Genomic DNA, 116,701 nt, shown 5'->3' with positions numbered 1-116,701 from the left:
TGCTGTTAGCAGACAATTCATCTTAACAGAGTCCAGAGCAACTCCTCCTGTCCTGGCAGAACCAGAGCACACGCTCGTATTTGCTAGTGCACACAAAGATATCCCTGAAACACCCAGCAAAGACAAGCACAGGCTCCCCTTTGAGGAAAACTCCCAGAACAGAAACAGAAGCAGCACACAGAGGGCTGCTCTCTCCTGCAGTGGCAGCCCCCTCGTGTCCCCACTCTGCCAGGCACCAAGGGCAGGAGGAAGGGTGTGCTGGAGATACAACCAGATGCCGTTTCCAGCAGAGGAAGGGCTTGCAACTCCACCCATGCATCTCTCATGCCAGAGTTTTTTCTGTAACAAAGCACTAAACAAGATGTTTCTTGTGTCCAGTGTGGATTCCTGCCCCCCAAATCTCTCTCAACTTGCAGCTCCTCCTGCCCTTAGATGGAGAAGTGACACACGTCTGCTGCTGCTAATTGAAAGGAGCTCCAGGCTTTGGCCAAAAAGAGTCAGACCTTTTGTCTCAGAGGTGTGCAGGGATGCACAGAGCAGACAGAAGGCTCACTGATCTGAGATAGGCCTAAAGCACCCTAATTTAGGGATGTACAATAATTTTCTTCCAGCAATCTTCACAGAAATTCAAACACACACACACCTACACACACACCTACACCCTCCCCCATTTACATGATCAAGTCTTTATCTTTTAATTTTTACTACTGGTACATCATAATTAGGTTCGCTTATTTCATACAGAAGCCCCCTGTTTTTTTTCCTGAACAATGCAAATGTTTCTTATGTGTGTAATGGCCATGTTGCTATTGTTTCTACAATTCTTTTTATGAAAAAATCTGTGCAAGATTTACCAGCAGTAGTGAAGTGTGCCTGACTCCCCTGAGAACCAGAAAGCATGTTAACTTCATCCTGTTAACTTCCACTCTGCTGTTTACAAGGTATAAAGATATAAACAAAAATAATTCAGCTGCTCAAGAGTCACAAGTTCAAGGACCCTTAATTCAGCTCCTTTGATGAGAAGCATTCTTTTTCTGCAGCTTGGTGTGTCACACCATAACAACAAAAAGCTTTATAAAGGTAAAGTCCTAGACAGGAAATCTGACATCATGCAACTGCTCAGTGGGCCAGTGTACCAAGCAGAGCACATAAAAATGCAGAGAATTTCACCACAGACAGCCAACTGAGTCTCCTGCCAGGCTCTTCTAAAGTCATTAGCTCTGTATTTCATGGTGCACAGACCCCAACACTGTGCTGTTGAAATGTCACAAGTGGTGTTTGCTTAACAGACAAGACTGATCTCAGATAAGCCTTTAACTAAAAGTGGAAATTACATACAAAATAAACGAAAAAAAAAAACTTCCACCAATTTTGTACTTAAAACTTGAAATGTGTTCTGCACCTCCCCAATCTTCCCTTGCCAGCAACCAGGTTTTACCAGATTTTCAATCCCACGCTGTCCTGTCAGCATGCAAAACTTCCCCCCTCAAATCAGATTCCCCACCCACCCCTTAAGTGTAGAACACAATACTTGAGGTTCTTGGGACAAGCACTTGCCATTGTGCTCATGTGTCATTGGTTTTTGTCTTTGTGCCAGGTCTTATGAAAACAAAGCAATTTTAAGTACAGTGGGTGCAATTGTTACAAAAATAGTTGAATGGGCTATTACAGGCACAGCGCTTTCTTTTAAAATAAATGTGTTCTTGAGATATATTGTAGGATGTTTCTAAATTCGAGGTGATTTTCCCAGTCTGAATACGTGGGAATATGTTGCGTGGGTTTTAAAGAAAATAAACTGATAATGTTTTGCAGCCTACCTCCTGATGTCTCATAGACAACAGATTAAAAACTACTGTTCTATATCAAACCATATCACTTTTTAGAATTCATTTGAAATTTCCTTTCTTTCTTAAAAACCTGTAAAGGTAGCAACCTGTGAAAGACAAAGTACCATAAGCCTTCAGGTTGCTCGAAAATCATGGAATTTCAGTCAATCTTGCTAATCTGCTGTTATGTAACTTTTTTTAGATAAATCCATACTAGCAACAGATTGTTCAGCTTTGGAGCTAACAAGGAAATAATTCAGTGAATAATTTCCAACCTCTGAATCTGATCTCAATTTCCTTGTCCTGGGCATGCACTCACATTGTGTAGAGTTCGTTTTTTCACTTTTTTTATGACTAAAATGCAAGGAGCCACATGAGCCAGATGATATCCATATGTCTGTTGACAGTACCTATCATTTCCAATATTGGGTGTGACTGCCAGGGATATGTGTGGGCACATATGTTGTCTCAGGAAGATGGGCTCTTACACACCTACTCCTGGCTGACCTGCTGATATCTGTCTCAACATCTCTTACATCTCCTACATCTCCTCCATCAGTCACCCACCCCAGTCCCATCCCATGGTCTCTCACAAGATACGGCCATAGGCTGGTAACATCCTCACAAAATTCTATCTTTCGCCCCAAAATTGAAAATTGTTCACTGAGCAATCTCACTCCTTTCTCCTGACAATCTCTGCTCTTCTGGGCTGGTCCATGTTTGACTGCTTTTCTTGCATTTGTGTTCTGCCTCCATTGAGCTATGTCCAAAACAGAACTTCTCTGCCTCCTTCTTCTGGATATAGTCATTGCCCTTCTGCTGTTCAGCCCAGTAATTTTTCATCATATGACCTGAGCAATCAGGGCTATCATAGGATATTTTGGCTGCCAGTTTAGTGTTGTGCTGTATCCCAACAATTAGGCACAGGAACAATCTCTGAACACAAATGGTGAAAGAAGGGTCAGTGCCCTTTGGCCTTCCTTGAAGGTTTGTGCACCTGCCTCTCAGTGAGACCTCATTTTTACAGTGGAAAAATGAAAGATTAGAGGTGAAGCTTTGTCTCCTTCTTTAACCTCTGGCAAGCCTGCAGCCTTTTTTTTTTTTTTTTTTTACTTGACTCACACTTGAGACCCATATGGCCAGAGAAACAGAGATACAATGGCCTTATCATGGGTGTGAAGTGTCTGATGCAGACAATATGATTGTGCATTGACAGATGGAGCATGTACTTACATTACCACACTAGACGACTTACATCTTAATTTTCTAACCTTTTCCCTTTCTCAGGGCATGCTCTGCCAGCTCAGGCACTGTTCTTTCAACTAGCAGTTCATTGCAGCTTTGTTGGTCACCTTTCCTTTTTGACATAACCTCACACTGGTATTGCCAGTAATGGCGTGTTTGCAATTCTTAATTGAAAAATCCTTTTCTGTATGATGCACTGTGTTACAATCCTAAGAACATCTCTCATGACCTAGGAATCTCTCTCCTTGCTCTCTATGCAGTTTTCCTGCATTTTGTAAATGTTTTGACAGTGACCTGGGTCTGTCACAAGCTCTACATATTTCTTGCATCATTTGCACTGATTGCCACACCACTGATATTGTTTTCTGCTTCTCATATTTCTACCCTCCATCAAGTTTAATTCTGTTAACTTTTTCCTAATACAGACAGCTATGAGCAGCAAGTGATCTTTTCAGCACTTTTATCTTTAGGAAAGACAGAGCATCCAGCATCTATCCGGTCAGTAAACTTTTTAATATCCTTTAATGATAGAAATAACCTCTTAGTCCTGAACAGCTCACTGTATTGTTTTCCCTTTGCTGTCACCTTGAGCCCTCCCACAGTAAATTACTTCTTTTTTTCTTTCAGCAAGAACACTTTAGCACTTTTAGACTTTTCACAAAATGTCCTGCCTTACTCCCACACTCCAGCACACAGTGTGATGGTCTCATGTCACACACCTGGGTCTGCACTGTTGAGCAGTCTTTCCTACTCCTTCAGATCATTGTCCCAGAAACTTTTAACTTCCATTTTCTACAACCATACATCGTTTGTGTGTCCCATGATTCTTAAGACTGCTCAGGCTGAAGAGCACCTTTCAATATTACCTCTCTTTCCAGGTCTCTCACATTTTGTACTGCTGTTTTCTTGATGAGCAAGACAGGTTTCACAATAAATCCTTCATGATAAATGAAAGCAATGAGTGGAATAAGATTTTTTTTAATATATCTGCTCTTTCCTCAATGTAGGCTGTCACCATACTCTGTCCCTGTACTCTTGACATTTAACAGCCTGGTGTGCTGAGAGACCCACTTGAAGCCTACCCATATGCCACAGCTGTATCTCTGCAGAACTTGTCATCAAACATGTGCATCTCATTAAGCTTCAGGTTTCAGTGCAAACACACGACTCCACTGGATTATCTGAAGCCTGCTCACTTTCAGAAGCTTTTGGCTTGACTAGAGTGGTAATTTCAGGTGGAAGTAATGAAAAATTTGAAAGTTTTGCTTGGATTCACCCCAATTTGACCCCAAAAGCTCAATTCTAAGCTGAATCTTAAAGGGTTTAAGATAAAGCACAGTAATCCGAACTCATGTGACATTAGAGATTTCCAGTAATGGAATAACACTTGAAGCTTCATCGTGTATATGTCACTGTAATTCTGTTCTCCTCATATAGTTGCAGATTGCTGTATAACCAAATATAAACATATACATTTTTCAGCAGCACTTGATAATGAAATTCTGAACTGATAGTTCACACTTGAAGAAGCTGTTATTATCAAATGACTGCAATTCTACCTTTTCAGATTGACTGTTGGGACTGGCCCTTGCAATATGTGCTCAGCCAGTTCATCTTGTTGATACAAATCTGATTTCACTCATTGATACATCCATTGATTATGCATCTGTTATATGCAAGAGAGAAGAAAAAAATCTTCCAGGTTTGAGACTTTTCCCTACTTTTGTCGTATCAATTAGGTCTGTGTGTCAAAGAGTGTTCCATGAATAAAACCTTCACCCAGTGCTATCCTGTCTCTGTTTAAAGTCAATATCTACATGCTCATGGCTAAGGGCTCCAGGAAGAAGTGCTGCCATTCTGAACACAGTTTGCAACATCAGAAGATTTCCGCATGGTTGAAAATTTTCACTGCTCCAGGAATTTCATTGTAACACAAGCGTGCATCTGTCAAACCAGCTCTGCCTCTGCTGTAGCATATTAGCATACAAACACCAATCTTGGTAAAATACAAGCCAGTGTCAACAGAGCTCAGAGCTAAAGAACTAGCCTTCCTCCCACCATTCTTAGCCTGCAGCCGTGCTACTGGTGGCTGTGCTCTGGTCACTCAGAATTCTGTGTCCTCAGGACAGGCAGCAGGGATGCTAAGTTACACAAAACTCAACTGCTGGGGGGCCAGAGGGGCTATGCCACAACAGGGGTTTTTTTTTGGGCTCAGCTTATGTTTCCATTCCCTGTGAATTTCTCTATGTGGTTTCAACACAAATGACACCAAGTTAAACAGTGAGGGAAATCTTTTAATCATGCTGAACTGGGTGAACTGTGGAGTTACTAGAGATCTCATGCCTTACCAGTAGAGAGGATTGTCCCTGGGCTGTGATCAGTCCCCCTGTAGATGTTGACTTCTGTTTACTTCTGTCTCTCCTGCTCTGGCATCTTCAGCTCCCCATTTACAAACCTGTGAGTAGCATTGAGGGTCCAAAGAACACCAGTGCCAGAGCCAGTGTAGGAGGAAGGGGGGGATGGAGAACTTCCAATTTCCAAAGTGCTTCTAGATCAGTCTGTGGCAAATAAGACCTACATTTAACACTGCCTATATATACACACTTCTGTATATGGATAATCCTGGATGCACAGACAGACTGGGGAATGAGATGCTGCAAAGGAAGGGCCCTGGGGATCCTGGTCTATGGGAAGTTGGATCTGAGTCACTGTGCCCTGGCAGCCAGGAGGAACAACCCTGTCCTGGGGGGCATCAGGCACAGAGCCAGGCAAGGGAGGGGATTGTCCTGCTTTGCTCTGAGCTGGGGCAGCCTCACCTCGAGTGCTGGGGGCAGTTCTGGGTGCCACAAGATAAAAATGACAAAAGGCTGTTAGAGAGTGTCCAAAGGAGGGCCATGAGGATGGTGAAGGGCCTTGAGGGAAGCTGTATAAAGAACAGCTGAGGCCACTGGGTCTGTTCAGCCTGGAGGAGACTGAGGGGGGACCTCACTGCAGTTACAACTTCCTGATGAGGGGAGCCAGAGGGGCAGACACTGATCTTTCTGCATAGGAATTGAGGAAATGGCCTGAAGTTGCATGAGGGGAGGTTTAGGTTGGATATTAGAAAAAGGTTCTTCACCCGAGGGTGCTTGGCCACTGCAACAGGCTCCCCAGGGAAATGGCCACAGGACCAGCCTGATGGAGTTCAGGATGCCTTTGGACTCTGCTCTCAAGGCCCGTGATAGGATTCTTTGGGTGTCCTGTGCAGGGCCAGGAGCTGGACTCGATGATCTTTGGGGTCCCTTCCAACTTGACATATTCTGTGATTCTGTGATGTAATGCACATACATGAATGCAAGGTCCATATCCTCTCATTTATGTAGCTACTCTCATCCTCAGACCATCCCACGGTAATAAAAACATCCTTCTGAGTTAGGATAAAGGGGCATCTTCCCATTCTAACATACTGCAGAAACATAGGTGCAAGCTTTATCTACAGGAGTAAGTCTTCCCAGCCTAATTTGTAGAGTAGTGGTTGAAACTGAATGATTAAAACCACTGTAGCAATTTTATAGAGGCAAGTGTATGGACTCAGGTGAGTAAAATTAATTAATTCCTCCAGGGGTAGCCTACTGTACCACCATCCTTAGGTTTGTGCTAGCCCTGCTGCAGCAGGAGCACACCTTGCAGCACAGTTGGCAGAATGGGAGAAGCTGCTGGGGCTGCACTTTGTGGACTCATGTCTCAGTTCAAAGTCCCCTTTACCCATAACAGAAGCTGTAATGTTTGTCTGGGGGTTTGTCAAGGGGCAGGTATACACTCCCTTGCCTGCATTTTGGGCAGTGGACAGTCCCATCCAGTAGCCACACATTCAGACATAGTGCTGTCTGAAACCTGTGGGGGCAAACATGGGTCAGGACCTCAAGTGGGATATCCATGATGATTAGAGTTTGGAGCTATGCTAGTAGCAAGGTGTTTCTGGACACCAGATTACACTGTGACCCATGAGGACCCCCCACAGCTATCCTTCAGGGCAGGGCATTGTCACCAGGCAGCATTACTAACCTCTCTGGCTTCAGAAAACTAAACAGCTGGACTTCTGCACTGAACAGCTCTGTGGCTTAAGTTATTTTGCACTTTGCTGCCATGGTTTCCTTACCTCTAAACTGGCATGTGCTGCCAGGCAGATAAATACACAAATACACTCCTCATTCACAGCTCAAAGCAAAGGATCAGCAGCACTCTGGTTGTTGTGGCCAGATGAAGACATCATCAAAAGCAACAGAGCAGCAGCCCCACCTTCCTTCTCTCCCTTCCTCCCATCTAACTGTGCTCACTGATAAAATTTACAGCCTTAGTATTTGGACATGCCCCAAATGCCTTTCCCTTGGATACCACGTGCAAACTGAATTAGGTCTTAGTTGAAGAATGTTGTTAAGAAATTTAACAGCTCTGCAGAAACAAGTGCAAATCACCCAATCCTTTACCTTCTTTCACCAGCCATTGGGATAGTCATAAAAGTGAAATGAGGCCACCACAAAACCAAATCTGCTGTAGTCCCTCTGGATGGAATTCAAATCCTGAAGACAGCATTTCAAAAATGTAAATGGCTTCATTAACCAAGGAAGACTCAACGAGCAGGGAGGAGGGACAATAACGGTAAGGTTTGTGTTACTGGGGAAGATCATTGTTGTAAAGTGGAGCCCAAAGCACACAGGAATTTTTGCACAGCCTGCACATGAGAACAATAAGGGATCAAACTATGTCAATCTGCTTTTTCACCTTGGCTTCCCACTTCTCTGCTAGAAATTTTCTGTGGCCAACAAGAGCTGTGATTTAGGTTGTCCCCTGTTCCCTGAGAAACCTTTTTTGGATGCCTTTTGGGCTACAGAAAATGAATCTGTGCTTCTTCTGTCTTCCTTTTAATGATGAGAAGTGACAGATTCAAATTCTGAGATTTTCAAGGCAAGGTTTTAAGGCTTGAGTGGAAGTCTGAGCATGCCTTAAACTGCCATGGAAACCCAACAACTTGTCAGCTCAGGAAGGATCACTGCTGCTGTGTGGAGGCTGAGCTCATGCCTGATGACATTTATGCTGCCTGTCCATGGGTAGCTCACTTTCCAGAGACCCAGAGTTTCAAGGAGTGCTGAAGCAAGCACACACTTCCCAGGGCACCCCAAGGGTCACTGAACTTACTGAGGTTTGGCACATAGCGTCACATTCCCACAGGAGAGGGCAATTTACATTATCAACTTCACCTTATCAACTTCTTAATGAGGAACACCTCTTTGCAAAGGGCGTTACAATATGAGTATTTTGTGTCTGAGGGCCCTGAAAAAGGGAGCAAGTCACAAATCATTTTTCCATGCTTTGCAAGATGATGCAATATGACTTCAAGCATTGCAAAAAAATACTCTTCTTTCTCCTCTTAAAGAAAATGTTTATTTTTCTTCCATAAAGAAGACTGAAGCTTTGGGTCATGGCAAGTTGAGCTCCTTGTGAAAAGCAAGAGGCCAGCATGGCTGATCTTCAAAGGATAAAATTAAACCCTGTGTTAAATAGAGAAGTTTATTGCTAGTCCTAAAATTAAAATCATGTTAGTCAATGCTTTGATTTTGTCAATAAATAGACTATTTCCCAACAATGGTTTTCCAGATTAGATTTGTTCTGTAATTGAAAATAAAATGATGCAGAGAAAAGTCAATAACTCTTCTACGAGGTTCTGGTACTATCACCACCCTGTGTCAGTCAACAGCTCCTTGATTTCATAGTTCAATTAAAACTGGGATCCTATTGGCAGAGTTTGTATTGTCTAGGAGTGGTCTAGGAACAGGGCTTTGTGATTATATTTCTCATACTGGAAGGGAAGCAGAATGTTGGCTTATGTCTCTGGGCCAAATTCAGTTCAGTAATTTGCCCCACAGGCACAGCAGATATCCCTCATGCCAAGTGAGACCACACATGCTTGTACTTGGGAAGATTTTGAACTTGTGCACACCTCTGAAATAAACTCCAAAAGACTCCATTGCAATCAAGATATGTCATAAAGAATCCTAAGTAGAGCTTAGAATTGCTTATGTTCAGAGATTCTTGAAAGAATAATGCTTTTCCAGTTTAAATATTAAAATAAAAACTCAGACCTTGTCATCAACATAGGGCCAAGTGGTAAGGAGGCAATTTTGTTAAATGAAAAGCACAGTGCAGGCTGCAGTGTGCACCCACAGTCATACTGCAAAATAGGGAGTTCCAGGTGCAGCATTTCCTGGATGTGAAAATGGACAAAAACATCCTACCTGTACCTTTTAAAGGAGTGAGGGGTTACTGCTTAGGTCAGATGTTGTGGGTAAGTCTGCACAAAGTAAGGATAGATAATAATATGTACACTGACATGATGGACTTTGGCAACTTCCAAATTTCCATACTGAGATCTTACTTTATGCAGTGCCATTCTTGTTTCTTGTCAGGAAATAGGTCGTGTCAAAATCCAAAAGTATTATGATCAACACCCTATCTACAATTTTGCAAGTAAAATGTTATATCATTTGTCTTTGAAGTGTTAATTACTTTAGCACCTACGAAAATATGATTCTAGGGAAAACAAACTGCTGATCTGATCCAGAATTTGCTCTGCTATCCTATCTTGGTGGAGACAGGTATCTAGGCAATTTATTCTTCAGCCAAAAGTTACAAGATCCAACTCGAGACTTCCAGCAAGAAGCTTTGTGCCCTCTGTTAGATGGGAAGGGTGGAGTTAGGCAATAATAATGATCCATTCTGATTTAAGTTTGTAACTGTGCCTTTCTGCAGCAGCCCCATGGGAACAATCACACAGATCTCTGAAAGCAGCAGAGCTTATAAAAGAAGTAGTGGGAAGGCAGGATGATCCTCATGGCAGAGCTGACAGTGGTGGCGGCTGTTGCTTAGGAATGCACAGAAGCAGCAGAATTACAGAGTGTCTGGGAGTGCTTTCAAGAAAGCAATGGCTGAGGCTTTGCCACAGAGACTTAAAAAGCTGAAACCTAAGGGAAGAGGAAAGCAAACTGCTAGCATACCCTAAATAAGCCCTTCTATGAGTGGTTTTGTTTTTGAGGGCTTTTTTGGTTTGGGGTTTTTTGGGTTGGTTGTTTTTGGTTTTTTTTTGTTTTGTGGTGGGGTTTTTTGTTTGTTTGTTTTTGGGGTTTTTGAATTGGTTTTGTTTGTTTTTTTTTTTAATTTAGAAAGTAATCCTCCTGAGTTTTGGAGCAGGTGGTGTTCGTGCCTGGGCAGTGCAATCAGGGAGCTGCTCCATCGGCAGCTCAGCCCGAGCACCACAGTGCAGCAACAACAGAGGAGTCGAGGAGAAAATTGCGGGGAGGAGGCACAGCCTGACTGCACAGAGATTAACTCCTTCCCTCCGCTTCCAATCTCTCTGCAAAATTCTGCCGGAGGAGCAAGGGAAAAACTCCATTTCTGTCGCTTCCCCTCCTGTAATTGGCCAGAAGCTGTGCTTTGACTGACATGGGACCTTCTGCGCAGGGAGCTGCTGGTCCCGTCCTCACCTCCTGGCATCTGCGGTGAAACCGGTCACTCGCAGTGGAGATGAACATACAGTGCTCGGAAACACCAGCCGGGTTTTCCTTTCAGCTCTCATCAGATGCTGCTCGGTCCCCTTCATTCTTTGGGTTAGTTCCCGTTTTCATTATCCCTGCCTTTGTCTTGCTGACGGTGGCTGCATCTCGGTCCAGCCAAACCCGGGCTGTGCAGAGCATGATGCCACCCCGGCCACAAAGGTTTTGAAGTTGTTTCTTTCAAAAGAGGACAGGAAAGTATTTCTCATTGTAAGGAACAACCTCGGGAGGTGAAAAGCGGATCAGGTGATTCTGCCATTTAACTCTTTTCTAGGTGGACGAAGCAATATCTGTGTAAATTAAACACCAGTGTTCACACACGCATCCCCACCCCAAGCCCACGCTTCTTGTCTGCCCTTTCTGAGCACTTTGTTCCAAAGGTTTTTGTTTAGCCGGGATGCTCAGGGAATGGCAGCATTTCATACCAATAGCTGCATACTGATACAAACAGAGCAGAAACAAAGGAACTGCCTCTTACTCGTTTACTACAGTCTTCACGGATTTAAACAAAAAACCAAACCAACAGCCACCCAAGACACCAAGAACAAGAACAAACACTCAGCTAACTGGTAATTTCCACAGCTCTGAATTCTTGGTCTCACTTTCTCCTGTCATTCTCTGTGCTGTGTTTTGTAAGAGCAAGTTTGCAAGAACAAAGCACTGCAGAGAAGCAGATAATATGCACATACAGTTTGGCACCCCAAACCCAAGTTTTTCTCCAGGCTCTACTGGAATAATAGTAATGTACAGAGATTAGTCAATCCATCATACCAAAAGCAACTTGAACATGGTTAAACAACTTCCTAGAGAACAAAGTAAAAAGAAAGTAAAATTTACACATTTTGCTTAACAGCTGCATCAGCAACATCAAACCTGATGGGAAGTATGAGATTTAATAGCCAGGGTGTTGTCTCTTTCAATAAGCAGTATGAATATGTATCAATTGGCAGGATCCGGATAAAATTCCTTGAGTTGAGCCAGCAGGGGTCTAAAACAGAGGAAGGTCAGCACTTGAGCCTTCTCCAGTTGCTTTAGGTTATCTCAAGTGTAGCAATTCCTTATACTGTACAGGTCAGATTTAGATTCCTGTAGGACCCAGGGTTTATGCAGGGCTGCAGATTATGCATTCTTGTCAATGATTTGATGGGATTGCCACAGCAGAGATCCCCACAGAATGCTTCTGCATCATACCACTGAGTATAATCTGACTGCACAAGGCACAATGAAAGGATGGCATGAACCTTGACTACTGCACATCAGCTTCAGCTTTCAATGTGTGCATGTGTGCAGGTGTGGGCTGATTCCTGAAATAAATGGAAAGCGAGAAACTGCAAATATTTAATCACCATTTCTTGCCAATCCTGCCCCTCTGTAAGAAAAGTGATGCAGAACTAGGACCACACATTTTCACTTATTCTGTACAAAAATCAGAAATGTCAGTGTAATGTAAGTGAAAGCTGAGAAAGCTGGAGGAAAACAGTAGGATTAACAGGTAGACCCTGTGAGAAAGTGAGACCTTTTCTATCCTGTCTCTGTAATCTAGCTGGAGCATCTGCTATCCAAGTTGACATCAGCAGTCCAGCTAAAGAGAAATGCCTCCTGTCCCTTTACAGCTCCTGATGTGTTGCATCAAACGCTGTCAGTTCAAATTAAGCACTGCTGTTTTTCCCTGTGTCCTGCCTGACTTGTTGCACTTCTGTGTGCAGCTGCAGTGTGTGTACCCCGGCAGAGACTGGTAACTGCTCTGCTCCCTGTATAGTTTGAGGAAGCAGCATGGCCAAGTTGGCAAATCACCACAGCAAGGATCAGACTTGCCCAGCTCTGCATATCTCTGAAACTGGTCCTTTCCCTCCCTGTTTATCTCCAGCTTTTCATTTAGACAGAAAGATTGCAGTCTAGCAGCCATTCAGAACAGGAGTCTTGTGCTTGTGCAGCCCCCAGATAACAGATTTCCAGACTCAGCTAAGTACATGGTCTCAAATGAAATGGAGCAGTGCTGAAAATAAGCAGAGTGCATCCAGCTTCTGCTGTACTGTATATTTAATAGTGTTCCATATCCAGATGCTTCTACTTTCTGCAAAGACCAGCTTTCTACTGCTGCGAAACATCAACAGGGACCATTCAAAAAGTACAAATAGATACAATACTGAAGCAAGGATTTTTGGAGATTAAAGATCTCAAATCATCAAGATGTAAAATGATATTATTTTGAAAACTGGAATATACAAAACCCATACATAATTTTTTTTTACTCTGTGACTTGTCCTCCAAATTCTTAGATTAAATATCTTTTTGGATCTGAGACTGTCATGGTTTGCCACCAACTGGCAACTTAGCCAGACAGAGGCACTTGCTCAATCCCCCCAGTGGCATGGGGGAGAGAATCAGAAGGGTAAAAGTGAGAAAATTTGTGGGTTGAGATAAAGACAGTTCAATAGGGAAAGCAAAAGCCATGTGTATACAAGCAAAACCAAACAAGTAATTAATTCACTTCCCATGGGCAGGTGTTCAGCCTTCCCTAGGAAGGAGGGCTCCATCATGTGTAATGCTGCCTTGGGAAGGCAAACATCATCCAATCCTTCCTTCTTCCCCCAGCTTGATGTGCTGAGCACAATGCCATATGGTCTGGAATATCCCACTGGTCAGTTGGGGTCAGCTGTCCTGGCTGTGTGCCTTCCCAGCTCCTTGTGCACCCACAGCCTCCTCGCTGGTGGAGCGGTGTGAGAAGCAGGAAAGGCCTTGACTCTGTGTAAGAACAGCTCAACATTCCTGAATTTTCAGAGCTGTTTCCAGAACAAATCCAAAACACAGAGCCACACTACCTATTGAGAAGAAAATTAACTCTACCCCAACAACATCAGCACAAAGACCAAACACCCAAACACTCTTCCTCTCATCTCTTAAATGACATCACCAGACTGTTGAGCAAAAGAGATTAGGTCACAGCAAACACAAATTTTCCCTCATAACACACTGATGATCATCTTTGACACCATGCCAGACTCTTAAAGGCTACCAAATTAATGTTCTGTTTCATCTCCATACACCAGGAGGCACTGACATTTCAGGGCTTTTAGAAGCCATGTGCACAAGGTTTCAGACTGGCTACTTCAGGAAGACATGTGTGGGTCAGAAAAAAACTTTTGCTTTGTTGTGCTTTGGAAAAATGCTTTTATCGCTCCTGATTTTAGAGACTATCTTCCTTTTTGAGATGCTTCAATAACATTTTAGGGCTTCATTTGTTGGATAAAGTGATTTGCACAGTCCAAGCTGCCATTATGCCCCTAGGTCCATGAGGCAATGGGAATATCTTCCCTACACCCATCTCATTGGAGCAATTCCTTGCCAAGGCATATTTTTGATCTGTCAAGACACACACTTCACTGCAGAGCTGTCCTTTATTGAGCAATAAAAGAGGCTGCCTTCTCTTGCTAGTACAAAACAAGTGGCTCAGAAGAAAACATGTCTTCTCACAATTTATTCCCAAAGCCTGTCCAAAAGAAAAACAACAGACAGAAAAAGTACAGGTTTAGGTCCCTTAAAGTGTCCTGAGAATTATATACACTGTTTATTTGATTAGACTGTAGTGTGATATAATGGGAAACACCACCGGAGCCATAATGAACTACAGGACATCCTGACAGGTTTCCAGACTAAACATGAAACCATAGTCTCTTGACTATTTAATTTGTGTTTCTTTTTACCTTGCAATTCTTCTTTGGCTCCCAGTGCATTAATTTACCTTGTCTACAGACCTGAAAAACTTCTAAATACTGTGAATACTGCGTTCTCTGCCTGCTCCCTCTCAGGTAGAGTATTGCCTTACTACTGAAGACTTCAAGAGGGTTTCCAACCAGGTAAAGCAGTGCAACTTGCTGGGACTTGCACATATAACCACACCCTTTCAAACCCTTTGGAAGGAGTGTCTCAGAACAGGTTTTCCCATAGAGAGATGTGATCTTCCACCTGTTGACCTCTGGAATGGAAATTAAGAAGGAATGTGTCTCAGTAGACAATGCAAGTGTTGGGAGAAATCCTGCTCCTGATACTGCTAAGAAAATCCTCTACTCCTCTTTTCTTTCAACTTTTCTTTCCAAATTGAAGAAACACTTCTCATTTGACATGTCCATTAAATTTACAGTCAGCCTACTGCATAAGAAGGGCTGGTGCAATGAAGGGTTCTGCAGTCTCTTTCCAGCACCTCATGTGCTGAAACAAATACCAGACATTCACCATGGAACACCAAGCAGGTGAGCACAACCCAGCTCAAGCTGGTCATGCCATAGGAAAAACCTCACAGCAACGTGGAGATTGAAAACTAGTAAGTTTCCAATGTCATTATAACATGGAGTATTAAAAGAGCTAGCCCAGATCCTGAAAACCCTAAAGCATATGTGGCAGAAAGATTCATACAGGCTAATTTACACCTGCTACTCTGCAGTTAGTTTGAATATCTCCATGGAGTTTTCCTGAAGGCAAACACAGAGAATATACAAAAATTAACATACTTTGCAGCGTTTACTATAAAGACAACTAACAATGATCCCTCTGTACAGAATAAATACATACAGCAGAATAAATTGATTGGAAAGAACAGGCAAGAAGTGTTTGTTAAAGCAAAGAATCTACTGAACTTCATCCTTCCCTCTGATTTTTGCACAGTTTTGGCACTTTTATTTAGCAAGTGTTGTAGTGCCTCTCACTGAACAAGAATTAGGTGCTAGAATAAGCCTCTGCCAATAATGCTGACTAAACACTTGTGATGCTGAGCAGATGGAGAAATGCAGATGAGTGGCATCACGTGTATTTTACTAATTTCTCCTTTCTTCTTCTCCTAGTCTCCACTACTGAAATAAAGATTGCTGAACCTACTGAGTCCTTCTCCATGTAGGGTCAATATCCAATTGCTTCTATAATATGGTGTATTGCTTTATCAGTCCAGTTTTACATGTGTCATAACAATGCTTTCATCATTTTCTTTGTGAGGTAATTCATCGGTCTCCTAGACAACATGACAGTAGTTCATAGGTCCAAAAATTAGGCAAGAGAAGCTGTATTCTAATTTCTCTGTAAGACAGCTGGTAAAAAAGCCTGGCTCCACAACTTCTCTCTTCATGTATTTCAACTGCCACCAGATAGTTACCAAACCTCTGTAGCATAGCCAAGTTCTTCTTTCTTGAGTCCTTTTTTCCTTCTCATTGTCTTGTTTGAATATAATGCAATGCCTGGTGAGAACCAGTAGCTGAGTACTGTCACTAGGTAATTTTTAGTCTTGTTCCACACACATTGAAGTGACCAAGCATTTCATTTTAATCCAGATGTTCCCAGTTCTTTATTGAAAGTTGCTAAGATAGGTTTGACACATTTTTCTAACAACTCCAAGTTGCTCTGTTTTCTCTTAGTTTCCTGTGGAGATCTTTCTCATTCAATAAAGCCCTTCCTCTGGCAGAATAAAGTATGTTGGATCAGGCATTATTTTTTTGTGTGTGTGACACTTGTCCTTGTCAGAGCAGAACTCAAATAAAGCCATATAGAGAGGATTCCTAATTGTGTAATAAATGGTTCTTGTTTAACCCAAGAGCGTAGGTATGAGCAGAGGCTTCTACAGAGCTGAAGTTGCAACATTTTTTAGTTTGCCAGTAACCACACATTTGTTGGAGGTCTTCAGTGACATCTACATGAAGGTACAGATCCAAACAGGTTGCTTAAGCAACAAAGTGGAAATTAGAAATACTGTTACTCATGGGTTTGCAATGAAATAACTTATTCAAAGTGATGACCAGGACATGCATTTGGCAACTCTGAAATGCAGCCATGCACAGGAGCTTGAGGCCAAATTCTATTATAAAACAGGGTGAATCATGATGAATACAATTGCCATGAAGGTCTCTTACCAGAGCAGCAATAAACAAAAGTAGATCTATCTTGTCAAGATTTGAACTGGAACTCTGTGTATATATATATATATATATATATATATATGTATACATGGAAAGCAACTCTGTGGAGAAGGACTTGGGGGTCCTGGTGGACAACAAGCTGTCCCTGAGCCATCAGTGCCCTTGTGGCCAAGATGGCAAATGGCATCCTGGGGTGCATTAGGAACAGCATTGCCAGCAGGTCACTTGGGCTGATCCTGCCCCTCTGCTCAGCCCCGATGAGGCACATCTGGAGTTCTGTGCCCAGTTCTGGGCTCCTCAGGACAAGAGAGACTTGGAGCTCCTGAAGCAGGTCCAGTGGAGGGCAAGAAAGAGGGTTAAGGGACTGGAGCATCTCACTTATGAGGAATGTTGAGAGAACTGGGCCTTCAGCTTCAAAAGAAGACTGAGAGGAGACCTCATCATTGTTAGTAAGTATCTGAAGTGAAATACCAAGAGGAGGGAGCCAAGCAATAGAACAAGAGGCAGTGGGCAGAAACAAGGAAGAACTTCTTTAATGTGTGGGTGATCATGCACTGGATTGCCCAGAGAGGGCATGGAGTGTCCATCACTGGAGATATTCAGGATCTAACTGAACACAGTCCTCTGCCATGTGCTCTGGGATGGCCCTGGTTGAGCAGGGAAGTTGGATCACATCACTGTGGTCTGTTCCAACCTGATCCATTCTGTGATTCTGTGAAATGACCCCAAACAGATAAATATGGTTATAGATTTATGACGTCCTGGATCTAAAGAAATTGAGAGTCAGTGCTAAAGCATGAATCTGTAATACAAAATGCTTTTTAGGTAGAATAAAGTACAGTATTTTGCTAAATCAGGAAGATAACTGCCTGACTGTTGACTTTGAAACATTTCTATCACCTTTTTAAGAAAGAAAATTTAGTATCTTAGTGATTCCCCATATTCCTGAAATACTTTTCTTCTTCTTTAAATGGGCCATCACTGATAAATGCTCAGAGATGCACAATGTGCATGTGTAATGCAAGCATGGGTTTTGTTCTCCCTTCTAAACATACTACCTATTAAAGATAGAAAACACATAGTTTAGCTCCAGACCATTCAGAGATAGGTGAAATATTCATTCAGAAATTCAGGAATTAGCTCATGTACAAGAGGGGAGAACAAAATGCTGTTGCTGAAGGGAGGGGAACCTTAGATATGAAACATAATATTCCTCAGGCTATTATGTTACCCACTTGTATTAACATCCAGTATTTCTTCTTTTAAATTGCAGCTTGTATGCCCTGTATTTTAAGGCATCAAATTATACTGCCATATTGAGGATTATTTAAACAATCCCAGTAAGTAGGTCAGTCAGTAATTTACTCTTGGTTTATTAGAGGGTGCTAATAGAAAAGAACAACACCGTTATTTGTTAAATGAACAGCTGGACCCAAATTTTTGAGGCAGAAAAAGTCATTAGTTGAGGAAGTGTTTTGCTAAGACTTCTAGTATAGAAAAGTGTGGCAAAACCTTTGTTTACCACAGAAATTTGTGTAGGAAGCAAACACAATTAGAGCAGCCTCCTTTGCACAGCAGGTTGGATTAAACATCAGGAGGAGCAAAGCAAAGAAGTGCTCTGATGACCCAGGGGACCAAGATGGGGGATGCATTTGGTCTTGTGCAGCCTCATTAGACAAGGGTTTTCCACAACCAGAGTGGAAAGACTCCAGAAGCTGCCACTGTGAGAAAAAGGAGAAAAGGAGCTCAGTCAAATTTCTTTAGAATCACAAGCAAGAATCATTCAGTTACAACTTAGACGTACACAAAGGCAAAAAATTATTAAATTGTGCTTATGAAACCAGAACAGCCTTCTGGCACTAGACCTCAGATATTTACTTGGTAACTAATCTCCAATTTCCCAGTGCTCCCACTGGAAATTCTCTCCAGTACTGTAATGCATCAAATGAATTCTAAAGAGAAGGTATTGATTTTGATGTGTGGCTGTAGGTAAATATATAAGGCTATAATAAAGCTTTTAAAAGGCACTAGCTGAATGTCATAGAAGGGGTGAAAAGGGCAAAGATCCGGTCTTAAAGTTGACAGATCAAGGCTCTGACACTCATTCTTCCTTCTGAAAGCAGCATCAGCATCTCCTCCACGTGAAAACTGTGTGGTGAGGGATTTTCATGGGTTTGGATAGAGATGGTGGTAATGTCGTGCCTGTGCATCATCATCCTCACTACCACCCAGAATGAGCAACTGCATGCCCTAATACTCAGCATTCATAACAGAGGTAAATGGTAATATTCTTTTGGCTCAGTAATTTTACATCAGTGTAACTGTGCCTGAGCTGTGGTAATAAACCAAAAGTGTTGCTGATGTTGGCCTCAAGACCTTCCTTGAATGCTAGCTCTCAGTTGCAGTCTGTCTTTTCCTTTGCTTAGAAACCTTGCTCCATAAAAACAAGTTTTATTCATGAACCTAGCTCTAGCTGGCCTTTCTCAGTGCAAGAGATGGATTTCAAAAGTTCAGCTTCCTTCCCCTCCCTCACACAGAACTTTTTTTTCATAACCTCTGAAGCAAAAACATAATTAAATTTCCAAATCACTGCTACAGGACTTTATGGGAGGCTTAACTTTCCAGAAGAGTCTGCAATAAATCAGAGTGGCTTTATTAAGAGCTAATTTAAAATATCCTGGTAATTTTTTTGCCCTTACAGAAATATAGAGAGCAAATAAGACCTTTTCTAAAGCAGAACAACGTGAAGAAATAATTTGGGGCAGTGAGAAAGAAATGGGTAGTCAGAAGGTCAGTACTGGGACAATCACTGGTCTCTATTTAGTTCTCAGTTTTCTAAGTTCATTGCCTGTGGAGGGTAATAGGATATTCCTATTAAATACTGGAGAATGTTAAGCAGTTACAGAATACAATTTTTGAACATATTACAACAGCCAGCTTTCCACAGAAGGCAGTATGTCCAAGTCTCCACTGTTCAGAGCACTAGGAAACTTTGGACAAATACATACACAGGCATCTTCATTTTTATGTACTCAGGAAAACAAGTATAGAAACAAAATATGAACTGAAAGTCGATAAATTAGGCTACCAGCCTAATGGGGGAAAAACATTTCATCAGAAATTCATTTTCAAGGAAAGCCCTAGATCCTTCTCTGGCAGCTGTCTTGTGACTGAAGAGTTTATTAGCCCAGATACCTCAGACAGTCTTCTAACCAGCAGTATCAGTTCCTCTTCTCCAGGTAACCAGGAATCAATCAATTTAGGACATCATGCATCACATTTCATTTGGCAATCCAGAAGCCAGCAAAAATTGAACATCACAAATAGCTGTTTCCTGAAGAAAACACTCTGCCCATTGACTCCTGAAGTTCGTGGCTAATCCTGAGGCACAAGCAGTGTGAAGAGCACAGAGTTCATGTGAAATCCTTCAGAGGGCACAAGCAGGGACTGCTGTTTTCTCCTAATTCTTAGCCTAAATTCATTCCTGACAGCTGTGCTGACCTCATCTGTGTCCAGCCCTGTGTCCTGTCAGAAGGATAATGCATAGCTGACTAAACAAACCCAAACCAGAAATTCAACACCTTGCAGATGGCATGGCCTGTGTGGTCTCACTGTTACCTTGAAATGGCTCTAGCACTGGGGAGAGGCTAACAGAAAAACTGACAATTCTCAATTCACTTTGGGATGAAGAGGATGACAGTCAAAACAGGTAAGCCAAGCTTACTAGTGTCTTTGCCAAGGCCATTGGAGAACATGTGTGTCCCTGTCACAATATCTAAGTAAGTCAGTATTTCCAGAGTCAAGAGAATCAGAGAGAGATGCCCCAAAAGGATCAAATGTTGACCACAGGAAGCCACAAAACTAATGCAGTCACCCAAGTTTGTACAGGGTACACAAACTATCCAGGCTCCAGAGGGTGTCAGGCATCATGAAGGATGAATCACCTTTTACACAATTCTCTCCTAAAATAGGAGGACTAAGAGTAGACTCATAAACAACACTGCAAACAGCAGAAGAGCAAACAAGGATCCAGTAATCCCTTGTCTGAAAGCAAGCTTGACTCTGTGCCACCCTCACCCCCACAAAACTGGCCTTGTCAGTCTGTCCTGTGTATACCTACTGTCTCACCACAAGAGGTTACAGAGACACAGTGTATTAACAGATTTCCTCAGCAAAATTCCACTTCAGAAAACCTTTTACTTCAAAAGAAACTGAAAATTCACATAAAAATCAGACCAACTGGCCCACCAGATATGAGAAAACTTTCCACAATAAGAAACAGACAGATGAACAGCTAGACTAAAGCAGCAGGATTTTGCAAAATGCCTGCTCTATAGTGTCTGATATCATGAATCAATAGATTACTGGCTTATGACCTGTGGCATTTCCATTCCCTTATGGAGCAGAGAGGAACATGGGCTAGGACATGCTCTAGCAGAACAACTCAGCAGTACAGAACTTAGGCATTAGCTAGAAAATGCTGATGAAAAATACACCAAAAGTAGAGCCCCTCCTGGAAATTCCACTTACTAGTATTTTAAGCAAACATTTTTTTGCCTTGAGTAAGCAACATATAAGGAAAAAATGAACAGCTAGGAGAGGTTTGTATTTTTTTTTTTTTTTTCATTTTTTATGTCTAGCTTAAGTAACAAATAGCTGGCTTCTACACTGATGACTTCTCTACTTAGGAGGGGCCATTTGGCTTTTAAAAGCTTAACAGGGACTGTACCTAGACCACTGCTGCTTGTTTGTCAAATTTGTAATCTAAAATTCCATCCCAAACACAAAGCAATTAGAAGAAGAATGTGAAAGAAGTGTCTGCGTTTCTGTGTGAGTGCAGAAGGTACAGCCACAAACCCACAGACAGAGCTCAGGTTCAGAGACACAGCAGCCTCACAAGGGGTGCCCACTGCCCAACCTGAGCATGGCCAGGTGGTCAGAGCAGCTCTGACACAATGCCTGGGGGAAGGGGCATTGCAGAGAAGTGGCCTCTTTGGGGCAAGGATGATGAGACTGGCCAACCCTGTCCTACAAGCTCTGCCTGCTACACCTAATGGATGGATACTGGATGAAAAGGATAAAAGCCTAGAGAATAGGCTAATGGTTATTATGGGGTGCAACAGGACTGGCAGACTGGGGATCATACACAGACTGTAGCCTCAAAGAAGCTGGGGCAGGGTAGGATCTTGTAAGCTAGAATTCTGGAGTTTATTTTAATATTAAAAAAGCAAAACACATAATTGAAAGCATTGATCTGTTCTGTGTATCTATACTTTCTGGACAAAAAAGGATAGCAGAAACCAAGAGAATACCCATATCAGATGTTAGGTGTTTCTATGAAAAAGTTAGTGAATTTATATTATTTGAACATAATGAAAAGAAGACCAAGACCTGTGAGGGAGCTATAATAAAGAGCAAGTTCTGATTTCAGTCATGGAGAGTCCTTGAAAGACACTGCTTTTACATACCAGGTCTAAGGCTTGCTTGAGGAGAGGAGCACACTACCAAAAGCAAAGCTGGACTGGAAAAAGGAAGTTTAACTCTTTTGTACTTCTCAGTTTCAGCACAGAAGCTGTTTCAAAGCAAAGAATAAAGTCACTGTATTTCTTGAGGCAGCTGAGGAAAACCTTCAGGGTTTGCTGTGAAGGTGCAGTTATCTCTGCATTCAGCACAACACTGCACATGCAGCAACATCTTTGGCAGCTGGGCCTTACACACAGTGCCCTTTATGCACAGGAACACAAGGCAGTCCTTAATGCCTGATCTCAAGCCTGGAATTCTGTTTGTAAGACAGAGTCTATCAGACAACTTAGACATTTAATAAGACATTGCTCTTACCCTCAAGGTTCCTCAGTGAAACCAGGGCTTCCCACTGACTTCACTTTTCCCTGAAAAATCCCTGCATCCTGCAGCCACCTAGACATCTGCTCTCTCCCATCCCCCTGCCATGTCACCAAAAGATTTGAACCTAGCAGCCTTTTCTTAGGACTAATCATTTATTAGCTGCCAGCAACTAGCTGTTTTTCCAGAGTAGCTGGGATATGAAGAAGGCTGTATTGATAAACTAGGCTTTGAGTCCTTGAGAGAGAAAGAGCAGCCTCTCTCTGCTCATGGCAGGTCAGGCAGATATGACCTCTCATGTTGGCAGACATCTGTTGGGGAGGCAGCTTTCTGACATGATGGCACATCATGTTCCTCTTTGTGTGAAAAAACACTAACTAGAAAAGCCAGAGCTCCTTAAAAGGAAAAGGGGCTTCCCATCAATATTTGGAAGAATCAAAAAAAATTTCCCCTATCATCAGATGTTCTTTTGCACTCAGGTAATGGGAATGAGAAAGCACAGCAAAGCAGGAGAAGCAAAACTGATGTAGACATGCTTTATGTAGACATGGGTGTAAGCATCTACTCTGATCACTCCATCCATGTTCTCACTCTGAACAGGGAAACTCCTTGTTTATCCTGGTGTGTCACTGACCAAGTTTCTCTGCTTGTCTCCACCTCCCCTCAGAGGCATCTTGGAATTCTTCAAAGAAGTAAATGGGTTTGGAATTTAAGTGACTGCCTTCAGCTACAGACTCAGCACCCTGAATCATGTGAGCCAGACTTGCCCTCAGTCTTGGAGCACAAGCTGCTTCTTTGTCAACGCTTCATTAAAGCGGGATCTGCACACTGGGTCCTCCTTGCTCCTGCTGGTGAAACTATACCCACCTAGAAAGCTGATCCAGGCCTTCAAAACCCACAGAAATTTCAAGAAAGCCAAAACTACCAATCAGCTTTCATTTTGCAAGACCTATCACTGCACTGCCACGACTATGGTTACTTCTGTCAGAAGGCTGAGAAGGAATGATAAAATTATCAGAAAGTTACAGCCAATCAAAAAGAACTTTTTCTTCTAGCTCATCTAGAAAGCTGGATACAAGTTCATTCTTCCTCCAAATAGAGGGAAAGGAGGAGAATGTGAAAAGCTGAACTTCAGGAGGATCTTTTACTTCATTGCAATGCACTTTTTAACACTCTAAAGTCACATAGCAGACCTCTGGGATAGACTTCATCAACTTATTTACCTGATAGGGTATAAAAAACATTAGAGAGACAATAAAATGACAGAGGGAGACAGGAAATTTTTGCAATGTTCCACATGCAAAACTAGAACTGCGTTGAGGAATCTGTCATCCCAGCCTTTCCCTATCCTCTAATGGCGCCGCTTCCAGAAAAGAATTTTGTATTTTAATTACGCTCCCTCTGTAAACTGCTAGTGAAGTGTTACAACTAAGAAGAAAAGCAGACAGACACCTTCTGAGACTGACCAAGAGGAAGGTGCTATCTGCTGAAAAACAAAGTCAGAAGAATAGGCAGGCATGCCTAGAACACACTACATCCCCTCTTTTCTGTTTCTATCCTTCTGTCATTTAAAAGTAGCAGCCCACTCACCAACTTCAGAGCTTGCAATCCTGCCTCTTGCATCTACCACTTTGTGGTTTCACACAAATGCCAAAGTCATCAGGATGAAGTCTGTAAAGGAGAAGGAAAAAAGAAAAAACAAACCAAAAAATAACAAAATCAAACCCTGTTAAGCCCAAACCCGGCCCCCTTGTTGCCAAGGCAAAGCCCAGTCCAGATGTGCTGGTAATTTCTCACTTGCCTGTATGAAAAAATGAGTATAGATAAAATTTCCATGTCTTGCTTTCCATTCTGCCTCCAGGAATAACACAGTCTTTTTCCATACCTTAGAATAGAGGCATCAAGCCTCCTCCATGTACATCCATGGCAGTAACCAATTTTTTTTTTTCTATCCTTCAGTCCCAGACAGGGCTGAGAGGAGAGTGAAAAGGCTTTTTACAGTAACACAGTTCAATGTGCTTTACAACCACAAGGAAGCAGGTCAATTATGACAGTTCCTGAAGTGATAATAACTGAGGCAGATTTACTGCATTGCTCATTGGAGTGCAGCAAGACTTTCTATCATATTTAGGGAAGACACCTTATCAAAGCTGTAATTCCTTTGCACTGAGATACACATACTTATCACAAGCACACTGAGGGAAAGCCTCAAAAGTAAGCACAGACAAATGATCTATTTTTCTTTCACTCTTAGTAAATAAATTATTTATTACAGAGACTTTAGCAGAACTCACCATTACATCAAAGTAGGCAACTGGCATTATGACCAAAATTTTGAAGAGCAGAGAGAGTGCCCACTTTGTGACATTTTACATCTGATTGCCAAAAGAGCAGAGCAACAATCTCTCTCAATCAGCCTAAGCTTGGCACCCTAAATGGATAATGATTTTGAAAAATCAAAGGGAAAGTCACTGAAAATTCCACCTCTACAGAGTGAAATTGCCTTGGACCTTCATGAACCTCTCCTGAGGCTGATCAAGCAGTTTTAGGGCCAACATCATTTAAAATGGTGTGACACTCCCATCTGCAGAATTGCAAGGGCGATACAGCAAAGCAGATATGTTGACTTTAGAGTTGAATCACCAGAAGAACACCAAGACTCCTGTATGTCTTTCAACATCAAATAAAACCAAAGTGTTTTTTCCTACATAACTGATAGCTGGTACTGTACCCAAATGTCTAACAAAAATTGGCTTTGAAAGAGACTTTTTCTGGCTTCCTTCCAAACTGTTCTCAAAGCTACCTCCATAAGATGCAAGCCTCCAATGTAACAGACATGCAAGAAAAAAAGATGCTCAGTAGTTGCATATATTGAATCCTGAGACATTTTCCACTGTTGCAGGTGTTGATAGATCATCTGGTCCAAACTTACTTCAGCTCAGATTTTTTATTATTCCCCAAAATATATAAACGAGGCAAAAAAAGAAGAGAATTTTTTTAACTCCTCATCCTTCCCTCCCCTAATTTAACCTCTTGCATTCTTCCAAAATGTGTAATCACATGGTAGAAGACATTATTCCCCTTTCTGAGCCAGTAGTGAACAAGTAAACTCCATTTTGCTTGATGGAAATGCTGCAGAGATGCATTTTTTGCCGCTTGACAGAAATTCTCTGTTTTTTCCTTTTTTTTTTCCCAAGGAGAGGAAAAATTCTTGTGCCAACCCTGGGATATGAAGTCAAAATTACAAGTGCATAAATTATCTATGTTACTGCACCATTGCTGGGTAAGGCAGCCTCTCTGGAAACAATAGCTGGGGCTTGAGGTATCCACAGGGAAAACAGAACATCGTGCTTGATTTACTGCCCTTCTCATGGGATTTACTCTTGGCAAAGTGCCTGTGTGGTTTACGTCAGAAGGGATACATGATTTGCATGTGCATCCAGTGCTCACTGTGAGGTAACTCTTTAGTGCTGATGGAGCATAAAAAGACTCAGCATCCCACGAATTTAAAAAAAAAAACCAACAAAAACAACGAAAATCAAAAAACAACAAAACCCAACTGAAAAAACACACAAGAACCATCCTCCATCAGGAAAAGCCAAAGGCCTGACAGGCTCAGGTAGGAGAGGGAGAAAGATAAATACCCACATATCTCTCCAACAAATCCAAAAGCAGTGATGAGAACGAATTACTGTTAGATTCTGTAATAAGATAATGGCAGAACAGTGTGAGTGCATGAAAATCTGCAACAAGAACATGAAGCAAGCACATTTCTGGTTCCTTTTTGCCCTTCCTCTGCTCTTTGGAAAATTTTAGAAACAGACACTACTTTTTCCAGGTTTATTAGTACAAATAATATAGATAAATATAGATGGACAAATAACACTTTGATCAGTATACTCAGGTGGAATCAGGTCAGTATTCATCAGAAATATTCCATGATCCTGTACATTTAAAGACAAACCAATCATCCAACCAACCAAACAAAAAACCCCTCAAAACCAAAACAACTCCCTCCAAGAAAAAGAAAAGCACCCAAACATTTTATAAGAACAAAGCTTGCAAGGTGAAATTCATGGTTTTGCTCCATCACTTGATACACAAATTCCCACTGCTGTTCACATGGCTGGAGACTGTTCAGTGACAGAACTGCAAATACCATCTCTTTGGATTCAGCAATCTCATGAATTAATGAAATTCCTTCCTCCCTCCTAACAGGTGTGCTCCAGGCAGCCCAAAGAGTCTGCATAGCAGCACCTGGTTCACTACTGTTTACCATGAGAGATAATAAGCAGTCCACTGTCTCTTCTTGTGGCCACTCAGGATTAGGTCAGCTGTAACAACTACCTCTGCTTTGTCTCTATTTTGGAGGACTTGGGGGACTGAGAACACCAGGCATCTTGCTGGTGTTTGTGGAACAAATTGTCTTGGAACTTGCAGAATAATCAGGAATGGAGATAAACACTCTGCATCATAACTCCTTGGGACTCTGCAGTCTTGCACTGATTTGCCTGTCTGTGCAGGGAGGAAAAGGCTGGTTATAAAAATAAAAAATTAAAAAATAAAAAAACCCCAGAATTAGCAGCCTTCCTTGTTGGTATGGGAAAGGAAAATTAAAAACTCACACGATTATAATGAATTTCTGAGTAACAATGGAGCTTTGGGAAGACAGTAACAATTTCTCCCTCCAAAACACAAAAATCACAGAGATCAATACAGCTTAAGGGAGACACTTGCCAAGCTCTCAATGTTCTTGCATAGCAGCCTTCATACAAACTGCATCCAAAGTAAGCAAGCAAAGCAAAGGCACATAGAGACAAGGAAAAGCAATCCCAACTAGCCTAAGTTGAGTTTGAAAAGGAAAGGGGTGGATTCAGGTACAATTCATGAGGAAATGGAGGACTCTTTCACAACTGCCCTGGAAGTTGCAAATCGTGGGCTGGCCATGGCGAGTCAGGAGTGTCAAGCTTCCAGAGATGTGCTACTACAAAACCATAAGCAATTTTAAAAACATCCAGAAGTGAGCATTTCATTCCAGGGAAAAAAAAAAAAAAACAAACCCACAAATAAACAAACAAACCTCCCTCCCCCTCCCCCCCACAAAAAAAAAAAAAAAAAAAAAAAAAAAAAAGAACCAAACAAAAAAACCACATCTTTACTTAAAATACCTTTCTGAAACCTTTCTGTGCATTTGTATAATATCTAACATTGTGGGTCCCTGATGTGACCAGCCTTTGTCCATGACACTGCAAGAGCAATAACAGGCTTACTGTTAAGCTTACTGAAATTAGTAAACTCATAATGAATTGAAAGGGCTTTGCCCCAAGGCTGTGAACAATACCTGGAGTCTGTTTTTCTTCAAGTTCTAACCTTTGTTTTCTGTACAAATACCACCTTCCTTCTATTTGTACCTCTTACACAGAGACAGGTCAGACAGATGGACATTGGTGAAGAAAAGCAGAAGCAAAGCAATATTTGGTCCATAACAAATCAGCATTCCTTGCTGAGAACAATAACTGCAGCACTCTTCCAAGGACTGGAGAAATCTAACTATTAACAAGCAAAACTAATTCTGAGAAGAGAGAAAAGAGAGAAAACTAGAAGGGTTTTCACTGGGTTCAAACTAGCATCCAAACATTTGCTTTGAGTTCTCTCAAGAAATTCTGCATCTTTAGCAAATGTAATATGCATAGTTATTTGCAAATGAATTCTGACTGTTCCTTCCTGCCATGCAATTCTTCATAATTTATTCCCATCTCTCTTTTCCTCTTCCTCTACAACTCGAATTACATTTTGGAAATGCATCCCTTGTTTGAGAAACAGGATTCAATATCATCCTAATCAGCTCCAATTTTTTGGGGAGGAGGAAAAAGGAATTGAAATTAATATTGTTTCATTTGCTTGCATTTGTTCATATCTTAGCAGGGTGTGATAAATCTAGGATCCATATTCAGAGAATTTTTATTTTCACCATTCAAGAATTTTATGGAAGAAAGAAAGGTTTTTATTCCTGAACAGGGAGAGTCTCCTCTCTGTACACAAAGACTTTTGTTTTCCAGGCACCTTTTCTAGTCTTCTGTGTCTGTTGCCCTCTTTCTAAACAGCAGAATCCAGTTATTATTAGGCATAGCACTTACAGCTAAACTCCATTTAGCCCTTAACCCTGTCCCAGCTTTTTGTGCTGGACACAGCCCAATGTGCACAGAAGCTGTGACTAAAACACTGAGTGACAGAGGTTCCTGTGCCTGAAGATAAGGACATACTTTATATTTGATGGTGGGGGGGGAAACAAAACCCAAAACAGGACTTTTGTAAACCTCTACAGATAGTGATATGCAGCAGTGGAGAAAAATCTATCTATAATCACTGGCAGGCATCTGAGCTTTTATAGTCAGTATTTCTTCACTGTGCCCCTGTACTAGAGTCACAGAAGAAGAGATCCCTATAATCATCAAGAAATTCAAACCTACACATTTTATAAATAAAAATCTGCAGACCCTAAGTGAATACAAGGATGTCATTCAGCCTAGGATTTCTGCAGCTGTTAATAAATCACTCAAGCTGCACTCTGGCAGCTTATGACATCAGCAGATCCCCTCAAGTGAATTACAGCCATTAATTTACACAGAGGAGGCCATCTATCATCTATTATTGACCATCTGCTACTAAAAATACATACATTTTTGATAAATTAATAAGACTTTGGTGGGAAACATCTTTTATTTTCTTCCTAAGTATAGTCACTTGTGATATCCAGCTTTGGGTTTGTGACTGTCAGTCAAAACCAGCTTGTGACATCAGCCAGAGGTGTTCACACCTTGATGGCCTGGGTCCACCTCAGGCAAGGCACAGGGGCTGGTGCTTAATATCCTGCTCCTGCACAGAGGGAAGGGACTGATCCTCTCACAGGTACCACAGGAAGGTATTTACCCACCCAGCATACAAAGGAAACAAATTCTCAGTGTGACCATGCCAACAGAAGAGTGTTGTTGTTTGCAGTGTGAAACCTCTTACCTCTTTGCACATCATTTCTTCCCAGCAGTGAAAGTGATGGCTACAGAACAACTCCTTGCCCTGCACAGAATATAAAACACCACCATAAATGAAAGATCAGGCTCATTACACCTGATGATTTCCTTTGGCTCCTTCCTTGTAACACTCTCTGCTTCCTCATACTTCACCTCCACTCGGTGACACTGCTGGGCTCCTAAGATTGTCAGAAGTAAAGATTTGGGCACAGTATTTCCAGTTTAGAATTCCAACACAAGTTTTACATAAGCCATAGCACGAGTCACGTGTGCTTTAAAACTCCTATGGCATGAGGGTGCCTTAGAGCCTGGCAGGTGTGCTAAAGAGCCAGAACATACATGACAAGTTGGCTTTGACACTGGCACAGGAACAATCCCAGATGTCTGTGTCACAGCTGCTGATGCTGGGTCCCTGTAAAAGCACTGCAGAATAAAAGTCAGAAATAAAACCCCAATACCTGCATGGCAGAGTAGAACTGTCAAGCAGGTGATGAACTTTTCAACTGTGGTTGTATGTTTGCAGTTCTCCAAATTACCCACTGCCACAGCCTGTAAATCAGATTTGCAAATAAAGTCAGAGTGGGCACACAGGCACAGAACACCATTTGCTCAACTAGAGCTGTATCTTTTTCAGCTTAAGCTGGATTTGGCTTCATATCAATGGCAAGGTTTTGTTGCAGGGGTGGTTTGGAAGAGGGAGGCTCATGGCTGAATTCTGATCCTGCAGCCATGGGCAGAGGGTCTGGGCCCACACAAAGCCCCAGAGATCACAGTACAGCAACTCAAGCCTAAAATTCACCTTTTACTTCTTAAAAGATATGGCTTGTACAAAACAACTCATCACATTAATATTTTAGTAACTACAAATTTTCATTAAAAACTGGATGACCAAAAATGTTTACAGTATTAGAACTGTGCTGTCATAGCATATATGGGACGCTGAAAATGTAAAAACTATTCCCAAAGTGGGAACATCTATAAAATCTGCAAAAAGCAAATGTTTTTATAACTGTAACAATTTAGGAAGACTACTTTTCAAATTTAAAACTACTGATTCCTGCCAATGCACACAGAAACTTATCTAGGGCTCGGTGCATGCTGAAAATGTTTTGGTCTAATAGTAGCAAAAAAAAAAAAATCTCCAGAAGTCACAAAATCAACATGTGATTGACTGAAATTTTCATACCTTTAACAAATTATTCCATCATTCTTATCCTTTGATAACTAAGTAGAAAACAACAGAGGTTTATTACCTGAGATTTTTCATGTTCTGGTGAGGGTCTAGGCTAATGTGGTAACATTAACTTAGTAAAACCAGTGTTGAAACTAACCTAAATATTTTCTAAACTGAAGTCTGAACATACTATAAAATTATAATAAATTACCCAAATTACATTTAGTGGGAGATAGTTGCCATGTATCTGCTGCTTTCCAAAAAATCCAAACCAAACCAAACAAAAAAAAAAAAAAAACCCAAAACAAAACATTTAACACAGTAAACTTACTTTTGAAGCATCCTATCATGATTTGACCATGTTTGATCACCCAGCTTTCTTATTTTCAAAGACAGGATTTTATTCTATTGAATCAAAGGCCTACAATGCAAAATTGCTACAATGCAGAAGAAATAAACCCAACTATAATTGAAGTGGAAATAATAATTATTTTTCCATTAAACTTTTGCAATTGTCACCAGAAGAATAGAAGAAGTAAGTATCAGGTAAATGAATTCTGGGGAGAAAAAAAAAAGTCCTTTCAGATTTAGCCAGAGCTCTGTCACCAGATCACCTGATGGAGTCTCAGGAAAGGATGTAAATAGGACTTTTTCTGTGTGCTGCTTTCAACCACACTGAGATCCACCAGCCATTGCGAGGGCTATGGAAAACTCTTGTTGCCACAAAAACTGAAGCCAATATCTTCCAATCTAACAATATCCAACCTTCCAAGAGGACTGTAGCCATTCCCATAAACCTACAGAGCAATCTGGTGCACTACAAAGCAATATACATGCATTGTTTCTAACATTATCACAGTGCCACTGCCTGCATTTCTGCTTGAATTAAAACTTTTAGACGTTTTACAATTCACCTGCAAAAGTCTGTTAACCTGGTTTAACAAATGGGCAGGCAAAATCTCAGCTTCAGAGGGAATTTCTTGTTATCAAATTAGAGGAAAATCAATTTGCCTAGCAATTTGGCTTGTTGAGACACATGGCATTTCCAAATATCCACTGGTGCTATTAAAGCAAAATTAAACAAAGTCATATGCAAAATTATGTCCAATTGAAAATCTTTAGCATCATGCATAAAGCTGAGAATTTAGTATTACAGCTGTTGACAGGATAGGTGTTACACGGAAAAGCTTTTCCTCTTCCACAGACATTGCTGGTTGCCTTAGAACGAGTGCAAACAATCCAAGCTTCGGGGAACTTATAAAAATAAAGTTCCTATTGGAGATTAGATTGTACTGCCACAAGCTTAGTGTACAACAAAACACAGAATAAGCAACGTGAAATATCACGCACATCACAGAATTCCTGAACGTCCAGCAGGAAAACGTTGGCCTCCGAGCTTTCCAAGCCCCGCCAATGTAGTACTGAAAAAAAAAAAAAAAAAAAAAAAAAAAAAAAAAAAAAAAAAAAAGCACTAACAGGCTTTTATTCCCCACATTCCGCCCGTTCCTATCCTCGGGCGGTATCGCAGCCGCCCCTCCCGCCCCGCTATCGCGACATTGGCGCCGCCGCCTTTGTTGGGGCGCGGGGGGAAGCCCCGCCCCGCCACCGGGGGGCGCTCCCGCCGCCGCTGCCTCACGCGGGGGAAAGAGAGGGAGGGGAGGAGGGAGGTGCCGTCCCAGCCCCGCGGGGGCCATTTTTAAATGCCTCTGTCAGGAGCGGCGCGGGGGGGAGCAGGTGCCGGAAGAGCCGAGTTTGCGGTCACACTCCCCTCTCAGGCGGGGCAGAGCGAGCTATCGCCTCACGGACCCCCGAGACGGGCAGGACAGGGGAACCGCGAGGCGGCACAAGGAGACTGAGCCCGACTCCATCCCGGTGCGCGCCCCGCGGCGGGGAGTCCCCCGCGTTTAAAGGGCAGCACCGCGCGGAGGGATCCCGGAGCGGGACTTCTTCCCCGCACACACGGCCGTGCGGGGCGGCCCGGGCCTCGTTCCCCTCCCGCGGCGGGATCCCTCCGCCGCGCCGGGCGGTCATGGGCCCCGTGGCCGCCACCGTCCCCGCTCCGCGGCCGGACGCGCTGCCCCGGCCGCCCCCGCGGTGAAGCGGCAGCGGGAGGAGGCGGTGGCGGGGAGCGGCGCGGCTGGGGGCGGGCTGTGTTTCCCTGTGAGCGGTGTATCCTTCCGCGGCGGCGGGGCTGCGCGGCGGCGGGTGTCCGCGGTGTCCCTCCGCCGCCGGGAGCGCAGGGGCACTCGGCGTCTCCCCGGACGGGGCGAGGAGGTCGCGGGCTCCGCCGGGAGGAACAAGAAGAAACTTCGGGGCGCGGCGGCCAGCGCGGGGCTCGCCCGGCTCGGCAGGGCGGCGGAACGAGGGCTCCCCGCAGGGAAGGAGGAGAAGGAGGAGGAAGCGGCGGCCGGTCCGCGTCGCCACCCCGCGGGGTCTCTGCGGGGGAGCCCGGGGGACTCTTTCTCGCGGGGCGCGGCGGAGGGATCTCCAGGCGGCTCTCCCCACCGCCTCCCCCCTGCGCCGCTCGCCCCTCGGCGCCGCCATCTTGGATTTTAATCCGCCATTTTTTTTCCTCCCCCCACTCGGAATTATTTTTTATCACTATCGCCGCTTTTTTTTTTTCTCCCCCCTTCCTTAGTTTTCCTTCCCACTCCGCCCCTCCCTGGCTCGATCTTCACTTTCCCCCCTTCAGCTTCCTCCCTTCCCCCTTCCCCCCCCCCCCCCCCCGCACCCTTGCCTTTGATGATTCATTTTCCCCCAGTGGCAGCGGGGGCAGCGCCGGCGGCGGGGGACCCCAGCGCGGGGCGGTGAGTTTGGGTCTCTGGGGAGGGTCTGTGTGCGCTCTGTGGAGCGGGGGAGGCGCCGGGGCCGCGAGGGGGCTGCGCCCCTGAGCGCGGGGGGACCGTGGGGAACCGCGCCCGGGGTCCGGCAGCGTGCGGGGCCGCCGCGGGCAGGGCGGGGGCGGTCGTCGGGGCGCTGCCCGCGGCGGGCGCAGCGGGGACCCGCGGGCGGAGGGGCGGCCGCGGGCGGGGCCGGGCCCCGGGGCCGGGGGCGGTGGGGGCCGTGCGGGCCGGGGCGTGCGGCGGCGCCGGCGAGCGGAGAACGCCAGGGGGCAGCAGCGGGCGCGGGGGCGGCGCCGCCCGGGCCGGACCCGGTCCCGCACCCTTCCGCCGGCCCGGCCCTGCGTTCTCGGCCGGGAGTTTCGCCGGGTCCGGGAGTTCCACAGCTGGGTTGATGGTTTTAGTGACCCTCTCGGTCTTGCCTCGGTTTGATGGAATGGCCGGACTGGTTGCTTTGGGGGCTTTTTGGTATGTTTTTTTAGGTGGTTTTTTTTTTTTTTTTTTTTTTTTTTTTTTTGGGGTGTTTTTTTGTGATTTTTCATCGGAAGATATATGTCATTAGGGAAGGGGTAAAAGGCACGTCTTTGTCCAACATCTGTATCTGAAAGTTTAAAGTGAAGTTACCTTTAAGGCGTTATTCTCGGAAACGCGAAAACCGGTGAGTGAGAGGGAGAGTGTGTGGTGTTTTGTCAGGGTGTGTCACAGGCAGTGTGAGAACCTGAAGTGTAGAACTTCGTGGAGTTTTCTGGTGCGTTAAATTCAGTGCAGAGCAGCACGTCTCAGGACAAGACGACAGTCTTAAGTTGTGCCGGGGAGGTTTAGGTTGGACATCAGGAAGAATTTCTTCACGGAAGTGGTGATTAGACATTGGAATGGGCTGCTTAGGGAGGTGATGGAGTCACCGTCTCTGGAGGTGTTTAAGGAAAGACTGGACGTGGCAATTAATGCCATGGTCTAGTTGAAAGGGTGGTGCTCAGTCACAGATTGGACTAGATGATCTCAGAGGTCTTTCCCAACCTAATTGATTCTGTGATAGGAGATGGCAGTCTGATCAGTGTTTAATAGTGTAACTATAAATACATACTGGCAGTTTTTTTTCAATGAGATTAAAATGCATTGTAGGATAAGTTCTTATGGAGCCATGCCTTGTTTCCATAATCTGACCACTTGTAACTATGGATGCAGCTGCTTCAATTTTCACTAATACTGAACTTTTCTGTTTGGTTCTTAGCTTTCTTCCATGCAAGTAACAATGTGGGAAGAAATCAAGGCTTACTTGGTTAGAAAGTTGGCTGTTATTGTTTCTTTATCAGGCTGTTTTCTTATTATTTCTTCTTTCTTCCTCTTCTTATGAGGACCAGATAGACGCAGACATCTCTGCTTCACACCCACTGGAGCTCACAAACTGGAAATTCAGACTTATTTAAAGCAATTGCTTAATGTATTGCATATAAAATGAATGAGTGGGATGATGTATCCTTGTATACTCAGTAACAGGACTGATTAGGGCTCTTGAATGCTTTTTTTGCTCTGTTAGCGCTATCCTATTGCAGGACTACACTTCCCAGTATGCTCTTCACTGCAGACAGCACATGCTTTAAAGTAACAGACAGTGGCCCAAGTCATCATAGTAAATGTAAGGTGTGATACTCTTGTGCCAAACCAGAGCTGTGGTGTGAGGATGCAGAGAAGTCCTAGCTTAAGTACTCCTAACTTTTTGTGTTCTCCCTGTCCCATAACATCCACTCATGGTTCAAGCAGCCGGGTTCAGATTTGTCTGGTGACCAAATCATTCAGGTCACTTGGCTCTGCATGTTTTGCTGGCACAGAGGGAGAGTGGTGTGGAAGTGGGCACAAGCAGATGTGGAGGCAGCAGCACTACTTTTGGAGTTACACTGGTTTGGTCTTCATTTAACTGTTTGATCCAGCCATGGTGGGGCTGCCCTGAACTGAACCTGAACCTGTGTAAGTCGCATAGCTGCGCACACACAGAGTTAATTTGGGTTATGGAGAGGTCCGCGGAGCAGTGGAATTGATTGGAAATGTTTGTGTGAATTGAGAGGAAGGAGGTTCTCCCTCCCCTGGAAGCAACAAGCTTTTATATTGTCTCTGTGGCTGCTGAACGCTGGAGTTGTTGCAGTGACTTGGGGGAATCACACAGGCATTGGAGTGCTGTGCTCAGCCTCGCCCTGGGAGAACACCCAGTAGAGGGCATGGCAGGACAGAGGAGAAGGGGCAGGAGCTGCTGAAGCTAATTCGGTCTCTGACACTCATTTTTTGCTGGTACTGGTTTGCTTCTGTACCTGTACTGTGCTTGGATTAGTGTCCAGATGGGTACACAAAAATCACGTGTCTGCAGAAGAGAAAAGGGAAATGTACAGGCCGAGCTGTTGGTGAGAGACTGGAGCCTGGGTTTGGGTCAGTTTGGGATCCAGGTGTGCTCTCCCCAGCCTGCATCCTGGAGCTGCAGTTCTGCAACAGTTCAGACTGGCCTGAGGCAGTTTTGACACATTTTTACAGCCTCCCCACGCCACTATTGATTCATGTCCAGTTCTGCACTGAGCGTATTCTCAGCACTAACTAGCTAAAAAGAAACACTCAGAAACATTTTCTGGGAGTCCAGTTTACTGAACCAGTTCGTTCCAAATGTGATAACCAAAATAAGACTTGGGACTGTTTTGAATAGCTCCTTAAAACTGTGCAAGTTTTCTTTCAGCTTTGATTTTGATCAGTCATTTTTGTTCTGGTGATCCCATGGAAAACTAATTTCTTTGCTTCCCAGAGAAGGGAATTCAAAGGTCTATTACTTTTTTGTAGAACTATCAATAATGAAACCTGTCTTTTCTCTTGATACCTCTGATTTGTCCAGAAGAGCTGAGGCTGAGTTTTTTGTTTTGTATTTTTGTATTTTATATTTGCTCTACATCACTGTTTCATTGAGGAAACCTTTCTTGCAGCTATTGTTAATTAAAAAAAAAAAAAAAAAAGGCAAGCCAAAATGTAGGTGTTTGAGTTCTTAAAAATAATTTTTTCAAATCCATAAAAAAGAGATCTGTTGCCTGTACTAATTGTGGTTGTGTTTCAGTTGTTGAATGGTGCTTCTGAATGTTACTGACATGCAAATAATGCTCAGAAAGTGTTAATAGGTTTAATAAATTTAAAACTAAGTAAATGAAACTTGAGTTTTCATTTTTAAGAGTACTGTTGCAATGAAATACCAGATAGCTCAATGAAAGGTACCAAATGTAGTTGAACTATATTTTGGTATGTGAGGAAATGTGTCTGTCAAACTACCATAATAGAATTACTAAAGGCAGTGTAATTTAAAGAGCAGTGGTGCTATTAATGAAGGGTTAAAACAGCCGTGTGATCATTAATACTGAAATACTAGAAATAATAGAATTGAATAGAAATGAATAATGAAATAATAGAAGGTCCCTTGGAAGCTCTAATTGTGCTGGTAAACTTCACAGTTATAGGTAAACCTGAAGTCCTAAGTGGCCCAGGTTTGGTGTTAGATTTTGATGGCAGAGCTCTCTAGCAAGAGTTTTGAAGTATGTGATGGTATATTTGAATGTTTTCTTGAATGGGAAGACAGTATTCATCTCTGCCTTTTCTCCCTCAGTTCCTACAGGATTTGTCAGTATGAATCTGATGTAGAAAGCAGTGAGAACAAATCACATCAGAAGATGTATTAAATACCATGTGGTCGTGGTTAGTGGTGCATCTCTTGCTCCCTTTTCAGGTTTTCTGTTGGCATTAGTAGCTGTGATACTGATGGGGAAAGGAATTCTGGCTGTTGTTTCTGGCTTTTGATGTCATGTCTGGAAAGCAGTTTTTGGGTACTGGGTGGAGACATCACCGAATGGCTCAGGCTGGAAGGGACCCCAGTGGGTCCTCTGGCCCAACCTCCCTGCTCAAGCAGGGCCACTGCAGAGCACACAGCACAGGATCGTGTCCAGATAGATCCTGAATATCTCCAGTGAGGGACACTCCACACCCTCTCTGGGCAGTCTGTTCCAGTGTTTGTTCACATGCACAGTAAAGTGGTTCTCGTATTCAGGTGGAGCTGCTGTGCATCTCTTTCTGCCCATTGTGTCTTGTCCTGTTGAATAGGGGCTGAAGAAGCACACTTGCAGTCTTCAAGTTTGTCATTTGGCTGGTACTAGAAACTAGAGACACCAGTAGATGGAGACAAAGGTTTTCTAGCTCATTAGGCTGATGAGCCCAAACAAATAATGATTTTTCACCAAAATTTTGCTTTACGTCACTAAGTGACCTGATTTTGCTTGAGGAGAACTCATGTTGCTATGTTGGTATGTCTATATCAATCTATTTTGGAGCAGAACGAAGTATTTTTCCCAATGTTTAGTATAGTTTGAGTATCATTCTGTAGCCATGTTGCTTCTTACCTTTGCAGTGGTACTCCTTGTCATTGCTGTTACTGGTTAAGCAGAAGTGTGCTAGTACAGACAGTACTCACCCTGCCCAAATGGCCCTTGCAAAAGATGCATTTCCTTCTCCGTGCAGAGAACACCTTTCCTTCAGCGCACTGGGGCTATTGTACCTGGAGATGGTCAGAAAATACCACAGTAAGCCCTTCCCTAGGCTGCTGGATACAATACAGGGTTCATCTACAGTCAGACTTCATGGTAATTTCATTCATCTGTACTGTTCTTGAGCTGTAGCACAGCACAGCATGGAGTTCAGTCCTGGTGTGTAAAGACACCAAGACTGAATTTTGTGCAAGTCTTTAATGAAGTTTCTGTTTTAATGCTTTTCATTACCAATGCTACAAAAACATGGTGGAATAGGGGTTAATTAGAATATACAGGCCTATAAAGTTTATAGATTAAAAAGTAAGAAAAGTGAAGTTTGTAAGTGGATTTGTCATTGTTTACATCAGAATCAGTGGCAGATCTTCACAGAGTTGGGTTTCTGACAGTTCAGGTTGGATGCTTAACAAGGAAGTTTAAGGGGATTTCTGAGGTTTTGTTGGTAGTTTTTTTTATTTTTTTTAGATGTATGTTATCATAAACTTACATGTGTATGTTATCAGACAAGCTCTGTCAATTTTAAAAAGCCTATCCAAGGGTGTTTTGGAGGTACTTTGTAAAAAGGACTGGGTATACCTATAGTTGAATTAATAGAATTAATGAGGTTAAAGAAAATCTCTTCTATTACTGGCAGCAAGAAAATTCTTAGACCACTGAAACGATCTCAATTCTTTTTCTTGATATTGATGCAGTACCTGAGCCAGCTTTGGCTCAGTGTGATTCTGTTACACTTTGTTGATGATCTATACTACCCTTCTGTAAAACCTGTCAGTTTCTGGGCAATATGTTCTAATAAGAGTTTAAGGCAACGCATCTGTTAATATAAAACACACTTGTCTTTACTTTGTTTCCCTAACTGCTTCAATCTTCTGCATCTTTGTAAATAACTTAATTACACCTGGCCATAAACTTTTCTTTAGGTACCTGGATCACATAGGTGTCTTAACATAAATCTAGTAATTTATTACTATTACCTGATAAAAAACAGAATTTCTACGAAAGACAGTATTTCAAACATCTGTTAGTTTGTTTAGACTTTCTTCCACCAGATTGAAATGTGTGTTACAATGGCCTGTTACCAGCTGTGACCAGAGCATTGCTTTTTTTTAATAATTACAGTAAAGTGAAAAGGCACAATTTATTTCTTTGTGAGGAAGCAGTAGGGAGGAGGGTGAATTAAAATCAAGGGAATGAATTACTAATGCGTAAATGCAATTGTAAAATAATTGTGTAAATCAGATCTTTTCCCACAAGTTATACAAAGTGAGACACAACTGTGTACAAAAACATTATTAGCTTTCTTATAATTATTTATGCAAAAGACATTGAGTCTGCAGACAAAAACTAGCATGTGCTTTGCTAGACATTTATGTACTGTAAAATTTAAACTCTACTTGTACCCCCACTTAGTATTGGCATATTGTGTGTTGTGACTGGCTTGTTTTGTAATATGGAACAGTAAGAATAGTAGCCTGGGTCCTCTAGGTCATCATCGAGGGTTTATTGAACTCTGATTTTTGAATAAGGATTTAACATCTTTCCCCTAACCTCATTCCAAAAATGTCAATTTTTCTGGTTGGGTGTTTTCCTTTGTTTTTTTAAACTTTGCTCATCTTTAGTTCTTGGAGAATGCTTGTAAAATGGTCTTTGCTGTAGAGTTCCCAATAGTTATGAGTTTTATGGATTAGGAGATAGAATCTTAATTGGATATGTATTTGAAGATAGTCTGGGCCTGGAGTCACATAGCTCTGGGCATCTTTATCCATGTATACGTATGCTTGTACAGGTGTATCCATGGATATAGTCCAGCTCTTAAAAATGAGCTGTCATTAGCAATTTATCATCTTTAAAATTCTGGCAGATGCTGTTGCAAGTTGTAGGACAATATTTCATCTGTTCACAGTTCTGTGTGCAGGTTCTAATGAATGGCTTTTCTTTCTTAATAATGCAAATGTAGATTGCCATCTTTCCTCCTACCTTTCCTCACTTTTTCTTTTGTGGGGGGGAGCAGGTGGGGGTGTGTTTCAGTTTTCTTTTATTATTATTGTTATTGTTGGGATATTATTATTTTTTGTCAAACTCTGTGTCTTGAAAACAGTTTCCCAGTAAGTTCTAATTGTGTTTGTGTTTTACTTCCAGTAGGAATTGGAACTGAATTTATTCATCCACTTCTCCAATCCTTTTGAAAAGTGACTAAATGCAACTGAGTCAGATTGTCTGTGGGTATGAAGTGGCTGGGAGAATCCAAGAACATGGTAGTGAATGGCCGGAGAAGTGGAAGCAAGTCATCTAATGACCACGCGCAGACCAAATTGCAGCATGCAGGAAAGGAGAATCCAAAGACAGGCAAAAATGGAGTTGAGAGAAGATCAAGCAGATGTATGTACATGTTTCTGCTGCTTAGTGCTGTGGTTCACTTCCTAGTTTTCAAGCCAGACTTCTGTCTTACCTTAATTTGTGATGGAGATCTACAGTCAGGATGGAGCTAACATCAGAAATATTAGTTATGTATGTATTTTCTGGATGTGTGAACTCCCTTGAGGAATATAGGTGTCTTCAGATCAGTTTAAAAGCCAAGAATAACTGGGTGTAAATTAATTTTGAACTGTTGTAATTATAAAAAATGTGATTGGCACTAAGTCACAGCTAGTATGATTTGAAGTGGATAACATAACTTGAAGTACTTGCCTACCTTTCAGTGAATATGCTTATAGACGTAAACCCCATTTTTTAATCCAGTCACTTATATTGATAGCCATTCTGCAGTGGTTTTAAGGAGTATGGATTCTTATTTTTGCTCTTGGTCTTGGATGAAGGATTAAAGGCAAATTCGAGTCCTTTATTCAGATGTCCTTTAAAGTTCTTTATTCTGCTTCTCCAGGTATTTCATCATCTTCCTCAGTTGTTCTGTATTTTTGCTTCCAGCCTGTGTGTCTGTCTGTCCCCAAATGTAACTGGGCTCTATAATGTCCCTTAAATGATACCTAATTTGTGCTCTCTTATTTGCAGGTAGCGGTGCTTCAGGATTTGAGGGTCAAAGTCGTTATGTGCCTTCCTCTGGAATGTCTGCCAAGGAACTCTGTGAAAATGATGACCTAGCAACTAGTTTGGTTCTTGATCCCTATTTAGGTTTTCAGACACACAAAATGAATACTAGGTAACTTGTCTTTATTTTTCTAGAAAAGAATTCATCTTCTTAGTTGATGTAAATCAGCAAAACCATGGAATTTCATGCATGTTTTAAGAAAGTGAAAGAATGCAAATTTCTGAGTAGCTTCTGCCTCTAAAATGGTGTTGCATGTGTGTCTGGAACTCAGCAGTACAAATGCAGCCTCTCTCAATGCTCCATCATAGGTCTTTCCATTAGTCTTGTGTATTTGTGCTGTAGAACAGTTTGGTAAAAGGCACCATTTTCCAGCTTAAACAGTTAACTAATTGTAAGTTAGAAATCAGTAGTCATTTGAAATCTTTCAAAGGCAGAAGCCAGTGTTTGGTAACTTTTCTATTTATTCCATATGCCTGGATTTTTATTTTTTTTCCTTCCTTACTTTTAAACATCAGAAGAAAGATGTAGCTCCTGAGCAATTCAGTGTTGGTGCTACTTTACCTGAAGTTCTTGCAGACCCTTGCTGAAGGAATTGCTACTCAGACATGTCTGTGTGGATAAGATAAATAAATGTGCTAGCTGGAAACTTGATTACCAGAGGTGCACCTACTTTTGCACATGTCTGAATGATTTGGTTGTGAATGCTGTGTGATCTCAGGGTTTAGCTGTTGCTCCTTCTCCCTCTGTTACAGAGGTAATACTGATGATAGCTGTGTGCTACGGGTCTCTCTTAAGCTTGTTTGCATACAAGATCTGCATTGATAGCTCAATGGGGAAACTATGTATAAACTATAAGTTTCTTAGGGACAGTGCTTTCTACTGTGCAATTAGAAGAGCTGGAGTTTTCCAGGCAGCACATCATGGGCAACAGACTCTCAACCCTTCAAACTGCTGCTGTTTTTGTTGCTGTATTTTTGAAGGATAGTTCACCTTTGCAGCACAGCCACATACACACAGTATCAGTTAAGCAAATTATACGTATGCAACAAACTGATTCAAAAATGACTGCTAGATGGATTGATGTTCTCATATTACATAAAAAGTTGTTGGTATAGCCTGATGGCATCAACTGCATATGAAATTGCAGCAGTGTGCTCCTAGTAACTGTAGACTTACCCGAGGAGATCTTTTCTTCTTGCTGGAGCGTGCAACATCCACCTCTAAGAAGGATGTTGGAGTTTTTCTTCTTTCCTCCCTGCTATTGGTTACAGTAGCACATTGTAGATACTGTTACAGTTCAGTTAGAAGTGTCTTTGTATTTCATGAGCTAATCAAGCAAAGACTATAGGCTGAAAGGAATTTTTTTGTTTCGTTGCATGAATGATAGTTTGCAGATTATGCACAGGATGTTAGTTCTTTTTGCTATGGAAATGATAATAGTTGCAGAAGCTACTTTCACAAATGTTGTTTTATGTTAATATGTTGGCAGCTAAAATACTTCTTTAATTACTGTTTTGAACCAAAAGACTACACAAAGGCAATCATTGTGTATTTCTTTCTTTCTCACTTGGAGAGCAGTTACAGGCAGTCTTCAAGGACAGTAGTTAATAATCTTGGAGCACTATGGGAAATACTTAGGTGAGGCTTACCTCCTACCAGATTCCTCTGTCATTTTGTCCTACTGAGAAAGTTTCTGATGTTGTAATAACTAAAATCCAGGCATCAGCATGGTTCTTGTTTATCTTTTTGGTGCAGTGATGACACCTGCTTGTTACTGTGGCTGTCATGCTTAGATTATCATTTTCCATCTAGTAAACTGTAGTCTTTCTAGTGCTCCTGAGAGCTCTAGAGCTCCTTACTGTTGTTTTAATAGCTTGGAGAAAAGGTGGGGGGAAAGCAGATATGGAAAAACTATACTGCTTCCAAAATGGCAGGTACCAGTACACAAATATTATGATGTAGTAGAAATGAAGATTTGCAGTTTATATTTGGGCATTTTCTGCTTCAATGCCACGGAGTCATATTAGTTACGTAGTTTATGTATGGAGGTGTGCTTAAAATAAAACAGCCAGTTATGGTGGCAAGCAAAGATTTCCTATTCCCTTGTTGTGATTTGTTTGAAGATGCCTGTGAAAGTGTCTGTGCCACCATTCTGCTGTGCTGTGTTGGGAACATGTAAGAGGTTTGTATTTTTGCAGCCCATTGTAAATTGATGATCAGTTACTGAAGTTCTACTTCCCCTTACCTCTGGAAGCCAGGTCTGTATTTTTGTATGCATGAGTGTCTTCTCTGTAAGCACTTTTTCTGCTTAGTTCTTCCAGTTGAAGAGCTTGTAAATTTCCTTTGTCCAGAGTATATTGATTGAAGAAAAAAAACCCTTATAGTAAAGTATCTAAATTGGTGTTGAAATGTCCTTGTTTTCCATCTTTTTTATATTGAGTTAATGATCTTATGGTAGGGAGGTGACAAGAACATGACTCTTACTCTGCTTGCTGCGTTTTTGTGTTTTGGTTTGGAGGTTTTTTTTCTGGGTGTATAAAAATGAAGTCCTGCAGTTTGTGAATGCCCACCGTCTTGGGGATAGGGCTGTTGGCTCCATAAACTATCAAGTCAGAAATGTCTGGAAGAGCTGAAGACTAAAGCTTACAACTGAATCCCCTTGTCCAGTGTTCCTCTGAAATGTTTTCTTGTCACTAGGGATTTGAAGGACAGTATAACATGTAGCTCTGGAAATGTCTTCAGTGGCTTTACGTAAAGTATTTTTTTTCATCCTCTTGGATTTCCAAGAGAAAGCAGGTTGTTTTCAGAGCTTCCAACCCTCTTTACAGGCCCAGTTGTCATTCTTGCATCAAATTCATAGCTCTTACCTCAACAAAATGGCAGCTTAGCAGTTAATAAAAGGTTTTTTAAAAGTTACTTTTCCATGTCTTGGAAAGTATGTTCTTGTCAAGTATCACTGTTCTAAGAGGTTTTGTTGCTTCTTGTACAAATCCTGTTACATCAGCCTTTGTTTGTTGTGGTAAAAACAAAATCCATTTTTGCAAGCTACACTTCCCGAATTGAAGGTTGATAAACACTAGAGGATAAAACTGACACTTGTAAAATGCCAAGTGAGTTCTTGCCTGTCTTACCATCTCTTCTTTTTGGGTGCTTTTCTCTAGACTGAGCACTGAATCTTGAAGTCAGGTTCCTTAGTGGCTAATCTGCTCTTTATACTATCTCACATACAGAGGTGTTACTGTTTAAACCTTAAGCCACACTCCCAGTCATATTGGTGCTGTTACCAGTCAGTTTGTTTCCTGGTTCCCTAAAGCACCAGCATCACTTCCTATCAGATGCACACCTTCTGCCTCTGTCATTTTGTCCTACTGAGAAAGTTTCTGATGTTGTAATAACTAAAATCCAGACATCAGCATAGTTCTTCACAGTATTCCCAACATCACGCTAGGGAATACTGAGAGCACTTCCAATGTGTCTCTAAATTTGCAAGTGGTTTAGGAAGTCAGATACGTTGCAGTGTGTTTGCTGCTTTTAGTGAAGTTACCAACAGGCCTGTGATGTGCATGGTTTTGTCTGATTATGCGAGACTGAAGGACCAAACTTTAAGGATTTCCACATTTTCTGCTGGAAACATTAAGTGCTTTGGGATGATGTACAGGAAGGTGCTTCTCTCAACACTGCCTCAACAGCAGTCAATGACTCAGGTGACTGAACTTGACAGGGTGTACATCACTCTTCATCCCTTAGAATCACCACTAGGCTGTAGAGACCAAAAGCACAAAGCCAGTTCCATATCATTGCTTTTATGAGCCTGTGCTGAATCTCCTCTGCATTCATTTCAACATAATAATTAAAGAGTTCAGTATTCTTCTTGAGTGAGTTTAGGGGCTGAAAAAGTGATGTGGATTCTGCTAAATAAGATTGTGGCCCATGCAGTTCAGCTTCAGTGTTGTGGTGCTGTGGAGATACTGGATAAGGGCAACTCTTATGTAGTGATAACCTGTTTCAAAGTGAAGCTTTTACATTCTTCAGACCTCAGTGTCTATGTACTTTACAGAATTGTTTTGTTTGACTTCTGCATAAAATCTGATTTTTTCATTTTTTTCTGGATTATTTTTACTGATAGCTTAATTCAGTAAAGTCCTTTATCTTCCTCCTGGTTGTTTCCTTCACTGTGTATAAATCACACGGTGATTACATGGGAACCAACTGTCTTACTGTTCTCTAATGTTTCGGATTTTTTTAAAAAATCACAACCAAAGAACCACCCTAAACAACCATGCTCTGCCCCTCAAATCAACACCCATCACCTTACTTTTACAGTTTTCTTATTTGTAAGAAATAAGCTTCAACAAAAAGTGTTACATCTTCAAAACATGGAGTGGCTTGCATCCAGTAGTCATGTTAACTGCTAAATTAAATTTACCATGTGCAGTGTCAGAACAGGATTAGAGGACAGTGTTAGGTTGTTGGTTTGGGGTGTTTCTTGTGTCCTCCATACTTGTTTTTAGAAAGTACTTCTTTGCTAACCATATTAAGAAGAATGAAATTGTGTGTCTTAGAATTTTCTTTATTTCCGTTCTCGACTCTATTGGAGTTTTGACCACACTGGTGTGTATTTAGTGTCAGTTCAAGAAGTTTAAGAAATTTGGATTACTTTCTTAATTAAAATTTTTGAAATTTGGCCTTTAAAGAGGATGAGGGTTTTTTTCTGTTTGAAAACACTGGCAATAAATGCAGAACAAGTTGATCATAACTTGTATAACAAGATTGGGCAGGGAGGAAGCCAAAATGAATGTTAATTAAATAAGTTGTTTATACTTCTTTTAAATAGATGATTTTCAGCTCTTGTTCTGCTGTCTTGAATGCTTAACGGGCTTGTGGTTTTAGTTTCTGTGCTCAATCTCTGGTTACTAGGTGAACATAAACTTGCTGTTTTCTGGAGCTGCTTAAGTAGAAATACCATCCAGACAAGGTGCCTGTTGTTAAAAGGCAAATGGGTTGATACAGTTTTGGTAAATTCACTCCTCTTGATGTTCCCTAGTCAGAAGCTAAGAAACAAGGTTTGGAAGTAAAACTCTTTATCATGCACTGGTATGCTGTGTGGAGTTCCATACTGGATCTCTTGCAGGATCAATTTATCCTTTTTGTTCAAACTCACTGCTCTCAGTGATTGAGACTGAGCAAGGTACTGTGCTTCTGAACTTACCAGAAACTCTCCTTTAACTTCCTTTATAGGCAAGCATCTCACTGACCTTTGGCTTTATACCTTGGAGTTCCAAGAGTCTTTAAGTACTCCTGAGGTAAGAGAAACTTGAGAGAGAAAGAGCTTTGCTTCCTTCCCCAAGCCATTTTCCTACATCTTCCTTATTGAGACCATGTCAGTTTGCCCTTGATTGGGATGAGATCATCTTCTATCTGATTTTGAAACTGTAAGAAGCCACAGGTTTATCAGATCTTGTTGACTAGGAAAAAATAAATATTTTCTAGGGAAGTGTGAAAAGTTTCTGTTCTGCAGGTTGTCAGGAAAAAGGGCTGATATTTTTTTCTTTAAAGACACTTATCATTGCAGAGGTTTTTGTTCTTGGCTCACTTCTAACACCTGATTGTCTTGCAGCAGGCTTCATGTCCCATGAGACCTAACCTATGAAGCTGCTTACAGGGTGGCTCAAGGAGTCTGTACCTGTGAGCAGATTCAGATTCCAAAGTGTCTTGTTTGGTTCCATGATGGAATTTAATAAAGGTAACTGTTCAGAGGAGGAAACCAGAAGTCTGATAAATAATTCTGGTTTTAATTGCCTTTTTTTCAGAGACTGGGTTGGCTGGTTTGTTCTGTTGGTTTCCTTGTGCTCTTTCTATGTCTCTTCTTTGAACTAATCTCTTGTTTTACTGATACTTAAAAGCCAGTTTCTTTGGCTCATTTTGTATGTATACATTTAGCTGTGGGGTCTTTTCAGGCTTCTCTTCATGTTGGAGTTCAGAAAGAGTTGTGTAGACTCTTCCAGCAGATTTGTAGGTTTTGGGGGGATTTTTTTTATGTCATGTGTAAATGTGGAGGTCCTGTAACACCAAAATGGTAGGATGCAAGGTTGCTTCTCAAAATCAATTGGTATTTTGGTTGCAAAAAACTAATAAATAAACTAATTAATTATGCACCTGGGAGAAGCGAAGTATCTATCAGCAGACCCAAATTCTTAAGGAACATTGGACTTCTAGGCTTTCTTGGCTTCTTCAGTTATTCTCAAGTGAGAAGGTACCTTTTAAAGTATATATGGAGATATACACCTGTGAAAGACTAAAGCTTTCATGAGAAGTCAGTAGTATTCTGAATTTGCTTGCAAACTTCCTATGCTCTCAGTGCAACTTATGTGTGCTGTTGAACTGTGAACAGCCCTCTAACTTAGGCTCAGGGTGCACAGTGTTGTTCTGTTTCATCTGCTTGGGAGCCCTTGGAGTGAACTGTTGAACATAATGTTGGTTTCCAGCATCTTTCCATGCACTTCTTGCTTGTTTGGATTCCTGTTTATCTTTTCTTATTATCTCTGTCTTGTCACTATGTGAGAACAACATTTTGATAGAAGTGCTGCAGAGTGTCCTTGGAATTAATTTTTGAACCCCTGGGTGCAGAGTGTCACGTTCTTTGAAAAACCCAGTTCCTGTTTGAGATGCCAACCATGCAGTCCAGCATTCATCTGACCTTGTAATGTCTTGGGGGTTTTACAATCTCTTCATCCCTTTCTTATTTCCAGCCATCTTTTTGGCCTTTGCAGGGCTTGGGCATACTCTATTTTACTTGGTAGGAATGGTGTTACAAAACTTTCTGCTAATTCCTTAAATGAATTCCACCAGCAGTGTGTTGTCTGAGACAAAAATCCATAGAGACACCTGCTGAATGTGATGCATGGAGGTGTGCCAGTGACTTTCAAAGGCTGGGGCCAGGTTCCAGGCTACCTAAGGTAGCTGGTCAGGTAGATATCAAGTCAGCCTCTGAGATTAATGTGTTGTGAAAGCCATAAAATATGAGCACTTGGGGCTGCCAGATGTGCTTTGAATTGCTAGAAAATGTGGGGTGTTGATTATTTTTCTGTAGGTCTTGAGAGCCACTGTTAAGCTTAGCGTCTGCCCTCTTTTTTTCTGTATTTCTTTTCTACACTGGTGGTTCAGTTGGGATACTGCTTTCTTTAGCTAGCCTAGACCAAGTTTCATGATGATGAATAAGTATGATGATGTCTATCAGCACATACATTGCCTGTCTCAGGTGCTAATGCAGTTTCAAATGTGATGGGTTTTCCACCCATCTTTGCTCCTGCAGGTCACTTAGCTGAAAAATGGTGGATTTCTACATGTAAAATACAGTGTAAGGAAGAGGGCAGTCACTCATGTAGCCCAGCAAGAACAGACATAGCTGAAGACCATTTTTATCTGTAAATCTTGTGGGTTTTTTCCTCCTGTAATGTTTACATATAGAAATATAAGCAAGATACTACCCTTTCGTTTGTGTACATTGATGAGCTCTCTACTCCTGGTGTAAGTATAGTTGGCTCCTGGCTGGGAAAGTTTTTCCTGCTTGAAATTGAAAGTGAGTGTAAGTCCTGTTCTGAAACTAGTCAGGTTCAGTTTAGGCTACATGATTTAAATTCCCTTCATGTATGAGGAAGCTCTGTGATTTATGACTATCAAATCTGGGCAAAGTCTTTCTGGTTTTGGGAGAGCAGAGATATTCGATGTGTGACTGGCAAGTTGAGGAAGACTTTGGTGTGCTGCAGAACAAAAATAATTGTTCATCTCTAGTCTGAGGGGAGGTTTCTTGTATGATAAGGTCTTATCAGCTTGTTAGGTTGTTAGCTTTTTTGGATGATGATACAAGGCTATTCTTTAATAAAGAACTTGATTTGAAACTTTGTGGCATGGTGTGTGCTACAGTTGTAAGCAGGCATCTGTTTCTTGACTGACTCCTGCTGTCTTGTTCGAAATTATATCCCAGTCAGAAGAGAACTGAACCTGATGTCTGCTCAGAACTCCTTACTGTGCCATGTCCTCTGAAAGCCCACAGGTTTATGCTGATAAATTTTGCTGGATTCAAAAAGGTCTAAAAGGATGCTTAGTTACCATGTCACAAGGAAGTTTTTAGTGATCTGAGGGATTTATAAAAGCAGTAGCATGGAACACTGCAAACCTGCTGAAAGTGATTCTGTTCTTAGGAGCTCTGTCTTCATTGTATCAGGAGCATAAATACAACAGCATCTTTCTTCTAAGGAAGGAAATTGAGTCCTCATGGTTGTTACTTATTTCTGATCAGACTCTTAGCATTTTACAAAGTGAAACAAAATCAGGAGGTAACACTTTTTTGTTTCCTTTATACAAGTTTCATGGAAGGAGCAAATCTTGTGTGGTCATTTAAAAAGTTAGTTGCAACCTTCTGTGTTCTAAGGTGACAATAAGCCTGTTCATGTGGCAATTTAAAAAATAGGGTATCAATGAGGAAGTTCATTGAGGTTTTCTCCCATCAACTTCAAGAAATTTTTCCCCCTTGTTTACTTTTGTAATGAAATACAGATTTCATTTGACAAGTAAAGGAAATAAAATCAGCACAGTAATGCACTTCCAGCAACAAGTAATGGATTTACTCTCTTGCACATTTCCTCAAAACTTTTAGTTTGTTTAGCACTTTTGTCACATGCTCTGTAAGCCAAACATTCAAGTTGTGAAAAGAGCTGCAAAAACTGTTTCTCATGATCTTGGGAAATTTTTGTCTTTGAGAAGAGTCCCCTGGGGTGTGGCATACATTTAAGAATATGCATACCCCACCTCTTCCCCAAAGCAGAGCATATATGGGTATGTGCTCAGTCAAAGGCAGTTTATAAAGATTTAGCAAAATCTGTTTGCCTAAGTGCTGCTTTCTCTTGGTGGTTTTACAGCTCAAAATGGAGCTTACACTTCTGGCATGCAGGTTTTTCTGTTACTTTTTCCCACTGAAGATACGAACAGTAGCTTTTCTTAAATCTCAAAGTTTGGGAAGAAGGCAGAATTCTCTGCTAATGTACAGGTGTTTGTTTTCTTATTTACATGCCAGAGATTTCCTCTTTGGGGGGAAAAATTCTTGCAATTGCACTAACTTGTGGAACTTCAGTCTTCCACAGATGTAGCATCTCTTCTGTGTGTTAGTGTTTGTAGATACTTCTTGTGTTGTCATTAAGAGCTATATTTTATATGAATGCACATGTTAAGTTTGCAATCCACATAAACCCACATAGTGAATTTATCAGTTTAAAAAGGCTTTGGGTTTGGCAAAAGTTGATCAGTGCCTTTATGCAGGGAGTTAAACATTTATATGGGTGGCAGATGAACTGTGTGCTGTGAGTAACTGATGGTGGACTAGAATAGCTTTATTTTTTAATTTCAGATTTCGACCTATTAAAGGAAGGCAAGAAGAACTCAAAGAGGTGATTGAACGTTTTAAGAAAGATGAGCACTTAGAAAAAGCCTTCAAGTCCTTGACGTCAGGTGACTGGGCCCGGCACTATTTTCTTAACAAGAACAAAATGCAGGAAAGGTTGTTCAAGGAACATGTAGGTGTATTTGTAATTAATGTGCTTTTTCAGATGGGTGAAAGGCAAAGAAAACGTAAAAAATTTCTTAAGAATGAAGCAATAGTAAAGCAATCAAGTGCTTGGTTATATGTTGTCTTATTTTTTTTAAGAGAAACTTCCTTTGTTTTTTAAAGCCTAACTAGATACACCCTCTTTTTTTTTTTTTTTTTTTTTTTTTTGTGTGTTTTTTTGTTTGGGTTTATTTTTTTTTTTGTTAGCTTGCATTGCCTTTTATTAATAGAGTGTAGAAAGGAAGGGGTTTTTTTCCCCTTCATCATTTGTTTGTACTGTGATTTGGTTGAGGATTTTGTTTGGGGGGGGGGGGGAGGGGCGGTGTGTTAGGGTTTTTTTACTTATAATTGTTTTAAGTCAAATTGGGTGACAAAGGAAGATAAAGGAAAAGGGACTAGCCTTGTTACCTTGAAATACCCCAGTTATTGTGGGTATAGGGGCTTTCTTTGGGAGTTATTCCTCTTCTACTTCCCATTCCCCAAATCCATTTTATATGTAGCATAAAGATTTTTTTATTCTCAAAGTTCAAAGCAAAAAAATTGTAGTATTGTTTACTTAAAAAATAGAAGAAGACGCTTCTTCAGGAATGAGTCTCTTGTTTCCAGGTACAACCAAAAGGAACTTGGCCTTCTTTAAAATGCACCAAATCTAGTAATGCAAGAAAGAGTTGGCAGAAAATGTTCTGATTTGGTAAAGTGGTTTTTAGAGTAACACAATCATACGTCAACTAAAAAAATTATTCAACAATCCCTGAATTCAGCATCTAGGTTTGTTGTAGAAGTAATATCTTTTTTCAGAACTTAATAATCTTAATAATAATTAATAATAATAAAATGTATTCCTATAGATGATTAGGTCTCAGTGGTTCTTAAAGATTTGAGGTTTCTTGCATACAGCTATTCAGTGATTTTAAGACAAAAAATTACCCATTTTCATTAGTTGGACCAATTTGGTACCAGTCCAGGTATCTTTAATCTTAAACTCTTTGGAAAATCACATTACCTGTGTGAGGATTCCTGCAAGTTACTGTGAAGAAATAAGATCAACATAATATGTATAGCTTAAACATATATAAACATTATAAAGCATATAGAAATGTATTTCAGCAGACAGTATTCCACTCCAGTATCCATTTTGTGTGTGGTTTTGTACAGTTCACTTTCATTATTTATATAAGAAGTTCCTCACCGCTTTCATTTTGCGTGTAACAGACAAGTACTGTGTTTTTTCACTGCAGGTATTTATTTATTTACGAATGTTTGCAACTGACAGTGGGTTTGAGATACTGCCTTGTAATCGGTATTCTTCTGAGCAAAATGGAGCCAAAATCGTTGCAACAAAAGAATGGTAAGAAATACAGTTTACTGTTGCATTCTGTTTCTGTCAATTATTTGAAAGATTCTATAAAAAAACATTTTAAAGTGTTATTTAGAATTAAAACTGCAACCAGTTTTAAGAACGAAATAGATCGTTTTGTATTGTTAATTGCAAATTTAATTTTCTCTCTGTTTTTGCTAAGTACTTAATACAGGATCCATGCCTCTGGAAGATACTCCTTTGTATATTTGGGTTTATACTTATAGTCCTTATTTTACTTTTTTTTTTAAATCTTATTTTCAGTCAGATAATTGTTTTCTCTACTCAAGAGTTGTCAGCCTTCCATGAGAAATGTGACAGTATGACATATTTGTTACACAGCAAATAATTGTGGGGGAATTGATATTTTGCCTTTCTTGAATGAGTGTTATTTGCATATTTTGATTGTGCAAGATAAATTACCCCTAGAAACACAAGGCTGGAGCCCCAGTGTATTTCCTCATCTCATTTTGGCACATCTGAGTTTCACTATAAGTATGCATGTGGCAGCATCAGCAGATTCTGGCTTAATTCAGATTTTAAAATGAATTCATATGTAAACACCAATTGTATGAGCTATGCTTTGTGGCAGCATCCTTTCGTACCAGCACACCTGAGGTGAGGAAATGTGGTTCTTTGCACACTGGGATTGAGTGCCTGGACACCCTGCTCGTGGCAACACAATCTCCGTGTGTTGTAGAGGAGGCTCTAAATAGGCTGAGGCAAGATTCCAGCTCTTCATGACTAGAGCTGAAAGTTCCACAATCATGATACAATCCAGAAAATACTGATAGAAAGGGGTTTTTTTGGTTTTGTTTTTGCTGTTTTGGGGTTTTTTGTTTGTTTGGGTTTCTGGGGGGTTTGGTTGGTTTGTTTCTTTGCTTTTTGTTTGGGTTTTTGGGTGTTTGTTTTGTGTTTTTTGCTTGGTTGGTTTTGGGTTTGTTTGGTTTGTTTTGGTGGTGGTGTTTGAATTTACCCCTTGGCTGATTCTTTGGAGTAGAAGCTTTGTATGTAGATGTGTTGAAAACAGATTAACTTTTCATGCTCAAAATCTAGAGTAGCCTGAGATGTGAACAAGACAGGAGGGCTGCATCTTACCCTACTGATATCTGGAAACCTGTCAAGACTCAAAACTGATTAGAGTTCTCAGCCCTCTCTGTCAAAGGAGAAATTTGCACTTAAAAGGCTTCACTTCTAGTTTGTGTCCTTCATGTACCTTTAGTGTTTCCACTAAACCACGTTCATCTCTGTCAGAGTAATCTGGCCAAAATGTGGCATGGCCACTCTGAAGAGCAGTGGAAGCAACGCCCATGCAAGAAAATGGAAACTCTGCTTCTACAGCTGAGCATTCAGTGCCCCTGCACTGCTCTAGTCATGATGGCATGTTGGCTGTCTGCACACAGAGGCTTTGTGGTTTTGTTGATTTTTGTAGGTGTCACTTCCCCTCCTCACTCTATTTCAAGGACCAGCTTCATGCTGAAGAACTACTCATGAGAGAGGAAAACATCTTGCTTGAATTCCAGTCTTTGTTTGCATCATTACTGGGCCTCATTTGAAAAGCCATGGAGCTCTAAGCATTTTCATTATGCTGGGTTTTCCTGGCCACAGGAAGAAGTTTAGGAAACACAAGCAAAAGCAGCTGGAGGAAGTCAAAATTTCTCAAGTAGTGATGGGGAGGGAGTATGAAAAGATCTTGCTTTTGGTTTTCACAATTGCAGAAGCTGAAGTAATCAACTCTTGCAATTTCTTGCCTGCAGTCTCAGGAAGTTGTAGAAACAATGGTGGTAATTGTTTCTGACGCCAGATTTGATGTCATTGATTCTATAATAGCTTTTCTTTCTGTGAAATTATTTTGTAATTTTGGCACATGTAGTCTTATTTCTGCTGCTCTTTTTATATTAAAGGAAACGAAATGATAAAATAGAATTACTTGTGGGCTGTATTGCTGAACTATCAGAAATGGAAGAAAACATGCTGCTGAGACATGGGGAAAATGACTTCAGCGTCATGTATTCCACAAGAAAAAACTGTGCACAACTGTGGCTTGGTCCTGCTGCATTTATCAATCATGGTGAGTAGTAAGTATAGGAAGCATGTTGAAGGGCATAAGAAATTCAGGAGTGTTGTATGTGAGCCAAACAGCACAGGAACTTGGAGAAAAATGTCTGAATCTGGCATACTGTATTACTGTAGGACAAAATCATACTGGGATTTTCCCAGCCAGAGCTGATCAGCTGTGAAACTCAGAGAAGCTCTAGAAAGCAATGCCTTCTTCCTTGAAAGAGACTTTGGAACTGGCAGCTAAATTAGTGGAGCATATTGTGGCTTATCTTGAGTTCTTTGTGAACTCTGCTGTAACAGTAAGCAGTAATTTCTTTGTGAAAGTCAACAGCAACATCTTTATTAGGTGAGCTTCTTATGGCTGTTTTACTTTTTGCACCAGAAGCTTAGCTGATTGTATTTGTGTGGCTGAAGAAGAGCAGACAGGATTTAAGATGAAGATGATCCTGTTTACCTTAAAGAGGAGGGAAACTGGACATTAGTGATGGCATAGGGAAGAGGTTAGAAATGCACCTATAGCAAAGCAGGAATCTTTTGATGTCTGGCTTTGTGCAATACTAACTTAACACCCAGTATTTAGTTGAGATTCTGAAGTAATTGAAGTCAAAGTGAATCCTTACTTTAGATATCTACAACTATTCATGTTTCAGGTCTTATCCACAGTTAATTGACTTTATCTTTTGGACCTTTTTCAGATTGCAGACCTAACTGTAAGGTAAGCAAGAAATTATTAATAAATTAATAAAGTACCCCACTTTTTATTTCTTTTCCTTCCAACTTTTCTCCCCCAGCTGTTTTATTTCTTACTCAGATACTGTGCAGCCTTAATGATTAACCTTTTTTTTCCCTTCCTATCATCTCCTTCTCCAGTTTGTATCAACGGGCAGAGATACAGCATGTGTGAAAGCTCTAAGAGATATTGAACCTGGAGAAGAAATCTCCTGTTACTACGGAGATGGTTTTTTTTGGAGAAAATAATGAATACTGCGAATGTTACACCTGTGAAAGGTATGCATTGATATAAATTGCATTCAAATTAAATTGGGCATATTCATGATCTATTTTGTGCAACTGAAAGTTCTTTATTGTGAGTACTCAGATTTTTGGACACAAAATAATTGCTTCCTACCTATTTGCTATGATTTTTCTGTGTTGTTGCAGAATAGTGATGATTCCTGAAAACTGCTTTCTCTTAATCTTTTGATTCTGTGTTCTGGAGATGAGCCTAAAATTAGACAGAACAAAACAGGGGTGTAGATCGTTAATAATACTTCTACTGAATAAAGTAGAATTGGAAGGAAAAGCAGTTACAGCTTCTACAAGACCATTGTGAACTGATCCCCAACTTTTGCTCTTTGCACTTTATAAAGCAAATTCCAGTAATGTTTTATTTGTGGACCTGAAGTTCTCTTCTGCTGGGAATGAGCAAAGTAGTTTTTCACCCAGTGTTGTTAGAACTTGGGGGTTTGTGTATTTGTAAATATCTACTGGTTTGGGCAGTATTTGCTTCTCTCTGTCCTTCACTCAGTATTTGTTTCTCACATGTGCTGTCCCAACCTGGTTTCTTCACAAAATCAGGTAAAATAATTCCATAGTTGGTTTTTGCCATGTTGAAACTTCTGCTCGCTGTGAGCAGAGAGGCTCAGCATTATCTGAGAGCTTCACTCAGTTAAGAGTAGCTGCACAGAACTCACCATTCTGTTTGATCTAACTGTAGGAAGAAAAACCCTATAAAAGACAAAATATTGCTCATATTGAGAAATAGCTTAGTATACCTGTGTATAAATAGTTTAATAATCCTACTTTCATTTTTATTGGCTACTTTGGTCACTAACAAATCTTGAAATTAAAGGGAAAATGCTCTGGTATGGACCTCCAAACTCATGTCATGTTGGTAGGTCATTCCAAGTGAAGGGTGCAATCTCAGACTTTATCTTGAGAGCTGCTTTTAAAAATATACTTCAGTCCTGGAGACTGTAAAGGGTTGAATAAATAAGCACCAGAATTGTTCTTCCCTTGTTATATGGAGCTATGTGGGGTTTTTCTCAAGTTCTTTTGATCATTGATTTCAGTGTAATGTGGACATACTTTCTTATTCAGGACAGCTAGTTTTATATGTCAGAACATTTTCATTAACTTGTTGTTTTTATATTTTAAGTACATGAATATGTTACTTTGTTAAGCTAATGTTTGGGTAATTCTAACTTTAGTAATCTGCTTTTCAGTTACAAAGGTCTGGTAGAGGCAGTCAAATATTTAAGTTTTTATTTCAGAGGGAGTTAGTAAGGATTCATTTTTTGCTTGTTTCAAGACCAATGAGGCAACAGTCACTTTTTACATCACCAAAAAAAAAAAAAAAATCATATTTAAATATCTCAATTTTTACTATGCTGTAAAGAGTGTTAATTTGCAATGGTAAAGTGTTGGGATGTAGGAATCTGTGGGTATGTTTGGAGCAGTGGAGATTTGGCCCAGTACAATTTCTTTGAAGCCTGCAGAGGTCACCACGAGGAAGATTTGCATCTCTCTGCATATGTCCATGTACTCTTCCTAGGTGATCCTGCTGTTCTTGCGGGCCAGCTGAGATATTTAGGCACCCAAGATGACAGGCAGAAGACAAAACAGCGCACAAAATGTTAACAAGTTTCTGTGACTGTTGGTATCATTGATCCAGATACACCTGGAATCCAAACTGCTGTATATGAAACAAAGCTCTAGGTTTACACTAAGATTTATTAATACCTTGTGTCCACCTTTTATTTGTAGACGTGGAACTGGTGCTTTTAAATCAAGAGTGGGATTGCCAGCACCTACTCCTGTGATTAACAGTAAATATGGACTGAGAGAAACAGACAAACGATTGAACAGACTTAAAAAGTTGGGTGACAGCAGCAAGAATTCAGACAGCCAGTCTGTCAGCTCTAACACTGATGCAGATACCACTCAGGAAAAAGGTAATGCAAGTAAGTAAGGGGAAGAGCTTGGAGTCATTAAAGGCTTCACAAAAACTTTCACAGTCACAGAATTCCTCTCTTAGTGCTGAGATGTTTCTCACATACTGGTTGTTAAAGCTAATTTATTCAGGAATCCGAAGGTAATTTAAACAGCAAGTTCATGGTTTTCCACAAGTGTTTGAAGAACAATAGGTGGTATGTTCTTCTTTTGTTTTCCTTTTTTCTTTTTTTTTAATATCAAGAGCAAATATTTATAAGCATGTCAGTTAAAGTCCTGCCAATAATTTCTGTATTTTAAAATACAGTAAACTACCACAGGCAGTAGTATGGTTTAGGAAAGAAAAGTTACATAGTTTGAATTCTTAGGAAATGAATTTTTAAATAAATACTCTTAGTAGATATTATTAAACAAATAGCTGTTTCCTTTAGACGTCCTTTAAATTGGGCAGCTCTTCCCTTTCCACATCCAGAATTGATAGTTCAGGCACCTCTTGTGCAGTGAAAGTGCACAGTTAGTGATTTCAGAAGAAATTTGAAGGGATTTTTGTTTGTAATCTTCCTGCAAGACTTCTCTCCATGAAGTAGTGAGTATGATTTATTTGCTTTCCCCACTTCCCCACTTCCACCAACCTCAGTATGGGTAAAATACAAGTAATTTGAACTTTGATTTAACTGGTAAATAGGTCTGGAGCTATGTAAAATACTGCGGTTCCATCTGTCTGCTGTTTGCTGCTGTGATACTAAAAAAACCAAAACACAAAAATAAAACATAAGAACCCAACAAACTAATAGAAAAAAGAAAACCTAAAAGATGTCTCCAAATCTTTTTATGGTCTCTAATGACCAGTATTTAGAGTTGCACCTCTGCTGAGCAAACTCCTTTGCTTACCACAGTAGGCAGTAGTTTCATCTGAAACTGAAGCCATTATATTAGATAAAGGTGCTTGGGGTTTTTTCCTCCTTCTCCATGAAAAAAAATCCTGGACATAATATTAGATCGTAATAATACTCAGCAAATAATATATTTTTTTTTTTTTAATTGGTAGAAGAAGAAATTCAGTAAAAACATAGCTTGGTATACTGGGTATAGTGAGGGGAAGTGTACCTGGAAATGTTGATGTACTTGTTTTGGCAATTCCTTTCATGTGTTGAGTTGCAACTTAAGGAGTCTTGTTCCTTACTACATCCTGTCTCATGGATTTTTTTCAAGTGCCCCAAATAAATGAAGTAACTGCAATATTTGGAAGTGATAAATTCAGGATATAGCAGTGTCATAATAAAACTGTTTTTTTTTTTCTTTTTCAGCTAACAGAAAATCTTCAATTGGCGTAAAAAAGAACAGCAAAAATAGAACATTAACCAGACAGTCTATATCAAGAATTCCAGCATCATCAAATTCTACCTCATCTAAACTAACTCATTTAAATAATTCCAGGGTACCAAAGAGACTGAAAAAGCCTGCAAAGCCTTTACTTTCAAAGATAAAGTTGAGAAATCAGTGCAAAAGGCCAGAGCAAAAGAATGCTTCTCGAAAGCTTGAAATGGGAAATTTAGTTCTCAAAGAGCCTAAAGTAGTTTTATATAAAAACTTGCCCATTAAAAAAGATAAAGAATTGGAGGGACCAGTCAAAGTTGCAGTCTCTAGCGGATGCTTAACGAGGCATGCAGCGAGAGAACATAAACTGAATTCTGTGAAAGGTGCTTACGAGCATGGTGATATTGCACCCTGCACATACATCACGAGGAGGTCGATGAGAACAAGGATGAGTTTGAAGGAGACCTCTGACACAAAGCTTGAACCAAATACGTTGGATAGCTATAAGAGTAACTTGACTGGAACACAATCGGACATTGCAGGGCAGCAGTCTCGTGCGTTAAACGACAGCAACGTGGCTCATGGACCGTCACATAAAGGGGAGGGTCGGTGCCAGAAAAGTGATGCAGGCTCATCAAAAAAGAAATCTCGACAAGGAAAGCTTGTGAAACCATCTTCAAAAACAGAGGAAACTGATACTATGCACAATACACCTGTGAAGGATGAAGTACCAGATTTAATTAGTTCTCGTTCAGAACTTGAAGAGAGGAATAACGTGGTGGACACACCTGTTGGCTTTAAAGACTGTGTCCCTGGATCTGGTGGCTGCTCTGTAACAACTGACAATTTTAAAGCAAAAGACAGCTTTAGAACTGCAAAAAGTAAAAAGAAAAGACGAATCACGAGGTATGATGCACAACTTATCCTTGAAAATAGCTCTGGGATCCCTAAACTGACTCTTCGTAGGCGCCATGATAGTAGTAGCAAGGCAAATGATCAAGAAAGTGATGGAATGAATTCTTCAAAAATAAGCATAAAATTAAGTAAAGACCATGAAAAAGATAATAATTTATATGTAGCAAAGCTAAATAATGGGTTTAACTCAGGATCAGGCAATAGTTCAACAAAATTAAAAATACAGCTAAAACGAGAGGACGAAAACAGAGGGACATACCCAGAGGACCTTCATGAAAATGGTGTGTGTTGTAGTGAAACTCTCTCCCTTTTGGAGTCGAGAATGGAAGTAGATAATTATGGTCGCTATGAAGAGGAAACAGCAGATGAATCTTCATCAGAAGACGATGATGAAGAGGAAGATGACTATGATGATGAATTTGATGACTTTATTCCTCTTCCTCCAGCGAAGAGATTAAGGCTTATTGTTGGCAAGGATTCAATAGATATTGATATTTCTTCCAGGAGGAGAGAAGATCAGTCTTTAAGGCTCAATGCATAAGCTTATAGGTCTTAAACTGACCTGGATGTCATTTCTTAAAAAAAAAAAAAAAAAAAAAAAAAAATTAAAAAATTTTAAAAAAAAAAAATCCAACGAAAATTCCATTTGATTATTCCTCAACTAAAGAACTTTCTGAAAAACTTAGTGGCAGCACTTCTTTATTCACCTATCAGCGTAATATTGTAGAAAGTGTACAGCATACTGACTCTTCTTAAGTCTGATTTGTGCAGATTTTTATTGTACTTTTTAATAGCCTTCTTACGTGCAATTCCAAGTTAGAGGTAATGCTCTGTTGTAAAATAAAGGCTCAAGCAAAGTTACGAAATTGCATCAGATCTTTCCATGCAGGACAATGAGAATACAGTGTGGCTACAGAATTATTTTTGATCAGTAGGAGCGTTAGTTTGCTCTTACAATATTTGACTAAACAATTTACAAAATCATAGTAGCAGCATATTAAGGTTTTCTAGTATATGTTAACATCACCAGCAATGATCTACAGCTTTCCAATTTATTTGCTAGATGGTTTTTCCCCCTTGGAGTTTGTCAGTTTTAACACTGTATGCTGTCCCAGACGTACTGTTTGTGGCCTTTGTTATAGTAGCAAACCGTTGGTTGGAAGTCAAATTGATTTCTTTAAAAAAGAGAAAAAAAATATGAAAAGGTGTTGACAATTTGCTGACTTTTTAGTACATTATATGTACAAGGGTAGCAGTATGCAGAATAAAGTTTGGATATGGTGTATTTATTGCTTGTTACCGTAAATTAAACACCTTGTATTTAACACTTTTCAATACTTTTAGATAAAATTGTTCTTTGCAAGAATGATTGGTGCTTATTTTTTCAAGAATTTGCTGTGAAATAATGTGATTACGACGGGCAACATTTATCCAATGAACTGCAGCTATCCTAAATTGGTTCTTCATATTTTTCTGTTGCACTTGTAAAATGCTACAAGGAATTTAAAGAAAAATCTATTCACTTTAACTTATGATAGTTTTATCAAATTAAAAACAACTAAGTCACAGCTTTTGTTCTGTGGTAACCTAAGAATTGTTTGTCTTTTAAGAACCAGTTGTAAAAGAATGAAAAAATATGTATATGTTGTAAATATTTGTGTGTTGTGAGAAATTTTGTCATAAGAAATTGAGATAACTTGCCAGAAGGGTTTTTAAGTTTAGAAATACATCCATGCCAATAAAATAGGAAACTGTAAACCTAGTTTTAAACTCTGCATCAGTTGGAGTTCTTTGCTCATACATAGTTCACTTAATTCTTCAGAGTCTGCTTTATAACAATGAAGAGCATCAGGGCGATCTTTGGCTCTTTGGTTTTTAATAAAAGAATGTTAGGAAACTTCTGGGCACAATGGATTGTTTGTATGTATAAATCAGCTTTCTAAGCCATTTCTTTCAAATGGGTCTGAAATGTCAGAGTTGACATAATTGTATATTGCTTTGGTCTGTGGTATTTGTGTTTCTACTTGACTGTGGATTAAGGTTTGAGTTTTTGTATCTAGGTGTATAGAAACAACAGGTTGCATCCTCAAACAGGTGCTGTTGGGTCAGCTGAATCCACTGTTGGCTGCTCAGGATTTTCATGTCAAGTCCAACTTTCTCTGCCTAAATATCAAGAGATTCAGTTATATGGCCACTGGGTGTTACCACCGTGTATTGTTACCCAGGGTGTTACACTGGGTGTTACGCAGTGGTGAAAGCATTAGTGGAGAGAATTAAGTGTAGAATTGAGTCTGATACTTTTAACTTTGTCAGTCTCTGGGAAAGGCCTCGTGTCATGCCAGGGTGTGCATGTTTTAGGATGTGGGTGGATCTGTATGTACAGTCCATGACTCACACTCTCACACCTTGGCCTTTGGTTCAGGGAACACTACACAAATGCTTTGGTGAGTATGCTTACAGCTGTAGTGACTTGTCTTACGGGGTCTTTAATTGGACTAGATCATAAAATATGGTAAAGGAGAAAGAGATGGGTTATTAAGGGATTGCCTTAGTGTTGGAAGTGTCCAGGAAACAGCTGATGACAAATTACACTAATACAGCTGTTTACTCTGGAATTCACAGCCATTGTCACATGCTCTACAAGCATTTCTGGCTGTCCCAGAAATCTGGCTGCACACTTTTACCTGCAGCCCTTCTGTGCCTCTGCTACTGCTTGGAGGTTCATACTCGGTGCTCCTCTGGAGCCTTGGTGGGTGTAGTGGGGGGTTGGTTTGCAGTAATGTCATTTACCTGGACATGTGTTAAAGCAGAAGAAATTGTAAGTGAATCCTCCCTTAGAGGGAGAAGCTGTTTTCCTGAAGTGGATGATTCTCCTAACTCATAGTTCAGCCAGCCCTTAATGAGAGCTGCTATCCTTTTCCTTTAGTGTTAAGGTAAGTACAAGTAACTCTGGGCATTGGGATGTCTGGATTGGTCTTGTTCGTTGAACAACCTTCCTGTCTTAGAGAATCTGGAACAAAACCTGCAGTCATTTCCATGGCCCTGTCCTGCTATTCAGATGTTTGTGTTAGAGATACCTTGAAAACAATTAAATGCATTCCCCCAAGTGGGGCAGGCAGGGCTTCCACAAGTCCAATTTTGCCCCCTTCCCGTGATGCAGGAAGTGGCCATTTTTCTTTCATCATCTCTACCTGAATTGATGGATCTCAATGTTTCCATAACCTTAGTAGCAGAGGAAGGTGTGTGTTTGTCACCCATATGAGAATCTGACAAGCTGGCCATGTTTCTTGTCCTGATTGCAAAGCACAGTGGAGCTCAGAAGTTCAGCTGTGGTCAGGGAACATGTCTAGCCTTGACGTCACATTGCCCAGGATAGTGGTAAGAAAAGATGCCACAGCTGAGTATAGGTTTGGGGTGACCACAGCACCTTTTAGCAGGTTGAAGGACTGGAGGAAGCATATTATATAGATGGGCTTTGCCTGCTTGTTGTGTGTTATGTGTGGCGGGTTGTTCGGCTATAAAAGAAACATCCCAATCACTGTGAAAATGGCAGGCTGGCTCGCTGCAGATTTGGGAGCATCCTGTCACATGCAGTTATGCTGCCAACCCCTCACATAGCCAAAGTATGTTCATGTCTTCTGTTGGCTGGGGTTTTTTTCTGGTTTCTTTTTGTGCATTTTGCCTCATACTGCCAGTTTACCTTCTTAAAAATCAACTCAGAAGCAGAATTTCTTTAATCACCATATTTGTATGGTTGGTTGCTCTTCTTAGAATGAAAGGTTGAAGGTTGGGAGCTGTGCAGAATGAGACCTACTGAAAGTCAGCAAAGTTTACATTGTATCTTCTAGTGTCTATGCCTATCCCTAAATCCCTCTCCCTGTGAGTATTCTCTTGTTTGGGCTGGGTCTTCAGTCAACCTATGGCCTGGCATAATCTCTTCCTAATCTCTTGATTTCAGAAAGTAAGGAGGCTATGGTGTGTTGCAGCATCATGCTCTTTAGCATCACTTCATGGCAGCAACAGTAACAATTGCTCTTTTTTGCCTCCTATTGCTCCCACGTTTTGCCAACCAAGGGAAGTTCTGTGGCTGTTGTGCTTGAGTTCACATACCTTGTTTACAAATATTTTACAACTGTTTTTATTATTGCAAGGTATACAGGTTGTTTCAGTGTTACTCCTCCCCACAAAGGAAATACATTACTTCTTCCTAGGCATCTACATTTGATTTAACTGTAATTTTACTTGGATTCATCCTTACAAGAAATCTGATCAGAACAGTTCCTGCCACAGACACGGGAGCTTGGGTGGTCAAGTGTTGAAGGACTCCTTGTTGCATGTGCAGGTATCTCAGTGCTGAAGCAGATATAGAGCCAGTGAAACTGTATAGCTTGGGAAAGGCTTTAGCTTAACAAGCAGAGACTGTGTGTTTGGTAGTGAGTTTCTGTCAAGTGTGGAGGTATTGATGGATCCAGCAAACCATAGGTTTTTCCACTGGTGCTGTAGTATGTTTATCAGAAGTTAGTTCTATTTCATAATTAGATTTTTAGTCCTTTTTTTGCTTCACTCCCCATTCATATCAGAATTTTAACTTGATGATCCTTGTGGGTCCCTTCCAACTCAGAATATTCTCTGATTCTGTGTAATTCCCATGTTTGGCCGCACTACAACAGAATTGATCCGGTAGATTCAGTAAAATGTGGCCAGTAGGTCAAGGGAGTGACTCTTACCCTCTACTGTGCTATTTTAAGATCCCACCTGGAGTGCTGTGTCCAGATCTGGAGTGCTCAGCACAAGAAAGACAAAGACAGGTCCAGGGAAGGGGCACAGAGATGGTCAGAGAGGCTGGAGGCTGAGGGAGGCTATTAGAACAGGCTCAGAGACCCAGGGTTATTCAGCTTGGAGAAGGGCCCACGGAGACCTTAGAGCATCCTCTGCACTGAAAGGGGGCTTGCAGGAAGGCACAAGAGGGATTTTCCCAAGTGATAGGACAAGGGACAAGTGGCTATAAACTACAAGATGTTAGGAAGAAATCGTTCACTGCAAGGGTTGTGAGACACTGGATCAGGTTGCCCAGAGAAGTTGTGGATGCCCCATCCCTGTCAGTATACTCATGTGTTCATTCATCCTGCCCCTTTGGCAGGATACTCACACCCTGTTTCTTTCCAAGAGAATTCCTACCTTAGAACAGAAATATTTTTCAAAATGTTTTTCTTTTCCTCCTTTGAGTTTCTAAAGAAATCCTGAAGTGAATAAAACCCAAAGCAATACTACAATTCCACAGCCAATTTGCAAAGATGCTCCATGGAGTAAAAAGGTAAAACTTTAATGATCAACAGCAGTTCAAAATCTTTGTGACTGACTTTGAAATATAATTTTTCACAAAGTAATAACCTCCCTTTTTTGAACAAACTAAAAAACAAAACCATGAAGCTTAGTATGCTAAAGCTCCCCTAAAACTCATTGTAGAGAAGGCAGCATTTTCAGAAATTCAAATTTGACCAGAAGGAATTTTTACCCATATTTAGAGAAAAGTCTCAAATAATTTAAAAATAAAGAAATTAGAAATTCATACTCTGATTTTGTATTCCCCAGGGAAACAAACTGGCTCCTCTCACCTGCACATTGGTTTAGGATAGCAGTATTTTGCATCTAGAAATTGCTCAGTAAAATGCTTGTTGCATTTTACTGGTTCATCTTCCACACCTGCACTACTTGTGGGTTTACCTGTTGCAAACTAAGCTCCAGAGGGGATGTCAGTAATACTCAGAAAAAATTTTTCTGTCTGAGGTGAAACCGTGTTTCTCCCTGGACTTGCCTGTGCCAAGGACAGACTGGCATCTGCCAGCTGTAGCTATCTGTGCACGGTTGCAGTGGAGGTGTCACTCGGAGCTGCTGTCTGGGGTCAGGGCAAACCTGCAATAGGTGCTCGTGGTAGCCCACCTGTCCCTTCATGAAAGGACTCTGCCTTACAGCGGGATATTGGGAGTGACGCTGGTTTGTACCAAGAGGAAAGATGATCAAAAGCCAAAACACTTAATGCAGCCTTGATCCAACGACGGTTTCTCCTCCCTTTTCTCTCCGCTGGTCCGGACAAGCTTTCATCCGTTGACTGTTACCGTTCCCAGCACAAGGTGGCACTACGATTCCAAGAGAAGGACTTTTCAGCCGTGCAGCCCTGCTCCCAGTTAAGAGACCAGTCTGTGTTAGTTGCAAGCTGTTTGGCCATTTATTGTTTTGTACTGTGAGGTATCCCGGGAGTGCATCTGAGCATTAGATGGGGGGGAAAAACAACCAGCCATGCTCTGCAAGGGCAGTTTGGGAATAATTTGGTGCTGAATGCTGCTGTGCTCTTGCCGGTTTTAATCCCTGTGCATTCCGCCAGGAATTCACCCCTTCAGCACTTTCCAGCCTTCTCCATGCCTGTCTCTCGAGTTTCTGCTGTTTCTGTTAGTCAGAATAACTCTGGCCAAGGGCAGACAGGCCACGCGTGCTTCTGTGTCTTGCATCCTGCTGGGAGCCGCTTGTCACTGTGTTAAAGGTCCTTGTGCAAGGGGCACCACAAGTGCAAGAGCAGTGGGGCATGAGGAGGAGAGTGGAAAAAAGCAAGCAGTGTATCATCCTCCTTTCGTCTCCTGAGTCTATAGGAATTCTTCCTTGGTCGAGGTCCAGCATTAACACTTGCCTCAGGAATGCTGTATGGGTTCTTGAGGGGGGAGGGTTGTTGGCTGGTCTGACAGCTCTCAAAATCAAGTGAGAGCAAATTGGCTGCTGCCTGTCCTTTGCTATGCAGTATTTTTTAATTAGTATTTGTTATGGGATTGCAGCTCCATGCTATCAGCAGTAGGAAGATCCTGGCCATCTAAGCAGCATCTCTTTATGGAATACTGAAATCTCCCATGTTTGGTTTACTTGCTATTCTCCCCCACACAAGGAGGTATTTATTATCTGAGCAGACCTGGTAGAATAATTTCTGTGAAATATTAATAAAAACTATGTATGAATACAAAAAATTAAAGATGTAGCTGAATACTACCTGACCTTCCTTCAACCCAGACCGTGTGGCTGTTTTTCTTCGTTCTGCAGCCCTGCCTTCCTGCTCTCAGAGAAACCATGGGGTTTAGTCTACAGACTTAGTTTTGCCCACCCCTTTTTTTAGATCAAGAATTACCCAGAACAATGCAGCAACAGTCTACCACATATCCCAGTGGTCTTGAAGGAGATCAGAGTTACAGTTAGCAGTTATTCCCTTAAGGGAACAGAGCATGGAGTGACACACTCTGAAATAATGCTGATCTCCCGAACACTGGTTAAAGTGCAGAGAAAAGACCTTCTGTGGAGGTTTAAGAATTCCCTGACTGACTGACTGGGACATACAGTCAGGGGTGTAGGCAATCTTGGTTGGCTATTATAAGCTGCTTGTCTACCTTTGAACTGGGTCCCAGAATCCAAATTTTATTTGTTTAGAAAAAGGAGAACAATACCCAAATGCTGATCTGCTCTGAAAGTCTGGCTTAGGTTAGGTGCTCCAGAAAGTCAAATTGACTCACAAAAAGGAAGGTGAGGAAATAGGAGGCTGTACCAAATCTATAAAATCTACCAAAACAGCATATTAAATGCTTTTAATCAGTGACTGAGTAGTCATAATTATCAGTGGGTTAAGGGCCCTGAGGACTGAGCTCTTCCACAACTTACTGATAAATGCCTCTGCCAGAAGTAGCAGACTGAGGAGGCAGAAGGGGTCTGCAGCCCTCCCAGTCTGCACACATGATCTGTGATCAAGGTGGGTTGGTGACAAGCACAGCACTGTGCACTGTGGAGTCTGAGCCATCCCGTGCTGCCATTCCATGCTGCATTCCCAGAAGCAGTGGGGCAGTCTCTGGGAAAGGAGAGAGTTTGAGTGCCTGGGAATTAAGACTCCTTGGCTGTATTGCTCAGGGAAGGTTGCATTGGGTATTATTTATTATAGTCCTGAACTTTCCCAGCTTATATTTATTAATTCTGTTCCTGTGTTTCCTTCAGACTGGCCTTACTAGACTTGCCTTACACATCACTGAAGCATTTGAAGTCTGGCTCTGATCTGTGATCTGTCTGCAAAACAGAGATGATTCTGCCCATCACTTAATAAAGCCTTTCAGTCCAGTAAAACTATAAGCTTCTCAGGACAAGGACTTTTCCTAGTTATGCAAATTTTTAAGTATGTACTATGAGCCTTGTATCTCACATAGTTAGAACAGTAAAATAATTAGAACACCTCTATTTTCTTTTAGATTGTAGAAGATATAGGGCAACAATTACTTTCCTACATTTGATTTTGTCTTTTGGAAAAGCTTTCACCTCTGCCCCAACCTATCATATCTGTACAAATGAGACTTGCACCTCTTTTATGTTGCCAAGCAGGTGCAGTTGCAGCCAGTAAGAATCCATTTAGACTAATAAGATGTTGCCAGTCCATTATGGTTCTCTTTTTGGCACCTGTAGACACAAAAATTTACAGGGCCTGACTTATGGCAGGGATCCCCAGTGCTTGGCAGGCAGGAATGCTGCTGCACTTGACTTGAAAATGGTGTAAGAAGGAGGAGTCTTGGCTGTGGAAAGCAGCTGTAAAGCCAAGAGGAATGGCTGTGTGTCTTGTGACCTTTGCTGATTGCGTGATTGCCTGACGTGGTATCATATGATAACTCTCAAAGATCATTAAGACTCAAGCAAGGCTTTTTTACATCCTTGCAACACTAGGATGAAAGATTCCACAAAGCTGTCGTAGCACGTGCAAGTAGACAAGGTAGTTGACTTTGGTAAAACTCCAAGGTTTCAGAAAGTATTTCTGTTTGGCTGTGGTTTTTTTACACTCTGTCACTGCTTTCTGTTTACAGGCAAGTCTGTCCTCCTCTCTGTAAAATGGAAATAATTATTTTCTCATTTTGAATTGTATGCATTTAAATCATCACTTTTCCACATCAGAGGTTATCAGCTGGGAAAGGAAGAGGCATTGCTCATACACCAGTATCAGCCAGTCTGATATATGCTCATGAGCTGTTAAGCTCAGCACAGCCTTTCACCTCTCTAGGGCTGGTTCATGTGGGTATTTACTGGCTGCAGTAACATGTCATTTTTTACCAGCTGGTTCTAATCTTATTGCAAGATCTTCTGAGCTAGCTTCACTGCAAAGATTTTAACTGGACTTTGGAATCCTAAAGCAGCAAAGATTAAATAAGTGGTGAATATTTCTCACCATGAGAGTATGTTTCAAGGTTGTCCTTCCGTTTCCTCACTCACAGACTCTAAAATTTATTTCTGTGGCTAAAAATCGTCAGTCCTTGCCAGCACTAAAGACTGGAAGTGGTGATTTCTGTACAATTCCCAGCAAAGAGGAAATTGTACTCCAGCATTCACTCTGAAAAGTGCTTGCAAGCACTGTTTCCTGGAGCCTCGCCTGTTGCGCCACTGGACAACTCCAGAGGTTTGAAAGTGGAGGATGGTCTGAGTGGTGCTTGGAAGCAGCACCAAGCAGGGAGGAGTGTTGCTGTTGTTTGTGCAGCCTGGAGCAGGGCTTAGCTGTGCACGAGTATGGAGGTCACAGCTGGCTTCACCACCCTGGGCTCCTGCAACCAGGACACTGTCTGGGAAGGGCAGCACAGGGGTCTTGCACCTTGCTCTCTGCAACTTGAACCTGGAAGCAGGGGGCCTGTGTGCCTGTGAACTCTGGGGGAGCTTTATTTGCTTGCGTTCGGTTTGGGTTGTGATTTATTTTTTCTTTTTGGCCAAGTTTTCCCCAGGAGAGGGAGCAGTCCACACAAATGATGTTGAGGAAGGGTGAATCTGCTTATTCCAGCTCCAGCTTAACCATCTTTGCTGTATTGTTGTCAGTGCCTTCTCTCCTCATGCATCTTCATCAACTCTTTTTGTTTCACCTTCTAACTCCTCTGGTAATCTTGCCACTGCTCTGGGAGCTCTGGCCCTTCGAGGCTCGCATTTCTGGGCAGGAATTGCATCTCTTTTCTCTGTAAGCCACTTTTCCCACCACAGTATGCCCAAGGCTGCTCCCAGTGCCTGGTCCCTCAGCCCACATCCCCATGCCTGGTCCCTGAGTCAAAGCCACTTTATTCCCATCACGGCGCCCCGCTCGCCTCCGTCCCAATCCACAGGGCAGTGGCTCGGCTCAGCAGCAGTTCTTGTGGTCACTATGGTGACAGTGGTCAGGCAAAGGAGGCCATCGGTTAATTCAGGAATTTAGGGCTGCTTTGCTGAAAATCTCCTTTTTATTCTAGCAATAGTAACTTTCAGAGGCTTGCTGATGCTGCTCCATTTGGAGATTGACTGCTTCCCTAGCAGATGATCATATTTCCAGTAACATATGCATAGAAAAACAGTGGAAAGTTGGGGGTTGTGGAGTTCAAAACCACTGCTGCCAAAGTTCCTGTCTTCATGGTGTCTTTTGTTGTATCAGGAAAAGTTCCAAAGCACAGTAGCCTGGTTACCACTTAAGGAATGGATTGTGGTTTCTTGTTGACTTGCTTCACTATTTATTCCTTCCTTGGCTACTTTTTTTTTTCTTCATAACCAAAAGGGAGGAATATAACAGAGCTAACTTTATGATACTCAAGCCTCTGCTGCATTGTATCCCAGTGCACCTGATATAAAACCATCTACTGACGCATGCTGTGATTCTTAGCATTGCTGTAAGCTGAACCACTCTGGGAAAATTTCCAAGCAATAATGGGCAGAATTCTCAAGGACAAGATGAGGAGGACTGCACAAGGTGTCTGTTCAACAGCATTCCTGGGAAACTAGTGTGCCAGGGAGGCTGTCGTGGCAGTGACTGGCATGAATAATAGTATTACTCTTTATTGTGGTGTGCCTCTGGAAAGATATAAGAGGTTTTGTGCATGGATGACCCTCAAATTAAGGGCAAAACTTGAGTAGGGGATTTTGCAGCAAAGACTTTAAGTTATATAGCTGTTAGGGGAATAAACTGTTTTCACTGGATGAGATCTGCAGCTGTCTGCTTGGAGATGGTCATCTCTGGTAAAGACATTCCCTGAGACAGATGCAGTCTTTTAAGAGCACATAGCTGCAACAATTGCATCTCTGCAGTGTGCTATCTCTGAATGTCTGATACAAAGAAGACTACAGACACATGCTGTGATTTTTAATGCTACTGTCAGCTGAACCACTGGGAAATTTTCCAGAGAGCATCGGGCAGAGTTCTGAAGGACAGATTGAGGACAGTGCAAGGTATCAGTGTTAAGAGCACTCCTAGGAGACTGCTATTCTAGAGCTACACCCTGAAACAGGGTACACTTTTAAGAGTATAGCCTCTTTTAAGTTAGTACAAGCAGCCATGCAAGTACCTGAAAAAACCTTGTGTTGTGAGCAGTCCCCTCCACTCCCATTTAACAGTATGTAAGCCATAGTTACATCCCCTTTTCTGTGCATGAACACAGTAGGATTTGAGATGTAAAGCTGTGTGTGTCCTTTCTTTGGGTGGAGGGGTATATTACACCTGAGCAGTGTTGCAGTTCATAAGGCACTAGTTGGAGTATGACAGCTTGCTCTGTCCCTGTTAGTGAGTGTTCTCTGAACCATCAGATCATGTAGTTCATGTTGATTTTGCAGCCTGCTGGGTGACACGACACAGCGGTCAGGGTAAACATTTCACACAGCAGCCAAAGTTCACTCTTGCCGGTCTGAGTTGTCATCTCTGCTTTTAGGTAGCATTCACAATATGGTATAAAAAAAGGAAGGAGGTGAATGGAAGTGGGTGAGGCAGCTTAACTCATATCATTGATGTGTCCATTCAAAGGGCAACATCAGAGTCAGCTGAGCATGAGTAAATTCCCATTTATGAAGGCCTGACCTTAGACTCTGGACCTCCACAGCTGAAGAATCACTGTAGGGTCACAGAATTACATTTTTATTGAAAAAAGCATGACTTGAAATTCAATATAAATGCCATCTCTACCTCATAAATACCAATACCACCTCCAACCTTATAATATGTTCTGAGATAACTGCATGTATTACTTCATTTTGCCATCTCAGCATAGACCTGTTGCCTGGTACCATCCAAGGGACAAGACTCTTAGACAGTTTATAATCTCTGTCATATAACATTTTTGTTCAGAAGACATCCCTAGGCAAGGAATTCCTGCTTCCTGTTAAGGCTGGATATGCAGCAGATTTTGTCTGTAGATGTTGATCAGTCTCTTTAGGCTTCATTTTGGTGTCCTTTTAGCTTTTTGCTTCCATGTTTCATTACTTAAATTGTGCATCTTAAGTTTGAAAGTTATTTTCAGATGTTCCTTCTACTTGCTGGCATTGCAGTGCCTGGATATGTCTGTATCTAAAAGCAAACAGTGATGCCTATACTGCAACAATCCTGCATAGTGGGTCTCCCAGGATTTTTGTTGTGTCCCTTTTTGCTTGAGTCTGGGCATTTATTTAAATGTGGAGAAAAACTACCAAACAGGATACGTTCTTACAAGAATCTACGTTCAACTAAAGTTTTGTATGTGGCCTTAGGTGGGTTCTGACAACTGTTGGGCTCTCTCACTTTTACTTGCATGCACATCTATGTAGGGAAGAAGTTCCTGTTTAAAGGGTTGGGATTTTGTAAGTTTGTGTTGGAGTCTGGTTAAAGGGCAGATTTCCAAGTGCTATTAGGGAGAAAAGGGCAATTGTCTAGATAGCTCTTCTCTGCTGCCCATCTTCTCCACAGTGCTGCAGATGAAAGATGTTTTCAATTCTACTGTGGATAGAGAAAGCAGCCCAAGTTCACAGAGCCCAGGGGTGCCATTTTTCAATAGTACCAGCTGCTTCATAAGCCAATGGCTGATTTGACCCTGACCTCCATGGCAGTGGCACCAGGCCAACACTGTATTCTCCAGCAAATCATTCCCTCAGGCTCTGTAAATCCTATGCTATTGTCCTGCTTCTGGGGCACTGAGAGGACACCCTATGTCACTCATGCACAGAGAGCAAACTATGCAGCAAGGGTGGCAATGGTGCTTTAAACTGCTGCACTCAGTGTGCAGGCATGGAGCTGAATCTCTAATTTTGGAATATCAATAGTCAGACCACTGCCTGTGAGTGAGCATCATTTGTCTGCTTTGGCATTTGCAGAAGTGCATATGTCATGCTACCTGCTGAACTAGGGCTGTGGAAAATTGAAGTCTCCTGAGCTGTGTATCAGAAACAGAGCAGCTGACACCATGGACTGCCCTTATTCCCAGTTGGAAGTATAGTGTGCTGCAGTTCAAACTGAACACAACCTCCCAGCCCTTCCTGTTCTGTCTCTCCTCTGCTCTTACAGTCAGCGTGTACAAACCTTTTTGTTACAAACTGAGACACTATGTGAGAACACAGTGTCTTCACCCAGAGCAGAAAGGCAAAATCTCTTAGCAAAGACTTCCACTTAAGAGGGACAGCAGAAACATTGGTCCTGTAGCCAGGTTTGAAAGCTGGTGTTTCTCCTATTTCTAGCAAGTTCCTGCCTTTCAGTTGCTCTGGAAAGGGATAAAGACTGGATGAGTAAGCAAGAGACAACAGAGAAAGCGGGTGGCATTTGCATTAAAGATGGTAACAAGAGAAGGGGAGAGGTAGAAAGAATGGAACAAGAACAGAGGTAAGAGTCACCTTGGCAGGAGAGAATAACAGACAGCAATGGCTCAGGAGAAGGAAGGGCAACAGACAGTGGAAAGGAGAGACCTTGGAAAGATTAACGAGACTAAACTGTGCTGAAGCAGAGGGACGTTGCACTGAGATTTCCAGGCGACTGTGCAACCATTTTCTCATGCAGTGAAAGACTGAAACATACACACTACGTGGTAGAAAGCAGAAATACAAGAGTAAGGGACTTTTTTATTTCTTCTCCCAATTTTGTGAAAAATTTTGCCCTTTCTCCCAAGTTGGGTTTTCGTCTTGAAGCTACTTCTTCAGAAGACACAGTCAGTTTTGCAGTTCCCAGGGTCTGGATTTTAACCATACATACAGTATATCCTTTGTTTGAAGAAGTGTCATGCACAAACAGAAATCTGAGATTTTTATGGCTGGTAGAGCAATAATGATTTAAAGGAAATTCCTCTCTCTCTACAAGTTAAGACATGTCAAATTAACTCCTCCTCTAAAGTTTGTGGCACCATTCATGCAAGCTAGTCTGAGCAGGTAACATTTTTCATTTTCTTTGAAGTTCTAGTCAGTGGCAGACCAGACCCACTGAGACACTGAGTGAAATCTGTCCTACCAACTCCACCACACACTTGGCAGATTCACCAAAGCCTGTAGTGTGGCTGTCAGTGCACTGTTGAGTTAATAAAACCTTGAAGCTGCCCTATTTTTGCTGATGTAACTCTCTCTTGGGCCCTAGAAATGCTATGCAAGAGCTCAGGTGGCTGTTTTTTACCATTTTCCTGAAGTTCATTCCAGTGCACATGGAGGACAGGCGCTACTTTCCCTTTAGCAATCTAGGCAGGGCCCCATTACTCAGCTTTGCTTTAGGGAAAAGTTGAGGATGGATCCTCTTGCCTACAGGAGTACAAAATGAACAGGAAGCACGTGACCAGGCGCTGCCCATCCTGTTGCAGTTCACAGCTTCTCTGGATGTGTCTTTGGCAGATGGATTTCTCCCCTTGCTCAGGACTTGTGTGTGACATTGGGTCCCAGAGGAATAGCTGCAGCACAACAGGGATGTTCTCTGTGTAGGGCATGCTCTGTTCAGTCTGTCTCTGGGTACAGTATTTGGGAAACCTGGCCAGGGCAGCTTGTCTGGCACACTACAGTCCTGGACGTTCCAGCTGGAAGTGACACCCCACCTCTCAGCAGTGCTGGGGCTGCAGGTTTGGTACCCAGGCTCCTCAGCTCAGGACTGCAGCTCTGCCTGTCTCTAACACTGCTGCTGCTCATCTGCTGGAGGGGATCCTCCACTGCTGGAGGGGCTTTCTGCTGAGCCCCAGGCAGCAGCAGCTTGTCTCATGAGGGGTTTCATGATACTGAAATGGAGCCTTTCCATGCCCTATATGCCTGGGAAGGATTGAGCTGCCCCCTGCCAGTGCTATAGGTCAACAGTAACAATGAATAGGTTGAACATTGGAGGAATCTCTGCTTTAAACAACGAGATTATTGGATTTTACTAGATTGCCAGCATAGAAAAAATTAGAGTTAAGTGAATTGATTTCTTCCTTCCTCTCATATTTATATATTAAATTAATATTTTATATTCAGCAAGCCTGCCACTGTGTAGGAAACACTGACATTTGCTTTAATTCTTCTTTCAGAAAACACTGCATATCCTACCTGTGTGCAAGATATGCATCTACAGCTTACCTAGGAGACCTCTATTTGCACAGGGTGGCTAAAAGGTATTTTGGAATAGCTGGTTCAGCTGTCCCTGGTCATGTGTTCCTAACATAAATCTCATTAGTGGAGCAGATGGTGGTATAGAACCTGAGGTGTTTGGTTTGGTTGAAGGCATCTTGTTTCAAGTAAGACAAGTGAACCTGGACACAAGAAAGGAAATGTTATTGATTGGTGTTTTTCCAGAAGTTTACACTGCTATATTGGCAACTAGCCCTGCTTTCATTTCCCCTCAAATTGACACCTCTACCCTTCCTGTCGATTTAAGTGCCAGCTACAGTGATTTACATTCTTTCCTTCTAGAAGTGAAGTTTCTTAACCAATTCTAAATGAGTAAAAGATGTTTTTTGACAGTCATTTTATCTGTCCAGAAATGATAAGAATTAATCCAATGGACAGAGGTATTTCACAGCTGGAATAATTCAGGAAGCATTTTTAGGATGTATTAAAGAAGGCTCCATACTGTATCTCCTTCTTTCCCACAAGAGCCCCAGACATGGGAGAGCAAGTCCTTGATATCCTGGGCTGGTGATTAGTGTGGTGGGGACAAAGGTCTTTTACCAAGCACTGGTTTGCAGAAGGGGGAAGTTTAAAAGATATGAGAAATCAGAGAAGTACTCATCAGAAAATTTAACTCATAGTACCTGCAAGGTGTTTCAGGATAGGTAGGGGAATATGGAGACAGTATAGGAAGGATTAATACAAAAGCAGAAATGGTCTTTAAAACTATGACAGTTCTTCTTGCCTAAAACAGGCAGATGAGCAACTTCTTTTTCTAGCTGTTGGAAGCTGCTGAATTGATGGGCTGCAAGCATTTCGGCCCATAGCTATGGAGGGGATCATCCACTAAAAGCAGCCTGCCTTTCAGGGTTGTATCCAGACCCACAGCATGTTTGGAAAGACACTGGTATGTTGCTGATTTACGGAATTTTCATTTCCCATTATTTTGCCTCACAAAGGAGAGATGGGGTTAACACTGGAGCTGGAGAGAAAAATTTGATTTGTGTGGGGCTTGGAGATGAGAAGAGGGAGCCCACTTTTACTGTCTCAGAGAGGCAGTAGGCTGGGGGATTAGGTCTATGAGAAATGCAGGCATTTACTAGAGAAGGATCTCTGAAGTACCTGCTGACTGAAACATTCCAGGCATTCCTGCATTGTGCTGCTGAGCTCCCACAGCAGCAGCTTATGCTGCTCAGGCTGCAGCAGCCTGGCCTTGGCAAGTGTGTCCTGGTCAGGGACTGATACACAACTCTCATTAGCAGATTCACTGTGTGAATAGTCTAAGTAGCACTTTAAGCTGTAAATTTGCACCTGCAAGAGAAGATGGATGTCATTTTAGTGTGCTGCTGTTGTGAACAGACCTGCCAGGAGCAGGTGAAGGGTTTGCAGTGTGCTACCCACCACGGTGTTTTCTCCAAAGACTTCCTGGGTTCTTTGTGCACAGGCTGGAAACCATAGTTCCCTGTAGCCCCTACCCCTCTTACAGCTGCTCTTTCAAGTTGTGTTTGCATCTACTGTAAAGAGGCAGAAACTCACACCATCTCAGTGTCAACAAGCTTGTAAATCATCTACTTAATAGTCACAGGTGAGATAACATATTAAATACTAAAGGCACTAAAAAATCCTTCCCACCTCGCTCACCCTCCCCTCCAAGTACTGAATCTTGTCCAAAGCTGCACAAACAGGATTCTAAGATAAAGACCTTGGGTAAGAATTACTAAAACAAACAGAGCGTGGCGTGGCTTGTTAAGGGACTGGCTTCTCAAGGCCAAAGGGTGGGTGTGGGAGAACACACCACACACCTTACAGAGAGGAAGGCTAAGAACATTTTAAAAGGTATATCTTGGAACAAAGCCCTCCTCAGAAGTCTGTAATATTTGAAGTAAGTTTATGTGGCATGAAAGGAGAACCATACAAGTACAATGCAAAGTATATTGTCTGTGATTTCAGTAACTAGAAGCACAAAAGCTTTCTAAGAAGTAGAAGGATTCTATTCTGCTTAGCATGATGCAGTGCAGCAGAGTTATTCAGAGTTAATGCAGTCCTAGCAAGGAAACTACATGCTCCAAGCTACGTTTCTATCTTTCCTTTAAGAATGCTTTGAAAGAAATTACCATTCAGCTGCAAACTACCTGATTGTGAACATAAATAAAAGATCAGAAATTTCCCAGTTTACTTCTTCCTTGCCCTGCTATGTGCAGGAAACCTCTCCATAGCAGGACAATTCCTGAGGGCACATTAGTTCAGTCACCATGCAGTGCCTGTCTATTGATGGCTGGCTCAATGTCAGGGTTTCTTTCCTATTTTTGTTGTTGCATGGATGAAATCCACTGCTAGAGCATTATCTGCTATTGACAGGGGATACATTCTGATCTAAAGGCAAAACATTTCATGTCTGTGGTCTTGCTAGCTTGTGACCAGCACCTGGGGAAGATATTTGAAGGTGGAACATGATGAGTCACAAGACTACAGTTTTAGGTAGCACCTCAAAACTTGCTCTTTTTTCAGGTTGATTTTTTTCCTCAGAAGAGTATGTCGTCTATAGCTTTAGTCAGTGCCTAGGGGTAATCTCTACATCCCCTTGACTCAAGGCTTGTTTAACTTTCCTATGCTGCTGCAGAGCTATTGTTAGTTTGCAGATAAGGAAGTGTTATCATTTTAGCACAGTCTAAGAGAAAAGGATAGGAGGGAGCTATTAGATTCTCTCCTGTGTTATTCTCTAGTGGCAGGATTGTCCTTCACACTGTTCTCTCAAATGTGGTAATAATAACAGTAAAGTTTTATTTTTACTGGTTATCAGCCAAAAGCAACAACTAGGCTAAACCAGAAAATACCATCCTTTCTGTCTTTGCAGAATGTGTGCTCAAACTTTGTGCTGATTCTGATATTTCTCTAGCTCTTTTCTGAAGAAACAAAGAGACACAGACACCTTCATCCCTCCCCAAACAACCTGGTCTACCTAATCCTGACCATCATCTAAAAACAAGCCCTCTGCCCTCTTCCCAGCAGGCCAACACACATTCCCACCCTCCCAGTGCAAATCTGTCCTAGATTGCTTTCATCCTTAGGACATGGTAGACTTTTCTCAGCTTTGTGTTGCTGCCTCTAGCAGTTGCTACCTCTTCTTCTGTGTGTGCGCGGCAGTCTTGTGTCATTTCAAGGGGACCCTATCACAAACAAGTGGCCAAGTTTTAAACCAAGGAAGACAAATGATGTGTCTGACCAAAAAGACCCTGTAAGGGCCAGAACTGTGAAAACACATGGACTGATTCTTGTGTGAGCACTTTGCATCTCTTTGGAGTGCAAATGCTCTTTAAGGACATAACAGAGACTGTCTCATCCAAGATGTTGAGGACTATACGGAATTTAGGTGGCTCTAATCTCATATGTTTGTGCTTTAAAAGAAAGAAACCTTGCTGCAAAAGCTACAAACCAAAAGGAAGTCTGGCCCTTCTACTAGAAAAAAAGAGCATGCTCTTGGCATGCTTAGCCTTCCCTTCATATGTGTGAACAGTGAGAAAATAATCAGGAGGGTAAATCCTGTTCAGACAGAATTCAGAGTCACTTTTCATGGTGTACATCATCATTCTAGGTATCTGCAAAGTAGAGGTGAACATCAAGCTAGCCAAAGGGTTCCTTTAATAGCCAAAGGAAAGAAACTAGCAGTTGTTTGAAGAATTTTCAGGGTTAGGTAAACTTCACCCCTGGTGCTGTTGAGTGCACACAGGATTTTGGGGTGAATCAAGATGCAGGTGTCTGTGGTGAAATCCCACCCTTGGTGTAATAAAATTCCAGGGAAGATCCTGAGACCCAAGTCATTCTGCACTGTGATGAAAGGAAGATGTAGATCACAATAAGAGTGTGAATGAAAAACCTACTAAGAACAAGAAAAATCCTTTTCAGGTTGTGACTCTACCAAGTTTACATAAAGGTGGATAATTTTTTGATGGGGAAAAATAGGTGTAACAGACCCCTGTAGTGTGGGGGACAAAACATTGCAGGCAGCAAGCCATCTGTTTCAGGACTGGCTTGCTGGACTGTGTAGCCTTACAAAACTGAAGCTTCCTGTGAGGCCTGCCAGTAGGTACAAATGATGGAAACTGGGTTTTCTAGGAAGGCAGGTAATGCATAGCACTTCTATTTTTGTTTTTTGAGGTCACCCTATTTGTTTTTTTTGGCTACAAATTCAGTTTGAACTTTAACTGAGCAGTGTCTTTCTGTGGCATGCAGCCATGCAGCCACGAGGAGAAATTTTGAAGGGCAGCAAGAGGCAGGATTGGCAGCACCCCTCAGGTTGTATTGACAGACTGGTCATGCACAAGTGCCAGAATGGCCTGACCCAGCCTGGTGCCATCACTGCTGGACCTCTGCCTCTCACCTCCTTGGGATAACAGGATTGCTGGGACTGTGCCAGGGAACAGCAATGGCTAGGCAGGTAGGGGGACACTGGTGTCCTTCTAAAGACAAATACAGGATGGCCCAAGCCAAATAGGCTAATGACATGGAAGAGTTGACCTGGTTCTGCTCTTCTGTTGACATGCTATGTGGCTGTGGTTTAGTTGTCATGTTCTCAACAATGAACCTCCAGGAGGAGGGGAATTGTCTTCCTGTTAAATTCTCTTGTCACAAGACAAGAGGATAGCTGCACACTTCAAACTTTCTGCATGGGGAGCACTTTACTGACATCCTGCATACCCTGTCAGTGTGCTAAGCAAGTTATTCATTCCTGAATCAAAACTTTCTTAGCAATAGCCTTGACAGCCATAGCCTTGGCATACTACGCTACACATAAAAGAAGGAAATGTCTTACGAAAGTTTAAATGGGCTTTTTCATCATTCCACAAAGAAAAAATCTTATCCACTAGCTCTTCATTTAGCATAAATGTAGGTTTCAAAGAGCCTTGCAAAACAATGTGTGGCAAAATCTATGTGCAGGAATAAGAAAGCAAATTAAAGACTTGTGTTTGGAAGAACTTATTCTTTGAATTCTCAGTAAGACAGTCCTGAAATCTCCGAGTGACAGGAATCTTACAGATATTGTGCTTGGAGTCAAAATTGAGTTGGATTTTTTCCTGTTCTTGTGCAAACCTGTAATTACAATAATTTTTGCTTTAAATGGTTGATGAGCTAGAATTATTTCTCATAGCAGACCCAATTGCTGAGATAGAGTATTTTGATATTTAGCATGTCCAGAAAGCACGCTACTCTTATATGCTATTGTTGAGAAGGTAGGAGAAAATCCTATACATAAAGTACTGGCTGTGTCACTGGTACAAAACTACCCCCTTGAACCCAGCACTAGAGAAGGGTGGAGAGGGAATGATATAACAATCAGTCACACCTTGCTTACAATACTTTCTCTGCTCCCATGTGGTACTGAGAACTGCAAAGTGGCTCAAGAGATCTTTTGTTTTTCTCAGCAGAAAAGGTGTACATCGAGTCCAGAGCAGCACTTCCTGAAGTTAGTTCCTAAATTAGTTGTTTCAGCATATGTCCAATGTAGCTGTGATTCTGCTGGGTACCACACACCTTTGGTTCTCCAAGGTGCCTCTGAATCTGCTGCTGGCATTTCTCCAAATGGCAGCACAAGCTTTCCCAGGCAGCTGGGGCACAGATCCCACCATGATATGCAGAGGAAAGCGTGCTGTGGTCACTCTCATCCTCCTGCCCAGATGCAGCAAGGAATCACTCCATGCATCATCAGATGTCTGGCTGTGAGGCGTGACATGTTTTGGTGAGCTGTATAGCTGAGATCCCTGATGTCCTACTGGAATTCACAACAGAGAGGTCCTATATGCTGCTGCTGGAGGTCCTTTGCTCTTCCAAGGTGGTGGATTTACCAGCCCCATGTCAAAGTCTGAAGAGAAGTTAAGGCAGACCTCCACCTGGCTAAATCCTGTCCCAAAAACGAAGCTTATTTTGAAGAAGACTAGCAAACTGAATTCCTGCCACTGATATAGGGGGAAAAATTATGGCTGCAACGAGCTGGGAACCACTGGCTACAGCAGCTGGATTGCAATAGCAAAAACGGTCCTTAACACTTCACTAGTTTGTCAAGCAGTGGACAAAGGAACTGATTGTGCAATTCAGAGCAATCTGCTAACTACATTTGTAAGGAAAGGGTTTAAAATTGCACAACATGCTGAGGAATGATACATGTAGGGATTTTGTCTTACAGCTATTGGCAATTAGAAAGAATAGAGAGATAACTGAATTTGCTCTGTTCTTCATTCCATGGAGCATAGGGAGGCTCAACCACAGCACATACTGCAGGCCAAAAGTATTCAGCTTGGCATGCATGGGATGTGTCCATGGCAAGGAGAGTCTGCACAGAGTTCAAGGAACAATTTTCTGCTATGTGCTATGGCATTGTGGAAAGCATATCACAGTAAAGATGCCACATAGAGAATGTTTTGTTGGACTACTTAGACATTAGAAAAAAGTTCTTCACTGAAGGAGTGTTCAAGCACTGGAGCATCTCTTCTCAGGGAAGTGGTCGCAGCACCAAGCCTGTGACTACTCAAGAAGCATTTGGGCAACACACTTAGATTGCTTAGCCTTTTTTTAGGTTGCTCTGCATGCTGTCAGAAGTTGGATTCTATGATTCTCATGGGTTCCTTCCAGCTCAGGATATTCTATTATTTTAATTAGTCCGAATTTAGTGACTAGTTAGGTATTAATTACTTCCAAATATTACGACTTATATCATGTCTCATGTGTTGTGATGCTCTAAGCATTGATTCCAATAGAGTTGTTACAAATATTAAGAAAAGAGTGTTAGTCTGAAAGATAATGCATAGATTTCTGTGCCTTTAAATAACAGAAATAATGAGCTATTCTAAGAGATAGACGTAGGCCAGGTTGAGCTGTTTTTATGTAAATGTACTTATCTTAAATTGCTCAAAATAGGAACTTCATTTTTCTGGTATAAACTCTTTTCTTAGCAACTGCTTTAGTCAATATTGCAATTATAGTGCCACTCTTAAAATGAGTATCTACAACACATGAAGATTTAGAACACCTAGCTTATGTTATTCGCAGTGCACTGATTCAGACTGGTTGGAAAGGAGCACAAACACTCTTTTCTCTAACTGCTGCCTAAGGGTTTGCCAAGACAGCAGTGCCCAGGAGACTGGGGAAACACATTCTCGTTTAAATCTCTAACTGCGAAATGTATGCAGAAGGATCTGTGCTTGTCCTACTCAGAAGAGCAATTGGGATTCAAGGTTCAGTGAGGGAGATCACTGTATTGCAATGGAAAACCAGATTGCCTGTGTAGATGTGGCTCACAATACCTCTTGTTAGAGTAAAAACAAATGGGATGTGGCACTCCTTTTCCCTTGAACTTCCTAAAACTGATGAGAGGCTCCTATTTTCCAAAGTGTTGAAGACAGTTTTTCATTTTGATATTCGATGTTTCCTTAACTTCACATTCCTTTTTCTGCTTGTTCATTTATTTTTGTGTAGCAGTTGTTACAGCATCTATAAGCAGGAAAAAATACCTGCATGTCTCCCTCCCTTTCTGCTTTTAGTGCCCCATGAAGAAGAACTTCTTGTGTCTCCCTCTGCTCTTCCCAGATGTTACATCTCTCTGGAGTATAAATAACTGAATAACTTAGTACTTAAACACGATGTGATACCTTTGATTTTAGCACATCAAAACTAGGTTCTGATAGAGAGTGTCAGTATCAAAAGTGAAGGCAAACGCTCTGTTCTCATGAATCCAAACTGAAGCAAGCACTTTGATGTCGATCTCAAATGAACACGGAGGGAGCAGTCCTCTCTGAAGTGGTTCAGTTGGCACCTGTAACCTCTTCAACTGCAGCCCTATCTCTCATGGGAATCAATATTTGAACCAATATTGACTTAGTACTCAGGCATGATTTATGTGGGAGTCTTGGTATTGCAACAACTGCTGTGTTACTCAATCACATTCACAGATGACTGGTTAATACATAACAAACCAGATTTGTAAATTCAGTCGGCACGTGTTATCATCAGAATGGAAAGGGAAAATTAATTCTATCATGTTGCATTTAATTCATACATCTGTTAAATATCTGTAACCGAGTACTGTGTGCTCTGCTTAAAGAGGCAATGGGCTTCATTCTCTTTTCAGAGGGTTTCTAATCTGGATTAATTTCTTGGTGACCTGTATTTTCTAGTTATCATGAGTAATTGTTATCATGAGTGTTTCAAAATGCTCTGTCATGTACTATTAAAAAACTCTGTAGTGTACAGCACTATTCTGGTAACAATTAACAGTGATCTTAATTCTGGGGTCAAAAGCCAGTCTACAGCTGTTACATTAAGGTCGTTTAGGCATATCACGAAATCACTCAGGCTGTCTATAAAGTTACCCTCATCTCCCAGGCATTATCAGTGACTGTTTCTGAAGGAAGGCCATTTATCTGGATGATTTTGAGTGCTTCACACAAAAATCCACTCCGTTCATTTTATGCCAATATGGCAATTAAAAGATTATTGAAAGTGTAAAGTCCTGTACAGTAACAAGGTATTCTTAGTCAAAGATACTAGGTCAGAGGACTGACTTAAAAATTTTTATTTGATCTTTTGGGAGAATTTATACATATATACATATAAAATAAATGAGCACAGAAAATTTAGAGTGATGTGTTTCCTCCTATAAATAGCAATATGAGTTAAATCTCATCAGTTAGGCAAAGAAACTGTCAGTGTATGTGTAAAACAGACAAGACCTGTAGTTTTCTAGGTTTCAGGCTAGAGCACTTGAAAATCAATGTGTGTACATGCATGTGAGGAAGAACACGGCCAGCCCCTGAAATGATCAAACCTCTATTCTGGTGACCCTCCTGTGTTTACCTCCACGTGTGTGCTCCAAGTCCAGTGACCACTGCTTTGGCAGTCAGCTCACCATGAATAATCACACTGTGTCTATTTGGAATCATTTTCTAACTCAATGACCTGTCTTTAACCTCAGACTAATTGTTATCACTGGCAAGGAACAAATAGGTCTGAGTGAGGTGAAGTGGTGAAGCTCTTGCCTAGAACATGTGTCTTGCCCCAGGCAGAGTTTCACTGCTGCCATTGCTGCAGGCTTGGCTCCCCAAAGATTCCAAAACTTCCCTCTGCCACCTCCTTATGCTGACTGTTAGAGGTTTAATGGCCCATGAGGAAATAACAGGCTAGAAACTATTCTTTGACTTAAATGGGTAACTGCCAGGATGCCATAAAAGCTATGCCAATTGCTTAAGCATAATCAGCACCTGAGTCAAAACTATGGTGTCTGGAATCCACCTTTTTACATCCTAACATAGAAGGAAACTGCACCATGCTTGAATAACCAGCAGTACTGGAGTTGCAAGTTCCATCACAAATCAGTTATTTCAGCTTGCTATTAGTCCGTTGCTGTACATGCTTAGCATAGCAAATTGTTGCCCAACAAGCAAAAACAGAGTGGAAAAAAAAGATATTTTAGAGGTCAAAAACATTTTAAGATTAGTCTGTGACCTACCTCATTATTTGGATCAATAATAGACTTTGAAACATTTTAGAAAAGTATGAACATTTCTATTTTACTACTAGCTGTTGTTCAAGCAACATATTGACGTGGGCATGTTCTGGAATCTTTTTATTGTGTTGTACTTAAATATAGAGTGTTTAGTATCATGGTAATGGCAGTCACATGAACATAAGAAGGAAAGTCTTCTAGGTGGCTTGCTCCTCCCTAGTCTGTCCCAGTGTCCAGTCAATGCATTTGGGTCCTTCACAGCACACAGGCTCTGAGCATTTAACACAAGCAGTGACAGTGCCTGGTGCCTTGTTATAGTGCACTACCTGCTCTGTCCTACACAATCCTCTGCAACCTCTTATGGCCATAACTACATCTACAGTAGTTAATTTTGTGGATTTTTCCCCCTCCCTAGTCACCTCATCATACCCTCCTGAGTCCACTTGCTGTCAGGGGAACATACCCCACCTTGTGCAAGCAATTTGTCTGTGTTGCACAGGCAGAACTAGAGGTGGGTCTGGAATGTTATTCCTTACAGCAGGTTTGTTTGGCTCCTAGCTATACCCTTCCGCAATGGAATTCATAATGCAGAAAACTATTAGTCTAATGCCTGGCCACAGCAGACATATTGGAAAATATACAATTTAGCATAATTTAGAGTTTTCTCAGTGTTTTCAGTGTTTTGTGGTAATTCTTAACCCTAGGAAGAGTTGCAAAAATTTGCTAGCAAAGAAAATAAACTGTATTCAGTTTCTTTCTTCACTGAAATCTATCTCAGTGAGGCTGCAAAGGATGTGCAAGGAGGGCTACAGATGGCAAGTGGCGGGTCTGCTCTAGGACAAGATAACAGTAAGGTTCCACCACAAGCTGGGGCAGGAAGGGGAAGCAAAGTGCCTGTGCCTCTGCAGCTCGGGTGGCTCTGTCACAAAAGGACGGTGCTGGCAACCCTCACACGGGACATTGTTCAGCAGGCAAAGTTAAGCAAGTAATAGCCACCTGATGGGTGACGACCCCCGCCCCCTCAGTGCCTTCCATGCATTCCTCCAGCCTGCAGAACCAAGCACAGCCCTGACCAGACGAGCTGCTTCTCGCCCAGAGCTAATAAAAGAGAAGATTAAGAGGGAAGAGCGAGCCAATTCCGCGCAGGTAGAGAACTGGTTACTATAGCAACTGTTTTCTTCTTTGAGCATACGTTGGGAGGGACTCCCTCGCAAGGGGATTTCTGTGCAGTCCCCAGGCTGGGGAGGGAGGTTGCTACAAGAATCTCGTTTGACAAAGGTTTCGTGGCTGCACTCTTGAACTCTGTTGGGATCGGGGAGGGGGGGGTGGGGGGGGGTGGTGCTGGGAGGAGCTGGGATAGGGTTGCGGAGGAGTTTGACTTTCGTCCAAAAGTAAAGCAGATGTTGGAGAGCCTGTATTTAAAGGTGATACTCACGTCATGGTGTATTGTTCTGTGGGTTGCAGCTACATCTGAAGCTGCTGTTGTACCACAGCAGATGTCACAACCAGGAGTTTCAAGGCTAGAGTTTTTAAAAAACATAAGAGAATATTCAGTTTATTACTACTGGATTTTTAAACCTGAGGTGCTAAATAAGTTCCCAAGACGTACTTCTTCAATGAACCCAAATTGGTGCAGAGTAAGATCTTGTAATATAATAAAAGCTTGGTCAATTTGACTCTGGGAAAAGTCATTCTCGGGGACCAAGGCCAGGTAATGTTATCTTAGTGTGCTGCTCGGAGTACCTGGCACGGTACAAGCTCTAGGTCTTCGTGGTTACCTTAGACCAACATAGCAAATGAATGAGCATATTATCCTTTCACTAGGGCTGCTTTCTGGTGGAACACACCCCTTGCATTCACAGCAGACACAAATACCAAGCAGTGCCTAAGGTAAACCCCTCCCCTTTACCCTCCTTAACCCTGTGTGCTCTGGCAAGGTTTACTTCAAAGCTGCACTTCGGTTTTTTTCTAGTATTTGGTGTTAGAAAATAAAACAGCAGGAGAATAAAACAACCTATGATTGTCTCAAATTTAACCCTGAAATTCTCTGTCTCACAGCGTCAAAGCACAGAAGATGTAAATTCTTTTAGGAAGGGACAAGCAAAGGGGGCTTCGGGTGAAACATTACGCTCCCCTATTCTTCCTAGACCGCTTACTGTTTATTTTTCCATGCAGTATTTTTGCTAGAGACACAGATCTAGGAGAATGCTGTCTGCCAGGATCCCACCACCCTTCCTATCACAGAGGAAAGGGGGACAGCTGTGCAGCCTCTCTTTCAGCTGTGTCTTGCCTAGGTGTCTAACACAACTGCAAACCTGCCTGAATCCCTCTCTTTCAAAGTAGCATTTTTTTGGCCGTTGATGCAGAGAATAAGAAAAAGCAGCCTTCATTTTTGTTTAATATTCAGCAAGCATTTTACCAGATGTAGAACCAAAGAGGAAAAAACAAAAGCAGGCTCCCTGCTCCACATGCAACCTGAATGCAGGACTAGGCTGGGAGAACTTTGCTATGGCAAAATGCTCCCCTTTGAGCAGTGCACTGAGGAGATAAGCCAAGAGGCTGAGGGACTCAAGGACAGCCCCAAGCTCCAACCCAGACTGCAACAACTGCACAGTTCCCACATCAAGGTCTCAGGCTCAGCCTAGCTTCAGAAAGGAGATTCACAAACTCAGTATCAACCTGCTACTGCTCCATAAAGAATCAACAATTTATCAACAACTACTATTATGATGTCTGCAAGCTTTCCAGATGAAATAAGTATCTGCACCCTGTCATTCCCTTTATGCCATGTGGCAGATCTGGCCTTGCCAGTAAAATCTGCTGCTGCTCATAATAAAAGAGAGAGGCTTGTGAAAGAAAATGGAGTGCTTCATGAGTCAGAATTGTAGACTTTGGTTTTTTGTGAGCAATAAGAAATATCTGCTGTAACAATGCAATTGGTGTGAATAAAATCACATAAAATTGCATCAATCCAACTGCAATTCCTTTTGCTGCAGGTATACAAGTTTTACAGAAAAATGGGAAAAAATATTCCAATAAGCTTTACTAAATCACACAAATAAATTAACAAAAGGCTCATATTATACTGTCATAGACAAGAGACATGATTGACTATTTCCTGATTGAATATATGATTAAAGCTGCATTCAAAGGCAATGAAAAATAGAAATTTCCATCAAGACTTGTAAAAGTGTCTGCATTACTTCAAAGGACGTAGTGGACTCACTGACAATTATATTTTGTTCAACCATTGAAGTAACAGATTACATGGTCATGGTATGGAGTTGAAGGCAAAGTAAATAACAGAGACAAAAAAAAAAGTGTTTTACTGTCTGAGGGGAAGAAGATTTCTGTGATGAGCAGTTTTGTCTCCCTCCATGCTGACAGCAGAGGTCATACAAAAGTCTCAAGGCTCTGCTCACACCAGAAAAGGAGAGCTTAGTCCAGCTTGTACCTTGCTTACAGCAGAATTAGTCACTATGTGTGTATCTGTGGCCTAACCTTCCTTATCTCAGGCACTTCCTTCACAGGCTTGAAAGCCAGGTTATCCAGGGGATACAGGCAGCTGAGGAATTATTCTCTTAATAGGTCTCATTTATTAGATGCTACATCAAATTAACCTGTTAGACTGAGACAGAAGTTGAACATAAATACAGAACCCACGTCTGCTACAAAAGTGTGTTAATGCAGCTTGCTTGCTATGGTGTAAAATTCGACATAAGGATCATGAAGACACGTTTGCCTTTTCCCATTACTGAAGAAGATGGCTGCTTGATTGACTAATCCATGGCATAGGATATTGCATTGGTCCTAACAACAAGGTGCTTCTAAATGGAAACAGACATCAGTTGCTGTCGAGAACGTAATCAGGCTTCACAAATCCAAATTCAGTACTTCAACTAGTCAGTCAGTCTTGGAGCTTCTGAGCCACTAATTCAGTACTTAATTCTCTTCTTTAAGGTTTTTTCTTCTGATGCCTTTTAAGTTTCAATAAATTCTGAAGTTAGCAGAAACCTTAGTTTTGTTAAATTTGATTACAAGCATTACCCAACTGTAATTGATTCCTCCTCAGAAGCAGAAAAATATTGCACATATAAGCAGAAGAAACGGTTTTGTTTTCTTTTTTTCCTAATTGTTTTATTTGAATGTGGACTTAAGATTTATGACAAGCACATCTTAGGAGCTCTCTAAGGAGAGTATCTGATTCTATCTGTTTAATGCATACTGCATGGAACAGCAGTATAAATTACTGATGCATTGCTCCTCCTGAATGCTTTGAGCCAAACTGGGCAAGTTCTTGGATAACAGCAGAAAATTTTCTTGGCTAAGAGAAGATTTATTTTACTATCTTTCCACATACTCTACTGAGTTTTGAATCATGCCTTCAGACCATGCACTTCATATCCCTGGCACTGCTGCCTAGGGTTTCAGTCAGAGCAAGCCTGTGCCACTGCTGCCACATTACTTCCTGCCCAATCCAGCCAACCACACTTGAAATGTACAGTGCTAAAAGAACTCCTACCCACAATGTAAACATGACCATCATCTTAAGCAATAACCAATATTTACTTTTAGACATAATGAAACAAAAGTCATTTTAGCAAGTATCATATCTATTTGCCTTCATATCAACTAAACCTCCAGGCTCTTATGATTATTCACCTTATGCTTATCACAAGTTCTATTACGAGTATTTTGTTCTTGCCTTTATTGTGTTGTCCACTCACCCCCAGGAGGGAGACCATGTTTGTTGGAAAACACAGTGAACTGTTTTCAAGTGAGTTACACCCTTTTTGTAAAACCAACAATGAATGGCTATGAGCTGCTCACTGCTAAGAAAGCATGAAACCAGTAAATGGTGCCATGAGCAGAGCAAACATCTAAAGGGAACATGCATGTGGCCTTCACATGGAACCAGGATACTTATCAAAACGGAAGTCATTAAAGGACTGAAACCCGAGCTAAACTTACACTAAGAAATGGTGTGTTGTAATAAAAAGGTTGTAAAAAAATCGTTCATAATTTTCCTATCTCCTTTTAAATTCTCTGATACATTGGAAGAGATTATTGGAGGTTTTGAAGCAAAGCTTTTGAACAACTCTCAGTGAAATGGCCAGTAGCAACAAGGTGGAGTTTTCATGTCTAATAAAAATGGGTAGTACTCTATATCCAGGAAAAACCAATGTTTCTTTTCTCTGAATTTACTGCCTTTTCTTTCTACACTGATAGCAAACAAACAAACAAACAAACAAACAAACAAAAACCACCAAAAAAAATCCACAAAAACCAGTCAAATAATTCTGATTAGGAAAGGAAACCAAGTCCTGTTATTCATGCTGTCATGACAAACCAGTGTGAAGCTCGAGCACTTGGAAACAGAAGGACCTGTGTGTAAGGCAAATATTTTTGCTATTTCCACCACTTCTTCCCACATGTTTTTTTCTGTTAGTTACTCAACATCAGTGATGTTGTCAGGTGCTCGAGCAGGACCCTGAAAAAGAAAGAACTCCTCTGCAGTCCTGAGTAGCTATCTCCAGCAGTAATTGCATGTCTCCTTTCCAGTATCCTAATCTGTGCCCAAGTTAAAGGATTTTATTTCACAAACGAAGAGCTGAAGTATAAAGAGAAAAGAAAATCTCTGTCTCTTCTGTCCCAGTTTGGCATCCCTAACTCATACATCACTCTTCCTCTTAACTAGGGTCTGGTATGCCTCAGCCAAAACAGCTTTGGTTGTGCTGAAGCTTCTTTGCTAGCACAAAGCCAGTTCCAAAGCCAGTTCTGGAGCTTTCCTGCCACTTCCCAGAAATTCCGTAGGCTCCTTGGGGATTTTCCAGCACCAGAGTGCCGAAGTGAAGCAAGCAACAGAATGAGAGAGCAGCCCGTGTGGTGATAGTTTGGGGAAGGATGAGGGAAGGAGCCTATCAGGAACTCCCTCACAACCCAGCAATCCCCATCTTTACCAATGATCACCACAATAATGACAACTTTTATTACAAGAGGCCGCAAGTCTCATGTATACAGAAAAAGACCATCAAGGGTAAACAGCCAAAGGAGGTGGAAAAAAAAAAAAATCAGGGAAGTGCAGAGGTAGTTCAAGGCTTGAATGGATTTATTGCTTTACTGCTCATTTATGACGAGGTGACATAAGATATTAGGCGACAATCCCACCCGCTGGGCTGGAGGGGCGCGAAAGCCGCGGCTCTGCAGCGGGCAGTGACATCACCGCTCCCACACCCGGGAGCTGCGGGGGAAGGACCGTAAGGCAGGTGCTGGCGTTCCCCTAAACAGGAAAGCGCATTTCCAATGCCAAAACTATAAGAAACTCAGCTCGAAAGCGCTGCGTGTAGACATTATTCTTGCTCCCGTAGCTTTATCCTTCTGTTGAGGCGCGACTTTCTCCCGAGTCACGAGAGACCAGTTTTACCATACGGGCATGAGCCAGCCCTCACACCGTAACTAAGTAACTCGCTAACTTTCAGTAAGCAGAGGACTTTAAATAAGCATATTGCTGGTCGCTGCGACCCACTTCGTACAGTGTGGAGATTCCCCACATATTTCGGTTTCACGTCACGGAGTGAATAACACCGGCGCGCTATGCAGCCTTAAGCAAGGCCGGCTCTGCCTGAGGGGGTGCCGGCTCGATCCAGCACCGCATCACCGCGGACCCAGTGGCGGCAGCTCCACAGCGCGCCGTGAGGTGTCCCCTCTCTCCCTCCTTCTTTCCGTTCCTTCCCTTCCTCTCTCCCTCCCTGCATCCCTCCCTCTCACCTTCCCTCAGCGCTCCCCTCAGGCTCAGCCCCCGCCCCGGGGGCGAGCGCCTCGTGCTCCCCTCGCGCGCGCGCGCACCAATCACAGACGCCTGGAGGCGCCGCGAGCCGGGTGCGCGCGCCCTCCCCCGTCTCCCCTACCCACCCCCGCTCCAAGGGCGGAACCGAGAGCCGTCTCCAGCCAATCACAGGCAAACGGGCGTGAAGCGTGAGGCGCGAGCGGGCCCGCGTGCCGAGACGCCGTATAAAAAGGGGGGCCGGGCACGAGCGCGGAGCTCACTCGCCGCCGGCGCTGACGGTGGAGGGACGCACACGAGCTGCCACCCCCACCCGCCGCCCCAACGGCCACCGCGCCCCCCCCGCGCCGCGCCATGAAAACCAAGTTCTGCAACGGCGACGCCGACCCGTCCCCGCTCGGGCTCCTTCTTGGCCGCGGGTCCGCCGCGGCCGGGCAGCCGCCCTCGCCCCTGGCTCACCCCGAGCCCGAGGGGAAGGATCCCACCGCGGCGGGCAGAGGCGGTGGTGTCGCGACCCCGCCCCCGGCGCTGCCTCCGCCGCTCGAGGAGGAGTCGCCGCCGCTCGACCCCCGGACGCGGCGCCGGGCGTATCTGTGGTGCAAGGAGTTCCTGCCGGGGGCCTGGCGGGGGCTGCGGGAGGAGCAGCTGTGCATCAGCCCCATCAGGTCAGCGCGGAGGGGGATGTGGCTCCTGCAGGGGGCGGGAACGGGGCCGCTCTGCGGTTCCGAGCCGACCCGGGCGGGGGAGGCGAGGTGCTCCGTCTTTAATTTCATTTTCTTCTTTTAAATCGCTCCCGAGCTGGGTTTAGCGGGGGCGGTGCCGGGTGCGCTCCCCGGCCCGGCGCGGGTGGCGGTGCGGGGCGGCGGCGGCATCGCGGCGGCCCCGTCTCGGCCCCGCGCCGGGGGAGGGGCCCCGGCCCGGCCGTGAGAGGGATGCAGCCGGCAGAAACCGCTGCACCGCGCCCCGAGCGCTCTGCCGGGAAAGGATCCAGCTGGGCTGGCCCTGGCTGCTCCGCACTGGGAAGTCATCAGGTAAACGCCGTGTACCGGTGATGTGAGTCATCTTCTACAGCACACAGTAACGAGTGCTTGTGACTCAGCACGTTGGCAGCAGGAATATGTAAATTGACGACGTTCTGTAAGCCATATGATGTAATGTGTTGGAGATCTTTGCCTTCTTTGCAGAATTAAATAGCTTCTTTATTTCGCTTTAGTTCGCTTTTATTTCGATGTTAGTTCAGAGTTTCCCCTTTACGCACCATTTGTCTCACATCTTCCAGACTGATCATTCTACCTGATCAAGCATAGAGTCAGGGACAGTTTCAAAGGATACTGTTGTCAGTTTGCTTTCCCAATGTTTCTACTTTTGTCTGTACACAAAACATGCACAGATCTATCCTAGGTATCTAAGGGAGCATACACAGTTGACAAAGCTCTGATATATGAAAGTATAGTTAAAACACATCCCGCTCATTTCTAAATTTATTTTAAAAGCCATATTGAAAAATCAGCAACTCACTGAGACCCAGTGCAGGTAGTATTTGTTTTTCTAGATCGTTTCTCCTCAACTGACATGATCATAAGGAGTTAATGAAAGGAGAGAATTTTTACAAAACCAATACAATTCCTAAATAGTAGACTAGTCTGATATGTCTAGTTTAAATTGCTTAATTAAGTTTCCATCTGTATTAGTGTGTATTGCTGACTTTGGTACCTATTTTCCAAAGCCTTACATTTTAGCACAGTTATCTTTGCATTTCTTGGAAACTTCTCATGTGAGATACCACTTCAAAGTGGCTTGGTGGTTTCCAAATTTGGCAGAAGAAAAGATGAGCAGAAACTTAAGAATGTATAAAGCCATGTTAATTGGTAGTTGGGATTTTTTTGGCAAAAGTCTTCTCACCACTTTCATCTCTGGAAGCTGCATCATATCAGTTTGCTGATTCTGGTTTCAGTCAGTGTGAATTCTCCAATGTGTCCATTAACATTGTAAAATCATGTTCTTGAACAACTGTCAGTAAAGCTTTGTCTGTATGAGTGAGATGTGCCCTTTTGACCTTTAAACAAGCTGTTGAGTCTATTGACCTTTCAGAAGAACAGTGCCTTTTATTATGCTCCTGTATGGATTTCCTCTAACTTTTCCAGGTAACATTTGAAGTCTTAACTGCTATAGTGAAACTTCTGTTTAATGAAGTTCAGCATCACTAAGACACTCCACTTTGGCTTGTCTGGTATAAAAAAAGAATTTCTGGGCTTTCACACACTGTGCAGACTGAGCGTTTGTTTAAGTCATATAACTATACAGATTCTTGAGCTTTAGTCCAGTGTTTGTTGTGAAGTATTTTTCAGTGTGCTTTGTTCTTCTATTTAATTATTGATACTTTCACCAAAGTTTTGTCAGAGGCTTAGAGAAGGTGACAAATGTTTTTTTCACAAAAATCTGTCTAGCACAGTTTGGATGAAGCCAGAAGTGTAGTTAGTATAACTAAGCAATGTTCAGATTGCCTTTGAATAGCTGGCTCTGCTCTTCCTTTGATATCCTTTCCATCTGTCTCTTGGGGTTTTTTCCAACCTGTTCACCTTCATGGTTCAAAGTTTCTTCATATCTTGTCTCTAAACATCCTTTTTTGGATGCCTGCCAAGCCACCTGGTTCTTTTTTGTCTCCTTTCTTAAGCATATTGTGCAGCTGCTGTTTTACCCTGTTTTCTTGAGATTTCTTTTTTTCTTCTCAGTTGTTGACTTTGGATATGTAGGCCAGCCCCTGTCTCCTTCTTGGTAGCCATTTTTTTTTCCCAGAAAGTTTTTTCTGCGTCCCCACTGTGTTGAAAGACAGCCCAGAAGAATATTTGAAAAAGCATTGAAAGGAATGTCAGGTTAGGACTGAGAACTGCATTTTAACCACTACATTTTGGATCTGCTGTAGATTCTTGTAATCCAAGATCACTGCAAGGTATTATTATTATGTTGTAGGCAAAATCACTTGCAGAAGGAAAATTTGAAAATTTCATTAATTAACATAATTAAAAGAATGCAGAAAGGCAGTGCAGTAAAGGAAATGTGGATTGAGTAGATGGGTGTTCTTAGGGACTAAAAACATTAAGAAACTTAGAAACTCAGTTTGTGTTTATCTTGAAAATCTATGCTTCAGTCACTCAGATGATACACAAACACGCTGTTTTTTTCATGTAATTGCTGTTTACCAACAGTATTTTTACAGGAAAGAGTGACGACAATTGCTTTGTTTTCCACAGCTTTCTCAATCTAGATAGATACTAGGTCAGAGAAACTGAGTGTGATTTTGGATTTGTTGAATACATGAGCAACTTAATTCAAACAAAGAACTGCTTGAATTGTAAATTTTCAAATTGGAAATGTGTCCCTAAAAAAAAGGCAGCAGAAATAAGACTTTCATCAGCAATGCTGTAGCACAAATAGTCAGGTTAAATCTTTATTAGCTGAATTTTGTAGCTGTCAATCCCAGTGATAGCAGCTCTTAATTCAAACTTGGAGTTTTATATTCACTGCACAGTTTTAAACTTATTCTGCCATTGTTTTGCTTGTGCAGCCAAGTATATCTGACAAGACTCCAGCATCACTGAGGCTGGATACTTAGGTCTACATAGTTGTGGCATTTTACATCCATTTTTTAATAGCTTGAGCTGTGATTTGGGTCAATAGCTCAGGGTGGTGAATTGTACATTAAGAAGCATGAAGCTGCCATTGTTTTATCGAGGTCTCATATACTATGAGTTATTGGTACTGTTGGAAAATTCTTATTAGAGGATAATACAAAAGGATGTTTAGTGCACCTCTAATCTGTTGAAAACACAAGGTGTGCTTATCCAAGTTAGTTAATGAATGTATTTCTCTGTCTCCAGAGGTGGCCTCAGCAACATGCTGTTTCAGTGCTCGCTACCTGATACCATTGAGACAGTTGCAGATGAACCACGGAAAGTTCTCCTGCGTTTGTACGGTGCAATCTTGCAGATGGTGAGTACATAGAGTGCTTTGGGAGTGGGAGGGTTTCTGTAGCTTCACTATAATGTGTTTGGAGATCTTCATTTGTGACACTACGCAGCATTATCCTTTAGGGAATAATGTTTCTCTGGTGGGGAGTAGATTGCAAGCTGAAAGCAGTTTTCTTTGTTGTTATTGTCTAGAACTTACACACCTTTCTACACAGATCCTGACTGGCGTGACTTAGCTGAAGGCTCATTTGCTGGTTGTTTGGGTACTAATGTTTTGCTTATGGTCTTAAGTTTGGACTGTGGTGTTTCAGAAAAATTTGCTTCTGTACAGAATGTAGGACTTTGACATAACTAGCTAGATTGCAAGAGACGAAACTGCTTAATTTTAATCTTGGTAGCTAGCACTTACCAGTCCTGGAGATTAGTTGAAGGTTTTGTTAAACTTTTACACTGCTCAGGCATTTTATTAGATATCATGGGTAATTGTGCTGCTGGAAAATTTGATCTCTAGTTTTAGAATAAGAATGAAGCGTGAACATCAATACTGTACAGTCATCTCATTCCAAGTCATGCTTTCCTGAATGCGTGAAATGCCTTATAGCTGGCATAGAAGCTTAACCAGATGTGTTGTTGAACTCTTTTAATGTTACTTTTATTTGGTCAGTAAAATGTAAATAGTATTGAAATTTGTCACACCTTAAGTGAAATGGTTGGCAAATCTGTTTCAAATAGTAACATTTAAAAGCAAGGCTATCTTGTAAATGGGTCTCTTCTAAAGCTGACAGACTGTTACTCTAGGACTGTACAGCAGATTTTCTTATCCATCTCTGCTACACACTTAATTATATTGTAAATAAGCAATCATAACGTAAGTGTTTAACCTTATGAGAAATTGCAGCTTCATACCATTATATCTGTGTGTTGGCAATTGCTTCCATTTGACTTGGAGGGTGTGGTTTTTTATCCATTAATTTTATATTTTCCAGTACTCAGTCACTTGCTCTGAACAACTGATCCAATATCTGCAGAAGATTTTCTGTTCCTGAAATTTCAACCCATTCTTTCTGCTTCTGCTGTCTTGACCAAGCTTACTATTAAAAGTCTTGTTAGATACTGTTGCTTTACTGATTTTGAAGTGTTCCTTTATTATATTAAGTGAGTTGTTAACTTTCCCGTGGTAACAAACTTTACCAGAAATATGCAAAATATTCTAGTGGTTTGGAATAGTATGAATTTCTTGGTTACAGCACCATATGTGTGTTGGGAAAGTTAAACTCTTAAACAAGTGTGTGGAAGTTCAGTAATTCCAGCTTAAATAGTCTTTAGTTTTAAAGAGAAACTAAAAGCAGAGTGAAAAAAAGGGTAGTGTGAAACTTTGTTTTCGAAATGACTCCTAGGATTGATGCTGAGTTGGGGTTCTTTTTAAGAATTGTTAATGGTTTCAATGTAATGCGGAGTTAATATGTAGAAAGCTTGAGTAGGAACATGGGCTGTAAAGCCATTGAAGTGGTAGAGCTTCTGTTTCCCAAGAGCTGTAAAGAAATATGGCCTTTCCCTTATTTTTCAAAGGAAAAATAAAGTGGACTCTAGAATTTGGCTGCCCTCTTCTTCCATCAGGGTATTTTTAAACTTGCCTCTTCTCTGCCGCTATCCACTGAAGAAATCAAAATAAATTTTTGGACTCTAAAATCAGAACTAATTTGGTTTGAAAATTGAAAGTGTGTTCATAACTTTCTAACCTTTCTGCTCTTGGTGTTGAAGGATCTTTTGAGATGTCTAACTTCCTTTATTTCCATAGTGGCAGTGAAATGACTGCTCTTGTTGGTGCAGTTCACTAATGATTAAGTAAGCAGAGAAAGTCCCCAGGTAAAACTTTGATTGCATTGAGGTTCACAATTTTTGTCAACAAACATTTGTCTCTTCCAGCCCCTTTACCTTAAATGCAAGTTAAAATATAAGCAAACTGTTTTATTGGTGTTTTGAAAACCTCACATAGTATTCCTATGAGTTTCTAGGTGGCATAAGCAGAATGTTATGACAAGCCTGTTAAGTGGGAGTAATTTTACATTTTTTAGTAAAGTTGCTTAAGTTAAAAACACTGTAGAAATTAAGGAGCACTGCTTAAGTAAGTTGAGTTTTGAGACCTATGCTAAAATCACAACTTAATTCTCAATGACTTAATTGTAACTGCCACTGGGTATTAGTAGTTACCATTTGTTTGTTTGAGCCTTTGTAGCATGTTTTAACTCTTGTCCATTTTTACCTTCTGTTGAAATTGGAGCACAAACCAGTGATATCAGTTCTTTATCCTTTTACTGTAAATACTGTGTATCTATCATAACCTGCACCAAATTGTTGTACATGTAGAAACAAGTTTAACTTAAAATTTTGAATACAAGTGAAAAATGGATCCCTGATTACTAACTTAAGAATGAATGATACTGGCACCATAATTCTTTGAGCCACCTTTTAAAGGAACCTTTTTTGCAGTTTGAAAATAGCTCCAGTTTGCTTATTATGACTCTTGGAAGACACAAATGTCAGTACATGAAACTCATCCAATATAAACCATGCCAGCTGGCTAAAGCTGCCACACAGGGAAGGCTTTGTGCCTTCCTCTGTCATAGCTGATATGTTTAAGCCAATTTTTTGTGTGCATGACTGTTTTGGGGGGAGCTGGGTGGAGATGAACTGTGCTGGCTCGGCCATTATTATGAATGGTCGCACTGGCATGGATGTTTATAAATCAAGGACTTCTCTTGAGTATATCCTTGAGCAGAGCTTTTTTTTAAGACGAGTATTGTACTTGTGACAGGTTAAAGTACTAACCACATTAAAACTCCAATGTTTGAGGCACAATGCAGATATGTCCTACACTGAAAAAAGGGAAATGTCTTACTCTGCTTCACTTATTCTTGCTCCAGTTTAGTTGCTAAATTTAAAGAGGAGCATTGAAAGTAAACCTTTTGACAAAATGTCTTTAACTGTTGGTTGTATTAGTGTTAACAACTGAAACAAAAGGCTATCAAACAATATGCCATTTAATGTCCAGACTTTAAAATTGGATTTCATATTCATATCACTATAGTGTTTCTACTTAAATTCAAAACAGCATCTTGAAAATGCTAATAGGATTTCAATATAAGGTGGCATCAACAAAAAATAAGCTCAAATTAAGGTGAAATTTCAAGTTCATCTATCAAAAGTAACTCAGGGATTGATTCCCATTCTTTTACACATGTCAAAAGAACCTTGAACTCTGACTCACTGGGGCTCTGTTAGTTTACAACAGCCAAAACAAAATCTTGTATACAAATGAGCAAAAACAAACCAGTATACCTAATGCTCCTTTCTGGTCTCTCAATTTCCATGTGAGCAGATGCAAAATGAGTACAAATGGTTGCCACAGTTCTGTGGAAAATCTTTTTCCATACCTGCCTTGCTGCCTTTTATTTTGTGTAACTAAATAAAATGCAGACTGCTGTGTAACTGTAATTATCAACGTCTTCTGTGGTTGTTGGTGTCCATGTCTGTTTGTAGCATGGAGTAACTACAAATCCCTGGCACTGGCAGACGGCTTGAAAGAAACCAAGCACCTCTTACGGGGATATATTTGTGTTGGGTGGCATTAAGGGTGTTCTGGGGGTAATGTACCACTTTAGTTGTATATGCATGTGTTCTCTGCTGCAGGCTTGCCCATGCGATCGTGCCTAGAGCACTCTGGTTTCCAGGTGACAGACACGATTCACGGTATAGTATGAGATCTCTGAAGTGGAGCATTCTCTACAGCTTTCATTTTCTTTAGTACTGGATTTCATTGTTTAAAAGTAAGCCTTAAGTAGCACCAGCTACTGTCTGTGCATCTAAATGTTTACAGCAATAACAAAATATCAAAAATGTCCCGTCCTTTTCTCTGCTCCCTCATAACAGAATGGTAACTTGAAATGTAGAGGATTGGAGTTGTGGCTTTTGTAGAGCTTGAATTGGGAATTCTTCACATGCTAGATTTTTAGGGCTTCAGCAAATTAATCAGTTCCTTCAGATCTGACTGAGACAAGTGATCAATGGCAGATCCTTAGAAGCAGAAGTTGTTACTGCTGAATCTAAAGCTGGTTTTGTTCCATATGGTGAAGTTCAAATTGATGTCTGCTAACAGCTTCTAGAAAAGTTTCTACTGCACAGGTCAGCTCTAACCTCTGAGGCAATTCTTTGTAATGTTGTGATTCAAGATCTGAATTCCTAGGGATTTATCTAATTCAAAGTATTGCGGTACTTTGAAGTATTGAAAACTAAAGCTGAGTAAGCTCAGAAAAACTGAGTTGTATTATATATAAATTTGTGAGCATCGCTCAAAGTTATGTATGAAAGAAAAGAGATAAAAGTTCCTTCTCTGTACAGAATTATCTAGCCAAGCATCATTTGGGTTTTTGGTAAGAGACTTCATTTTTCAGCTACAAAAGAAATAAATTGGGGGCATTAGGAAGAAAATGTTGAACTCAGTTTTCTGTATCAAATTGCCAGATGTATAAACACTGTCTGGTCATCTGAGCACAGATCAATGTGGCCTGTTTCCCATTCTAGGACTTTTATCTTGTATCCTGCATTGAAATCAATTTACATGATCATAAGTTAGACTCTAAACAACTTCTATTAAATATAGTTGTCCTCCCTTACTAAAACTGTAGTGAACTTTCTCAGGGCTTTGAGAATAAATCTTCCCACAACAAGAAAAGCTCTGAACAAATATTTTAAGAAATCTTGAGGCTGTGGAACATATGTCCATTTCTAGTTAGTTTCCATGTAGAGAGATGGATTAAAAAGCTCTAGCAACTACTCAGTGATTCTCTTTTTCAGGTAATTAAAATTGTCTCATTTCTGTTGATGTACATAGCTCCCAGAATTGGACATTAGTTGGAGTTAGCTATTAGAGTTACGGAAAAACTGAAATTGATGGATTTCACCAAGAACAAATGAGCTAAATAGGTTGATCAAATTATCAGATGCCTCATTTTAAACCACTGTTCTCAGAGGTGATTGTGGAATCAGGAAATAATCAAATTATACTACTTTGATCTGTTAAACTCTTAAACTTCTGGTACATAATATTGCATCCTGCTTGCTTTGTTCTCTTTGCCCATATATAGTGAAGAATTTCCTAATCCTAGGCTGAGTACATAGCCACTTGTGAAGACTGATCCTCTCCAAGCTCCCATTCATATTTGCAAGTTATTTGCATACCTGTATTCATTTTCTTCTGGAAAGTAATGCTTCATGCTGAGGGAACAGAAAAGAGGGAAGGGATGCTGCGGAAGTCTCCTCTTGTGATGACTCTGCAGTACAGCTCTAACTGTTCCTTTCTAATGGCACAGAAGATGCCATTAGCCTGTCTCCAACACTAATTTGAGGTGGACTCTTGGAACTGGCTAGCTCTTTATACAGTATGACCTCTGGAAAGCAGATGCCAGTTCAGGTTCTAGGGAAAATCTAACGTGCTTACCTTCTGATTGAAATGAACCATTCTGAGAGCACCATTTATCAGGAAAGACTCCTGAATGGTGAGTAACTTTCTGTCTGTTCAAGAAAAATGAGTGGTATTGATGTAGAACATGCTTGTTCAGAGAAGCCCTCCATAAATGATTTTAATGCTAATGAGTAGTTACATATTTAGCTGTAGTGAATATGTTTGGACTTTTTTTAATTTCCTTGAAAGTAATATCAAGAAATAGTATCTTCCATATTGTCTTGTTTTAAACTTATGTAGTAGTGTTATGGGAAGTACTTGCTGAAAGACCATGGATTGTTGTTAACTATCCTTCTTCTATAGCTTCCGAAATACTGTAACTGCAGAGCTTGTGTAAATCATTAGATTGTTGTATTGTACTTAAGGCAGCTGGTGTTGCTTAACTGTATTCCATTAAGTTCATATTTCCACCCCTGTTTTGGACACGTTAGCTTTGGAACAGGAAGGTATGCACATGGTTCTGTGAATGCAATGTTTGTGTTCAGAAGGTGGAGATGCAGGCTGCCTTTATGGGCTAGTCTAAAGCTAGTCTGGTTTAAACAGTCAGTGGTGGAATTGCAACATAAATAGCAGCCACAAACTGTCACTAATTCTAAGCAGATATTTGCTTTCTCTTCTCCTTACCTTCAAGCCCTTTAAAGGACAAGGTTTTTAATAGATCTTGAATTTCAAAACGTGCAGCTCTATTAAAAGCATGTGCCATTGAGGGTTCAATTGCTGAGAATATGGTTTAATGTTCTGAAACTGCTTTATAATGACTCTTAACAACCCTAGCATAATACATTATGCATGGAACTTGTTAAAGTTTTGCTAGTATACTGTGTCTCCTACTGAGACACCTTTAGCTTGCATGGGCAATTCATTCTAAATCTTGGATTTGCACAACCAGTAGTACACTGGACATATAGCCAAGACAACACACTCTAAATAAGGAAATTCTAGCCACAAGAAATTTGGAAAATAAGGTAATAAGCAAAAGAAGTGCTTTGCAACCTTCATAACATACCTCTTCCAATAGTCCTTCTAAGGCTTTTATGTAATCTCTGTAATGCGTCTCAAGTGCTTTGGCTGGAAGAATCTCATCCCAGATGTCATGCAGAGGGACTTAATTTTCTCTTAATTAAAAACGTTCCTCTGAGCTTATGGTGCATTGAGATCTTGTTTTGAAAGACTGGAAAACAATAAAAATATAAGTGAAAATCAGGTATTTACACAAGTGGCTTGGTCTCATGGCACATCCTTTTGAAAGATTTTGGAATTGTTGAAAGTGTGGTGGTCAGAGGTCAGATGGATACTAGTGCTGTAGCTGTCACAGATCCAAGGCAGTGTTGAGACTTTTAGTTAACTGTAGCTGGTACTTCTACTCCCTTTGTTCGTGGTTGCAGGTTAATAACTTTAAATTTCATCTTCTCATTGTGTTTGCTTTTTCTCATTCATAGAGGTCCTGTAATAAGGGAGAGTCTGTACAGTCTCAGAAGGAAAATGACTTGCAAGTGAGTAATAAAATTTGCTTTTTTCACAGAATGTTATAGATTATAGGGAAATGTGGTGATCGTGCTTGTTTTACACCAGTAGTTATTCCATCTGGACTGTGTCTAGAAAATGTAATGAGTAATGAAGAAAAGAAATATATTTGCTCACAGAAGCAACATTGTGAGTGTCTGAACAGTTTGCAAAGATTCAAGCATCCCACATTATGAAGAAATAGTTCCCTAAATGGTTTCTTCCATTTTGAATATTGGTGTCAGTACTGCTGTTTCTAGTATTAGACACTTAAGTAGGTGAACATCAATTCTTTCATTTACCTAATCCCTAATTTTTTAATACATTGATGAGCTTCTCTGAGGAAAGTAAATGGAGCTGAAAAGAACTTGCTCTTGAACATCAAGTGTTCCTGATTAGCACTGGGCTTGAATCATCTCTGCTCTGCAAACTTTAAAGTTCTTACATTTGGAATAATTTCTTTTCCTGAAGCATATTTAGCTGAGTGTATCTTTTCATAAAGTCATGTGAATGGGATTTGGTAATTTAGATTTCTTCTGTGGCAGTATTTTTTTCAGCAAGGGATAACATTGCAGCATGCTAGCCAGATGCCTTGGTTATGTACTGTTTTCAGCTCTGTAATGATTTTGGCAGTGACTAGGGAAAAGTACATTTTACTCAATTGATAAGTGCTGCTTTTCTCCCCTTTTAATTTTTGCCTTCTGGCAGTGCGATCTGAAACATTTTCAAGCATTTATTTGGTTTGGGGGTATTTTTCCCTAGTGACTTGAAGCTGGTTTTAAATTTTTTGTTGTTGAATGACTGCTTTTGAAGTTTTGTTGAACTTTGTTTCAGCTTACTGGAACAGCTTCAATCAGTTGAACCAAGATTGAACTGAAAAATGTACTGGTTTGATACCTCAGGTTTTTCAAAGATGAAAAAATGAGATGGCTTGATTTCTCCTCTACCACAATCCTGTAAAAAAAAAGGTCATAAAAGAAAACAAAAGTCCAAACAAGCCCCACCCTGGTGACAGAAGCTCATAGAAGTTTTGCAGTACAGGAAACAAGGTTTTGAACTTCAGAACTGAAGTTCAAATGAACTTCACTTGTGGTATTTGTTGCTTGAAAATACTAATTTTCTGCTGATAGTTGTTTTCTGTTATTAATCTCATAGTGCTGAAACTTCACTGTTGAATCAGTGTTCTCAAGAATTACTGTCAGGATGGATTTGTTAATTTTCTTGTCTAGGTTGAGAGAAGATGATCTCCTTTAGAGAGAATAAAATTCTGGGCTCACTAGCAAAAGCATTCTAGCTTCTGAGCTGCCTGGGGTGTGACAATTGTCTAAACATTGGATATTCTTGTCAGCTCATAAGGCCTTTTAGCAGGAATTTATTTCTTTTGCTTTGATTTTGCTATAATTTGCAGTAATTTTCCTTAGAATATGCCTAATTTGTGTATTTTATAGTGAAATTTTTGTTGAAGCAGGAAAAAAGCAGAAGCTTCAGTTCCAACTGAAGTGTAGAAGAACTTCTGATATATCCTTGCCTATATAGGAGTTGTGTCCTGGGAAAGTCTTGTAAACAAGTTTTTTAATTGTTAGGTTTGAAACAAAACATTGATCTTTAAGTATTCCTTTAAAAACTTGAGTGGTCCAATTTTCTCCAGAAATCTAAATACAAGTGCTTATGGATGAATCTGGAACTTCTCAAAATTGAGAGCTTTAGATCTTAAAATAACAGGTTGTTGTCTTGGCAGCATGAATGTATTGCAAAGTATTTGGAGGCACTGAGGTAATAACTTCCTTAGTTACAATGCTTGATTCTTTAAAGTCATCAGTTGAACATTAATCTGAAGCATCAGATACCTAGATTTATTCAGTGTCCAAATGAAGTATGCTATATAATTTTTTCATGTCCTTTTAGTAGTTTATTTCCACACCTATCCTGTGTTTGACAGTAATGTATGGAGTGGAGACTTGGTAAAAGGTCCCTTGGGTATTATGAAGGAGAAGTCTTTGTGCCTGAGATTACGTGGATGGTGTTGTTCCAAAACTCTCATTGGACTTGTGCTCAAATAACCATTTGGTTTCAATAGAGGAACTTCTTCTAGTTTTTGCACTTCTGATGTATGAAGAGATGCCTTAATGAATAACTGGATTTTTTATGCTTCCTGTGATCCAAGGATAGTGAATTGCGTTTCAGTAAGATATGGAAACAAGGAACTGACACCTTAATGGGAACAGACTTCAAAATGCCTGATGTTTTACCAGGTGCAGTCCATGTCAGTGTTGATTAATAATACAGTGGGCATTCAGTGGCTTGTAACTAATTTCCTTTTTGGTGCTTGGCATTATGTTTCAGAACTGAATGGAAAGAGTTCAAGACCAGTGATGATGAGGGCATGTGAAATTATTAAAAACATTTTTTGGTGTATTAGTGGATAAAGCATTTTGTGCTTTGAGGAACTGAGATGAAAAAATGGTGGGGAACATAGATGCAATACATTAATGTGCAAATGGTCTTTAAGTCTGTGCTTCAGAACACAGTTACATGAGTCTTTACTACACTTCAATATGAAATGCTAGAATTTCTTGAATATCGCAGAATAATGTGTGGAACAATAATAAAAATAATTTATCAAGTGCTGCCTGGAATGTACTCAAGAGTGGAACTCGTATAGAGTTATATACTGTCTGATGCTGTGTTGACTGCAATAGTGCAAAAAGATCTGTGGGCAGAGATACCTGAGAGCTTTCTTAATATTGTGCTGTTCATTCTTACCCTTTTAAATGTTATGGGTCAGACTTGAAGATGAGCTGCTCAAAAGTAGGCAGAGGCTTGGCAGATCTTTGGATTTAAGCAGAGCTGGATTTTGTTGAACATAATTTCTAGAAGCAGAGATTTATAATGTGACCTCTGCTTACTTACAGATAATCTTACCCATCCAGAAAGCTACACTTGAGTGATTTTTAATTGTGTTTTTGAGATTAAATATTTCATATTTCTATTAATTTTTAAGCATTTATATTAAAAAGCAGTCTGCTTGTCACTGTTATGAACCAAGCCTATTGATGTGAGACAATCTTACGTCAATGTAGTAGATAAGTTACTGAAACTTGAGGTACGTTTGGTAGAAAGGGAAGAACGTTTATTCACACATACATGTTCCTTAGCAGGAGCTTAAATTACTTCCTCATTTGAAAAAAAAAAAGGAATACTTAAAATGTGCTTAATGGAAGGAAAATATAAGTCATTCTTCTAAATTAGAAGTTGTTCTATTCAATAAAAACAGAATTTATTGTTTGTTCACTTCATTCACTTGAGCAGCTAAAATCTCCTTTTGAGAGGCAGTGTTCTGGAGAGTGTTAAAATAGCTGATATAGGATAATATTTGTTATTGCTGTGTTTCAGTGGGATGAACTCACCAGGAAATGAATTTGCAGAGTTCCTACAGGTTACAGAGGAGAGGGTGTTTTGGTTTTTTTTTTTTTTTTTCAGTTTTCTTTGACCTGGCTCACCAACAGTACCTGTTAAGTAACAGACTTTCCTCTCCAGCTCTAAATTTGAAAGCAAAATACTTGTATTGCTCCTGTGCTGACTAAAACTTGTTAGTCAAGAAACCGATTAGTAAAATATTGAGTCTTTTCAAAGCTAACCCTAAAATTTCTCATTGGTAACAGTTTAGCTATTATGCTAAAGTTAATTTCTGTGCAAGCACCAACTAATACTTCAATTCTTTTGGTAGGGGGCAGAAGCCATGGTTCTGGAAAGTGTTATGTTTGCCATTCTTGCAGAGAGAGCGCTTGGCCCAAAGCTGTATGGAATCTTCCCACAAGGGCGACTGGAGGAATTCATTCCCGTAAGTCCTGGTCTCAATTAGTTAGTGGGTTGCTGGAAGCTGTTTTAATTGATCATGACAAGAAGGTCTCTGGACTGCCCAGAAAAACAGGGATGTGGGAATGGAATACTTGGCTGCCTGCAATAATTGCTGGCTGTAATTTGATACAGTTAGAGTGGGTGTTGGAGAGCCCCATTGTAGACTCTTGCCAGGGGGAGATATCTAAAAACACTTCTACTCTAGCAGAGGCTAATAAATGAAGATAAAAAGCCTGTTAGATACCAAACATAGCATGGAGAAGCTGTGGAGTAACACTTCCCTTTAACAGCAACAAGAGCAGATGCTTTTGATGTTCTTAAATATTTATACTTGATCTGCTTTGAAGATATTCTTAGTGTGAGATGTGATACTCCCCAGGTCTTGAATCTAGAAGTGAATTGATTAAGTTGTAAGTAGGGCTGGCTAACAGCTTTTCCAAAGGCAGAAACTTTGTAAGTTCATCTGTGAGCAAAAAAGTGTTGCTTGAGTACTATGCTAGTATTACACACTATACTGCATATAGCCTAATGCTAGTGTTTAATCACAGTTCTGTAACTCATCAATTAACTGTGTTTTAAGAATACTGTATTTTATTACAGAGCAGGAAACTGAACACTGAAGAACTAAGCTTACCTGACATATCTGCTGAAATAGCTGAGAAGATGGCCAGATTTCATGGCATGAAAATGCCATTTAATAAGGAACCTAAGTGGCTTTTTGGAACAATGGAAAAGTAAGTTATGCAATGCTTTATGGGGGGGGGAAAAAGGAGACCTGTTGTAGTTTTGATAAGCAGATCATTCTTCCTGGATGCCTGAGAACACAGGCTTTCACTGTACCCAGAAACTATCACATGAAGGACTTCAATTACCTTGAAGAACAATAATTTTTCTTTAGTAACTTTCAAACTTCCTCGATTTTTGTTTAAATGGTATCATAGTATGGGAAAAATAATATTCTCGTCATTACAAATCCTGTATTATTGTATTTTTTAACAGGTATCTAAATCAAGTGCTGAGAATTAAATTTACCAGAGAATCCCAAACCAGAAAACTCAACAAACTTCTCAGTTACAATCTCCCCCAGGAAATGAAAAATCTAAGGTAGGCTTTTGTCTACTACTATCTTCTTATCTCCACGGTTTCTGGATGGATTTCTGTATGCTTGTTCAGACATGTTATACAGTATAACACTTTATATTCACTTTACTTGGCAAGCCAGAGATGTTTTGGTTCTGTGACCAACTTGAGTCTTATCTGTGATGAACTTGCTTACTGACTTACTGATCACAAAGTCAAACTTCATTGTGCTGATGTTTTGTTCATAGTTAAGAAAATAGGCTGTTGCTGGGAGGGAATAGTGTTTCAAAATCTTACAACGAAATTACCTGGAAGTGGAACTGAACTCTGATTTGTTACTTAAAAGATGCTCTATTGCTTTTTTCTAGAGCTATGCTTGAAGCTACTTCTTCACCAGTTGTGTTTTGCCACAATGACTGTCAAGAGGGTAAGCTGCTAATATTTCAGTATTGCTCAGTGATGTACTGTTGAACTTTTTCTGGTTACTTGTTTGCTCTGTGAGAGGTAGCCATGTTATAGAGGTACTGCCCTGAAGAAGCAGCCTGTGCACTCTGGTGGGCTACAGTACCAAAGCAAAGTATGGGCTTCTGCAACCCTTCAGGATTTTTCAGAGAACCCTGGTGTCATGACTGGGTTAAGCCAAGAGTGTACTCATGCTCTGTTAGTACAGGTCAGTTGATGATGGGACTCTTATGTGTTTTCTGTTTAACCATACCTTGCTTTGCTGCAATACACATGATCGGAGTTGGGTATACCTGAGTCATTTTAAAGGAAAGATGCTGAAGAAGTGAGTGGTAAAAATGGAGAGTAGGGTAGTTTGACGTGGCAGTTTAACTTGTACTGGTAAGAAACATTAGGAAAACCTTATCCACAGTTTAGTGTTTTCTGGGAGTCATGGAAGGAATAACAATTTTCCTGAGCCAGTTTCTGAAAAAGATGAGGAGGAAGCAAGGCTGAAGATGTGTTGGGTATGCTGGGTTTGTGTGCCCTGTCACCTGAACAGTGGGTAAGCTGGGCTGAGCTGGAAGGATGCTCTAGTGGGACTGTGTGCAGGACTGTTGTTGTCAGTGGTCCCGGCTTTGTAAGGCTGAGGAACTGCCCTGGAGGAGAGACACATAAGGATAGGCAGCACAAGGGGAAAAGGCCACTAAAGTGAGTTGTCCATAGTTGTGGAGTTTGAGGTCTCCTTGCTGATGTGGCATGGTGCATTGCTGGAGGAGTCAGAGCATAACAGGGCTGAGGCAAGCTGGGAACTGTAAAGCTCCAAGGGGTTTGGGGGATGTGTGAAATACTGTTTTTTTCTGTTGGAGAACAGATGTACCTGCAGAAAGGGGGTCACACTACTACAGAACTTGACAGAGAGAGACTTGATGTCTTTTAGATGAATTATAGTGACTATGTGAATTGAAAGACACATAAGCAATCACCTAAACCTTCTGTATAGGTAGTGGTTGTGCCACATATTAGAACAGCAGTGATCAGACTGACTTTCAGGCTACTGAAAAGCAGTTTCTGTCCCAAGTGTTGCAAGATCGGTGATAGTGCTATGCAGATATGAGACATGCTGTGAAATTTATGAATCTCAAGCTGTGGAAAGAAACAATGCAGCAAGGACTGCTACGGCTGACAGGGCCACCTGAGTCAGCTGCAAGCTAAAGTGGGGAAAGAGGATCTTTGGGAGAACAAATCTGCCTCTTCCTGAACAAAAAAAACTTCCTTGCTTTCAGCTTTACAAGGTAAAGCTATATATCTCAGCTTCTGGGGAGCTGGTGAACAGCCAGTGCAACTTGGCTTTTCCTGTTGTCATGATTTAACTAAACCCAGCTGGCAACTCAGCCCCACAGAGCCACTCAGTCTTCCCAGTGAAATTGGGAAGAGAACTGGACAGGTAAAAGCGAAAATTCATGGCCTGAGATAAAGGTAGTTAATTAGGGAAAGCAAAATAAGCAAAGAAATTAATTCTCTGCTACTTTTGGGCAGGCAGGTATTTGGCCATCCCAGGAGAGCAAGGCCCCATTGCACACAACAGTGACTTGGCGTGACAAACACCACCACTCCAAACATCCCCTCTCCCTCCTTCTTCCCATTCTGTACAGTGAGCATATAGTATGGAATATTCCTCTGGTCAGCTGTTCAGGTGTATCTCCTCACAACTCTGCCTGTACCCCCCTGTCCTTTTTTGGGCTGGGGTTTGAAGCAGAAAAGACCTTGACTCTATGGGAGCACTGCTCAGCAGTAACAGAAACATCCCTGTGTTATCAACACCACAAATCCAAACATAGCCCTGTGCCAGCTACTATGAAGAAGGTTAACTACCCCTGCCAAAACCAGCACACCTATAATTCTTCCGTGCAGATATAAGAGATAACTGGGATTAGCTGAACAATGTTCCTTGAGTTACACAGTATTGCTTTTCTCTGATTTCCCTGCATTATTAAATATGCACTATTGTGTCAATTTTCAGGTAATATCTTACTTCTGGAAGGAAGAGAGAATTCAGAAAACCAAAAGTTGATGCTCATTGACTTTGAATACAGCAGCTATAATTACCGGTAAACACTTTTTCTCTTCAGCATGGGAGTGTGTTCCTTTCTGCATGGCTCAGGGAGGCCAAATGCTGCACTCCTGATTGTTTGGCTATTCTAATGAATTGTTCTGTTCTGAAAGTGGTGGTTAGCAAATATAACTAATCAAAACAGCTCTGGTTCTGATGCTGTTGAGTTTACGCATACAGCAGAGGCAAAGTTGTTCGGCCTCCTTGGTTGTTCAGGCTAGAAGACTTGTTTATGCACAAATGGCTTCTTGCTTGCATGTCAAAATTTCTTTCTAGTGGAAAGCTGAGGAGAAGGGTAGATTTTTGTGTGCGTGTGTATGTAGGGCAGCTTTGCTTTTGTGTTTTTTCCTTCTGTCCTTTCTAATGGCTTTTTCGTCTATGCAGATGAGAATACAAGTTTTTCACTACATGGTTATGCAACTTGCTTGTTTTTCTTCCCTCAGCCATCTAGTTAAGTGTTTTTAAGGATAAGTGTGTACAGTCACTGGGGTTAAACATCACTGTAGTTGAAACCTAATAAAACAGTGAATTCCAATAATGTATCAGTGGAATATGTTGAAAACTTTGAATATGATCTCTTTGCCTGCAATAATGCCAATATTAGAGATGTCTGACTTCACACTGACATGTAGTGCATACTCAAGTATTTTTAATGTCTCCATTGGTATAAAGTTCAGTAGCAAAGTCTAGTATTCTCATGTAGCTGGTAGCTTTCATTCTTAACTGACTGTCTTTACTGACTGTTTTACAATAACTTGCAAAAAGTTTTCTTGTTATCAATTCCCTACCTCCAGCAAAACTGCAGTAAATTCTGGGTAGCCCAGTGCTTTTGGATTTGCTTAAAAAAACCCCAGATTGCTAGTTTGCAAATATTGAGGTACTTTGTCTTTTTTCTTTTTCAGAGGATTTGATATTGGAAATCACTTCTGTGAATGGATGTATGATTACTCGTATGAAAAGTACCCATTCTTCAAAGCCAGTGTTCTTAAATATCCTTCGAAGAAACAACAGGTAGACAAAAAAGACAGTTAAATTCCAGTGTCCAGTCTTCACATCTTAACTCTTTTTCAGTTCTTTTGGACTTCCTATGTCCCAAGATATTTCCTCCATTACTTCCATAAGCGTAATACTTTCTCTAATCCTGACTACGTTTGCTTTAAAAATCATAATAACTTAGCTGTTCAGGATAAAGTATTTACTATGTGCTGTGTAGCCACCCACCACAAAAAGTCCAGTAGTTGTAGACTGCAACTATGAAATTAGTTGGCAGCAGCAATATGCTGCCTGTCCTAATAACATAACTTTTCTTAAACCAGACTTTCAAGCGATTGTTAGAAACACCATTAATCTTAAAGCTAACTCCAACACTGTTGGTATTTGGAAAAAAAATAAATGCCAATTTATTAGGAGGTCTGCCTAGCTCTAAAGAAACAAATATATTGAGATGAAAAGTTGTAACTCGGTTGTTTACTTGCCTTCCAGCTTCATTTCCTCTCCAGTTACCTGTCTGCATTCCATGATGGCTTCGAAAATCTGAGCAATGAAGAGAAGTCCAAACTAGAAGAAGAAATGTTGGTAGAAGTCAACAGGTAATTTGCCTTGTACAACTGCATCTTCAGACCTATACTTGTATATATCTCACTGGGTGGAGAAACTTGAGCCAAGAGAGATTGAAAGCTACTTACATGCGGTAAAGAACATAAAGAACACTGTAACATTGTGATACACACTAATAGTGGAGTAAATAGACTACTCCATGGGGAATTATTTTTATAGCATCGTATTTGCGGAAAAGGTTTGGACATCCCCAAACAAGAGAATACTTTTCTAAGAGGATGTTGAAATAAGGTGTTGTGACTTAGCTGGGTATTAATTTCAATAACTCTGTAATTTCAGGTTTGCCCTTGCATCACACTTCTTCTGGGGTCTGTGGTCTATTATACAAGCAAAGATCTCATCCATTGAGTTTGGGTACCTGGTAAGTTTTTAAATTGTAGTTTAACACAACTGAAAATGAATAATCTAAATAACCTATGGTAAATTATTGAAAAGGCAATGGAATGGCCTCTCACAGCAACTAGTATCTTCTAGATGGAGTAAGGCTTTTAAAAATCTATTTGTTACTAAGTTTGTGTTCTTTCCTTAAGGATGTAAAGAACATCTAAGATCATAAAAACTTCAGTAATTGTTCCCAGGTTTATGTAGAGAATGAATAGCCTTGTGTCAGCTATATTGCAGCATTATTCTGCAGTAAGACATCCCAGGCAAGAGAGAGGCCAACATGCAGTAAGAATTTTGAACTGAATACTCAAAGTGCACTTTGTCCCATGATGATGTTCAGTGTGCAGCAATATCTGTGCCATGTAGCAGCTTGTACTTGAGAAACTGATCAGTCTGGCTCTTGGTCTCTGCCCAGTGTACTGTAAAGTGATAGGACTGGCAGGTACACAGAATATTTTAAGTCTTGCAGGAGCTAGCGTTTTCACTGAAGTCCTGGCCTTTTTAGTTCCTGTTTTTTTCTGATATTTTGGCAGCAGCTAATTATGTTAGAGTTGAAACAAAACTGGAGGAAATTTTAAGAAGCCAGAACACCTCTGGAGAGATTATCCTTCTGAATAGAGCTAATTAGTGCATTGAGATGATGGATTAGGAAAGTAACACAGTTAATACCTTCATGTTTCCCCATCCCAAAAAAGAAAACAGCTGTTTATTGTATTGAATACTGAATGTCCCTTATTTCTCCAGGAATATGCGTTATCCAGATTTGATGCCTACTTTGATCAGAAGAGAAAGCTGAAGGTGTGAATGTGGAAGGAGTGGCCTGTTGGTTACTGTATGAAGAGGGCAGCTGGACAGAACTTTCACTGTGCTTAGGCTACTGTATCTCTAATGAAGGTGTCACTGAATTCCAGTTCCTGGGAATACAGGTGTATAGTACTGAGGACTATAAAAATTACTTGTTTACAGTTCCGTAAATAGCTGGAATGAGATTGGGAGGCAAAAGTAAAATACAACCATGCAATATCTTTAAATATTTTCAATCTAGGAGCTATTTTGTATTATGGGAGAAGCTTACAATTAAGTGTCATACCATGTGCATCAGAGCAAACTTGCTGTGGGTACATTTTTGAGGGGTGTTGGCCTTCTGGTTTGTGTTGTAAGTGGAACAGCTGTAAAAGCTGAGTCTTTGTAGACACTGCCTCTTAAGGAGAAGGAAAAGCAAAGGAGACAACTGCTAAACTGTGAAGTAGGCTTAAAATCTTACTGTGAGTTTAGGTTCACCATGCCCCAAGAACACTATCTTCAAAGCTGCTGATACCTTATACCGTTTTGACGAGAAGCAACTAAACACATTGAAGCAGTGTGCTTTAAAGTGTTAGTGACACACACATGAATGTTCCTCTTAGGCTGGTGTGCCTGGGAAGTGACGTACGAATGAGCTTTGAACTGGACATTCTGAAGGAATTTGTTTTGAACTGTTTGTTCCATGTTGTTCAAGAACCCAGCCTGGTTCTCTTAAAATGCTGTGTCCTGCACAGGGGGTTCTGCAGGCTGGCAGCACTAGGAAGAGTGCCTTGAATTGCTCTAGCAGCTCCCCAGATAACTGGATTGGCATTGACAGTACTGGTAACTGAGGCCCGTCTCTCTTCTTGTGTTGCCACAGTATATGGCTGTAATAGTAGAGCCAAAGACTGTGGAGAACACTTCAGGAAATTTCTGTTCTGCCCATCCAGTTCTTATGTGGCTTGAGAGGTGCTTTTCTTGCACCTTCAATTCTCATCATGTTCCAGGAATCCAGTAAAGTGGAGCATCTTGTGGGGAACAATGACATGTATATTGAAACTTGAGTATAATCTGTGTACATGCCATCTAAAGATTTCTTTTGATTTTTGGGAGCTTGTTTATTTTGAATGTTACTTGTTTGTGCTTTCTAACACACTGTATTATAAACAAACTTCTAAGTTTACCCTTTTTGACTTGTATAGCAGATACTGTTTGAAGCGGCTGAAAAAATGTGCAGCATTTCATGTACTGTATAGCAGAACTTGTAAAAGCTGTCATTCTCTTGTACAGAGAATCATTTTCCATACATTGTTATTAATACTTTATAATAAATATAAAGCACTTAAAAACACTGTTGATATTCTTGAGTCTGTTACAGCTGCAGGATAAAATAGATGCCATTTCTGGCCTTAATCTCTCTCTGTTGGATCTTTGCAAAGGCAGTGATTCAGTGGGTAATTGGCCCAGTTTAGCATGTACCCCCATCACTCCTATAACTACTTACTGTAAGACAAAAGATACAAATGTTCAAAGTGCCTCACCTACAGCTCATTAAGGATTTTCCCTGCACAGTTTTAGGGCCTTCTCTTTAACTGGAAAAGTAGGTATTTCTGGGCTGAATTGGATACAGTTGATTAGTAAAATAAACATCCTTGATAGTAGTGATACTACTAAATAGCATCTATAGGCCTTTCCACCAAATGCAAAGGGTACTTGCCAGAGTGGAAGAAGCTGAGATTTACCAGTATTTTCATGTCTTACTGTTTGAGAACTGCTGTGTTTTCACTGCTAGGCTTCTTCATTTAAGGGCCAGAAGTTATTTTGGAAAACCCCTGTTCCCAGCACTGAACATATTTCTGGGAAAATTTCACCAGGGTTGTTTGGTGCTCTTCTTCCTGTCAGCTTGAAGGAGTGATAGGTGTTCTGAAAAACTTGGAAGTGTTAACTCTGCAAATCAACTCCCTTTCACTGGAAATTTGCTATTTCACTCTTGAAAATTGTTACTATCAATGAGAATTTCTGCTTTTTCCTGCATATTGACTTGGCTGAGGTTGCACTGCAGTTTAAATGGAATCAGCTGGGTGTCATTCCTCCAGGTGGATGTAATTATTTCTCCTCAGTGATTATGGCTGTGCTGTTCAGGGATCTAATATGTCCTGCAATTTTATTAAATATGTTGATGGGAAGGCAGGACCCTAGCTTAATTCTGCAAGAGTCTCTGGGACTTGGTACTGAAGAATTAATCCTCTGATTTGCAATACAAAATGAGAAAAATTCATTCCCAGAATAAAGAAAGATGACTGCCCTTAGCCCCAGTGCCAGCACCTCAGTTTTATGTATTCTGCTTTCCAACTGCAGTGCTGTGAGTTCCTGAGGTTCAGCTGATGAGTGATGCTGTGTTAAATCACACTGAATCTGCTGGTGTCTTGTCTTGTCTGCAGACTACATCAGCAAGTTATCACAGCTTTTCCAGGCTGGTAAAATCCCAAGTCCAGCAATCTCTGCTGCTGTTTCTCCACCCCAGTTGATACAGCCAGCAGCTGCTGGGCAGCACAGCCTTGCATTCTTTCCTTGGCTTACAGAAAAACAGGTAGGTGAAGGATCACTGTTTTCTGGGCCTTACCAAGAAGACAATAAGGCTTTTGAGAATTCAAATTCTCCCTTGAAAGATCCTTGAGGCAGCCTTGGGCAAGTTCTCTCACCAGGCAGGGAGCATTGTCCCTAATGCCAGCCTGGATCTATGTGAAGCAGCAAATGGAGCACTTCTGTGGAGATGGATAAATGGCCATAATGGCTCTGGACTGAAATAAAATACAGCATACTCTTACAGGCTTCTGGCAAGAAGCAAAAAAGAGCTTCTGTACTTGGTACCCAGGCAACAAAGCTGATCACTAAAATACAGGCTATTTGTTTTTTCCTAATGCAAGATTCACTTTTTGTGGCTTTCATTTTCAAAGTATGCAGAGCTCCTATTACCTCAGCATTAAGCACTATTCTATTATAATGCACAAACAAGGCCATGTGTGTGTATTTGTATATATATACACGACTTCTTACCAGTCTCATTAAATAGGGATTAGCTAATCAAGTCTGAATGCAGTCCAGTCTGCCTTGCATGAATAAATGGAGTCCTGCTTTTGGAGAAAACATCCTGACCAGAAGCCACTTGAGATGTGGCATAGGCACTGGAGTGCTTGTCTGAGGAATGGTGCTAGAAAATGCAGGAGAGCAAACAGAGGTGAGGGGTTTGTTACAGGTCACAGGCACACTCTGGCTGAGCCAGGAACAGCACACAGTGCTTGAATTCCAGCCCAGCATGCTGGACTAAATATCTTCTCAGAAAGCCTTACAGAATCAGCCATCCTTCCTGATTTTCAAAGCCCACAACTTTGAAGGTCCTTTAAAGCCAGGGCTGACAACTGCTGTCTAAAGAGCTCTGACATTCTATGAGGGCATCCCTGAGAAGCTCCCAGCTCCCACCAAGTGAAAAATAAAGCAGAACCAAAAGGCACAGCCTTGAACAGAGTTGAAGCATTACCAGCTGCCTGTGTCCTGCCTCGAGACAGAGATCTCCTCCCCAGCAGGACACTCAGCCTTTGGTTGGGCAGAGGGAAAGCCCTGCCTGCAATCATCTCAAACACTTGCTGACCTCTGCTCTGGTGTTTGCCATCTGGAAACTCTCAGAGTTTCCTCTCTGCATGTGCTTTTTTCTCCCTGCCGTTGCACTTCCTCCTACAGCCTCTGAGGCAGCTGGTATGCTGTGTTTGTCTAGATAAGTGTATTGAAGGCAAAGGGCATTGCAGTTTCTGTGTCAAAAACTAAAATCTTCCATGTTGAATAATCCCTCCAAGCCTGTGTCCGTCGTTTCCTGCTGCATCTCACTGAATAATACACTGGAAAGCAGCAGAGACTGTGGCCCTGGGAATCCACTGCAAATGTACATAAAGAGAACAAGGAATGGAAAGGAGGCAAGAAGCCTGCTGTAATTACCCAACACAAAGAACACAAAATAATACAATTTCCTCAGGAAGAGATTATAGAGGATTGTGCGTAACGTCTCAAGTCTGAAGGGTTTAAAAATTCACCTTAGAGTGAAAGTCTAATTAGAAGGCTACAGCTGCAAAGACAAATGGTTATTTCACAAATCCCTCATTAGAGTAGTTTGGAAAAATACTGGTTTGTCTTTAGAAATAAGATTAATCATTTTTTCATTTCATTTTTTCATTTTTTGATCATAATTCATTTACATTGAATTCTGTTTTGGATGAAGGCTCAAGACAAACTTCAGGTTTTTGAAATTTTCTGAGGTCATTTCACTCCAGTCTGAAAGTACAAGCAACCTAAAGTAAAATGGAAGTTTTTCCTGATGTCTTAATTTTCCTTTCTGATATCTGCCAGCTAGTTTTGATTTTTTTTCTATATTTTTGCTCAATTTAATTAGAAAAATGCAAGCTTTCATAAAATATTTATATTAAAAGTATTTGTACACCTACAAAAGTATTGAGTAACTGACAGGCAGTGATGCTTCCTGAGGAGCAAGTGGATCTCATGGTTATGATTCCT

General features: G+C 41.2%; 2 protein-coding genes and 2 long non-coding RNA genes across 9 annotated transcripts; 2 read left to right on the top strand and 2 right to left on the bottom strand.

Moving 5' to 3' along the window:
* Positions 1-16,129: 16,129 nt before the first annotated feature.
* On the bottom strand, positions 16,130-32,001 carry LOC130254304 (uncharacterized). 3 transcript variants are annotated; one of them, XR_008840673.1, is made up of 5 exons: positions 31,951-32,001; positions 29,885-29,975; positions 29,413-29,472; positions 23,989-24,069; positions 17,280-18,278 (listed from the first exon to the last, which is right to left on the bottom strand). It is a non-coding gene; the product is annotated as an uncharacterized LOC130254304 (long non-coding RNA). The 3 variants fall into 3 exon arrangements; XR_008840672.1 differs by lacking the exon at positions 17,280-18,278 and adding an exon at positions 16,130-17,269 and having other exon boundaries at positions 29,885-32,000; XR_008840671.1 differs by having other exon boundaries at positions 29,885-32,000.
* Positions 32,002-32,799: 798 nt separating this feature from the next.
* On the top strand, positions 32,800-61,007 carry KMT5B (lysine methyltransferase 5B). Its single transcript, XM_056492788.1, is given in 11 exon segments — positions 32,800-33,407; positions 40,139-40,375; positions 41,006-41,153; positions 50,446-50,611; positions 51,882-51,991; positions 53,905-54,071; positions 54,757-54,776; positions 54,932-55,021; positions 55,023-55,069; positions 56,828-57,015; positions 58,321-61,007. Coding segments are annotated over 10 exon segments (2,556 nt in total). The 5' UTR covers positions 32,800-33,407; positions 40,139-40,221; the 3' UTR covers positions 59,787-61,007.
* Positions 52,957-90,928, bottom strand: LOC130253842 (uncharacterized). 3 transcript variants are annotated; one of them, XR_008840623.1, is made up of 4 exons: positions 90,855-90,928; positions 85,522-85,606; positions 55,191-55,286; positions 52,957-54,515 (listed from the first exon to the last, which is right to left on the bottom strand). It is a non-coding gene; the product is annotated as an uncharacterized LOC130253842 (long non-coding RNA). The 3 variants fall into 3 exon arrangements; XR_008840621.1 differs by lacking the exon at positions 52,957-54,515 and having other exon boundaries at positions 55,082-55,286; XR_008840622.1 differs by lacking the exons at positions 52,957-54,515; positions 55,191-55,286 and adding an exon at positions 63,276-63,598.
* A 161-nt stretch (positions 90,929-91,089) lies between these two features.
* On the top strand, positions 91,090-113,489 carry CHKA (choline kinase alpha). Of its 2 annotated transcripts, XM_056492960.1 has the most exons (12): positions 91,122-91,535; positions 94,749-94,860; positions 101,799-101,852; positions 105,590-105,703; positions 106,321-106,454; positions 106,720-106,824; positions 107,169-107,227; positions 109,265-109,352; positions 110,257-110,365; positions 110,837-110,943; positions 111,251-111,332; positions 112,100-113,489. In XM_056492960.1, exons 1-12 carry the CDS (start codon positions 91,225-91,227, stop codon positions 112,157-112,159), a joined length of 1,335 nt encoding a protein of 444 aa, XP_056348935.1. In that variant the 5' UTR covers positions 91,122-91,224; the 3' UTR covers positions 112,160-113,489. The 2 variants fall into 2 exon arrangements, with proteins under 2 accessions (XP_056348936.1, XP_056348935.1); XM_056492961.1 differs by lacking the exon at positions 101,799-101,852 and having other exon boundaries at positions 91,090-91,535.
* Positions 113,490-116,701: the final 3,212 nt, after the last annotated feature.

Source organism: Oenanthe melanoleuca, chromosome 5 (assembly GCF_029582105.1).
Source record: "Oenanthe melanoleuca isolate GR-GAL-2019-014 chromosome 5, OMel1.0, whole genome shotgun sequence".
Lineage (NCBI taxonomy): Eukaryota > Metazoa > Chordata > Aves > Passeriformes > Muscicapidae > Oenanthe > Oenanthe melanoleuca.
The sequence above is the reverse complement of the archived record's forward strand: the minus strand, read 5'-3'. Positions and strand labels throughout refer to the sequence as shown.

What these genes read in the sequence shown, in the direction of transcription:
- CHKA (XM_056492960.1), top strand. Translation starts at nt 91,225, where the DNA reads ATGAAAACCAAGTTCTGCAACGGCGACGCCGACCCGTCCCCGCTCGGG. An exon ending in GACTGGAGGAATTCATTCCC is followed by an intron (nt 105,704 to 106,320) that starts GTAAGTCCTGGT and finishes ATTTTATTACAG; the next exon opens with AGCAGGAAACTGAACACTGA. An exon ending in ATCCTTCGAAGAAACAACAG is followed by an intron (nt 110,366 to 110,836) that starts GTAGACAAAAAA and finishes CTTGCCTTCCAG; the next exon opens with CTTCATTTCCTCTCCAGTTA.